We start from the raw sequence: 144,179 nt of genomic DNA, 5'->3' as shown, positions 1-144,179 counted from the left end.
ACCTTGATAATAAGTAATTATTGTGTTGACAGGCAGAGCAATAAACCCCATCTTAAACATATCCATGTCCTACTCTTTAGGTCCTTACAAATATATTAGGTTAAATGGCAAAAGAAGATTTAAGATGTTACACAGGATAAAAATGACTACTCAGCTATCTAAAGATTAAAAAACAGTCTTGGATCTTTTCTGATGGACCCACTGTAACCTAAGCAGAGCAGGTAAAAGTAGAAAGAAAGAGACTATTTGAGTGATTTTATCTGAGTGACAAGGGTCTAATTCACAGTTACTGTCTTAGCTTCAGCCAAGGAATAAAAAACACTATTATTAAAAACTTCAGAAGTGAAGGAAGTATCACTAAAGTGAGAGTTCCAAGGAGAAACTCTGTTTGAGACAATATTCTAATTTCCAAGGCCCTTGTTTAATTCCCATGGAATTTAAAATAGTGCCTAAAGTTTTCCTTGTGGCACAGTAGACATTCCATGATAGTATATTTTAGAGATGGTGAAATAGACTGCAGATTTTATTGTTTTCCTAGAAATAAGATTTTCATAATATACAAGACTTTATTTGAGGCTTAACTCTGGGTATATAATATAAGGAAGGGGAGAGTAGGAGAGAGAGGGGTGAGAATGTTGAAAGGGATGACATTGATCAAGAAATACTGTTTTCATGAATTCTTTTGTTACATGGCAATGCAGTTACTTAAAGATAACAATAATAATAAAAAAAAGAACTTCACACTATACAATTGCAGAGGTGAAAAATGATGCATTCTCAGGGGGATATTTTTAGATGTTCTACAGACATTTCTATGGATTCCTCATATGTATCACAATACTATGAAATAAATAATAAATATTTTGCTCACATCTGTAGTACAGACATATTATCTGCATATCTGCCTTGCAATGGTCAGGTCCTCTCACCTTTATATGTTGTTCTCTTAGCTTTATATAAAAATGGAGCTGATCTGACTTTGTCTTTCATGCTTTTGTCATAAGCATCATTCATTCCTGAACAGGAAGTATACTCTAAGCTTTTAATCCCATTAATACAATTGAATACCATTAAGGCAAAGTGAGTAACTATTCACAATCTTCACTGTAGGACCCATATAAAAAATTCTTCTTGCATTCTTTTTCCAGATATTTATTTATTTTGTGTGCTTTCTGCCCAGATGTCCTACAGTAGATGAGTAGACCCAAAAAAGGTGGTGCACAATGGAATTTTACACAGCCATTAGAAAGAATAATATGATTGTCATTTGCAAGGAAATGGATCGTACTAGAACAAATTATATTAAGTGAGGTAAGCCAAGATCAGACAGACAAACAGAGCATGTTTTCTCTCATATGTGCACCTTCAGGAGCATTTTAGTGCACGAGCTAGATCTAAAATACATCAGCTGGAAAAGTAGCTCAGTGGTAGAGCACTTGCCTTGCAAGCATGAGGCCCTGGGTTCGATTCCTCAGCACCACATAAACAGAAAAAGCTGGAAGTGGCACTGTGGCTCCAGTGGTAGAGCGCTCGCCTTGAGATGAAGAGCTGAGGGACAGCATCCAGACCCATAGTTCAGGCCCCATGACTGGCAAAAAATTAATAAATAAATAAATAAATAAATAAATAAAATACATCAAACCTTAATAAGTTTACAGGTCTCTAGGCATTCATGCATAGTGAAACCAAAGGAGAAGAACATGAAGGCAAAGTGCTTATGTACATCTGAATATGCAAAATATTTATTGAAATGAACTCCAGGAACTGGAAGCAAGAGGTTTCACTTTTTTGCAAAAATGATAATAAAATTAAATTACAAAATGCCACCTATGATTTACTGTCATAATTATAATATACATGTGTGTGTATACAAGCACACGCGTGTGTGTGGTCTATTGAGATTTAACTGTTATCTCTTTGTTAAATATAAATTTGAAATCCAGGCACCACATTTTCTATGTTTAAAGTTGTTGCACTCATAAGAATTCCAATGAATCCACACATCTCCTTGAACTTTTTATATTGAAGCAAATGAGAGATTTAAGCTTTTATATGGTATTTCAGTCATAACAGGTAGCTGCTTTAAAACTTATATAGATCAATAATAAGGAGCTATGAAGAGTTTTTCTATATTTTTTGAAGTAAGAAAATGAAAAAGGCCTTTAGGCAGACACATTATTATAGTATTTATCTGTAAGAGGAATGAAGCAGTGTTAATTTTTTTTGTTAACACTTAACAGAGTTCAATCTATTCCAAGCAGTTAGAACTTTGGTAGTTTTCAGTAAAACAAGCAGACAAAAGTTGATTTTTCCTTGTATAATTTTCCAATAAAAATTGAGTTCATATTTATTAAAGAAAAATAATGAATTTTATAAAATAAACATGTCCAATTTCTCAGTTGAGAGTTATTTTGTATTTGAACATTAACTCATAAAACTCTCATAGAAATTAATTTTACATAGCAGTAAATTTTAAGAATATCCCCATGCTAATTGTGTTTAAGAAAATAAATGTTTGTATCTGTATTTCCTATGAGACATTCAAGTTATATTATGCAAAACGTTATAAAATTTGTATAGGCCTAATATAAAATTTATGTAATTTAAAGTTTATTTAATATGTGATTTATTATATATAATCTGTGTAAAGTTCTTGTAACAAAATCCCATGTTTTTCTATTTTATTTACATATGAATTTAAAATAAATTTTGCTCAAATATGTATGAAGTATAAGATTTCTTTCCATTCATGAATATTAATATACAATTTAAGACTTTTGTGAAAGTCCATGTAGTAAAATTGAAGATTTTTAATATCATCTCCTTTTCTTCCTTTCCCACTCTTTCTCTTCCATACCACTTTCATTTCTTTGTAGTCACTCTTTATCCTCTACCTATTATCTATCATCTCTCATCTTTATAACCTACCTATTAACACGGAGAAGTTTAAATACAGATATTTATATTTGTAATAATACACATAACTTATTCCATTAAAGTTGTCATAAAAGAAATGCCATAGTCAGGCCCTCAAGAGGCTGAGTTCTGAGGACCAGGGTTCAAAGCTATTTGTGTCAGGAAAGTCCGTGAGACTCTCTCTTTTTTTTTAATAAGTTTTTTATTGTGAAAATACTGTACAGAGGGATTACAGTTACATGAGCAAGGTAATGAGTACATTTCTTGTCAAGCATTGTTAACTACTCCTTTGTTTTTCCCCTACCATCCCTTCCTCCCCATCTCCACGACTACACCCCCCTCCCCTCTTTCCCCCTCCCCGCGCCTAAATTGTAAAGTTTATTTTTCAACATAGTGCCTTGTACATCTCATTGTTGCAATGGGTCCACCTGTATCCCTATTTAAACATTTTGTTTTCTCCCTTCCCCTCCCCAAATTATACCAACATCAAATACAGTGAAAACAGGGGTTATACCGTGGGGGAGGGACATACAAAGCAACAAAATAATCACATGGTACAAAAATGACATGGCCCCATTTGTTAGGAAATGAAAGACTTCGAATAAATTATATTAATTGAAGTAAGTGAAGTAAGACTCTTATCTCCAATAAACTACTCAACAAGCTGGAAGTGGTGCTGTGGCTCAAAGTGGAATAGCGCTAGCCTTGATCACAAAAAGGCTCAGAGACAGTGCCCAGGCCCAGAATTCAAGCCGCTCAGTAGATCAAAAAAAAAAAAAAAGGAAAAAAGAAAAAAAGAAGAAGAAGAAAGAAGCTCTATATACTACATTGTTTATAACCAGCAGAAACATTCCCCATCTACAGAGTCTGGGAGTTCTTTTCGATGCAATCCAGTGTGGGTCTACACGCTTATATCCACTATGGAGAACAGAGCAGTGTTGTCCTGGAGTTACTTCGTAAAACACTCATCAATTCCTGAGTCCGTTATCGTCATTTTCACCTACCAATATTTAGAGATGGGGCTGTTACTACGTGACTGGACTGATTATGAGAACCCTTAATGTCCCTTCTCTGTCTCTGACTCATCATGAGCTGAGTAGCTCTTCTTTTCCACTGACTCTTCACCACCACCTTCTGCCTCACCACATGCTAAGAACAGCACAGTCAAACACCATGGACCTGGAAGCAGTAGCCCAAATACTTACCTGCTCCCATAAACTGATTTTCTCAGCTAGTTTGTCACAGCAGTAGAAAGGTAACAGAAGACAATTGTAAGTAATCTGGTACAAATAATAGACCATTTTGTAATCCTATGCTTAAACTTTTGAGAAACCATTATACTTAGTTTCCTCTTTCTTAATGAATTGATATAGGGTTGATATAACTTAACTGACATAATTAAAAGTATGAATTTGTTTTCTTTTATTATGCATAATACATATAAATGATATGAATGACTTGATTTTTATTAGTTTCCCTACTAATTAGTAGGGAATGCATTTCTTTTTCACATCAAAAAGAATTCATTGACATTGTGATATAATGGGTAAGGAAATCAACTTAAAATCCAGGTATTTTTTTAAATGATGATATTTTAATTACTTGATCAAGTCTTACTCTTGTTAAAATGTTATTAAGGAAAACAGAATTATAGATGAATGCTGTATTTTTGAGTGAAACTTTGTAAGGTTCATCGTATGAAGCTAAACTATCTAGGCCAATAATTCACATTCTTCTCTCAAGTCAACTGCAGATTCTATTTTATGGGTTTTACTATAACTCAAATACCACACAAAGCTCTAATTGAAAGGAGTTTGACAATCTGAGTTTTAACCTTCTCTAGACAATAGGACACATTCCCAGACTATATTGTACAATTTGGAACAAACCATAGTTTACTCAAGAGAGACTTAAAATGATGATGAATGACAGAATTAGTTAGAATAAGTTAAATCTGACTTTGGAAATGATTTCTGTTCCACACTGGGATGCCATAAAAATCAATGCACATGGGCTAAATCAAATCAGACAAGGTAAAATTTTAGAAACCAGGGATTTTTGTCACCAGAAGTTACATTAACAATTAAGCAAAAAATAGTTCTAAAATACCCAGTTTGAATACTAGGCCTTAAAAATTACCTTGATATATCTTTAAAGAAAAAATTCTAATGAGTCCATGAAATAGAAGCTGTATAGAAAAAGTGTAACTGAGAGAACTTTTACAAGGTAGATGAAATCAGTTTCCTGTTTTTCAGAATAAATTAAATTTTAATTATGTTTTTCATTTGATTGACTTAGCATTATGATAAAAAGCTACATAAAATATCATTAAATCTTAGGACAGATGCATAAGGATGGATTATGAATATGAGATGGAGATGGAGTTTACTTTTTATATAAATATTGTAACAAGTGTACAAAAATTACTTTTGATTGAAAGAAAAATATCATTGCTCAGTGCAATGTTTATTAAACTTTTACATCTAAGTCATGTATTAAAAGGATTTCTTTATGTTTAGTATGGTATCATGTTTATTATGGTACCACATTTTAATATGAGACTGATTATATTTCGATCATTTCCCTAACAATCTGTTACTAAATTGTATTTACTTCTATAGTAAAAGACCAACAGAGAAAAGTGTTTGCTAAAATATTTCAGAATCAGCTACTCAGGAGGCTGAAATCTGAGGATCACAGTTCAAAGCCAGAAAGTCCATGAGATTATCTCCAATTAACCACCAGAAAACCAGAAGTGGCCCTATAGGTCAAGTGATAGAGTGCTAGCCTTGATCTGAAGAGCTCAGGGACAATGCCCAAGTCCAGAGTTCAACCCGATGATGGATCCCCCAAAACAAAAATATTTCAGAATCAAAATAATTGAGTAGAAATGAATGTATTATAGTCTTAAATTAATTAATCTCAATTCATTTTTTCTAGTAGTTCATTTTTACACTAGGCCATCATGTATTTATTGCCCCATTAAGGAAAGACAAGTTTGTTTCTATTTATGTTGGTGGAGAGTTTTCACGGATTAAAATCAAAGAAAGTAGAATAAAAGCTAACAAATGACAAATAACTTCTATGTGGCACTTGTTTTTATAATTGCTAGCAGTATACCTTGTAATATTGTATAATTATTATTTAACGTACACATTCAAAAATAGAGTGGCATTTTTGTTTATTTTTTATTTTTGTTTCTATATTTACCTAAAGATTATTGACTATTTATTTGATCTCATTGAGTTATATGTATTTATATCAATTTTCCATTTATACATATATATGATACATAGGTATATGTACCATATAGTACATAATATCATTTTTAGTATATATAATACATATGTACAGTTTGTCATAACCATATACTAATTGATTGATATATTAATTTAGGAACAATATTTTATAGTTTACAATTGGTTATAGAAAAATTTAACTAGAGAACTTTAAAATTATTATAGAGTTCTTATTCCAAATTTGGAATAAAATTATCATGTGCTATTTATATTTTTTCAATGGTGAAATAATGATAGTTTTCAATTTTGTACGTATGAATGTCATGCCTTGGAAACAAAGAAGTTTATCAAATAAACATCTTAATTTACAATATAATTATTACTTGCTATTATTTATTTACTACAGTCTCTGTAAAATAGATACCAATATAAAATACCAATTTTATGATCCTTATCACCTAAAATCACCAGTCTTAGAGCTTGCAAAACAGGAGTACTCAACGACAATGATTCCATACTGTATCCATAGTTCACTAATATCAACCCCCAAACTAACATGGACAGAAGTAGTTTTGAAGACTTTCTCAATATTCTTTTTACTTTATACATATCCACTCATGAATTTCACAATTACTTTCTAGGGAAGATAATATTATTTTCTACAATTTACTGATAATTAATTTGCAATAGTTGTGCTTCTTAATGCAATTTATAGTGAGACTTATTTATTACTAAATTTGTAGATTTTCTCTCTGCTTAATCTACAGTACTGCCTTGATGTGTCTGCATGTTAATAACAAGTGTAAAAGACTGAGTGACAACATGAAGCTGATACTTTATGAGCTGAAACAACCAGACATAAAATAATGGACCCTCTCCTGGGCCAAAAGTAAGGACGCATTTGGTATTTTAAAACAACTGTCTTTCCAATTCTAATTAGGGAAGATTTGTTGGGATTTTCACTAGGCTTTCTACTTAAAAGATAATACTATTGTGTAAATAGCAATTATAAATGATCTCAAAGGGACAAATTAAAGAAGCATTTTAAGAATTTATTTTTGTCACAGCTTGATCTCTTCTTTAAAGTTACATCAAAGATATACTATCATAACACAGAATTATGACTTTCACAAGAGGATATCTTTGTGGAAAATACCAATTCTATATGACTGAAATATTCTGCTCCAGGAGGAATCTAATGAGAAAATTACTATTGAAACAGGTTGTACATAAAAGCTTAACATAAGTAAACAGAAACATAAGATATTTGCAAGTAAATGCATCTTTAGTGATTTATCATAGTAATATCTTTTATATATGGCTATAGAAAAATGCTTCAAAGTACAAGTCTAAATTATAATAAATTGCCTATTTTGGTTTTGAATTTTTAATGGAGTTTTATGAGAATTTGATGAATTCCAATTGTGAATAATTCTTTTGTATCAACTTGTTAAATTTGTATTCTTTGAGAGAAATTGCCTGCAATAGCTCAACTTAACCTTTTAACATTTTATTAAGTAGGGTCTACTGCAGAAAAGTAGAACAACTAACATAAAAGCTAGGCACATATGTTTATTTATGTCAAGCTTTAGATGACAGAATATCTGGAATCCTAAGTATTTTTCTTTGTTCTTCTGTTTCTTCTACTCAGATACACTACTGAGTTATTGGCGAGAACAAAAAGGTTCAATTAATTGCTAGATGATATCTTTTAACAAAAGGACTGAATTTTTATTTTTTGAGTTCTATGAACTTGAAGTGCCGAGAAAAATCCTGACAAATCAGACAAGATGACTTTATGTAAGAGGCATACAGTAACTCTTAACTCTTAATAAATTTTGTCTAATCTGATTCTACATTTCATTTTAATAATGGCATTTATTATTTTTGCATGAAATTTTTCTTTCAGTATTGGACAACTAAATAAATACTTGAAAACTGCTTCCCAATTTTTCTTGGCTCTGAATAATAATAATAATAATGATAACAATGGGGTAGGAATTATATAAAAATTCTTTACTTTTTCTACTTTTTTTTTTTGGTCTGTTTTTTTTCCTCTTTACCTAAATGAATTAAACACTAAATCAACTGCTCTCCTGCCATTACTTTAGAAAAATTTCAGGTGACTGGCATTTCAGTAGAACTTGTCATTATCATTCCTTTGGCTTCTATTTTCTTCTTGAAAAATAAAATACAGAATGTACATAGCATCTTTTGCTCATGACTAGCAAGGGATGTCGGAAAAAACAAAACAAACAAACAAAAACAGCCGGGCGCCAGTGGCTCACACCTGTAATACTAGCTACTTAGGAGACTGAGATCTGAGGATCGCACTTCAAAGCCAGCCCAGGCAGAAAAGGCTATGAGACTCTTATCTCCAATTAACCACCAGAAAACCCTCAAGTGGCTCTGTGGCTCAAATGGAAGAGTGCTCTCCTTGAGCTGAAGAGCTGAGGGACAGCGCCCAGGCCCAGAGTTCAAGCCCTACAACTGCCAAAAAACAAAAAACAAAAAACTCAAACAAACAAAAAATCAGGATGCATTCAAAGTAGATCATATCTAAACAAATTCCTTTTGAGTTTTCTTACATATTCATCAAGCGGCATTCTATCCAAAACTCTCAGTACTTTCAGTAATCATTTTGTTTGCATTATTTATCTTTAGATGTATCATTTAGTTTGAAAAGGTTAATTGGCCATGAATCATCAATGGAAAACAAAAAAACACATGATTTGGGTTCATTGATTTATTCCTTTGTCTTTTAGATTAAATTCTCTTTATTTGCTAACCATTTGTTTATTTCTACTATTTCTTGTAACAATTAAAGATACACTTAATTTTATATATAATACTATGAGATAATGATGTCTCAGGCCTGTAATCCTAGCTATTCAGGAGGCTGACAACTGAAGATTGTGGTTTAAGCACACACACAAATCTGAGATACTGAAAATATAGAAAGAATCATAAAGCATGACAATTATTATACAATGAAGGCTTACTAAAGATGATTTTTTAAAAAAAGAATGTCTTGAAATGGTTTATAAACTATGGAATAATCTAATAAAGCAAAAATCTTTAACATTAACAATCTATTCTTTTTCTCTTACATTAAAAAGCACTTGAGTTCCGGCTAATTACATAAATATTTTCACATCTCATTTTTCCCATCTTGTAAAAAGGAATTTAATTGCTTTACAGTGAAGTTAAGATGTGGTAAAAGCAACTTTTACCACAACTATGACACCTAATAGCATATTAACTGGTATCTATAAAGAACAATACAATAGAGACTCTCACTTAAGAACTATTAAGAGGATTACCCTAATCAGTATAAATGAGGTCTATTACAATTACTTTTTAAATTGCATGTTTAGAAAGTTTTACACAAGCACTCAAATACCCAAATAATTATTAGCACAAAGAAAATAGACTTTATTTTATTAAAATTTTCTTCTTCATATTCTTTTTTTGTTGTTGGTCATGGGGCTTGAACTCTGGGCCTGGGCGCTGTCCCTCAGCTCTTCAGCTCAAGGCAAGCGCTCTACCACTTGAGCTACAGCGCCACTTCCAGTTTTCTGGTGGTTTATTGGATATAGGAGTCTCACGGTTTCTCCTGCCCAGGCTGGCTTTGAACTGCGATCCTCAGATCTCAGCCTCCTGAGTAGCTAAGATTACAGGCGTGAGCCACCAGCGCCCGGCTTCTTCTTCATATTCTATGTAATTAAATTGTATGATAAAGTATGGTAAAAGTGTTTTCTTTTGTCATTTTATTCCAATATTAACAAGCTGTTTAAATTTTTTAGATGCAATTTTATTTCATGTGAATCTACCTGTTCTTTATGTGAAACATTAAGCTGTTGATGAGAAATATAAACAGAAAAGTTCAAGAGACTTGGCCAGTTTATTCTAAAGCTGGGGCTGGAAGCTGTCATTTTCTAAGGTTTTTATGTAGTCAGCAATTTAATGTTTACTTTTTATTCACAGTGAAAAGAACAGCATAATCAGCAATATACAAACAAATGTTGCAAACAAATATAAAAGCAGACATATTTGGCACTCTTTTGAATTATTTTGTATGTATCTTTTCTTTAATAGTCTCTATATTTTACCACTTTTGCCCTAAACAGTTGAAATTTAAGTATTATGTAGTCTATTGTTTTAATGAAATATTTTCTATTATATATAAAGACAATTTAATTTTAAAAATTTTCCCAATGAGTGGTAATACCCATCTGTATTCAAATTTAATCTAATTGAAGATTGTTAAATTGTTCACAAGTGCTGTCACGGTTGCTGTGTGTAACATATTCATGGGTAGTAGGGATTAAGATATAAGCGTCTTGAAAATCTGTAATTCTACTGCCATGGCTCCATTCTTTATACTAAGTTTATTACTTAAGAAATATATATCTCAATTTCATACAGGCAGATGTAATCATTACTGAGGAATATCTGCAAACATTTACTAAATACATTATCCTTTTCAAGTTCAAAATTTCACCTATGTGCTACCACCCTAAAATTCCCAAATACCATGTTCTAAAATAAAGAGGATTCAGAAAAATCACATATAAATGGCATCATGAGTAAAATCTCTTCTGAAAAAAATTAATTCTCTGTTTAGGTCTGCAAAGTTTCTTGGTTTGTTTTCCCCAAATCATTGGTGGAACAAAATAGCAGATAATATAATAATATAATCCCATTCAAATGAAAGTCATTATCAAATTAGACAAAGTAAAATAATATTGACATCTATTTGGGCTCATTGAAAATTCAGTTTGTAAGCCAATGCTTAATCTTCTTGGTTGCTTGGTTTGACTTTACAAGGTTCTATAAACTCAATGGGCTAAAACAATATATGTACATTTGATGCAAGTGACTTTCGCCTATAAGTCTAGCTATTCTAGAGTCTGAGCTCTGAGGATCACAGAGGAAGCATGGGAAAATCACACACACACATATAAACATTTCCACTCCTTCACATACACACACACACACACACACACACACACACACACACACACACACACACACACACAAATGGGTAAGATTGGGAGGGACTGAGGGAGAATAATGAATGGCTGACATTGATCAAGATGCATTGCATTCATAAATTGACATGTTGAGCTGAAACCTCCTTGTACTAACACTTAAATACAATAAAAAAAAGAATAAGTAAAAAGAATAAATAAAATCTGAAACTAAAAGCAGGGCTCAACTCTTACAGGACCAATGCAGAGTGGAAAAACCTGAGCGAGAGAGAGAGAGAGAGAAAGCATAGGATCCTATCCTAGGTTCCAGCCCCAGTATCAGCAATAAACCAACCAACCAACCAACCAACCGACAATATGGCTTTGTGAACTTACAGTTAGTGAAAGCAAAAGCCCAAATTGTAATGCACCAGGCTAACGTCAATTATCACTTGGGCTTCTCCTTTCTAGTGCTCTTATGGTAGATTCTACTCATTTGGTAGATACAGATCCTATTTTGCAAGTCCCTAAAGACCAGTCAAACATTGCTCAAGATGAATCATTCCCACACCACCTCTCCTACTTCTCTTTTACACACAGTGATGGACCACCTTAAATATTTCAAGATAACGTCAGCATATCTCAATATCCCAAATGAAAACAATAGTTACATATGACATTTCTTTTTGACATGGGCATTCCAGAAATGTGCATACATATCTTCCCAGCAAAGTTTTCCAGTAGCTTCCACACAATATAAGGAACTTCCTAGGCTTGTAGTTCTCCATGAAAGCAAAATTCTCTTCAAATTCAGCATGCCCCTGAACTATAAGGAGGAAGTTCGAGCAAACACAAGCCTTAACTGCATGTCATAATTTGAGAAAATGCAAATCAAATCTGGTATTTCAAAACCAGCAGTCCCATATCTTCTTTCAGTTGTCAGGGCACAAAGTGCTAACAGAATTTTCATGATGTAGATTTTTTTGTTGTTTGTTTTGTTTTAAAATTGATTATCTATTTCACACAGGGAGCTCTGCCCTTTAGATTACTGAAACACAGAACTCTAATGGAGATTTTTAAGGCAACAGGCAAGGAGACTAATCTGAATATGTCACTTGGACCTTCGTTTGCCCTAGTGAATAGTTGAAATATATGGAAGCTCAGAGACTTAGATAACAACTGCATATTTGTATAAAAATGCACCCTATCATATTGTCACAGAAACTGTAGAAGGAAAAAAGATTTAGATTAATAATATTCAATATCTGTTCCAATATTTTAATTTAGTTAATGCTAAATGACTACTGTTTCACTTCATAAAACATCATCGATCATTTCACTGTTTTGAAGTTATTCTGTGAGTCCTTTTTGCACAACTTTGAGTCATAGAGAGACATTTTATTCTGTAATGACTTGAAAAGCTGTATAATCCAGTTGATTTTCAGGTTTCCCATAGAGCTTCAATTGTTATTAAGGTTATATGATAATAAATTCTTAGCTTCCTTTTGAGTGTCATGCCAATATATGATTTTTTTCAGTTAATGGGATTTCTATTGTATTATATGGTAACATTTTCCAATTCAATATCTCCTTTGCTCAAAGAAGATCAAAGGGCTCTTTGCTCTCTGATCTCTACTTCTTCAAATAGTCTTGAATGACATTTCTCATTACTGTCTGAAAATATCCAAGGTAAGGCAGAATGTCTTCAATATAATATAGAATTACTTCATGCCAAAAAAAGACACAATGGCTGTTATTAATTTCATGTTTTCCTTCCCTGTTGTCTTCAATTCTGTTACTTTGAAAGTTTAGTTCCCAAGGCATTTTAGAAGTATTTTCACTTCCTCTATCAGAACCTGTGTAACATCCATCCAATTAATAAAGTACCTTTTTTAACTTTGCTTGTGTATTTTCTCGAAAATTCCAGGTGAAACAAAAGCAAAGAGGTAGAAACCCTTGTCAAATGAAAGAATTTTTGTCTTAATTATTTATTTCTCCTATTAGCTTTCCCTTAATATCAAAGAGACTAGAGATAGATACAAAACTTGTGGTTATAAATCATGTTATAGTGTATATGTGTTGCCTTAACATAATATATGATTAAGTACATGATCATGATCTCTTCCTAAGTCTTGTCCCCAAGAATCTCATGTGACTTTATTTGGACATAGCATCTTTGTATGTGGAATAGATTTATTAAAGCATACTCATCTTGATTATCTTAGTCCTTAAATAATCTATGTTTTGGGGTCTTATTTTTACTTTAAAAATATTTTATGATCTTTAAGTGGTTGTACAAAGGAATTGCCACTTACTGAAATAGTTTATGAATACAGTGCACCTTGATCAATGTCACCCCTTTCAACATTCTCAACCATCCCTCCCAGCCTTTCCCTTTTCCCTTACTTAATTTTAGGTTATGTATTGGATTTCTTGTAATGTAACAAATTAGTTTACCATAGCCACATACCCCTCTACAGATGAAAAGCTCAAGAAAATGTCATGTCTATACACAACAGAAATCTACTTTCCCATTAGAAAAAAAATGATATTGTACCATTTGTAAGGAAATGGAAATAATCACATTTAGCAAAGTGAGCCAGGCCCAGAGAAACATAAGTTGCATGGTTTCCCTCATTTGTGGTAGCTAGCATGTGATAAATCTACAAATCAACACAATAGGTGGTAAGCAAGGGGTTATAAATGAATTAACCTAAAGGTCATAGATACAGTGGAGATCTGAAATTGTATAAGAAAGACCAAGTCAAAAGCCCAACAAAATAAGTAGCAGAAAATGGGTACTTGCAAGCAGGGAGGAGGACTCCAAAGGAGCAGGACCTGTGTTCTTTGAAGGCAGTGATGAGATGATGCAGAGATGCAGGGTGAATGGAAAGCAGTAGGTGGCCACAGTAACAGAGGCAGAGGGAAAATTGAGTACAACCGCCAGACACCAAGAGGAAATTCCGAAAAATTCCTCACAGAACGATGGATGCTTTGCCTAGACTCTGTTCTTCAAGATGGCGTTCAACTCCTTTCTTGCTACTGCTCCTCTCTTGTTCCTACCCCGTCATCCTGTTTGCAGTTTTAGGTCCATTTGTTGAGGAAAATATTTAGCATCCAAGTCTGAGATCCTTTCTGGTAAATTACATCCCTGAAACCACCTCGTCCATATCAACAGTGCTCGTGCTATTGAATGATTAAGTAGTTGTATAAAGGAGTTACCATTCGACAATAAAATGTTTGTTGATCCATGTCATCCCTTTCAATATTTTCACCCACTTTTCCTAAACTACCCTTTCCCTTCCTTTTCTTAGTTTTGTAGGATATACACTAAATTTTGACCTTGTTCTTCACTGCTTCTTTTCTTCATTCCTCTACCTCCACCCCTTGGTTCCATCCTCTCCCTTTCAAGTGCTGAACTTTAAATTTGCCTCTCTAAAGAATTATACTATTGGAGTTCTCCCTTGAATCTTTCATATTTCCTTTAATACACTTGTATACTTGCATTCCAGCCAACAGATTTACTTACGTGTTTAGAAACTAATTCTTGTTTTCACATATGAGAAAACAAGCCTCTGGGACTGACATTTCGTTTTTAGATAATTTTGTATACTCTTGAAATTTGGACATGAATATCTTTGGAAAATGTACTGCCTACCAAAGATATCAAAGAAAAAAAAAGAGGAAAACAAAATGCCTTCATCACGCAAACAAGATAAAATAACAAAAACAAGGAATTATGAATTGCAAATAAATTTCATATTTTTGAGTAGCACTTCTGCCAGAGGAAATGGTATTATCCTACTTCTTTGTAAAAAAGAGCTAAACATTCTTTTCCAAAATATAAATTTCAACTACAAAAATGTTAGAGAAACTGTAAGTATTTTCTCTTCACAGCACATGGCATGAAACCTTTGAAGGTTCACAGAACTACGTTCAGACAACTGAGAGTAGTAGAGAAAACATCAAAATAAAAAATAGGGTCATGTACAAGTAAGAATAAGTGTTTACTATAACAAATAGAGCATGCAAATTGTCTTTTGTATCATTGTTTTGTAACTGTAGAATTTTCCCTATTGCTTAAGTTTTCTTGGAGCTTTCTCTGCTCCTACTTTCTTCAGCCTAGGGTGATTACTATTTTGATCCTTGGTTCTATGAAATCAAACTATTAGATGATTGGAATTATGCAGTGTTTATTTTTGTGCCAGGTTTACTTCCATAACTTAGTATCCTTTCATGCTATCCCTGTTCTCTATATGCTTTTATGACTACATCTTACCCTGAACACCATTTTAATAGCTGAACATTTAATGACCCTGTAACTGGAGAACATGAATGGAAAAAAATAAAAGTTTAAATATTATTACAGTAACAATGTATGTGTACCTACAAAAAACTTAGAAATGTACTATGTTAACATATTATTCAATGAAAACTGCAAACATAAGTTTAGAAAATGAAATGATATGGTAGACATACCAATTTTACATTTAAAAATCTAGAGAAAATGCTATATTCCAGGTAGAAACATCTTTACAGCACTATGTATCTGTAAGTATGCATATTAAAATAAAACATTTAAGTTTTGAGAAAAATAAAAAAATCCATTCTTGTTGAACATGAATGAAATATAAGATTGAGAAAATTTTCTTTCTTATCATTTTTTCTGTCATAAAATATTTACTCAGAATTTTTATGTACTTTATATTAACTTCCTTTTTCCTATCATATGTCATATTGTCTATTTCTTCCTTATTTGCTGTTTTATATATTTGTAGTTTGCTTCTACTTTTGCTTACAGAGTTTTGGTCAAACCTATGAAGAAAAGCTTTTCCTTTTTTTTTTTTTTTTTACAATAACACTCCCAAATCTATAATGGAACCATCACATGGTAGACCCCTAACATGTTTGCTCAACTAATGTATCCAAAGTTAAGCATGTATTCCGTTCAATTGGATACAATATTTTTCTTTTGAAAAATGTTTATAAACATCATATAGGTATAGAAATTTCTCTATGATCATAGCAATTGCCTTGTTTCACTTTTCTCCCAAGTTATTTATTTATTTTCAGTAATGGGGCTTGAACTTGGCTTGGGTGCCATCTCTGAGCTTTTGTGCTCAAGCCAAGCACTCAATCACTTTAAGTCACAGCACCACTTCCGATTTTCTGGGCATTAATTGGAGATAAGATTCTCAAGAACTTGCTTGCCTAGGCTGACTTCAAACCACGATCTCAAATATCAGCCTTCTGAGTAGCTAGGATTACAGGCTTACATGAACCACTGGCACCCATCACAAAGAAATGTTATTTTTATTTGAAAATTAAAACCATTACATTTAAAGGTGACTTGAAATCTGTATTCAATCTGAGTGTTTTCCTATCCCAGTATTATCTTCCATACAAACTCTACTTACTGACCATGTGGTTTGTAAGCTTTTTTTTCATATGGAAAAATTGCCAAAGTGTTATGCTTTGCCTTTATTTTCAAAGGAAACTGATTTATATCAAAGTAGAAGGTCTTAAGTTTCTTATTTGTAGAGGTAGTGTAAAAGATTGCCTGACTAAGGTGAACTCTATTTTTCTTGTCTCCTTAAACATTAAGGTTGAAATAACATCAGTGCAAAACCAGAATAAATATGAACCACAGTTTGTATTATTTGACAAGGACACAACATTGTGTATTCAGAGTAAGTTTCTCAACTGTGTGTTCTAAATGGGTTTATTTTATATCGATTAAAGTATTTTTTTCTTTCAAATATATCCCTGCTACTTGAATAATGTAACTATTAATGTAGGAAATCACAGTTATTTCAGCAAAGAAAACTCAGCTATTATACAAATATAGAGATGCAAACTCCATTAACCTTTCTGTCCTTGGAATTCAGACTGACGTATTGTACAACTTCAATTAGCTTGTCAAACAAATGCACCACCATAGCAATTCTTTTCCTTAGTTCAGTTTTGGGAAGCAGGGTGTGTCAAGAACTGAATAAGCATTATAATTTTCTTTATTGGGAGAAATATTGTGCAATGCAGATTGAACTAAGGCTTAAAACTGAGGATATTTTTGTAACCAAATGCAGCAAAAGTGATAATAGACATTGCTTTTTATTTGACATTTTATTTCATTTTTCTTCTAATAATGCAGATTATACAGACCCTAGGAAATTGCTGGAGGTTAATATTTCCACAAGTTTGACTACATACAGAGTAGAAAATTGACTAGCTTTTGTTTCATGCAGTTAAGTCCCACATAAATATAGTATAACAGAAATATTTTTTAAAACAAACCTGTAAGAATAGGAAGTGAATTTGACAACTGATTTTTAAAATGGACATAAGAAATTTAAGATTCAGCCACCTTTAAAATTGCCACTCCATTCTATAGAAGTTGCTAATTTTATCATCAATGATAATTTATATAAGGTGCAAATAATGACCTGAAGAAACTATGTACTCATTTTTTGCAGTCATCTTGAATTTTCTCTAGTTATAACTTGCTTTCAGTTAAATATTTGGCAATGCAAAAGAAATCCTAGAAAAGTGGACTATAATATTTATAATATTTATAGCTCAAAACAATATTCTTTAATCTTTATGCTATACAAAAATGTAGTTGTTCATTTCATTCCAATTCTCAGACATAATAGTAAAAAATGCTGAGATCTGTAAGATTATTTGTGATTGAACAATATAGTTTGTAGTATATGAGAAAAAATACAATTAAAACATGAAATATAAGGTGAGTTTCAAGAACAAAAATATCTTCTTTAGGTTTGTGTTGTAAATTCTCACTTGCCAAATTTGAAGACATATATCTCTTTTTGTGATCAAATAAAGGCGTATTTTCTAACATTCCCCAGTATTTCAATAAGTTGAGATAGTGTCCAGCATAGTTCTTCTCAGCATCAGACTTTACTCCTTTTTCCTCATAATCTCAGAGTTGTTTATAGTTCTCAACTTTAATCTGATGTAATGCCATTTTATTTTGTATTATTCCTGACAAGCCAATATCATAGTTGAAATTAAATTCACATAATGCATATTTGGATGATATTGCATTTTACAAGAGCAAAAATGTTTAATGACAAGGTTACAATTTACATTCTGATTGTAACATTTTGTCATGCTTTTGCTAATACTTTTATTTTGCTCATAACCATTAAATAAGTAAAAATCCATTCATATATGTATATATATACATGTATACATGTGTACAGATATCCATATTTATATATGTATATATGCATGTATATATATGATTTTATTTGTCCAACACAGTACATAGATTATGAAATTATCATTATTTAATCACTAAACAGTCAACATATATTACTCCATACCTCATCACTATGTATTAATATAGTGTACAAATTGAAAATAAAATATATATTTAGGAAATAGAATCTCAAAGATAATACTGGCTGGGCACCAGTGGCTCATGCCTATAATCCTAGCTGAGGAGGCTGAGATTTGAGGATTGTGGTTCAAAGCGAGCCCAGGCAAGACAGTCTGTGAGACTTATGTCCAATTAACCACTTGGAAAACTGGAAGTGGCACTGTAGCTCAAGTAGTAGAGTACTAGCCTTGAGTTGCAAAGCTAAGGGACAGTGCCCAGGCCCAGAGTTCAAGCCCCACTACCAACAAAAATAATAAAGTAATGATAATAATAATAATAACGAAGGATGAGGGGAGTGACACAGAATAGATGACAGAATCGTTATTATTCTAGAATCCTGGTCAATAATGTCTATTCTATGATCCATTTGAACGAGGAACACAACAACAACAACAAATAACCACGTCTAATTTGTCCATTAGTCCTAAGACATGGGAGTATTTTAGCCAAGATTTTTAACTAAGATTTTGACTAAGATAAATCTTAGGTAAGATTTCCCATTGATGAAGACTTGTCATTAGTTTCTCATTGGAAGTTAGACCTGCAAAGGGGACATCCAGAAGAGACACATGACAACATCTAATGGAAACACTAGCAAAGAGAAGACATAAGATATAATATATATATATATATATATATATATATATATATATATATATATATAGCAACTTAGTAGTATTAAATTGACTGCCCATGAAACCATAGATCTAGCATCCTGCCAGCCAGCATAACAGATTGATATAGATATTAGACCTGTATTGGAGAGATAATGTCTAATATAGGAAGTTATTGAAGAGCAAACTCATCAAGTCAGCCATTTTACTACACTGTCAAGTCAAATGCAAATGTCAATTCGTTGTCCTCTTAGTTTTTCATTAATGCAATTTAAAGAGGTAATTTTGCTAAAGATTTTGGATAGCTTGTTTTATTCCTAGAACATTTGTTTGAAATGGTCAAAGAAAATATGGCACTTGAAATTGAAGTTTCTTTTGAATCATTGCTTTGTATTCTGTTTGCAGAACAGAGAGGGCCTATTCAATCTCACATTCAATAAAAAAATAAGATTGAAATCAATGTTTAATTCACTTGAAATAGCAACTTTTGTTATATGTGAAAACTTACATATTTTGCACTTAATTCTTTATATGTAACACTATACAAAAGTATTCTGAAAATGCATCTGAATGTGTATTCCTATCTTAAAAATAAATTGATACTTAAATGCTAGAATCATTAACATGTAGATTTCTTCTGACACTGTATCTTTGTCTTGAAGCATCATACCATGTTTATTTTTTGCATGCAAAATAGTCAGGCATGATATGAAACATCTTGGTGAAATGATACAAGGTTCCAATGCTTTCTAAAAGATCTGAAGAAAATAATAACTCATTTTAGTCAAATATCAACTTCAAGAGCCTAAGTATCCAATGAAAAAGGTGGATCACCCAACTACCGTACATAATTTGCTTAAAAATTTTACTCCAATATTTTTATTTCATTTTCTCATTTTTTTGTCTACATTATAAAAGCAGTTAGTAACAGAGGAAAAAAAGAACCTTGTTTTTTCTTATGAAAATTATCATTCACATAAAAAGTAAGGCTTAGAGGCATTACAATTATGTATATGCTTAAATATTTGTTAAGATAAATAGCAGAGGAAGTATTTTATTTTTCTTTCACAGAGAAATGGTAAGGATTTCTGGAGGATAGAAATATTGATTTTCATTAAAAATTCTGGTTCGTGAGCAAGAGTATATAAATAGTGTTATACTGTAAGACTTTGAGGAAAGGCTTTTTTATTTTTAATTCAATTTATTTCTTTAAGATACATTGACATAAAATAATGTAACACATATATTGTATAATGTTCAAATCAAGTTAAAACACATGTCTGCATATTTTAAGTTACAACACATGTCTGCATATTTTAAGCACATAAATACTTCTTTGTGGCTATATATATATATATATATATATATATATATATATATATATATATATGCGTTTGTGTCCGTGTGTGTATCTCAAAGGCAATTCTTTTTGTGTTTAGAAATGATAGAAAATAGTATCTTTGTTAACAGTTTTCCATTGGAAATAGATTAAGAACCCTAGTTACCATCAGTTTCATTTTCTGCTTTTTAGTATAACATTTTATTATGCTGAAATATGTTATGTTGAAATATATAATTTGTTTTCACATTTGATCATGAAAAGTCTAAATTAGAGCAATATTCTAAATCCATTTTATGGAAAGCTTGTTTCTATGAATTTATATTAAGTTCATAATTAAAACCAGTGTTAGATTTTGAAAAATGATGATATCCTGTAATCATACATTAAAATTTATGTCTATATTTATGTCTGCCTGTCTACACATCTACCTATCTAGACATCTTCAATTCAATGTTCCCATCCCTTATCCGAGGGTTTGGAATCACACAGAGGCTCAGTGCCTCTTGACTATGGGATTATTAGTATAAACTATCACCAAGCTGAAGAAATCAAATATGCAAAGCCCGGCGTAGGTGGCTCACACCTGTAATCCTAGCTACTCAGAAGGCTGAGATCTGAGGATCAGGGTTCGAAGCCAGCCCAGGCAGGAAAGTCTGTGAGACTCTTATCTCCAATAAACCACTAGAAAACCGGAAGTGGTGCTGTGGCTCAAGAGGAAGAGCACTCGACTTGAGCTGAAGAGCACAGGGACAGCGCCCAAGCCTAGAGTTCAAGCCCCCTGACCGACCAAAAAAAAAAATCAAATATGCAGAACATGCTCAAAGCTGGATATTAGTTATGTGCATTTCTGAAGTTAGGATCACAACAAAAGGGAAATCTGCCCCCAGCTCAATGTACAGAGAAAATGCCAGAAATGAACATATCCCAAAATGCATATAATTTTAATCGTATTTATAATTTCCATTGCATTATAATCTCAATTACTTAAAAAAAAATCCACACTAAATCCATAAACTCACCAAAATATAAAGGTAGTGTTAAGTATAAAACTCCCTAATAACATTTAATTGTATTTGCTTATCATTGAATTGTTTTTATTTCTATACCACACCTTTTGACTGCTGCTTCATTTGAGCCAATTTTCCCAATTACAAATAGTGTTCTAAATGAGCCTCTTCCAAGTTATAAAATAAAATGTCATGAATTGCCTTTCAAATCATTAAAGAGTTATCTTCTTGACCAATTAAGAGGAATGCAAACTCTGCTTTTTAATATTCAGGAAGAACTTTCTATAAATCTATAATTGGATCAAGTACAGAATGGAAGGAACTTCAGGAAAAAAGTATTTATTAAGCAAAATCTATCATCTAATTAAAGTAAGCTATGAATGGCCTAATTATGTCTTAGAATAAAGATGCTAAAATTTTGTGGCTATTTATTGTTTATTATTATACAAAGAGTCAATATACTCATTTTTAAATTTCACTTGAAGAAAAGATTAGTATGCCAAATACTCATAATATTCTAAACAAACTTTTGAAATATTTTTTTAATTTTTGAAAATTGTTATGATAAATGTATACTCACTCATGTACATCAAATATATTCCTATCTCAGGAATTTCCTCCTTAGTTCAATATCAAAGCATTTATCTAAATTTCATATGGCTTCTTTCTAAATTACAATCATGTTTTTTCAATATGTTGCTAATTGTCTCAAAATAAAGCATACAAGCATAGAAATATCTGTGAGGTCAATATTTTCCGCATGGTCCTTTATTAAATGATGTTCATTATAGTCTGTCTTTCCTTGATTTTTCACAGTATACAGAAAAATCTGACAATGTGCTATAATTTATTTATTTACTTACTTATTTATTTTTGCAGGTCCTGTGGATTGAATTCAAGGTATGGTCATTTACCTTAGGTTTATTTGGTAATAAGTAATGTACTATTACTTGAGCTATAGCTCCACTTCTGGAATTTTGGTAGTTTATTGGAGTTATGAGTCTCACAGGCTTTCCTTTGCTGACCAGGTTGGCTTCAAACCACAAACCTTAGACCTGGGCCTCCTTAGTAGCAAAGATTGCACATGATCCAATGGTGCCCCACATTGCTGTGCATATTTACTATTTAGTTTCTCTATGGCACTCAGGAAATTCCATAATAGTCAGTGATCAGTAATTCACTTACTAAAATAGAATCAACGTTTATTAAGAAAAGAACATTAGCTCCTAAATTATTTTCAGGTCTGAGAAACAAGGTGATATTTGGCAATGAATCACTGAACCCTAGAAACAATAATGGTAATACCCTATCATTGATGTCTCTTCTGTGACCCACCCTAAAACTAATAATAAATTGTTTGCCTACCAAAATGATTATTTAATTTTTATTTAGTTTTCTCCTAGAGTTTTGTTTTAAAATTTTGCCTCAAATAAATAAATCTGTAGAGTTGAAAGTTAAGATCAGTAGACAAAATTCATTTTTAGATTACGAGCTTCTTGAATAATCTTTGTTTTCATAGCTTAATCAAACTAATACAGCAAAATATACCATCACATAACCTGGGTAATAATAATAATACTTTGTTTTCAATTTTGGAGGCTAGAAGTACCACTTCCACTAAGAATGATTAGCTTCTAGTGACTGCCTCTTCTTCACTTGCAGAAAAACAAATTTCACTATTCCTTCAACTACAGGAGTGGGTACTGCTGAGAGACAAGGGTTAGAAAAATTAATTCTATGGCCTTGATTCTTACAAAAACACTCATGACTTATCCAAGATACTCCATTTTCATGACCTCACATAGATATATTCCAAAACTGGTTACAATTATTATAACAAATATTATCATTATAAATCATTAATTATATATTATATACTAAATAATTAAATATGTATCATTAGTAATGACTTCAAGTCTAGGACAAATGACTTAACGTGTGCATAGTGGACTTATTTACCTATTTGAGACAGTATTCTACTATTTGTGAGAAGAATTGAAATTTAAGAAAAAATACCATTTTCTATAATTCTACTTTTCTTAAAAACAGTAATCACATTTGTGAAAGGAATTATTTGGCTTCAACTCAAAAATCTGTGTGTATACAGAATTTATGTGTGTAGAAAATACTTCTGTGTATAGTAAAACTTTACAGTAAAATGTCAGTGAAAATTTGTGACACTAAACACTCCTCGTCAGAATGAGCCAACCCATGATTTAAGAAGAGAGAACCTTTTGTTCCAGGCTGTAACTGGGACAGATGTTGGAAAGTAACGAAACAGATGCTAAATGATTCTCTTTTTACAAGACATTTATAAAAGAGAAACAAAATTAAATGTCAAAATGATAGAAGAACTCTCAGTTCAGAGATATAAACCTCCCTAAACTCATTAAACTGGAAGGAACCACCATAACAGGTGTTTACATAAGTGAGAATTTAGAACTTAAATCATTATGGGAAATATGCCAATTTTCTTTTTCATACCCAGGAGACTTTCTAGGAATACTTTGACAGAGGCTATTTTATGATCTCTGTTGATGAATTTAAATAAGCCCAAATCCAACTGAATAAAGGTAAAACTAAGAAATATATTCCTGTTGACAAAGCAAAAATGGAAAACAATAGCTGTCAGCTAGAAAAGAAAACATATTTATTTAAAAAAAGGTTTTCTCAAATTGAAATTTTTACATTTAATTTAAATACATAGAAACAAGCTTTGAAGAATTCAAGCATAAATAGTTTAGTGCAACTAAACTACTACTAAAGTAACACATAAATGGCCATCAAAGATGATAGTGACTATTGCCCAATGCTACACTTATTTCTTTCTATCTCTGGGACTGTTACGCTATCTACAATTGGCAATGGGTGAGTTTCCATGTAAATTTGAAATGAAGGCCAGAGAAAGTTCATCCATGTAAGGATCAATGATTAAAGAAGCCTGTCTAATTTATATTTATATATTTTATATAATGCAATTTCATATATACAATTATATATAAAATGTAATTATATATATAATTATATAATGTAGTTATATAATATATATAATTATAATATTACATATAATAATTACATATATTATATATAATATGTAATATAATTATATACTGTATTATATTTTATATATTATATGATTATATTTTATCATATTTTATATATTATATTTTTACATATTATACTATATATTATATTATATTTAGTTACTGAACTGAGATGTATTATAATAAAGAATGTGGCGGGAAAAAAACATGAAGGTACATTTTAAGAAGCTTAGAATATAATACTTAATTGCATGACATAATTTCTTTCACATGTCCTATAGTTCGATTATATGTCAATGACAGCTAAATATAAAGAAGAAATATTTGTTATATTAATGAAGCATTTACATCTTCATCTTTAAATGTGATTTTTTGTTTTCATTAACAATAGTATCTGTGGTACTCAGGGGCTTGTGCTTGTTCAGTCTGCTCAATCCACTGAACCACAACTCCAGCCTTGTTTTTCACTGGGTTTTTTGTTTTTACGTTTTTGGGTTTGTTGTTGTTGTTTGTTTTGGGCTAGTCCTTGAATTTGAACTCTGGGCCTGAGCACTGTCTGAACTTCTTTTGTTCAAGGCTAGCTCTCTACCACTTGAGCCACAGCACCACTTCTGGCTTTTTTGAGTAGTTTATTGGAGATAAAAGCCTGGCTGGTTTTGAACTGCAATCCTCAGATCTCAGCCTCCTAAATAGCTAGGGTTACGGGTGTGAGCTACTGGCGTCTGGATTCACTGGGTATTTTAAAAATGAGGTGAAGATTCCTACCAGGGCAAACTCCTTATCTACAGTCCCTGTCCTCACAGAGATCACAGGTAAGCAGTCAGGAGCCTCAGCTTCCCTGGAGACGGAATCTAATGAGCTCAGCCTGAGCTGAGGTAAACACCACAGTCCTGTCAGTCTCAGCAGCGCAGTGGAGTTTGAGGTGAGAGGTATGATAGTCTATATCCACTTTGGGTTTAGAAGAGGTTCCACGACCTCTTCTTCCTAGAGTGACCACTGCTGATGGGCATGTACACTACTGATGCAATAAATTAATTGAACTATGTAAAAATATAGAAGAAACCAGTGAATCCTAGCTGATGTTAGTGGAGGAAGCAAGAGAAGCCAGAATCCCAAAGCAGGCAGAAGCATGTCAACTTCAAAAGCAATATGAGTCAATCAATAATGGCTACTTCAGCAAAGACAGGATAGATCTGAACATCCTAGGTAAGGTCAAACACGCTATATTAAGAAATTAGGTTAGCTTTGAAATAATGAAACAAATCAATAAAAGGAAGAAAGGTAATATTGATTTTGTTTATTTAATCAAAATTCTCTTTATGATTTGATATTGTCTCAATACAGTTTAATTAATTTCACAGCCTGTAAATATTTAAAAAATACAATTTCTCAGAATGGATTGAAACATAGTATGAGAAATGATGTTCATTATGGCACCTGAGCACTACAAAAAAGGTATGTTTCCCTTCTTAGGAGATTATTTAGCTGTAGTAATTTTGCTACTTTGAAAATAAATTAGTTGACTTTGTTTTCTTTCTTTTTTTAAATGATTTTTTATTGTGAGAATTCTGTACAGAGGAGGAGTTACAGTTACATGAGCACAGTAATGAGTACATTTCTTATCAAGTATTATTGCCTCCTCCTTTGTTTTTCCCCTACCATCCCTTCCCTCCCACAACTACCCCCCCAACCCAAATTGTAAAGTTCGATGTTGAAAAGTATCTTGTACATCTCATTGTTACAATGGGTCAACCTGTATCCCTATTTAAACATTTCTTTTTTTCCCTTCCCCTCCCCAAATTATACCGACATCAAATACAGTGAAAACAGAGGTTATACCATGGAGGAGGAACATACAAAGCAACAAAAAATATCACATGGTATAAATACATTATAAACAATAGCAAGAAAGACAAAACCACTTGTGTCCCTATCTTGGGGTTCATTTTGCTTAACATCATCTTATCTGGTCATATGTATATAGCTTTTTACCTTTTCTGCTTGTCCCAGACATATACTAGTCATTGCAAGTAAGGGAAACCATAGGATCTATGTTCCTTTGGGCCTGGCTTACTTCACTTAATATAATTTTTTCCAAGTCTTTCCATTTCCTAACAAAGGGCTATGTAATCTTAAGAACTCAATTCTTGTGTATACATGTGTGTGTTTGTGTGTGTGTGTGTGTGTGTGTGTATCACGATGGATCAAGAAATTAAGAAAATGTTTATATATAGATAGATAGATAGATAGAGAGATAGAGAGAGAGAGAGAGAGAGAGAGAGAGAGAGAGAGAGAGAGAGAGAGAGAGAGAGAGAGAGAGAGAGAGTTCTTGATTTATTTGTCCATTGATGAACATCTGGAATGATTCCATATCCTGGCTATGGTGAATATAGTTGTGGCTTTACTGTAACCCTGCCTCCATTCTATTGAATAAATGTTCAGGATTGGGACTGGTCAGAGTTCATTAAACCATGATATAGCAGGAAGGTCTAGTAATGCATCTATTACAGTTTCTTAATCAAAATGTCTGTTTATAAAAGGACTGCACATACCATTGATGCTATGTAATGCCATTATTTACATAATTTCTGAAAAGGAACACTTTCTCTATATGAAGTCTCTTCAATAGCAATGATCATATTTTCAGTGTGGAACATTAATGAACATGACTCTCAGAGAATTTAACTTCTCTCTAGCTGTGAAAACAATAACTAGCATCACATAAGTACACTGGTACTTATCTTATATATTCAGAGAAGTCTATGATTTGTTAATATTATGGATTTCTTAATGGATGGGTACTGATATGTCTTCTATAAGACATGCCAAGTTTTGTTCTTGATATGAAATGGTATCTATAATCCATTTGATACTAAGCACTGTTACTTTTAAAAATATTCAATGTTGGGGGTTGGGAAGGTGGCTCAGTGGTAGCACGCTTGCCTTGCATGAATGAGGCCCTGGGTTCGATTCCTCAGCACCACCTAAGCAAAAAAGAAAAAAGCTGGAAGTGGTACTGTGGCTCAAGTGGTAGAGTGTTAGCCTTGAGCTGAAGAGCTGAGGGACAGCGCCCAAGCCCAGAGTTCAGGCCCCATGACCGCCCCCCCCCCAAAAAAAATTTAATGCTGTATTGTAAGGTAAAATCAGACCAGTGGCTTTATAAGTTCAGAAATAGGGTTGAGAATAATTATTGTTTCTAAAATCTAACCCTTCAAAATTTCTTACCTTCGTGATAGATTATTCAATGAAGACTATTGCCCATGAAGTAATTGTATTCATGGTGGTTAGCACTTAACAGATGATGAAAAATTACCCAGGTTTATTCTTATAATTGTCCTGTGATAAGCATGATGTTGCAGGTGGAAAATAAATTCAAAGTGCAATAATTGAGCTTCAATATCCATAGCTAAACTCTGAGGCAAAAAACACAATAAAGAAATAAGTTGGTAGCTGGTTTACAAGAAGAAAGGCTAAGAGAAGGTAGACTTTCAAATTTCATTCTATTGAAACAGGATATTGCCAGACTACCCACATGTGCAAGTGAGAACTCATCTGACATCTCAATGTAAATTAAATCGTAAAATCATTATGTGTCATTAATCAGACACATAATAATATTTGATGTAGTGTATATTGACTTTATTGGTGCCAAAAAGATTTGGATACAAACTAAGTTTTGAAAATGATTAATTGTTAACAGATAACATAATAGAAAGACTGCATAAATAAAAGTACCAACTTTTATTTTTAATAATCTAGTGGAATTTTTGGACTGAACTGGTGTTTGAACGATGAGTCTCTTGCTTGCTAAACAAGTACTCTACCCCTGGGTCCTGCCTCCAGCAAAAATTATAACATTTAGAATTCTTTTCTAGACCCACAATGCAACCTATGTAAACACACACAGAGAAATACAGCAGGCAACCAAACTGACTTGGTTGCCATAGGCAACCAAACTGACTAAAGTATAATCTGTGCAGAAGTGGAGCCCCATGGTGTAAACCCTTTGAATAATTAACAGGCAGCTCTAGGACAATGACTGCTACAAAATTCTAGCATATTTTGAATGGAAGGGATGAGTGGAAGGGAAGGACAGAAGAATGGAAAAGGGAAGAGGTGAATATCATACTACCCAGTGGATATGTGTGAATAAGAAGTGGGAAGCTTAATGAGACTGATATTGGAAGGGGCAGGTAGAAGGGAGGAATGACAGAAGAGTGACTTTGATCAAGATGTACCGCAAATAAAAATGGACATGTTAAATTTTAACTCTCTTGTGTAATCATTTATAGATAAAAATTAAATTCAGAAAATTAATAATGTCTAATAAATCTTGGAAGAAATTAATATAAGCCATGTTCTCTTTCCTAAAACATCCAGTAAAATAAATTAAATAAATATCTGTGAACATGGAATAATTTTCTCATTTTCTCAAGAAAATCCATACTACATTTTAGCCTTCTGTGGATTTTGAATTAACTCATTCAAGTGAATGCTTGGAAATTGTCAGTTGGGGCCATGGATACCCTCCATGAGGTAAGCCAAGACTACCTTTAGACTCACTCCTGAAAGCCATGGATAGTGTATCCGCCTAAGTTATGGTGGCGGGAGAACGATGCCAACTCTAAGTGATTGCAACAAAATCCAACAACAATGATTGCATTGGTTACTTGCTGCTGTCTATTGCTATCTTCAGTAACTTCCTTTTCTTACCCTGTTCCCTGGCTAGGAAATTGTTCTTTACTGCTCTCTCTTTACATGTATAAAATACAAAATCTTCACGTTATCTCACTTTCTTTGGCTCCTTTCTAAGTCCCAACCAAAGCCATGTTTGCTACTCTGTGTGTGTGTGTGTGTGTGTGTGTGTGTGTATGGAGGGGTGAGGGAGGAAATTTACTTTTTTTACCTATTGACTGAAATTTGACTCTGTGTGTGTGTGTGTGTGTGTGTGTGTGTGTGTTCCCTAAACCAGTTTTATGGGTCAATCACTTTGAACAGGTGCAACATTAATTTACTTTGTTCTAAGGTGAATCATCCTAGAAGCCACATTTTGTAATATAGAATATTGGAATCTTTATTACACAGTTAGCAAGATGCAGCCAGCCAGTTGATACAAAAGCCCACAGCCCCCAAATACACATAACACATCTAGGAAACAGGCTAAAGAGGATAGAAAGAAGAAAAACAATACCGACAATCCAATTCAGCTAGAGCTGAATTGGGATGCCATGATGACTGGTGACAATCCAGGAGACTGGACATAGGAGACACACGTGGCATGGTGTCCTGGTGGCTAGGCTGGTCCAGGCTTAAATAGGTCGGTGCAAAGGGCAGTTCCACAGGAACTTCCAGTCCCCGGCACTGGATTGACAAATTCAGTAACCTATCAGCCAAGTGCCCGCCCCTGCCTCCAGGGATCCGACATGCCCATCACCTGGGAGGCAGGTGATGGGCAAGGGGTTTCCTTCCCCCAGCATGAAGACAAGATGCCAGAACCTATCATCTAACCATGCGGTCAATATGGCCAACTTTTCTAATGTCTCCTTCCACACTGTTAAATGAGAGTATCTCTGCCTTTATTATTATAAAAAGCTAAGTTGAAGTAAAGAAGACAGAGAGGCTGTTAAGAGGAAAATTCCCTCATACATGGCACCCTTCCTATGTTAGTATGTACACTATGAGAGAAATGTTAGATTTTTATTTCATTTCACAAGACATACCTACTTGAATGAATTAAAATTTAAAATTGCAAAGTGAATGTAATTATAATGAATATATTTAAAACCTATAATGCATTATGCTTTATTTACAGAAATGCCTTGCTTAGTGAGTTTATATATTTTTTTCATTTAATTTTGAAGGCAAATAATATGTTTTATTTATTATGTTTTATATTCCTAGAAAGCATTTTCAGAAATTTAATTTTTAATCATCTTGGAGGCAAAATCTGCACATTTACTAATTTATTCTTTTTTATTAATTCAAATTTCTATCAAATTAACATTCTTACTAAAAATGACAACTTAATTATGGATGTAAACCAATATACTTAAAACATAATTTTAATGAGTACATGACAGACATACACAAATGAAAATTTAATAATAGTTTTTATGAATTTATACAAAAATGTATGTATTTATAGCACACATTCATACAAAGATATAGAAAAACAGTTTATTTTGTGTAAACTAGTTCCCTAACTGATCATCTCTATTCACTTCCTTTTTAAATTAAAAGAAATTGCTATTGTGTAGTTGATATACATAGGGGTTGCAGTTAAATGAATAAGATATGCTCAGTACAATTCATTTCAATCATGTCTCCCCTTCTCTCACTTTCTACAAGTCTTTTCCTCCCATTCCCACCCATTAGATATTGTTCATTATAAATGGGCCTAGCACTCGTGACTAACACCTGTAAACCTAGCTACTTAGGAGGCTGAGATCAAGAGACCTCCATATAGAACCATCGTAGACAAGGAAGTCTATGAGATTCTTATCTCCAATTAACCATAAAAAAGCTAGAAGTAGATCTGTGCCTCAAATGGTAGATGCTAGCCTTGAACAAAAAAAAAAAAAAAGAAAGAGACAGTGCCTAGGACTTGAGTTGAAGCCCTAATATATAAAAATTAAAAAACCTCAGTGTAATAAATAAAAAACTAGTTTAAAAGCCCTCATATGCTAAAATGTCTCATATATTTCAATTTTAATATGTTAGTTACTATATATAAGTAAGATCAGTGATATTCACAGATTTCACAATCACTTTATAGATGCCAGTTTCATTTCAAGTAAAAATGACACAATCATTTCTTGATTTATTTGTGGTTTCACAAAATACTCTTTTATCTAAATGCTGATTATGCTTAAGGCAATGTAAATATTTTGTTTGTCTAGGTGTTTCCTTTTTAACAATCCAACTAAATAAATGAATGAAATATTCAGAACTGATTTAAATTTTTTAAAAAATGATACAACAAATGACCATTTGGTTGGAAGAAACAATAAATAAAACTTTTAGTAAGTACTTTTCAGTCTTGTGCTTGAATCGTCTTGAAAACAAGTTCAACCCAATCCAAACCAATTTGATTTGAACCAACACATATTTATCTTGCTGATGTACAATATAGACTTCCCTATAATCTTCTTGTCTGATTCACGTAAAGATAGTAGTTACAGAATAAAGCACTGAAGTTTTAATTGTGGGACTCTAGAATAATGCAATTGAAGAGCTTCAAAATAGTGCTTTTAGAAAATGGCAAGCAACCCGAATGTTTGTAATAACCTTGTTGTAATATGTTATCTTGTATTTCATGTCACTATTTTCCTATTACAGTTACATCCTTCACACACTCACCCATTCATCCCCACAGTCACTTAATTACACCGCTTTGAGTGCCAATCCATGACTTTGATTTGATTATGCTCAATGCTAGTAATACAGTTCAGTTAAAAAAAAAAGACTTTGTCCAACCTTTACCATATAAAACACTTATGCAAAGTATATGCTGGTAATTTTTAATTTAACAAATTAACCAATTCATATTACTAATTTTATGCATATGACACTATAGGATATGTTATATAATTTTAAAGGGTAACAGATATCTTTACTCTAATAAGTTTAATCATTCAACAATTCACTAATGCAAAGGTTCTGATTGATGTGGAAAAATTTCCAAACCACTTAAGACAGAGATCTTGTCATTTTCATACTTAAGTAAAAGAGTCAAAAATCACGAATGTTAGTAGAATATTTATGCTCCTTAACCAAATAAATTATTTAGCATCCATTCATATAATTTTGAGATGTGTAGAAGTACTTATGCTCTCTTCTCTCTCTATCCCTCTCCCCTATTTCTCTCTCTGTCTCTCTCTGTGTCTCTGACTGTCTCTGTCTCTCTCTGTCTCTGTCTCTCTCTGTCTCTCAAGGCTTCACACCTGCTAGGCACATGCTCTACCACTTGAGTCTAACTCCAATCCTCTCTGACTTCTCAGGGTCTCAAATATTTTTGTCATTAGCCAGACTCAGACCTAGATCAACCTGTCTATGTCTCCATGATAGCTGGCAGCTTATGCCCAGATTATTCACTGAAGCAAAGTCTTGAGACTCTTTTCCCTGAGCAGACCTTGATTTGATATCCTCCCAGCCTTCAAGGAGTATGTATCCTCCTGTTTTGTTCTTTTCTATTTTTACATTGTGTCATTTTAGTCTGGTTAAAAGGAAATAAATGCACAAAATGGAAAATGGCACTACAAAATAAAAATGAAAATCTCAGAATAATATCATTTTTACATATTCTGGAACCCCATTCTATGATATTCAAAAAAATTGTCCAAACTCCATCTATATAATATATCACACATTTGGTCATAAATTACATTTTTAACCATAAACAATTTTAAAACAAATATTCTTTTTCTTATGTACCTGTTAATTTTTTTTTTCTTAGTTTGACCATACTAGGGCTTGAACTCAGGGCTTTTCTCTTTGAGCCATGCTTCCAAATCTTTTTACTCTGGTTATTATAGGTATGGTTTCAACTATACTTCAGGATAACCCAAACTATGACTTTCTGCTTACACTTCCACATTACCTGCAATGTCACTTATGTACCATCATTCATAGCTGTTTCTATTGTGCTTCCAACTTTCTCTTAGCCAGCCTCAAACACTGATCCTCCTTTACTGTGTTCTGAGTATGTAGGTTCACAAAAATGATCCATCTGGACTGGCTATATCTGCTAACATTCTCAAAGATGTATTTCAATGTAAAATATATTCTGGCATTAGTATACAATATATAGCTTTACAACAATTTAATATTTTTCCTTTTATATCATTCTTATGAAATAATTATTTTTTGTTAGATATCTAAATACCCACATTGTACACTTTCATTGATTAATAACTTTTACTCTATTTGAAACCTTGTCCTACATATTGTAGAAAGATTAAAAAGACAAACACCACAAATACAAAACTTCAGTGTCCAAATAATAGAAAAGAAATTAAATGTGGTCTTTCAGTATTCTAGAATCTTGGTAATTTCAAGAACTTTCAACGCATAGAGAGATAGAGAGAGAGATAGCTTAAAATCTACTCTGAGGGGCTGGGAAAGTGGTTCAGTTGTAGAGTGCTTGTCTTTCATATATGAGGCCCTGGGTTCGACCCCTCAGCACCACATGAGCAGAAAAAGCCGGAAGTGGCACTGTGGCTCAAGTGGTAGAGCACTAGCCTTGAGCTGAGGCCCTGGGGGACAATGCTCAGGCCCAGAGTTCAGGCCCCATGACCGACAAAAAAAAAAAAAAAAGAATATCCAAGTTGGGCGCGGGTGGCTCACGCCTGTAATTCTAGCTACTCAGGAGGCTGAGATCTGAGGATTGCAGTGCAAAGCCAGCCTGGGCAGGAAAGTCCGTGAGACTCTTATCACCAATAAACCAGTAGAAAACCGGAAGTGGCATTGTGGCTCAAGCCGTAGAGTGCTCGCCTTCAGCAGAAAAGCACAGGGACAGCGCCCAAGCTCAGAGTTTAAGCATCATGACCAACCAAAAAAGAAAGAAAGAAAAAAAAAAAAAACAGAAAAGAAAAGAATATCCTGTCCTTTTCCACATCACATAGATGAACAGTATTAACAGATGCAGTCAAAAGACACTAAACTCCACAGCTAGATTCCAATATTGACAAAACAAGGTTTTTTACCTATTAAATATATAGCATATTTTGCTATCAGCTTTGGCTTGTCTTAGCTGGAGAGGTACTGGCTAGGATACTTGAAGAATAACAGTAAGAGTTATAAAAATAAAATATTTGTTCTTATATTTGTTAAATGTAGCATCTCAATCAATTTCTCAAAATCAGAAACTGCTCCTTTTCCTTGAAATGTGATTGAAAATCATATCTACAACTTTGTGTATTACAATATTTGAGGGTAGAGGATAATTCTAATCTGTTCCATCTTTCCATAAGCTCTCAAATAGCATAAATTCATAATAAAAATCATAATATGACACATCTTTTTATCAATTTATTATTCAGAATCTTCAAATTGATCAATATCATTTTATTATCAGATAGAATAACTTATTCTGAAAGGATTCTTTCTGTCAGGGTATCATAATCCTCTTCTGTACATTCAAGTAATAAAAGTTGTGTAGTCAAGAGCAATTTATCTAATCCTGATGAATGACAATGTAATGAAGTTCACTATTATAAGTATACCTCTTTCACACAATATATCGGGCTTTCTCACCCTGAGGTATGTGCCCTAAAGAAAAGGGTACAGGAGACTTCTGGCTTTGCTAATGGAAAACTTCACTTCCACCCTAACAGTGAGAAATAACAGATCAACTTGTAATTCTTGTTTTGTAGCCTAAACTGTGGGAGCATCTGAAAAAGTAGACAAATTGGAGGGGGCCTTTGTAAATGTGTCCAAGAGTGTTAACTCCCTGAAGCCCACAATGAATAGAAGAGTCCATATCTTTGTACAAATGAACATTTTTTAAAGAAATTTTATTGTCAAGTTTGTAATAATTCTTCACAACCATCTCAAGGGACCATGTGGAGGCAAGCAGGCACAGGAGAAAGATTATTATAAGGTTTGTTAGAGGGACCATATCTCCTGGAAGAGGAAACACATGGCATCTGTCCCTATCCAAGTGGCAAGTAGGACTAAGGTAGGTAGGTGTATGTGCAGATAGGTCTGGGTGGAGAGAGGGAGTGGCCAGCTGTTTGGCAGAAACTCTAAGGCAGGGAGGAGCAGGTTTGGGTGGAGCTGAGGACCAGAGGTGGGGATAATACCAACATTCCCAGCCTTGACTAATAATAACAACAACAACAACAACAACAACAACAAGGGGTACCCAGGCCAGGGGTCATTTCTTCTAGAGCTACTTCCTGCTGTAAAGGGGTAGCCAGGGGTCCCTGATTTGTTGCTCAGCTGGGTACCGTACAAGAAGCATTTGCTTGACAGTTTGGTTGGTAAAGGTCCTCATCTTTTCTATGACAATAGTTATCTAAAACACAAGGCACAACTGGTAAAAGGCAAAAATTACTGTTAGCAACCCAAGAGAGGAATAAGCCAGGGAGAGACTGATTCCCAGAAGGGTCTATCAAAGACCTGAGATTGGGGCCTGGGAAGGTGGCTCAGTGGTAGAGTGTTTGCCTCACATACATGAGGCCCTGGGTTCCATTCCTCAGCACCACATAAGCAGAAAAAGCCAGAAATGGCACTGTGGCTCTAGTGGTAGAGCACTAGCCTTGAGGGACAGCACCAAGGCCCAGAGTTCAGGCCTCATGACTGACAAAAAAAAAAAAAAAAAAAAAAAGACCTAAGATTGCCTTTTCTGTTTTGGATTGGAGCATAGTACCTGACTTCCTGCATCCTGGAAGGAGTGGTAAGACTTTAGGATCACAGTAACCTGAGGAGGAAGTAGCAGAGATATTTAAAGGTACCAGAGCCAATGGATGTCATGGGCTCTTTTGGATACTTCCTGTTGGCCTGTGGGCATCAAGGAGTCACTGGAGCTGGGGTCTTTAGAGTCCTGGTCTGCTCTGGGCAAGGCAGGGCAGTGTAAGCGAAGTTTCCAGTTGCCTCTAGTAACCAGGGGGCTTGCCTTGTTCCAGGTGGTGTCCTGAGTGGGGGACTGTTATCCTGTTCTAAAAAACTTTTAGAAAGGTCAGGCAAAAGGCTGACAAGGTGACAAGGTCAGTTAACATAATGACACAGGAAAACACATACTGGCCACAGGCCAGAAAAGTTCCATTTGGAGCATAAGCCCAGTTGTGGCCCATCACAGGGAAGGAGGAATAACTGGGGGCAGGAAGGGGGTGTCTAGGGTTTGGCAACTGGGTAGGGGAGAGCATACTGGACTGGTTGGTAGTAACCAAGCAGAGACTACGATAAACACAAATAGCAGGTAACAAAGGCAAGACTGTAACTTTCTGTCCAGTTAGAAGGTAGATAAGTATGGACATTAGGTGGGCAAGCAACTATTTCTCTTGATCTCCTGGCTCTGATTAATTCTGAAAGGGTGATTATAAAGTGACTCCATTTAGAATGTTATTTCCTCTTATTCTTCTCAATGGTTTTGCATTGTCAGAACTGCCATCATCCTTGGGGTCCCAGCATTGGTTGCTGGGGTAGCTTGTCCCAGTTGGCATTCACAAGGTATGAACTCAAGGCCTGGGCACTGTCCCTGAGCACTTCTGCTTGAGGCTAGTGCTCTACCACTTAGTGTCACAATGCTACTTTCACCCTTAGCTGGTTACTTAGACATGAGTCTCTCAACCCATGCTTCCAGCCTGACTCTTGGCTGGTTAGTTGGGAGATGGAGTTTTAAAGGGATTTTTTTGTGTGTGCCCATGCTGGCTTTGAGCTGTGAAAGTAGTCTCTGTCACAAAAGCCCTTTTAATTTCCAATTAAAGCGACAAGGAGATCAACAAGGAGATAAAGGTTACCTGTAACTTGTTAACAATTGACTAACAATTAACTTGCCAGAGTTCTGTAATGACAAAACTCAGTAGATGTTTTCGAACTACAAAGGATTTGCACTCTAGGTACTGCCTGTTGCCTCTGGGCAGCCTGTTTAAAATGGCTTATATACAACATTTAGCTTTTGACAAATGCACAGACCTTTCCTTGGGCTACAGCAGCCTGTTTAGCACTCTGGTTTGCAAAAGTGTTTTTCTTGCTGGCTGAGGAAAGCTGGTCTCCAGTGACCCTAACATTGCCGAGTTACCTGTGTAGGCCTATAGACAAATCTTAATAGGGACATAATCTCAGATTCACAAAGGCTTTTTTTCCTTAACAGATGAATTATGTGACCAGTACCAGCCTAAAAGTCACTGCCAATTAGGACCATGAGCAGATAGAGGGGGTTTGGGATTTTAACCATCCCCCACATTTTACAGCCTCAGCTTTTTACTACTCATTATCACAGATGAGTGGCAAGTTCCTTCCTAGTTATGAACTAGACAGACATGGGCATTAGAAAGGCATTCTCTCCAACTACCTTCCCATGACTTCTAGGCTCACAACAATTTTGGAAGGGCCAAGCACAAGTGACTCCAGGATCTGACACTACCTTTGCCATCCAAGCAGTGGCTTGTAACTTCTTCAAGAATGCTCCATCATTGCTAGGGTCCCAGGAGTGTCTGTTCCCATGATGGGAAAATGCCTTTTTGGCATTTTCCTCTGGTCAGCTTCTGAACTTGAACTCTGGGCCTGAGAGCAGACCCTCAACTCTCCAGCCCAAGACTAGCACTCTACCACTTTAAATTCCAAAGCAACTCTCATTTTCAGCACTCTGATGGCAGATGAGAAATGACAGTCTCATAGGGACCTTTTTTTTTTTGCACAGGATGGCTCTGAACTACAAAAAGGCCACTTTACTCCAATTAAAAGCAAGAACTTATTAAGGGCCAAAGTTACATCTGAAAAACTTGAAAGACTCCTCTGTCCTACTCTATGGGGCTGCTGAAAACTGTTACCAAAAAACCCCTGTAGGGGCAACTAATATAGAAATTAAACAATTATTTTGGTAGTCCTAATCTATCTTTTCCACTTTGAAACAAACATTTACTTTTTAAAACTTCTTTGTCTAAGAAGCCAGCCATTCCAAGCTACTTCCCAAATTTTTACAAAGGAGACACCATTTTTAATCCCTTTTCCCAAATTCACTTTAATTTGCATTTAAATGCCTCTTTAAAACACTGGGCAACATCCAATACCTCTTGGCCTATGGTTTAAAATGGACTTTTTTTTTTCCTGTAGTCTGAGGTACCTTTAGGAAAATTTTAACTCAAATAGCAGCTTTTCCTTAATGCAATTACAAGCACCATCACTATATACCAAGAATCTAGATTTAGCATCTTTTTGCTTTTTAGAAATACATCCAATTGCAAAATAGCACAGAAATCAAATCACATTCTTTGCTCCTACAACCCTTATGGTCTGACTTGTGGAGATTAACATTACTGTTGAAGGAGGAAGGGAACACAAATCAGGACAATGTGAAGGTCCTAGCTTCAGTGGATCTGAGGTGGCTTGTGCCTTTCACGCTGAATCAGCAGGCTTTGGTTATGTGTGATGGAGCAAAGCCAGGGTCTGAGCTAGGGTGAAGCATTGTTGTGCCAGCTGCAGACCTCCAAAGACCACCAAGGAACTGGATCCAATGTAAGTACACGAAAGCCATTTGTTGCAAGCTGAGCCTGGACTCACAATCTTCACGGACGCAGCAGGTCAGAGTTGTGAGTCCCGGCCACATGTTCAGCAGGGTTTTTATAGGGTTTCCAGCAAGAGGAGGGGGTTTCCATCCTAGCAGATACATGATTGGCTTAAGGTTCAGGGGCTTCTACATAATTGGTCAGCATTTCACAGGCAAGTTTCAGGGTAGGCTCATTGGTTAGGGGCATAATCATTTCCGGTAAGGGTAGAGGCTTTCCAACTTAGTGATTACAGGATTGGTTAAATTATACATAGCAAGCAGATCATTGGTTGGGATACATAAGACTAACCATAGGAATGCAGGCAACAATATATTTTTTAACTGTTTATGACCCTACAGCTGCTTTTTCCAGAAACTTGACCAACCTGTCCATTTTCCAGCAACTGGGGTTGTGTTTCTCAATCCTTTGTCTAACTGGCAGTTGCTAGGGGTATAATTGCAGTTTCGATTGTGGGTTTTCTGAGAACCTTTCCAAAAACTGGTTTTTCCGACAACTGTTTGTCCCTTAAGTGGCTAACTTGTTTTCTTCCTCAACAGCATCTCCCAGAGTGTAGGATTTTTGCACTTTTCACTGTTTTCCTGAAAAATCTCTAGATATACTGGTTAAAGACCTGGTTACTCTGAGCACACTGGCTGGTCCCACTGGCAACAACTTTGCTTTATTTCCTGGGCATTTTCCCATGCACAGGAGCAAACTACATCCTGAGTCACTCTGGTCCCTTGATCTTAAAGGGAGTTGATTGGTGCACAGGAGAGAAAATGAAGAAACAAAACCTTAGCCTCATTTTACTAGCCATGTTCAGATATACAATATTTAACTTTTAGCATAAAGGGACATAAGGAATGACATAAATCACAACCAACTTAATTACCAACTTCACTTATATTTCAAAAGAAACCATTTAACTCCTTTCCCAAGGCAATTTAAAACTGCCTATGTTTTCTTTGGCTTATAGTCAGGTGATGTCAGAATTCTCAAATTAAATCACAGCTTCTGTTGAAATAAGTCCCATGGTCTCACTTATTTGTAATAATTAGTATACATCTGGGATAATCTTAGTAGATGAACAGAATAGCTGAATAGCTATGATGTATACATATATATTATACATATGTATACCATATGTATACAGATGTATACATATACATATGATATAAATATATTTACATATCATATTCATATGACGATATAAGATGATGCTTAGCAAAATGGACTCCAAGGCATGGACACAAGAGGTTTACTTTGTTGTCATTGTTCTCAATGTACTTTTTTCTATCATTTCCCCCTCTACCCTCTATGATTTATCCCTTTCACTGTATTCATTTTTGGTACACTGGGTATTGCATATACATTTATCTGAAATAGGGAAGGGGAGGGGAAACAACAATATGGTGAGACAAATGAACCTTAACAAACATAAAATAGTCCTGCAGTTCTCCTAATGGGGAAGAAATTTGAAAGTGAAAGAGCAGGAAGTAGTTCTGGAGTAGCAAGGAACTATGTCTAGATCCTTTTTACTCTGGCACAACTACACAATAAAAGTCCACTTATCTTTCTTTAAGACACTAGTGAAAATGAATTGGGAAATGTGAAGGAGGATTCTACTCGACCACACTTAGACACAGGAGAGTGTAAGGAATCAGAAAAAAATCTCACTCATTTTTTCCCTTCCCCTCCACAAATTAGAGAAATGTATATACAAGATGCAGGGCACAGACATCAAATACAGTGAAAACAGAGATTATACTCTGGGGGAGGAACATGCAAAGAAACAAAAAAATTACTTGATACATTATAATTATGTTAGAAACAATAGCAAGAAAGAAAAAAGATAGTTGGGAGTACATAAAATTTCTATTTATAAAGCCATCCAACCGCTTAATAAAAAATACTCTTTGTTTCAAAAAGAAAAATAAAGAGAAGAAAAGAAAAAAAAAATCTCACTCATAAGATCTAGAAGCACCTGCATCCATAAAAGGAGGTGCAAATCAGGAAAGAAGCTTCGAGCAATCTCCACTGAATAACAAATATGCTTTGGGGAAATATAAATGAGACAATTTAGCTGAGAGTAACAAGAGACAAATGCAGACAGATATGCTTTGGAACAAGATTTGTCTCCAGCTTCCTGATAGCATGAAGAAAGTGGCTCTCAGCTTACTTCTTCAAGGTTATGCAGTCTAGAAGATTTTCTTCATTAATATCTTTCTAGTGCTTTTTTAAATGTCATTTATTGCAGGGAAGAATTACTGAAGTTTTTTTTAAGTTTCTTCTTTTTTATGAATCTTATTCTGCTATGTATATATTATCCCATTATATTTATAAATGGGTGCATTGAAATTGGTTTAAAATCTAACACAATATATATTGTTCTTGTTATCATTTCTTCTCTATCAAAGAATAACGAATCTAGTATGTCTTATGGCTTATATGATTTAAATCTGGCCTCTATTTCTGTTATTTTATTTTTAATATAAGAGTTGTACATTTGTCCCCTATTTTTTATTCATTTACTTATTTGTAAGTAAATATCCAAATTTTATTGGAATACACTTAGTAAGCAGACTCATTTTTTTAAAGCCTCATTCTAAGAGAAGACAATGTGAAAGTATGTTTTAATCCTTTCAAAGTCCTCTAGTAGCATATATTCATAATAAAAATCCCAGTATAATATGACATATCCTTCTACCTATTTCATTCTTCAGACTTCAAATTTAACTGTTCAGAGTCTTCATAATTAACTGTTCAAAAATGTATCACTTTTACAGGTATTAGAAAACAAAACTTTTAATTAAATATTGAATTATATTTTTATATGAGTGACCAAATCCAGGCCTTCTTAAATAATAGGCCAGTAGTCTAGCTACAGCTCAGCTCCAAATCTGTAATTGAAATTGTTTACTCATGTAAAGAGGGCCATTTCAAATCTGCTCAATTCATTACAACCCAAAGTAATTTATTCCCTAAAAACAGATTTAAAAATAAGAATGGCCAGTCAGGTGATAGTGGCTCATACCTGTAACCCTAGCTACCCAAAGTGGTAGAGTTCTAGCCTTGAGCAAAAGACCTTAGGGAGAGAATCAAGTCCCATAGTCAAAAACAACAACAATAACAACAAAAGAAAAGAAAAGAAGAAAGAGAGAAAGCAAGAAAGGAAGGGAGAAAGCAAGCAAGCAAGCAAGCAAGCAAGCAAGCAAGCAAGCAAGCAAGCAAGCAAGCAAGCAAGCAAGAAAGAAAGAAAGAAAGAAAGAAAGAAAGAAAGAAAGGAAGGAAAGAAGAAAGGAAGGAAGGAAGAAAGAAAGGAAGGAAGGAAGACCTGGACAAATAATTGTACTTCCTTCCACAAGTAAACTCATTTTATTCAGTAAGTTTTTGTTTTTGTTGTTTAGACTACAATTTAATGTAGAATGATATAAAGATGATTCATTGTTAAGGTAAAATCATGCTACACAGGGAGAAATATGAATTATTTCAGAAATAAATGTATTTTCATATAATAAACTGTATTTGGCCTTTCCCCAAACAAATGTGTGTGTGTGTGTGTGTGTGTGTGCATGCGTGTGTAAAATCAACTGCTATAAATTTTACAAGAATTGGAGCATCTTATAGATACAGAAGAATAATAACCTAGGGATTTATAATGTCACAGGTATATTTACAATGCTTATTAAAATAAATTATCAAGTAGTAAAAGTAAACAGAAGAAAATTCACCAGGATGAGATATAATTGGCAAGACAAACAGCAATTAGTGATAAAAATCAGACAGTCATATTTAGATACAATACTGTCATTCAGATTTGATTAAGGAGTTGTGGAAAGAACCTCCAAGTGGTAGAAATAGTAACTTCCAATGCCTTGAATTTAATTCATATTGACTAAAGAAACAAGTGTGACTCTCTTAGAGCTAGATTAATTAGTTCCTGATATCAAGAGAAGGATTGACTATAAGATCCTGCATTATTCTGCTCTGCTCTGGCCCTGTTTTTTTCCATCATCAGGGTGTAATGAGTTACCTCCAAGCTCATAGCCTGTCAGACATCACTGTCATTACTGCTCAGGTAAAATGCCAGGACACCTCTTGAACTTACCTATTCCTGACATTCTTTCTCAATACTGCAAACAGTGTATCATCTTTCAGCCACATCTTTCTCTTCATCTATTTGAATGATTCTCTTTTTTTTTCCCTAGACATTTTGGTGATTTCAATTTGGCTGTCTATAGATGTTCTAAACTATAAATGAATATCATATATGTTATCAGATTAATATCAAATATGAAATGTGGGAGAATTTTTTGAGAATGAAAGAGTAGTTCATTTAAATGAGATAAGAAAGACTATTGAAGAAATTATTTTGTCATTGACAGTTTGTGATTGTAAGGTCAAATAATAATTTGACCTTCAAAAACAAAGAACATGAAACAATAGAATATAGAATTTGCATTTAGCTGTGGGCAAGAAGTACAAGTTTGCTAAACATAGGGCTGAGATTGTACTTAAATCTTTGAAGCTAACTGCTATCTCTTACTGTGTACATGGAAAGATAAAGGGTCCTTAAAAAGCCCCAGGGCCCTACAATACAAAGAAGTAAAATGAATTAGATGACAAGTATGAGAAAGCAGTAAGAGGCTCTAGGTGTTGGAGGTCAGTGAATTTCATCAGGTGAGTGAAAGAAGTATATAGATAAGATGAAAGTGGGTTGTGTATGAAATTCTCTTGATAAATAGGAAGAGAAATGGGCATAGATCATCAGATACAGAAAGCAAAGTTGACTGGTGATATTCACTAATGCCAGTTCAGTGGAATGATGTGGTTGAAAGCCTAAACTGAATGGGTTCTGGAGAGAATGTAGGAAAAGCAATTGTTAACGTAAAGTAAAGGAAGTTATCAGAGAATATTCCTTACAATACTATTATTCCCATAATGAAATAAGACATAAGTTTCATTTGCAGGAATAAAGAGGTTGAAAAAAACCCCAACAATAACCAAAAAAAATGAGGAGATGTGTGGGTTTGGAGGACAGAGCATAGGTTATACTATGTGCAATTGTTTTGAGCTATGCATTTTTACCTTCTAAAAACAGGCATATAGTATTCATTGATTCAGTTTAGTGATATGTTCTATAAGTTAATTTACAGTGATAGAAATAATAGATTTCAGAGATAGTACTATATAATCACTTGATAAAGAAAATTGATTGTTTATACTCATAAGTTTAAAAGGATAAAAAGATCTTTCACTTTCTCACCACTTTTCCTTTTAATCTGACTTTATGCTTGAGGTAAAGCATTGCTATGATTTCCCTGAACAAATTGCTTATTCAAACTTGTGACAGCAACTCTTCTGGCAGTCCTTAGATCAATGATAACTAATATGCAGTGTCTGTACCTTTTGGAATCATTTGTTTGCAAGCTACAGAAACAAATCAGGATGTTGTTAGCAAACATATTGAAAAGATACAGAATAAACCATAGAATCAACTCAAATCTCTAGGAAATAGTTATTGGAGAGGACTGAAAAAAACAAAACAATACAAAACAAAAAAACCTCTCGTACTTTTTATAAACCACTTGGAAGTTCCAAAACACAGAATAATCTAAATGACTGGTTCAAATGTTTAGTATATTCTAAAGGAATTGTAAACACTGTGGGTAACTAGTTCATTTTTGTCCTTCACTGTAAGACCATTGCTCTATGATATTTCATTAGTTCAAAGATCATAAAGATTCAAAACCATGACAGAATGAAATGAATGTAAAACTAAGAATAACCTAAGTCTTTTATAGTTTTATAAATATATTATAAGGAATCCAGGAATGATATATTATGTGTTAGATAGTCAGTGCAATTTAATATTGGAAATTATTTATTTATGGCTTATAACTTTGATTTTCTTTAATCCATAGTAAATTGTTATTTTTTTCAAATAACTTGTGATTCACTAGGCTTTTTCAATATAGACCATTATTACTTTTTCCTCATTTCAATACCACTGTCTACTCCTTCTACTACTCAAAGTTATACATAATTTTATTCCTAATGGGAAAAATCCAAATTTCAGAAAGAAAACTTGAGAAATCAGGTCTCTTACTCTGCTATTTACATTTTAATACTCTTTCACATACAAATATTTGCAATTATGTTTGACATATAATTTCTATAATGAAAAATCAATAAATACTTCTCCACTTATATGTCATTATCATAAGAATTTACATTATGGTGCTAGAACTACATTATACCATTCTTGATTATTTTTTAGACTAGATTTTTATAAATCTCTTATTGTATTAGTAATAAACCATATTTGTATATATATGAAAAGAGTTTTGTCTAACATGAATATTTGACATGATTGGTCATCAGAACCTTAGCATGAAGCAATGTTGTAATTTTCCTCATTCTCCAAATTTCATTTATGTTCTTCATATTAGTGGGAAGAAAAATGATTTACAATTATAGGAAAAAAATAGCAGAGAGAAAGCATATAGTTAAGAAGTAAGCAACAAAAGAGAAAGAAACAAATGAATGGAAACTAAAGTATAGATAACTAAAGTATATCACTTAATTATATTACAGTAGTAAAACAGTGATCAAGAGTATATCTACTAGCTGGTTGCCAGTGGCTCAAGCCTGTAATCCTAGCTATTCCGGAGGCTGTTATCTGTGGATTGCGGTTCAAAGATAGCCTGGGCAGGAAAATCCATGAAACTCTTATCTCCAATAAACCAACAGAAAACTGGAAGTGGTGCTGTGGCTCAAGTAGTAGAGTGCTTGCCTTGAGCTGAATTGCTGAGGTCCAGTGCCAAGAACCAGAGTTCAAGCGCCATGATCACCACCACCAACAACAAAAATGTATATCTACTAGAAATCAAGAAATTTTCCTGATGGAAATTCCCAAGAAATTGACCATAATCATAAAAACTAATAAAACTAGGACTTGTGTCAATATCATTCTCATAGTTTGAGTTTTACATAATAATTTTTCCCAGCATTTTAAAATTCAACTTCCAGATTTTGCCTTACTATTCCTCTTTAACAATTTAACTGTGTAGAAATGATTCAATGCATGCATGATTTTATACATATGTATATATGTGTATACACATCACAATATAATCATGTACATTTGCATATGTATACACATATATATGTGTGTACATGCACATAGACATATGCATCGTCAATATCTCAGTTCAATGTTTTTACTTTCCTAATTTGTCTTCTCTCAAACTCTCAACTTTGCCACCTTATCCTTTAATTATCTTTCTTTCTTCATTTGTTAAAAAAGTTCTGATAGGGACAGGAGAAAGACATCTTTCCAATTCATTCCCATCCAAGATATGAAATATGCCTTCAGACGACTCTAGATTGTTGCAGCAAGATAATCTGGAGAGAAGATGAAAAATCACATTTCCTTCTGTCACTATTTATGATGATGGCCTTGCCAAAGTTGTTTAGTGGAGCTGGTGTCTAATGCAAACTGCTCTCAGGCAAGGCCATTTTTATTTCGGCATCATAGTGCACGATGGGCAGGCCTTCAATCTTCAAGTTTGCTCTTGAAATTTATTTCTTTTAAAGTTCCACCTACTCCTCTTTGATTAATAGTTGAGAAGGTAAACTCACTCTTCCATTTAAAAAAAATAAGTGCTTCAGGGTCAATAATTTAATTTCTCCCACTGGACATCTTATAGTTACAAAATGGTCAGAGATTTTCTTGCTGAAAATAAATCGCGTATGTAACATACAGCCTGATTTCATTTTCAGAAGACACAAAATTTCTCTTTCCATAGTTTCAGTGGTTTTAGTGAGGTGAAGTTGCTGCCCTAGGGCAGTATACATGACTCTCACACTTGCCCAAACTGTAAGCTCAGTGACACATTAGAGTACAATATACATGCCCGAAACCTTTGTAGAGTGTAGTTTGAGACAAAAAAATTAATTGGTTAATCAGGAAAATCTACAAATGCTCCATCTCCTACTATCTTGTTCTTCTAGGAAGGTCAAAACTAAACTTCCAAAACCTCCCAAATTAACACCAGCAGCTAGCAAACCGAGAATTCAGAACACAATACTCTGTGGGTCATTTAATATTCAAATCAATTAAAAGATCTCCCATCAATATCATACTCTGGTAGTGCTCAAATCACCCTATAAAAGTGCACAATATTTGGAGATTACCAGTGCATATTGTTCTGTATGTTTTCATTCTTATCTACATTATTTTTTAATACTTAATGCGATGTAACTGCTGTCTAAAAAGTTGGCATACTACATTGTTTAGTAAATAATGACAAAATATCCATACATATTGAGAGCTGATACATTTTTATAATGTTTTTTTTAACCCATGATTAATTGAATTTGCCAGTGAAGAATTCATAAACATGGAGTGTGAATTATACTAGGAAAACTGTGGTAATTCAATTTACTTGCCTGGGGTTGTTTTAGAATTGCAAATGTTAAAGCTCTCTGACAAGAGAAATATAAGCAACTTCTGAAAATACTTTGTTTTTTGCTATGAAACAGCCCAAAGGAATGACTATTCTCTGTTTATCCTTATTGGTTATATTAACATAACCACAATTACTCCACTGCATACAGTGTAGGCAATAATTAGATAATAACAAGGATCATGCTATGCTGACTTCCATGGAATCCAAAGCAATTGGCAAGTGATTGTGTTAGTTTCTGTGTTGACTTTTCTATGTGCTGCATTATACTTGTTATCCACATTCAGAACCAAGAGCGACTGCTACCCATTGCAAATGTTTAGAATGTGCAGACTAAAAAAAAGAACATATATAATGCAAAATATTTAAGCATTACTGAGGAGAAATAAGGTTTGTAAGACAAAGTAAATACAAAATAATCATTTTTTCTGTAGCTACTAAGGTATGCTATACATTTAATTGAGTTATTCCTATCACTTAGAAGAAAGAAGAAAATCCTATTAGTCAAACTTTGTATTCATAAGGTAAACAGAGCACAACAGAAACTCAACCTATATTTTTTTTGCTTTTCTTTAAGTCTAGAGTACAATAATTTACATATGATTGAATTTATTATTTCCTCTTAAAACCAACTTTGCACATGTTATTAAAAATCCTATATATAAAAAATTATCACCTTTTCTATTTATAAATTAAAAGAAGGAAATTACTGCAAATAAGACAGTTTTTTCTTTCCATTTCTATATTATCTATAACGTATATGACACAGGATTTCTCTGATCACATTAAATCACAAATATATCCAGTTTTTCCATGTGAAACTATCAACTATTCAGAACATTATCTTCAGTTGAAGAAGGCAAAAATAAAAAGTGATTTTACAACTTACTTGATTTCTTTTCTTTCTTCTGTGGCAAATTCTAAAACTCAGCAAATGAAACATAGTGGTACATTTTTAAAAAACACAACATAATAATGCTAGAGTATTGGAAGGTATCTTACATGTAATCTCTTACATGCACCTGACCCAAGTAGCCTAAGCTTCATACTGATCATTGTCTTGATTATAAAATTCAAACATGATCTCTGTGTCTTTTTAGTACTTTTTACTCAATCTGTTTGAGACAGTGATGGATTTATTTTTTTTGCTTGGCTAAGAGTGCCTCAATATAGTTATATGAATTCTAGCTATGTTGGAAATCTAGGGTATTTTATTTTCTTCAACTTGCAAAGAGAAGCATTATTTTATAATTGGAAAACTTATAAAGACTAACAAATTTTGTTCCTAAATCTGTGTTTAAATTTCCATACTTTGATAAAAATCTAAATTTTAATGAAATGATGTACAATTGTTTACTGTAACCCATTAAACTATAACTGATGAATATAAGGTACTACAAAAAATTCAATGAATAGCCAATAAACACAGATATTAACAAAATTTCCAATGTAGAATATTCAAATAAAATCTAACCTTGAAAATGTAATAGTTCACTGTTTTATTACACAATTTACCAAATACGTACAGAACCAGAGAATAAGCTTTCATAGTTAAAATAGGGAAATTAAAGCAAGAAACAGCTTACAGAATTTCATTTTATTCTTATTTAAAATTTACATATACAGCATTTTTCGAACTAATGGCTGATGCCCCTACAAAAACATTAGAACTAGGACTTAGTTCTAGAAACAGATTTTAAAATTTAATAACAATAACTTTCTTTAGGCAATATACTTGTTTAAATATCTAAAAATCCATTTAGAAATATTGGGACTCATAGTTACTCTGCTTTTGTAGGTCTATAGCATTTTCTCTAGGTTCATCCATTTTGGATATTTTAGAATTAATATATCAATGTGAGTATAACCTGAATTTACAATACCTATAATTTACATTAAATATTTGAATCCTTATTATTATTTTGCACTTTTGGCACTCTACCATTTGATCCTGAATGAGGCTGTTTTTTTGTTTTTTTGTTTTTGTTTTTTTGGGAAGTAAATCTGTCAAAACTTTTCTTCCCATGCTAAATTAGGATTGTTGTATCCTAGATCTCACATTCCTCTGTACTAGGGATTACAGATTTGGACTACTGGAACCTGGCTTTCTTAATCTTCTTGTAAAAACATTTCATTTGATTCTATCTGGCTGTCTTTTGCTTTAGTGTTTAGGTGTTCAATTTAGATTCTAGAGGGAAAACAACACTCATGTAAATATTCATATTTTACAGGATGATGTGACTGACATTTGACTAAATTATACAATTAATTGAATGGCATAGTCAATTCTGAGATACAATGCAAATGAATGTTCATAAGTCTTAAATAGAAATGAAAAAATATCACATCTCACTGAAGGCAGGAGTGCTTAGAATGTAGAGGACAAGAGGCATTATATATTCATACATACACACAGGTGTATATCTATGCATAGGTATATATGTGCATATATGTGCACAATATATTTATTATATATGTGTACATATATGCACATATACATCGGAGGCAGACAGAGAGAGATGGAATGAGAAAGAGAAAGAAATGAGCTCATTAGGTTAATTATAAGGAATTTGCTCTGGAGTCTGAGAAATCAGGTGGTCAGCAGTCAGCAATCAGTCCCCAGGCTGATCTACCTGGGGAATTTTTAGTGTGAGTTTGATGACAGAAGACAAAGGAACACATTATGGTATATAGACCAAAATTTTCTCTTGCATCTTTTTCTTTATCTAGGTTTTCAATGGATGGATGAAATCAACTTACACTTTAAAAGAAGTGCAATTTATTGTAATTAATTCTATTTTTATCTCATCCAGAGAAAGACTCAAAAAAACATTTGAGCAACTTTCTGGGTACTTTAAAAAGCACAGTGGAAATAACATACAAAATTAACCTTTTTTTGGGGGGGTGGTAGGGAAGGGGGTCTGGTCGTTGGGCCTGAACTCTGGGCCTGGGCACTGTCCCTCAGCTCTTCAGCTGAAGGCTAGTGCTCTACCACTTGAGCTACAACGCCACTTCTGGCTTTTTTCTTTTTGCTTATGTGGTGCTGAGGAATCGAATTCAGGGCCTCATGTATGAAAGGCAAGCACTCTACCACTGAGCCATCTTCCCAGTCCAAAATTAACCTTTGTATCAACAAGAACCAAAGGAAATTTAATGGAGATATAAAACCATACAAAAATTATATATACATTATACTAAAGATATATTCATAATTAAACTTGGAGATTCATCTGACATATGATATCCTATGGGGTATGATATAGAATACATTTATGTAATAGCAACCTCTAGTAGTTATATAAGACAGGAAAATTAACACTTCAAAATTAAAAGGAAAAGTGTCAATACCTAATTAGGGCAGACTTCTTAAATGCGATAGTCTTATTTGGAGAGCAGGTTGAAGCAGAACACGTTTGATTGTGTGACCCAAAAAATCAAAGTAAATATCTTTCTTCCCCCATGTTCTTCTTCTAATGTAGGTTTGACATTCTTTGTGTAGCTTTCATTTGAATAAAGGTAGAAAGGTCTAAGATTTCACAGATATTCATGCTGGGAAGAGAACACCAGAACTGCTGGGCACAGGTCTCCACCGGATTTTGTTCCCCGGAAGCATCTCAGATGAACTGTCTGAAATTGCTATCACTTTAGCCCTGAATTGCTGAACCATGGGTACCTACAACTATAATACTATCAGGATTTGTGCTTAAAAATATGGGCATAATTTGATAGGCATTTTCAAATATTTGAAGCTAGTATTAAATGCTAGTAGAATTGTCCATGCCCAAATGTGAAATACACAATCATTACAGTTTTGAGTCTTGAGGTTTTCACTGATGAAAGTTGATGCGGAGTTCTGAGTAGTGCTAATGAAGAACGCAGTGATCAGAGAGGTCCTTCAGTGAAAACTTAGAGAAGATTAAGGAAAATGGAGGCAGTATTGGAGGAAAGGGGATATTTGAAATCATGACTGGGAAATGTGGCAACCCTTGGAGCAGAATTAATTGGAAGAGGAGAAAACATACATAATGAAGGAAATATCCAGGCAAAATCTGAAGATGCTACTTGTTTTTGTTTTTTGTTTATTTTAACTAAAACAAAAGAAAAGAGACCATTGAAGAAATGAAGATCTGTGTAAATAGTCTAGGTCTGGAAGAGTTCTAAATGGAGACATCATTTTGTTGCCAACTTCTGCACATGGCAAATCATTCTAAAAATATAGGGGGAAATAAGTAGCTTCCAGGCAAGATTCAGATCAAGGCAAAAACTGCAAAATCCTATGCTATGACCTTAGAAGATATGTGGGGTTGGACCAGACAGAGGGAGAAAGATAAAAGGAGTGACATGCTCAAGAGGCATTTTACTCATAAACTAACAAGTGCAATTGGAACACCCAATGCCACTACTTAAAGATAATAAAAAACAGAAGGAATTATGGCAACAAAATAAAGATATTTTAGATAATGTGCCTCTGGAGGTGTTTCCTTATGCTTTTCTCTATTAACTTTAAAGTTAGATATATTTATTTAAATTCATTTTGTGCTGTGTGGGGGAGGTATTCTTTACATATTTTTATATTGTTGAGATGTGTTTATTTAGTTTGTGTTAGTTGCATAAGTTTGCATTTCATTGCAAGAGTTCAAGACCAACATTCAGAGTGCTTAGATCAGACTCACTTTTCCATATCTCTTAAAATAGTTTGCATAGGTTTTACCATTCTATTTTGATAAATACTATCATTGACTAAATGGAAATTATGTTTCTTGTCTCTATTAATTGTCATTCTCCTGGGGAAACAAAGCTTATAAATCTACAAATGGGCTAACTGTTCACATAATTAATATAGCTCAGATTGCTAAGCTAGTAGGAATTTTCAGGGAACGTGCAACTCCAAGATGAATGAGTACACGGAATGCAATGCCAGTTGAGCATGAGCTGAAAACAAAGAGGAATCAGAGAAAGCATCCTGTAGGAATACAAAATACTATCCCAAATGGCCAGGGTCTGCTGATGTGTGGGAATCTCAAGAGAGAAGAAACAGAGGATCCGAGATATTCCCATTTTCTATCCAATTAAAAAAAGAATACTGATAAATATTTTCTTTGAAAAAAATATCTGAAATGATTTTAAGTTCAGAAAAAATGTGTTAAAATACCTTTTAATTTTAGTTGAACCATGGTTTAGTTTAATTCTCCAGCACAAACTCAAATATTTTCAAGGATGGCTATTGCAAACAGTAGTAATGATATTCTACAACAAAGAGGGGCTAAAATAAAAGCTACAGCTACTCTTGAATTGAACAGCTCTCTTAAATCAGAACTTCTGACATCACTAAGTTATAAATGTTTGGGCTACATTTCTCTGCTTCACTCATTTTTCTCTATCACATTGGTCCATGCACCTCTTCTCAGTGTGAAGTATCTAGTACTCATATAGATAATCTCTTTAAGCCAAATTTCTATTCTTTAATAGAATTTGTTGCCTCAATAAAAACAAAAAACAACAATTTTATGAATTTATTTATTTTTATGTATTTTTACCGGTCATGGGGCTTGAGCTCTGGGCCTGGGCACTGTCCCTCAGCTCTTCAGGTCAAGGCTAGTGCACTACCACTTGAGCTACAGGGCCATTTCTGGGTTTTTGGTTGTTTATTGGAGATAAAAGTTTCACAGACTTTCCTGCCCAGGCTGGCTTTGAACTGCAATCCTCAGATCTCAGCTTCCTGAGAAGCTAGGATTACGGGCATGAGCCACCGGTGCCCGGCTCAAACAAGTTTTTAAACTAGAGATACATAAGTACTGGAATTTGTACTCTGGACATTCCTTGTTCTTGCTTAGCAAACAGTCTACCATTTAAGCCATGCTTCCAAACCACAATATTTATATGTTTTTAAAGTTTAAAAATATTTTCATAGTAGTTCTAACTCTAGGAATGTCCACTTAAAATATTTTACCCTTAAAATAAGTGCAATTGATAGTTTTCTATGTTATAATAATATGGTACTATTTCATGTACTGTAACAGATCGGTCTAATAAACTCATTTCTTGCTTTCTAATTATTGTCTGGACTCAAAGATTATTATAAAATATTGTAAAATAAACCTCCCACTGTTGTTATTGTTGGTTTTTATTGTTCCATGGTGAATATTCAGCTAACCAGTACTATCATTATATGAGAGTTACAGCCTTCCTCCTAAAGTTTTTTTTTTCTCATAGATATATTGCCTATAGTAGACCATACAGATAACATGAATTTTTAAGCAAAAAGTTACACTGAATATGCCATTAATTTGAAGATTTTTCCAAGTAAAAATGGTAACAACTAATCCACATGAGAAAGAAATTTGTAGCCATGAATCTCATTAGTTTTATGAGGATCTGTATGTTCTCTAAGAAAGATACAACTTTGTATGGAAAAACGCATTCATTCTTTTGCCAGGGTAGTACCCAACATTTTCCTTTACCTCAATCACTTAAATATGTCTGTGTTTCTTCAACCTAAACCCCAATTGCTTGCTGTGAGAAACTTCTTATCATATAAGAATACAAAGATTTTTCTAGTGTTCCAAATATGGAATAATTAATGCCATAATAAAATATTTACAAATGGCTTACCAAAAACAATCCTTTGACTTATCTGAAAATTACACAGTTTATGCTTTATAACACACACATACAAAAGTAGACAGTCCAACTGTATCAAGAGTGTGGCTGATCTTATTAATTATTTTGTAGTTTTACCATTTGAAAGCTAAAGCCTGTGGTGAAATTGTCACTCCCAAATATACTTGCATGTAGTTGGGTGAAGTAAATCCTTTTAGGTCATGAACTGGAAGCCCTTACAAATAGGATGGGGGTTCTTATGTAAGGCACACACAACACCAAGATCTCTTTATCTCTTCTTTCTATGTGCAGATACAGTGGAAAAGGGCAGTATTGCAACGGTAAAGAGCACCACCATACAGGTGCCCTGCCTCAGATTTCCAGCTTCCAAAATGGTGTGAAATGATTCTATTCTTTAGAGGTCCAGAGTTCAGCCAAATGACTGAGGCAGCATATTATTTACTATGTTTTTGAAAATTGAGAACATTTTATTCTCAAAAGACAAATTAAAGGGGAAATTTCATTACTTTCACTTGCTTCTTTTATCTATTTCTTTGTTTTCTCTTCCTCTTCCATCCTCCTCTCCTCTTCTCTTCTTTTTCTTCCTCTTTCTCCTTTCGTCTCTCTACATGTTATTTTATTTGGTATTATTTTTAAGTAGTAGAAGGAGTATTCAAATCAAGAAGGAAATTTATGAATACAAGGCATCTTTATTGATGTCACTCCTTTCATCAATCTTTCCCTTTACTATTTTTAATTTAGGTTTTTATTTTTTGGCAGTTTGGGTGTCGTTGCAATCATATTCTATCTTTCCTTTAGCAGTAGATTTATAGGTATACAAATCTTCCATCTAATTTATAATTTTCCTACAACATACTCTGACTGAAATTATTTTCAGAATATTTAATTATTAGGACATGTTTTTAGATATATCAAGTCTTCAAAAAATCAAAAACCTGTTGAAGCATTCTATTTAATTTGTCTGAGGGCAGAATGCTAACCCACCATAGATGAGCTGAGTAATAACCAAAAAGCTACCATGTCCTTGCATACATACCAAATAGATATTTGAGTCTTTCTGACAGCCTGGGTTTTAGTAAGGCAGAAAAAAAAATGAATGCCAAGCTCCATACCATAATTTCTGTACTGCTCTTGCCAGGTACTACTGCTGAATTCCATTAGACCTAAAAGCTCTTCCAGTACTTCAAGAAAACATCAAGACTAAATCAGTCGAATCATGTATCACCATTTTTCTTGCTCCATTCTCAGTGTAGAAGCTCCCTGTAACTTGTAATTCATTCCTAGCTCCCTAGCAGTCTCTTTAATGTTCTTTTTCCTGGTATTTTCCCATTCCTAAAGCTGCTGCTTTAGTACTATGTCCTTTGTCTATTACATGTTCAACTATTTTACCAAAATATTTCTTATAATTTTGCTACTTAATAGAGACTCCTTAGTTTTTCATGCCCCAAATACTTGAAACTAAAATCTAATGTTCTAATCATTATTCACAAACTATTTGCTTCCATTTGCATGGAAAATTCATTGCAGATTTTTTCTATTTTGATAAATTATTTCCAACTTTTTCATATGTATTATCTTCATTCCCTGGAATCTTTATATCTGCATAATTCCTCCGCCATTGACCAGGATATTTTTATATACTTGATAAACATATCATTTCCTGCTAAGAATTTGCTCTAATCTCTTTATTTTTTGCCACTCATTCTATGGTTTATTCCATTCTGGATCATTGGAAAATAAAACATCCTTGAAGTTGTTATCTTAAATATCCAAATATCTAATCACACTCTTACCATCACAGACCATTTTCTTTATAGAACGGAAATTAATGGACCAATATTTAGTTGTCTTTTTCAGTTCTTATAACTCCTTTGTCTTTCTATTATTTTGGAAATTGTGAAGCAATGTCTATTGGAGTATATTTCTAGTCATTGTTGACAATTGCTTTATAAACTCAGATTATTTGTTACTAATAGTCAAGAAAACTGATGGCTTATTCACTGTTAATGATTATTTCAAATGATTATATCCTGGCCTTTTTATTTTATTTTAATTTTACTTTTGCTTTCTTCCCTATAAATGAAATTAAATTACTTCTCTCCATAGAGAAGAAAATTAAATCTATGAAGCTTGAAATTTCTTAGAATTTTAATGCTGCATCATTTCATCTTTCCCTTCTTCTTCATCAACAAGGAAAGTGTTTTGGTTTATCCCCTATATTTTCTTATTTTTTTTTCCTGTTACTTTCTCTTCTTCTTCTTTTTTTTTTTTTTGAGTACTAGAATTTGAACAAAGGTTTACACTCTCTTACTGAGTTGGTCAATGAGTTATATTTCTAGACTTGGATTTTTTGCTGCTAATTTTGAAAATGAGTCTAGTAGACTTCTCTGTGTGCGCTTAACCCATAATGCTTTGAGGTTTAGCCTCATGATTTGCTAGAATGATAAGATGACCACCAGTAGATTGCTTATATCAAATATTTAGCATTGGCCAAAATTATCTCTAGTCTCCTTTTAGGAAAGAAACATTCTATGCTGTTTCCCTTTACTTTCCACAAACATAAAATCTCTTTTTTTCGCTGTACTTCTTAAAATTACTTTTTAAATACTTTCAATTTTCAAATGAATGACAAGTGGAGTATAAAATGGTTTAACTTTAGTCTTTAATTCAATTTATAAAACTTGTGGAAATTATATAAACATATATATATATTCATTATTCTTCAACCAAAAATACTTTTGGATGAAAAAACATAAACATAAATAATTGAAAAGATAGAAAAACATTTTAGTATTTTATATTATTTTTGAAAAAATACTTGACATTTACAGTTTTCACTTAAAGAAGAGAACTGAATACTCTCAAACTAGATTGGTTGCATTCAAATACACTGAAGAAAAAAATCCGTGCAGAATACAGTACAGATCTTTCCTTTCATTGTAAAGCAGTGTTAGAATTAATAAATAATAGGGCAGGGTAGTTTAGTGGAACCTTGGGTTGCACCAAGAATCCTGTTTTGAAATGCTATATCACATATAATTTAATCACACCTCCCACCCACTTTATGTGATACGGAAACCTTCTGGGTTTTGGCTACCATATTAATTTTTCAATTTATCTTAGATTCAGGACATCTGCATGCTATTGATTTATAGTAGATGAAACGCAAAACACTCCTGCTGTACGATCAAAGCATGTGTGAGGCCTAAGAAGAGTATTGATAGAACGTGGAAAATGGACAACTCTCTCAATATTTTCGCAGGAAGCTCTCGATCGAGTGCTGTTTGACCTTCTTAAGTGAGCCGCTTGCTTTCGACACCCGCAACCGTTGTACATACATGATCACTTGGCAGTCAACACTCCTCACCATCTGTGAGGATGGCAACATGCCTGCTTTCAAAATGGTGTGCCAGTTTGGCCTGCAGGTGCCAACTCAGAAGATTGGCAGCCCAAAATTCTGCAAACGCGTTCTCTTGTTCCACGGGAAGCGATGCCACATTAACACCCACATGGCTTCTTACTGAAACACCACCTGTTCCTTACTTTTTAGGCCAAAAATATCCACAAAACAGGCCAATAGTGAGCTGTTGAGGAAACTGCCCTGAGTACCAATGGGATATTTCCAAGTATAATGAGATGTCCTGCTTTTAAAAAGTCATTTTTACCTTTTGAAAAAGATCATGAAATCATGGGTAGGAAAATGTGTAGCTCCCAAAGACTCTCTGAAAGAAAACGACTTGCAGCGGGGTAAGGAACTCAACATAACCACATATGCTTAGATTTCACATGGAAATGCATCTTTCTTTTCCTGTTGATAACAAATAGCCGATGGCTTAAATCTGCATTAAATCATTGAAATTATGGAGATTCCCTGGCTTATAGAAAGTTTTCTTTTCATATGTCTGTGTGTTTGTGCACATATACATTGATTTACAGCAAAAAGTCATAAAATAAACAATTGTACTACAATGGATTTATAATTTAGTGACTTTGGAAAGGAGATGGTACATATCTAGAGTTATGTTCAATAATTTTGGCCATTTCTTTTATGACAGTAAAAGTTCCAGGCTTTAGCCCTGGTGAATAATAATAATAATAATAATAATAATAATAAATAATAATAATATTCTATGTCTATGTAGCACCTTCTCTTAAAAATTGCAATATTTCATAGAGTAAACAATATTCACCAAAGTACAAATACTTCTTATTCTATCATTACATCACAAAGCTGGTCTAATTTCTACTTTCTTCCCACTGAAGACAAGCATCCTTCCTTTGCATTTCATTCACCTGGTCCTGAATTGCTTTCCTTTATCCATTCTCTCCTTCTTGCATAGGTTTGATTATAGGTTTGTGATATTTCTCCTATGCAAGAAAGAATTGTCCTGACCTTATACCCACATTCTTTCCATCAGCTGACTAGCACCACTGAATAAACACTCTGAAAGACTTCTGTGCTATGTCATAGTGTTCTGTGATATCAGTTCCATGTCACAGATGTCCTGTGTTGGCTATGAAGACTAAGTCAGAGGTGTTCTGTGATGGCTGTACTCTGTCATGGGTGTTCTGGGATATCTATACTTGATCATAGGTGTCCTGGAGTGTCTCTTCTATGTCAGTTTGCTTCCCTCCATTCAGGATATATCATTTGGAAAAAAAATGCTCCTCTATTTAAGTTCTCTACTATTCCAAGTTCTTCATTTTCTTTTCTTCTCATCATAGTGAAACTCCCATACTATTCTACAGAGTTGAACACTTCTATGTATTTTATTGACCTTTAAAAGATATTAAAGGGGCATTTTCATTATTGAATCTCTGTACATGTTTATCTTTCATTCTATTCAATTTCATCCATTTTATCATACTCATTCCACCTTCCCAAAGAGGATCCCTGGTAGATTTTCAGTTTCCATTTTCCATAATTGCAAATAATCTATTTTGACTGTATTCAACCTCTTTTATTTTCTCACCAGCACAAGTTCCTTCTGCTAATCTTCACTCACCCAGACTAAATTTGTCTTCTTCCATCTCACTGTTGATCATTAGCTTTTGCTGAGTTTCTTTGTGTTGCTCTCTGTTGCTTTTACTGTTACAAATTATACACTGTATTTACAAATGTGTGTGTGTGAGAGAGAGAGAGAGAGAGAGAGAGAGTGTGAGAGTGTGAGTGTGAGTGCATCTTCCTTTTTTATCCATTTTCTTGTTGTTGTGTACCTTGGTTGAATCCATGATTTTACTATTGTTGACAGTGTTGCAGCAGACATGGATATTCCAATGTGTTTCTCCTGTGTTGATTTACTATTCCATATACATACCCAATCGTGGTATAACTTATCCATAAAGAAGGTTTGTTTTTAAGCTTTTGAGAAAAGAGTCTCCATTTTCTCATCATATGCTGAAATTAAGGTATTTTCCTAGCTGCACCACTCTCATTTGCTTTTGCTGGAGCTTTTTAGTCTGTCTGTCATATAGTGAAAAACCTGAGGAATAAATATTGGTATTGTTTCAAATTTTAAAATCTCTGGTTAAAATTAACTACCTATCCATTGCTGCCAAATAAATTAGAAGATAATTTCCAGTTTTTAAATATTTTCCCTACCATAGAGGTAATATAGGTAAGTACATAAGAAAAATTTTATAATTTATCCTAATTATTGAGCACAAATTAAAAAATATTTATCACTATTATTTTATTATCAAAAATATTCTGTATCCTGTCACATTCACATTTGTCTTTTTTATTGATTATCTTGCTTTGGAATGTTGAAGTATATTGCATTATTAAGGTATATTGAAGTGGTCAGAGAAAAATATATCTTAAAATTCAAGTTATATTTATATAAAATTTTATTTTCAAAAATGGATACTGAACTAATAACCCATATAGATAAATAGAGGAGATATTTCAGTATTTATTTCAAGAGCCAAACTTTTTTTTTATTTTGAAAATACTGTACAGAGGGGTTACAATTACATGGTCAAGATAATGAGTACATTTCTTATCAAGCAATGTAGCCTCCTCCTTTGTTTCCCCTTCCAATCCCTTCCCTTCCTCCTCCTGTCCCCCTACTCAGTCCTCCCCCCCCACCCCCGCCTCCAACCAAAGTTGTAAAGTTCGTTTTTGACATAATAACTTGTACATCTCATTGTTGCAATGGGCCCACCTGTATCCCTACTTAAACGATTTGTTTTTTCCCTTCCCCTACATAAATTATACCCACATCAAATACAGTGAAAGCAGGGGTTATACCATGGGGGAGGGACATACAAAGCAACAAAGAAATCAGCTTCTAAATGTGTTAGAAACAATCGCATGAAAAAAAAAACATTTGAATTCATATCTTAGGGTTCATTTCCCTATATTTGACTTTATCTGCTTGACTCAGACATATACTAGTTATTGCAAATAAGGTAAACCATGGGACCTATGTTTCTTTGGGCCTGGCTTACTTCACTTAATATAATTTTTTCCAAGTCTTTCCATTTCTTAACAAAAGGGGCAATGTCATTCTTTCTGATGGAGGCATAGAATTCCATTGTGAATATATACCACATTTTCTTGATCCATTCATCTACTGAGGGGCATCTGGGTTGGTTCCATATCTTAGCTATGGTTAATAATGCTGCAATAAACATAGGTGTGCTGGTAGCTTTAGTATGTGGTCATTTTAGTATGTTATGGCAAGCTTTGCTTGTGATCCTTTGGGTAAATGCCCAAAAGTGGGATTGCTGGGTCATAGGGGAGCTCTATGTGGAGTCTTTTGAGGAACCTCCATGCTATTTTCCAAAGTGGTTGAACAAGTTTATACTCCCACCAACAATGCAATAAGGTTCCCTTTTGGCCACATCCCCTCCATATCTGTTGTTATTAGAGTTCTTGATTATAGCCATTCTAACTGGGGTGAGGTGGTATCTCAATGTTGTTTTGATTTGCATTTCTTTTATGGCTAGAGGTTGAGCATTTCTTCATGTGTCTATTGGCCATCCTTCTTTCCGAAGTTTCTCTTTAAGTCTTTAGCCCACTTATTTATTGGGCAATTGTTTCTTTGAGGATTTGTGGTTGGGGATTTAAGGTCCCATTTTTTTTTCTTGCTATTGTTTCTAACATATTTATAAGATGATTTCTTTGTTGCTTTGTGTGTCCCTCTGACAGGGTACAACCCCTGCTTTCACTGTATTTGATGTTGGTATAATTTGGGGAGGGGAAGGGAAAAAAACAAAATTTTTGAATGGGGATACCGTTGGACCGACTGCAACAATGAGATGTACAAGTGGTTATGTCGAAAACGAACTTTACAACTTTGGAGGGGTTTGCGGGGTGGAGGGCGGGGGAGGGTCAGAGGGAATGGGGTGAGGGGGGAGATGGGAAGGGATGGGAAGGGGAAACAAAGGAGGAGGTAACAATGCTTAATAAGAAATGTACTCACTACCTTGCTCATGTAATTGTCACCCCTCTGTACCGTATTTTCACCAAAAAAAATGTAAAAAAAAAGTCAATGGCTGTTTTATGACTGTTATAGTGCCAATTTTGATGTGAATTATAACTATTTTCAAAATCAGTCAAAGTTTATAAAACAAAATATTGCTGATCAGCATTTGAGCACTCAGTCACTATTGGAAATTAAGTTTGCTAAATACAGACATTTTCTTAAAATTATAAAACAGGAGCCAGTCTGTATCTCAGTATTCAGCAGACAGAGACCAGAGAATCTCCATCTGTAGGCTAGTCTGTCCTACATAGGAACTCTATCTAAAAATAAATGACTAAATAAGAAAATAGTGTAATGTAGATGAATGATACTTTACAAATATTTGAGATATTATATTAGCAAATCACTACTTGATAGTTCTTATTGTAATATATTTCCTACTCTTTTACATGCATTGAGATGACAAAAGGAACCAAGCCTTGTCCAAGGAGTTGGAAGAATTCAGTATTGAGATTTAGTTTACCTTGAACATTTTAAGAGTGACAATCAAACAACTAAATCACTCAGAGTTTTAATATTTTCAACCCTAAATTGATAGAGATGATGACAATAATGATTACTGACATATTTGACAGATAAAATTCTATGTTAATAGAAAATACAAGCCTGAATCTTCAACAAGTCTACTAGGGAGACAAAGAGAACTAAACTGTCCTGACAAAAAGTAACTAAGTGCTTGCCTTTAACAAAGAAAGAGGGTGAGGTGACAGTAATGAAGCTACAGAGAATATCTGAGTCTAGAAAATGATTCCAAAATCTCATAATTTGTGAAATTCATGCAAGTAAATCACCTGTACAAAACTAAAGCTAGATTCTTCTATATCACACTGCAATCAACTGCAATCACACACAGAATCAACTCCAAATGGATCAAAGACCTCAAAGTCAAAGCAGACACCCTAAAAACATGACAGGATGGAATAGGAGAAACCTTAGGTCTCCTTGATACAGGCTGAAATTTTCTTTTCTTTTTTTTTTTTTTTTGTCAGTTGTGGGGCTTGAACTCTGGGCCTGGGCGTTGTCCCTCAGCTCTTCAGCTCAAGGGGAGCGCTCTACCACTTGAGCTACAGCGCCACTTCCGGTTTCCTGGTGGGTTATTGGAGATAGGCGTCTCATGGTCTCTCCTGCCTGGGCTGGCTTTGAACCACGATCCTCAGATCTCAGCCTCCTGAGTAGCTAGGATTACAGGCGTGAGCCACCAGCGCCCGGCAAGGCTGAAATTTTCTTAATAGAGACCCAGAAACACAACAAATCAAAGACAGGTTGGACAAATGGGATTGCATGAAACTGCAGAGCTTCTGCATGGCAAAGTCATAGCTAGCAAGATCAATAGAAAGCCCAGGGATTGGGAGAAGATCTTCCCTAGCCATACAACAGTCAAGGGTCTCATATCTAAAATATACCTGGAACTCAAAAAGTTAAATCCCCTAACAACAAATCATCAAAGAAACAACTGCCCAATAAATAAGTGGGCTAAAGACTTAAAGAGAAACTTCTCTGAAGAGGAAAGAAGGATGGCCAATAGACACATGAAGAAATGCTCAACCTCCCTAGCCATAAAAGAAATACAAATCAAAAAAACATTGAGATACCACCTTACACTAGTTAGAATGGCTATAATCAAGAACTCTAATAACAACAGTTGGTGGAGGGGATGTGGACAGAAGGGAACCTTACTGCATTGTTGGTGGGAGTATAAACTTGCTCAACCACTTTGGAAAGCAGTATGGAGGTTCCTCAAAAGGCTCCACATAGAGCTCCCCTATGACCCAGCAATCCCACTTTTGGGCATTTACCCAAATGTTCACAAAGAAGACCACATTAAATCTACCAGCAGGACTATGTGTATTGCAGCATTATTTACCATTGCTAAGATATGGAACCAACACAGATGCCCCTCAGTAGATGAACGGATCAAGAAAATGTGGTATATAAACACAATGGAATTCTATGCCTCCATCAGAAAGAATGACATTGTCCCTTTTGTTAGGAAACGGAAAGATTTGGAAAAAAATGATATTAAGTGAAGTAAGCCAGGCCCCAAAAAACATAGGTCCCATGGTTTCCCTTATTTGCAATAACTAGCATATGTCTAAGACAAGCAGAAAAGAAAAGATCAAAAGCTATGTACATATGACCATATAACATAATGTTAAGTAAAATGAGCCCCAACACATGGACTTAAGTGTTTTTTTTTCTTGCTTGCTATTGTTTTTAACGTACTTATAATGTACCATAGGATTTTTTTTTTCTTTTGTATGTTCTTCCCCTATGGTATAACCCCTGTTTTCACTGTATTTGATTCTGGTGCCCTGCATCATGTATATACTCTTTTTAATTTGGGAAGGGGAAGGGAAAAAATGCTTAAATGGGGATACATGTTGGCCCATTGTAACAATGAGATGTACAAGACACCATGTTCAAAACGAAGTTTACAACTTTTGGGAGTGGGAGAGGGAGGGAGGAGTTGGGAAAGTGGAGAGGGAAGGCATTGTAGGGCAAAAATAAAGGAGGAGGTCACAATGCTCGATAGGAAATGCACTCATTCCCTTACTCTTGTAACTGTAACCCCTCTGTACACCATTTTTATAATAAAAACATATTTAAAAAATTGAACTAATCACCTAAAATAAATGGCTATATACATAGCTAATTTAAAAAGTTATACATATATGCAGGTATGTTTCCATAAGTAATAATGTGAAGCATTCAAAACTACACACAATAAGTTTTATTAGTACGTGTCTGCAATTTTTAAAGCTTTGTGATTTAGATAACTTAAGATGTTTTACTAACTTGCTATGTTAAAAATGTACATGTATTATGATTTGTAAGTAATCAAAGGCAACTTTCCATCCAGAATTATTAAATACAGTATCATTGTCTCATTAACAAAATCATTTTCTTAGGTCACACAAATCTTGCAAGAATTAAAATACAATTATTTCCAAGAAAAAATTTATCTACTGATTTAACACATTTCTTAAATTTAATCTAAGTCTATAATATTGTACAATTTTACCATAGTAAAATGATTGTTTTAAATATTTAATATAAATATATACAATATGGAATTAGGAAAAAAACGTGTTTGAAAGTTAATGAAATACCTTGTTAGTTATTTAAAGTCTTTTCAGAAATGTTGCAGGCTGAAAAGTTAAGAGAATTGGGAATCTCAAAGTTTACTTACTTCAATACTTATTTCAGCAGGACTTTAGTGGCACATGCCTGCCATACTAGCCACTCATGGAACTGGATCTGTATATTGCAGTTTGAAGTCAGCCCAGGCAGTAAAATTTGTAAGATTTCTGGAAGAAACAAAATCTCCATTTAAAAAAATAGCCAGATGTGCAGTTATGGCTCAGATCCTAAATTCCAGCCTTAACTGAAAACAATAACAGTCTGTGCCCAGACCCTGAGTCCAAGGCCAAATATTGGTACATTCCAAAATAAACACTTTCAAAATTTCAGTCCAATATGTTTGCAATAGCCAGAACTACACCCAAGTATTTATATTTGGGATTTAAAAGAATCTATACACAATCATACATACTACAAGGAAAAGACACAAAGAAAAAAGTATGAAATCATTTCCAAAAAAATTGAGTTTTGAGGTTGTTAATTCATCACTCAGAGATATTATAATTTGGGGGTGAATGTTAAAATTATTTAAACTATAAGAAAATACACAGTATATTACATAATTTATCAAAACTTAATTTACAAATATTAATTTAAATAGGTAAATAGTTTTATTGAATTTATTTAAATTTTGAAGTAGATACCTCTTGCTTTAAAATCTTCTGTTGGCACTTTATATCATCTGATGAGTGTGTGCTGCAATGCTTCTAGTTCAAATTCTAAATAGTCATACTTTCATATTCTCTTCCAGTCCATATATTCTGTGAGGCTGTGATTATTTGTCCTTTTGTATTAATCTATATGTTAATGACTTGTTTATGAAAGGACTCAGCTGAGAGTGGCTATATTTGTTAAACTATAGAGACATAAATTGACTTGTGACAGAACCAGGATTAAAACTACCAGAGTTCCTGACCAGTGGCAGCAATTTCATTGTAACTTTCTTGTAAAGCTGTAGCTTGGCTGTGTAAGATAGTTCATATGTGAGTTAATATGATTAAAATGAAAGTATCATCAGGTTGACCCATTGTAACAATGAGATGTACAAAACACTATGTTGAAAACGAACTTTATAACTTCCAGGTGGGGGGGGCAGATTTGTGGAGGTGGGAGAGAACAGATGGTAAGGGGAAAACAAAGGAGGAGGCAACAATGCTCAATAGGAAATGTACTCATTACATTGCTCATGTAACTGAAACCCCTCTGTACCATATTTTTACAATAAAAATGTACAAAAATATATTTGTCAGTTATAGAGACATATATTTAACCTTATTGGCAATAACAATTTAGTTGAATAATGGAATGATCTAAAATTAGCTTTTGTAAATGCAGAGTATTGGGTTTTGAGAAATGACACACATCAGAGCTAGTTAGTCACTATAGTAATCACAACATTATCTATAAGTATGCCATCATAAAATAAGTTATGTAGTAACTTATGCAGTAACTACCTATATTTATGTATCTTTTTATATGAATTTATAATCAACACTTCAATTGTAAAACAACAATACATAACCTGACGTTTTTCCAATTACAATGAAAATTTAATCATACACATATCAAAACATATAGGTATATGTATTCATACACATATCTATATATCTTTGCATATATGTGTACATAAATATATATGTGATATATATATATATAAATTGTTAAAATTGTAGTAATAAGAGAAAAAATTTAATCTGGAAATTATTACTTCTGTCTTTAATTCTAGCCACTTAAGAGGTAGAAAAGGAAAGGGTTTCATTTCATGGTCAACCTTCTTACTAGAAGTTAGTGAGACCATCATATCAATGAAGAAGCTAAGAATGGTGGTATGTATTTTCTCTCCGAGCTATGAGAGAGGATCTAATGGGAGGATCAATATCTGAGTTGGGCCCTAGACAAAAACATAAGACTATCTGAAAAAGAACTAAAGCAAAAGACCAGCTGAGGCAAGAGTTAAAGAAACCTGAATTACTCAGGCAGATTCTTGGAGAAAGAAGAGAAGGGATATAAAGTGACATTTTGCAAAATGGAATACGAACAACCCATCTGATATCAAATTTAATTATTTTGAATTATATAAAATATAATGCTATCAATTTAAAATAAATAAAATTTAAATGGAATGTCATCACTACTAAATAGATTATACTTTTCTGGTCCATTGATTTGTCATATATTCTTAAGGAATTAATAGTATATTTTTTAAAAGCAGTATTATTTTCCTTTGAAATTATTTTTACAATTTTTCATTGTAATGCAAGTTTTTTGTTTTACTGAGATTCTTTTGGAGACTGTAGTAATTTCCAACAGTATGTACTACTTTAATATGCATCAACTTTAATTTTCTGAACCACAAATGATAGTACATATTTGAAAATAGAAGACTGATATATGAATTGCATAATCATAATCAAACATGATTGATAACATTTGTTCTGACTTAAAATTGATTCTATTTGCAACATTAATTGATAGGTAATGTTTGTAACGAAATTATCTTCATTTGTGGCATAAAATATCATGAAGGTGTGAGTAAAAGATTATTTAAAAAAGCTTCAGAAATTACACATTGATAAGCATATACCTTTGAAGATTAAATTTCCCCGGTGTTCAGTGTTGGGATTACAGGTATGTGTTATCACTCTAGGTTCCACAAAGAACATCTTAAATGAGGAATAGTGGTGATGCATATCCATCTTATTTTCCACATTAATACAAATTTTTGCTGAAAATATTCTAATATCAAAAAGAATTAATATTTCAAAATAGAATTTTGAAAAGTTTTTTGAGGATAAAATGAATATTAAGTTTCAAAAAATTTACAGAAAGTAACCCTTTTTATAAACAGAACACACAGATCTTGTAAATATCTGTGATTATCTTTCTAATTTGTTGTGATAAGGTAATGAACACAGTGTAAAACTTAATATAAATGTAAATTTCTAGACTTCTGAATGAATAAAATCCACAAGTATATATTTTCCATAAAAAGGAGCTAGTCTATTAAATGTCAAACACCTGCCTCTTAGACATATAGGTAGATTGATACAAAATGAAAATCTCCAAGTGCCACAAAAGGATAAGATGTGGGAACATTGGCAAAACAGCAAAAGAAATATTAGGATAGAAATGTTTACTACAAACATAGCGGTAGGCCCGAAGGGGTGTGTGTGTGTGTGTGTGTGTGTGTGTGTGTGTGTGTGTGTGTGTGTAGTCTATTTCCACAGCTACCTTTATCTATATACCATCTGTCTTTCATAATATGTATGTATTGATAATAATAATTTTTTTCTTTTGGTAGTGGTGGAGTTTGAACTCCAAGCTTTGAACTTGCCAGGTAAGTGCTCTGCTCATAGGTCATCATTTTTATTTGCTTTGGGTTTTTTGTTAGAGTTTCATGTTTTGCCTGGACCTACAATCCTACCGATTGCCTCTCTCAAAGCTTGTCTTATAGGCGAGAGGTGCCATGTTTACCCAAATTCTCAGATGAGATTCAATCTTACGAACTTTTCACACTGATTTGCCTTGAACAGTGATCTGTCTCCTGATCTCCATTTCCCAAGTAACTCAGATGATAGCTAAGAGCCTTGGTGCCTAGCAAACTTAAAAAACAAATAAACAAAAAAGTAAACAACAAAAAAAAACCAGAATCTCATTTAGCATTTCCAACAATGATATTTTAAAGATATAAAACAAAAAGGAAATCAACTAAACTATGCTAAAACTTCTTGCAGAAAATGTGGTACTAAACAAAGAATACATTCATTCATCCTAATGTGCTAATTCTTAATTTATAAGAACCACTCCACATCAAAGCAGGTGTCTATTTCTGGATATAATTAACATTAATCCAACTTCTAGTCAAGCTGTTTGACAAATCTTGTTTTAATTGACATTTTGACAGTAGAGTTTTATTACAAAATGCTGGCAAGCTCATAGCCAAATAACCTTCAGTATAAGGGGCAGAAACTGAAAATACGATGAAAATTGATTATACTCCTCAGCATTTATTCAAAGAGAAACAACCAGCAATGAAGCAAAAAGGAGTAAGACCATTCTTTACCCCCTACCACAGGATCTAAATTCTGGGTCCACTAACGCCATCACATGGTGCTACAAGTCAAAGAGACAATATGTAAAGAGTCTTAGAAATACACTGTCTTTGTATAGGTCTGAAAGTCAAAGTGGAGAAATGAAGGGACCAGTTTCTCATTAATGTCTACCCAGGAAACCTAGTAGACATGGTAGTTCTAGCCTATGAGACTAGTTTTGATAAAAGCAATAGGTAGGATTATAGGCCCTGGTAAAACATGAAACTCTAGCAAATAACCTAAAGCATAATCAGAATAGAAGTATTATGGCTCACGGGCAGAGCACTTCCCTGGGCAAGCTCAAGACTTTGAGTTCAAACTCCAGTACTACAAAAAGAAAAAAAATGTTGTCATAATTGGAGATTAGGCCTACCTCTGGGATTACCTCCAATGATTTACAATCTGACACCTGTCCCCTCTAAAATGATATGCCACCTCCTAATGGTGCTATGACTTTTAACACATGGGCCTTTGCAGAAAATTCCACATCCAAATAATGACACAGTTATTGTCATACTTGAGCTTATTTAAGATTGTGGCATTTTTTTTAAATTATACTGATTGATTTGGAGTGAAAAGAATATGTAATTAATATGTTAAAACAATATGGTGTGTAATTAATAGAATATCAGACATCTTCTCTCCCTGCCACTAAAGAAAAGGTTCACTGGAATCACTCCTGGTTTCCAATAAAGAAATTAACCGTATATTAGATCTGAATGATGAGTACTTTATAAACTCAGAAAGACACATTGACTTTAGTCCTTTTTCCTAAATAATTACATAAGGAAATTCTGTTGCCAAGACATATTAATTTTCTAAAATTTTAGTTACATAAAACTTGTAAACTTATATTGGTAATCTTATATAAAAAGGAAACTATAGCTGTTCGTGACATTTACATTTATGTAATCCTCAGAAAAATGTTACTAAAATATTTTGCTCAACAGTAAAGGGTATAATTAGAAGTTTAAAGTTGATGGAAATAATTCAGCATCCATCTTAAGAAAGATGAGCTTGTATTCATCTATGTGTCTGTTTCCCTGAATCATTTCATCTGATTTTGCATTTATTTTTACATTTCTATGTCTTTTCCACTCTTTATATTTGTGGCTATTTGACATCCAATTAATTATGATTGTAGAAATTATGGTAAAAAGAAATGAGTATTTGAGAAAAATTTTGCAAAATATTTCTAGTTTTCAAATCATTACAATATACTCATATCAATAATGTGTGTGTGAGAGAGAAAGAGAGAATGTAAGCATTTCTAAAGAAGCACTAGGTAGCATTAGCCTTACTTGCTTAAATAAACCTAAATAACTCAAATCTATTTGCAACAAAATCATAAATGCAGACCAAGTTAAAGAAAACAAGACACAAAGAAACTTGTTGACAAAAGAAACTTTCTTTTCTACAATTCTAAAATGTTTGGAATTCTGGATGAATGCATACTCATAAAACAATTTTCTTAATCATACATCCGTGCAAGAATAGATTCCATCTGAGCTGTGCATTGTTGTCTTAAGCTGGAATCCAGTCTACTCAGGGCGGCAGAAATTGAGAGCATCAAAATAAGAAAACAGCCCAGTCAAAAAGTTTGGGAGATTCGATTCCAACAGAGAGCTAGATAGCAGGTGTAGGCGTGAAATACTACCTACAGTGGAAAGAATAACATGGGCAGATTGAGTACAGGCACTAGCCCAGACAGGAAACCAGACCCTATACCAGAATTAACCAGCAGAAATCAGGGTTAGAGATACAGCTCTTCATTAAAAAGATCCTTCTTACCAAGTATAAGGCCAAAAGTTCAATTCCCATTACTGCCCTAAGGAGAGTAGATTTCATCTAAAAATCATTAACTGAATGCTGCAAGACAATAGAAACTGAGATGAAATAGAGAGGTAGCTGGACTCAGGTGTCTTACGCAGAATTCCTAGCTTCCCTGAAGGCTGAAACGTGTAGATCCCGGTTGAAAGCCAGACCTGGCAGGTACATCCATGAATCTCTTCTCTTCAATTAACCACCAAAAAGTCACACATGGAGCTTTGTCTCAAATGCTAGAGCACTAGCTGTGAGCCACAAAAGCATAAGGGATAGCATCCAGGCCCTGAGTAAAAGTCCCAGAATTGGCACATCAAATAACGAGAAAAAATGAATATGGCTAATTGTTTTTATTTTGTTCAGGTACTGTGGCTTACACACCCACTTATTAAGCATCTTCTTTTTTACATGGCTTGCACTTTACCATTTGAACCATATCTCCAGCTCCAGATTTTGCTGATTATTTGGACAAAAGAGTTTGTCTGCCTTGGTTGATATTCTCACAACCCAGCTTGCTAAGTATCTAAGATGATAGATTTGAGACACTAACTTCTGGCAAACTTATAGCCTTTACTAGAAGAATATTAGCACGTGGGTTCTCAGACATAGAGGAGAAACTATCACATGGCTAGGAATTTTAGCTAAGAGTCAGTCCTTGCTCTGAAATGGCATTTATTTTGACTCAAGTCTTGACCAAAGAACAAAACATGATAATGTATGTAAAGCATGATTGTAATCAATAAAATACAACTCTTTTGTAAAAGATCTTAGTCACTGGCCTACCAAATGTATTATTATGGAAGAAACATATATTGCAATGAGAAAAAATGACTAAGATATTCAGATAGTTGGAATATTCATCTTTTGAAATAGCAACCTTTTAAACAACCATAATGTAAGGAGAAAGAAAAACAAAATAAGACTATTCTTCAAATGATATTTTAATCAATAATAATTATATATCTAGTAAACAAACTAAATATATAGAAAGGCAGCATATATTTGTATATATTCATACATATATATGCATATACATACATATGCATAAGTTATGTTGAAAAAGCTTAGTTTCTATCTCTTCTTGAAATAAAGAAAACAAATTAGATAGAGATGGAGATAGATATTGACAAAATCATTCTGATATAAATGTTTATATGCCTGTTTCAAATTAAACAATGAAATCAAAAACACTAATTTGCTTTATTACTTTTAAAATGGTCATTATAAAGGAAATGTGCCTTATGAACAGACTAAATGCATACATTTAATATCATCCCCATTTGTTTATTTTTAAATTATTTAAACAATGACACCCTATTAAAACCTTGCTTTAATTTTTAGCATTCTACGCCTAGTTCATTGCATAAGGAAGAGAGGCATAACTACTCCCCTTATAAAGAATTCAAAAACCATGTATTCAGCATTGGCTTCACTTGAATTGCTTGGTAAGTGTTATTGCAAGAACCCTTTTTTTTTATGCTCATAATATAACCCTAATCTAATTATAATAACCCTAATCTTTTGTCCTCACACAGTAGTATCAAAATTTAACCAACAAATTGGGCTGCCATTCTGATTTTTTTTTTTTTTCACTTGTGGGGCTTGAACTCTTGGCCTGGGCGCTGTCCCCCAGCCACTCAGTTCAATGCGAGCATTTGAGCCACAGCTTCACTTCCGGTTTTCTGAGTGGTTTATTGGAGAGTCTCACCGAATTTCTTGCTTGGGCTGGCTTCAAGCCGCAATCCTCAGGATTAGAGGATTAGAGGCATGAACCACTGGCACCTGAGACCATTCTGATTTTGAAGGACAACATCTGCATACACAAACAATCTCCTTAGAAAAACAACAAAAGTCAAAAGGGTTGAGAGCATAGCTCAAATGGTAGAGCATCTGTTGAACAAGAACAAAGTCTTGAAATCAACTGCAACTATCACAAAATATTAAAAACAGAAAAGATCATGTTTTTTCTTTCTTGCTATTGTGTCTAACATATATTTATATATTTATATATTTGTTGCTTTGTATGTACCTCCCCCATGGAATAACCCCTGTTTTCACTGTATTTGATGTTGGTATAATTTGTGGAGGGGAAGGGAAAATAACAAATTGTTTAAGTAGGGATACAGGTGGACCCATTGCAACAATGAAATGTACAAGTCGTTATGTCGAAAATGAACTTTACAACTTTGGCCCGTGGGGGGAAGGGGGGAAGGGATGGGAAGGGGAAACAAAGAGGAGGCAACAATGCTTGATAAGAAATGCATTCATTACCTTGCCCATGTAATTGTAACCCCTCTGTACGGTATTTTCACAATTAAAAAAAAAAAGACCAGTTACAGAAGAAGCATATGTAATTTATAATAGCCATGCCTCCTGTGTTCAGACCTGCTTCTCCCATGCACTGATCAGATTGTTACTCATTAATTTTTTCATTACTTTCTAGGTACACTTTTTTAGATTCCACAAGTGTGAATATACAGTGTTAGCACTCCTGCATTTTCATCTGTTACTGTAGATGACAAATTCCCATTTTATGTACGACTGAATAGTATTCCATTATAGATTGAGAGAGATATTATATCAATTATATATTCATGTATATATTATATCCATTCATCTATGGATAAATACCAAGACTGATTACATGTCTTAGCTATGCTAATAGTACTATTGTGAACATTAGTGCAAAGGACTCTTTTATTTATTTCATTTTCTTTGGATTCAAGATCGGATGATGGGATTGTAGGATCTAATGGAAGTCTGGTTTCAGCACTTCTGAGAAGTATCCATTGACACTTTTTGTTCATGGCTTAACTAACTTAACTTTCTACACACAGTAAGATCAGTCCCTTTTCTCCACATCATTTCTAGGACTTTGTTGTCTCTCCTTCTGATACTAGTACAAGACTATGAATTTTTCTGATTAGTGATGTAGAACATTCCTTTCATATTTTTGTCATTTGTTCTGGGTTATGTATAACTATTTTGCTTAATGTATTCAAAAATATAGAAAAATTAATAAACATCAAGTTTTACTGCCAAATTAGTTATGATGCCCAGGAAACAAACTTTGTATTATTCTGAAAGACTTGAACTAAACTTATAAACTTTACATGTCCAGAAAAATAGGCATTCGAGCATGTGTGTGTGTGTATATATATATATATATATATATATATATATATATATATATATATATATGAAATATGGGACTGAGAATTATTTTCACAGGTATTCACATTATATAGTGAATTATTCATTGAAAAAAAGTATTATTGACATATACCAATGTGATTTTATTGATACTTACCATCTTTTCCTTTTTTTCTATTGTAAAAATGTTGTACAGAGGAGTTATAGTTACCTGAGTAGGGTAATAAGTACATTTCATAGCAAGCATTGTTACCTCTTCCTTTATTTTCCCCCTACCATCACTTCCCTCCCCACCTCCCACTTACCATCTTTTCTTAACTCATTTTATTTACCATTTCATTAGTGAGATTTCTATCTTATATGTTGTAAGCAATATATTGTTAAATGCTCATTAGACACAGATTCTCATGTTCTACTCTGAATCAGCTGGGGAAATTAAATCTGGCAGTTAGTAAAAGCAGAAAAGACTTACAAAACTTTAGGAGTACTTTAAACCTCATGATGCATATTAATTTATTTACTTTACTCAGAAGTCTATGTCGAGGATATAGTTAGGTCTTTTCTAGGAAAAATGACATGTTAAAAGGCTCTACCATCTAACAAATACCTGTCTCAGGCTTTCTAAATGTAAGGCAGCATGGTACTTGGTGTCAGCCATTTCTTCCTACTTACATAAAGAGAACTTTAAACAGACCACCTTCTGTCCTGCTCCCAAACTGTGAGAAAAAAGAATAGCCTTGTGTTTTTCTGGGAGATAGCTCAAATAAGCAGCTAAAAAATGTGGATAATTCTTGACTTGTATATAATACAATTATACTCACAGTCAAAATTTCCCCAATCCATTTAGTTCCCTAAGGCATTGGATTTAGTAAGTAGTGGAACAGAGAAATGGAAGATCTAGAGAAAGAGGAGTGAGCTGTTGTCATACAAGAATATTGAAGCAAACAGTAGACTAAGGCATGCTTTTGACATTTTCTTACTCTTAGTGAATCAGTTGTAACTAGCAAATTATGGAAAAGGTGTATATATATATATATATATATTCTCATTCTCAGCTTCATCAGAGATAGAAACCACACAGAATATATGAAGTAATACCAAATCTTCCAGCCTGCAATATTTGCTGCTTTCTTCTGTATAATAAGAAGAACACATAAGAGAAAGTCATCATTTGCTTTGAGAATTGTTAGAACAAGAAATTAGTAAATGTAGCCCTGGAAGCATGCTGTATCCTCTCTTCCAAAGAGAAAAGTAAGTTGCATAATGTTCTATATAGACTACAAAAGTTGAAAGACAGTCCTGGCAGAATTTTCATTTCCTAACAAATATAGACAGAGAAATGAAATGCAGGTGGTAGAACTCATTTTTATAAAGATTTAATATTAAATATTTAGCTGAGTTTGGTACATTATATTCATTAAGGAGTCTCAGTGGATAGCATTTTCTATAGCAACAAGAACTGAATGAACATCAGTATGAAGCAGTAGTGCTAAATGTCCTCCGTACATTTGAGATAATGGTTGGTTACTTACTGTAGGCCCTAATGCTGGAATATCCAAATAGCGGAAATCCAAAGCTAGCCCTAAGCCATTACAGGCAAAGAACGTGGACCTCAGCATGAGCAGCAAAGCCACAGCAACAGCTGCTATCCTTGATGTGATTAAACCCAACCCACAGAAGGATGACACCAAAATGAAAACTGCAACATCTGAATCAGAAAAAAAAAATGTAGGAATTTAGGCAGCATATTTACTTGCACAAATAGTGAAGAATGAAGATTTAGTAAAAAAAAAAAAAAAAAAAAAGTAATCTGATGTCAGCTATGGCAAGGAGAATTAAATGTCCTCTTCCAGGAAATAGAAATGAGGTTTCTTCTTTGTTTTTGTTTCCTATTCTTTTTGCCTTGTATGTGTGTTTATTTCTCCTGGAAAGTGGAAGAGGAGGCACAGAAATGGTGGGACACAGGGCAAACAAATGCAGCAGTGATACTCACTAGACACTATGTGGAAAATTAACTGTACAACTTGTCAGTGAGCATGAGAGGGAAAAGCAGGGAGAGCATGAGGGAAGGGTGACATTGTCCAAAAAGAAATGTACTCATTACCTGACTTGTGTAACTGTAACCCCTCTGTCAATAACCTTTATAATTAAAACTAAAAAGTAAATTAAAGTCCTCATTCATTTGCCAAGCTGAGACAGTTTTAATACGAATGGTTCAAAGATTAAAAGGAAGATGATGTCCTTTCAAAAATTTGTAAACCTTGCTTTTCTCCTGGAAACTGGTATTTTTATGACTTAGAGCTCAGAATGTGTTGTTGTGTAAAATATTTAATTTTCCCCTTTAAGTAATAAGAAAACAACAAAAATGTGATAGAAATATTTATGTCCCCTGTAACATAAGTATTGGCTACATTTTTAACAACATTCATTCAACTTTAATCTACTGAAAATATTTAACTTAGATATTGATTAAGATAATAAATGAACATGTAATTTTCACTTTTCGGGTCAAGAACTTTAAATATATCACCTCATTGAATTCACATAACAATCTAATATATTTTATTTATCAGTGCATATTACAAATGTTCTTAAAAAGACCTCAGTTAGTGATATAACTTGCCAAAGACATAGAGCTAAGAATTGCCTGAACAAGGATTTGCAGTCTCATAGATTCAAAATCTTTCTTTTTAATTTCTTCTATAGATAAAAAAATAATTCAGTTTATACTTAGTAAAATTTTGGTCAAGTTTAATTGATACGATTAATATGTATAAAAAATTTGGACTAAATGTAGTTGAAAAACAATGTACAGTTATTTAAACAAGAAAATGTAAGCATGAACTTTTCACAAAAAGCAATCTTATCATGGCTTCATATAAATATCTATATAATGAAAACATGCATTTTAAATGCATGAAACATGTATGCTAATCCCCCAAAGAAACAAAAATCAAAGAACTGGTGTCATCATAGCTAAATGCATAAGTAAATGATTCATGATGTATGTGAATAGTTGATTAAATTAAATTCTTATTTCTCAACCAGTTCTATAACATAACAGTCCTTGCTTGTATTTTCTAGGATAATTTGACTGAACTTTGATCATTCTATAGACCTCTTTCTCTCTGTAAGTGTCTGTATAAAGATTACTAAACAATAATATATCGCTGTTAAAGACCCTTTTAAAAAGACGATATTTTCTGGATATGAATTTGGATATCTTTATATTAATAAATTGCAGGAGTAATTAGTTCTGATTATCAGTAGTTAAAATATTTAGAATTATTACTTACTAGGAATTTAGTTCTCTATAAATATGAAAACTTTAGCTTTCTTGTTTTTCTAGTCTACTACAATTTTAAAAAGTCATACTTTTCTTTCTATTATAACTATATTATTATAAATTATATTATTGAACTCTAACAGAAACCTGTTAAAATGACTTAAAATAACCTTTTCTTTTCAGCTTTTAATTTGTTTTTGAAGAGGACTGTGATTTGGTGTATAATCCCTGAATGGAATGTAGCAATGATAATTGAAGCTTTGTGAGAATAAATACAAAATAAGCCCTACCATAGCACAAATACTAGCATGTAAGTTGAGTTCTAATTTTCCACTAAAGGAAAGGCCTGTGTTTGACATACATTTTCATAATAAATAAATAAAGCTACTAATTTCTGAAATGCTCAATTAGGAGTTGCCTAATAGATATACACAATTTCAGACAATACTTAAACTTGGCAATTACTCGTGCATTAGAATCTGGACAATGATGATTTGGGAATTAGAATACCTCTAGTTCAGAACTGGAAAGAAGAAAGAAAGACCAACCTCATTTTCTTCTTGAACTCAATCCCACCACACACATATCACACATATGCAACTGATCATTTTTGGAGCAGCATTGTAATATTAAACATTCTAAGCACAGATGGTTTGAGATACAATAGATCCTTCATCTTGTCTCTTTCTCAGAATTTTGAAAATGTCAAATGTCTTTGATGTCACAGGGATTTAACAGATTTTTTTAATAACTTCAGCTCATTCTGTAATTGATTCAAAGACACTGAGGAGAAAGGATTCACAATTATGGTTTTGGATGAGAGAATATCTTTTTCTTTTTTTTTTTTTATTCATTGAAGAGAGTTATAAGAAACAAATGCCAATCCCAAAGTGTTGTTTTCTTTGAAGACAAAAGTCTTCACAAGCCATCTCCCGAAAAATAAATCACACAACAATATAAAATAACTTAGGGGAAATAAATATTTTAATATGTGGGTGCCCAATATTAGAAAGCTTTCTCCATTCAGGTAACATAATCATCACACTTCAAGCCAGGACACCATTAAGAGCATCACTGGTGAGAAGGACAGTATTCAGATGATAGAGTTTCAGTGGGCTTTGGGAACATTAGAAATAATACTAATAAAAAATACAATTACAAGTTAAGTTGAAGTTGCTCAAAACCCACATAGCAAAACTAGGTTTTATGATCATTTTTGCTGCACAAATGCCTACTTCTTTGTACATTGGTTGATATTAGTGTTCTTATCTTCTTAATTTTCACCAATACAATTAAACAATCTAATATATAACATGTGGAGGCTAGTTTTATTAAATTATTTTATATTAAATATTTCTGTCATACATTCTGAAATTTCTTCATAAAAATATCAAACACCATTTTTAAAGCTGTCTTTAATTTTTTTCCCTGAATTTAACATGTATAAACATAGAAATATTACATTAAGATCAAATACACAAAATTATAGACATTTTTTGTGTGACAATGTAGAAAATAAATGTGTCAACAAGTGGCAGCCAAAATGCTGTATGATTAATATAAAATACATCCTTAGTGTCACTTTGGATTTTCTTTGAAAGCTATTGTGTATGTTCACATATGATGCTAGATTTTGTTTTGAAGGACACAACTTGGTTATAGTCTCATATTTTTTGTTGTTGTTGCTCTTGTTTTGTTTTAATTCTCACAAATTGGTTTTCTGCTCTTAGCTGTTTAAAAGAACTGTTTTCTTTCTTGCCTGAAACTGTGATGCCAACTCACTGACCTACAAACCTTATTGAATCATGGATATCATTTCATCACAGGTCTAACAATTTTGCTGAAACACTGTCTTCTTCGAGGCATAAATTACTCTGGGATGGTTGTTTAAAAATAGCCCTCACTAACAGTGTTTGATTTTTGCAGAGGAGTTATGGAAAGGTGTCACAGGAAAATGCACACAATCCAGTACACAGTAAAGCTCTTTTGCAAGGCAATGCGAAAAATGCCAGGGAAAAAATTCAACTTTTCTTTTGCTGTAAAATTAGTGATGTTTAAAACAATTCCAGGTAGATATTGGTGACTCATACCTGTAATCCAAAGTGCAGGAGACCACTGTAAAACTTTTCCTAAAGCTATTGTTTGCTAGAGTGCTTAACCCACAAAGCCAATTGTCAACTCATCAATTAAGGAATTTTGTAACAGACCTCCCTGTGGCTTAGATTTATCATAAAGATAGATACTGATCTTTTGCTTACCCCACCTACCTGCATTCTGTATTTTGTAAAAAACTGTGTTACCAATATGTTGCAACCACTTCCTCATTCATTTATAGTATATAAGCCTGCTTGTAAGTTCAATAAACAGACCTTGATCAGAACCTTGTCTTGGTCTCCTTCCTCGTGTCTGGTTTGTCTCTCATTCAGGTCAGTTCCTCTTTGAGCCCTTGTTGACCGACCCTGCTGGCCGGGGCACAAAGTACTTGGGAGGCTGAATCTCAAAGAGCATCTTCCAAGGACAGCCCAGACAGAAAAGTTTTTGAGACATCCCCCTACATGGAAAACTGTATGCATTGGTGGATGCCTATTATCCTAACAACAATCAAATGTCTAAAACGGACAAGTCATGGTCCAGGCACAGGGACATACCTAGGCAGCAAGGAAGACCATAGGCTAGCTCATTGACTCAGTGTCCTGAGGTCAAACACCAGTAGTGTCCCCAACCTCCTCCCCAACAAAAAAGGTCATATTTTGTGAGCTGTCAGAAGTTTTGGGTCATCATCCAAATACTAGCATTTAATTCTACCACACAGAGTTAGAGGACCTAAATGTGGTTTCTCAGAGGTTATTATTAAGATAAACTTATCCAATTCCCTAAAATTTAAGGGCCTATTTTTGGAAGAAGAGGCTCTTTAATTAATTAATTGTTTGGAGGTGAAAGAATAGTGGGAAGATGAAGAGAGATTTCTCAGGCTGATGACAAGGTCCAATATGTGCATTCACTTGAAGATGTTCTCATACCTTGTTGTGTTAAGTCTTCATGTCTTTCTTATATCATATGCACAAAGTCTGAAGGAAAGAACAACGGATGGGTTTTATGAAGGACTACAGAAATTGTTGCTGCTTTTTCTGTTTTTCACAATTTGTTTTCTTCATCTTAACACCATTATAACAGCAAATTTTAAAAACAGTGTATTAACTACATATAATTAACTGAACAAAAGGAATAGTTGTTGGCTCTTACTTTAGACTCACATGTCTAAGGAGAATGAGCTACAGAGGTTTTCATTCTGTTCATGCAAACCTGGGCAAAATGTACATGATATATGCTAACCCCAAAAGCTTACAGAAGAGAGATTAAACATTTATGCGCTGACTCAAGTACATTAAGGGCATTAATTCTAGCATAGTAAATATTTAAGTACTTAGAATGTTTACAATAAAGATACTTAATTCTGTTTTCATTACACTTCACAGATATGTTGTTTGAAAGAGTGAGAAATCTGTAAGAAAACATGTTGTTAGCAAGTGCAGCAGCTTTAACATATAAATATGATGGTTATTTCTTGTTTTTGCATGTTATGTTTGAATTTTTTAAATTGGCAGCCTATAGTAAATTCTGAATTACTGAACTAGCTTTAAACTACTATTTAGTTATGTTAGAGAGACTTTTAATGTATGTAACTATCACTCAGCCCACTTATAATCTTGCACAGACACACACCCATGCATTACTGAGGTGACGTGTGTGTGTGAGTGTTGCTATTCACACAGCGAGACCCTGGAACTCGGTATCTGGTAGGCAGAAAGGGACCATACCATGCAGGTATAGACAAAGTTAACATCAAACACTTATATAGGGCGTAGGCAGAGAAGGTTAAGTCTGTAGTCAGGGGACAGTCACAGGACAGTCACAGACAATCACGGGACAGAAAGTTGACCTTCTTGAGGAATGTGGACAATTAGCAACCTTTAATCGGTGACCAGAGAGTCCTTCAAGCTAATAAAAGAGGAAGAAAGGTGCTGGTGGGGCTCCATTAAAAAACACAAAAGGAATCTTGAGGCATAGTTCTATTCAATGAACCAGGAGGAGCATGAATGGCACTTCCTGAAAATCATCACCTGCCCCCCCACCCTCCCCGCCAGAGGAATGCATGCCAGCACACACCCTCATGGTACACAGGAACTCGGATGGGATCTTTATGAGCTGATGTCCCGACATGCGAGTGTCATTTTAAGCTGTTATACCGAAATTCGGGGACCCCCAGAAGACCACCAGAGACCACGATCAATGTAAGCAACAAAGAGCCGGTTTATTGCAAGCTCGAGCTTGGTCCTCTGCGCACATGGTAACTGGTGATGCTAAGAGGCCCTGAGCATAGAATCAGGGCAGTTTTTATAGTATTGAACAAACAACTTAAGGAACTTTTACATAAGAAATTACATGATTGGTTAACATTTACATTTAAAGCAAGCTAAACTGGGCAAATAATGATTGGTTGATCTTTACAGAAAAAATGTCCTTGGTCCATAACTGGACCGAGAAAGGTTGCGAGTCACACCCGGACCAACAGAATGCATGGCATGTCTCGCCCTAGGCTCTGAAGAATGGGTTGTTTAGAAACTCTTATTAGTCCTAGGTGGGTGGGGGGCAACACCACTTGGGGGCTAACACCTGCCTTAAGCAAATGCCATCTATGGCTCCAAGAATTGTGCATGGCTTTCTGTCATAAATTCCTAGCATTGGGGCTAAAGTAGATCACGAGTCAAGTCGCAGAACTGAGATAGAGTGTTAAACAAAAATGGAGTTGCTTAGGTTTCTTAAAACATTATATTTCTTCCCTAGGGCCTTACTGCCTCGGCCTCCAGGAGGGGCGTTGCAGCTGTGGGGATAATTCTGAGGACTTTGCCCCCTTGGTCAGGGCTGTAAACCCTTTGAAGTCTTTTACTAAGCAACTCTAGGCTCCCAGGCTGACATTCTGCTACTAAGTAACTAAAACCAGTCACAGTTAAAATCATACAAAAACCATACAATCATCCAGTACAAAGCAATTCATACAGAAGCAAAAATGGCTGTTAGGTGCTGCCATATATATATATATATATATATATATATGTTTTTTTTGCGTTCTTCAAACCCTGTTTCATGTGTTTCTCTACATACCTGAAGACTCTAGAAATCCAGTCTGAGCAAACTGGAAATCTATTGCTCAGTATTTGAATCATGCTGGGAAGAAAAATGTATGGGAATATTCTCATTCTCTTTTTTAAATTGTGTTTGAAACCTATGAGATTCAGAAAAAAATATGGAAGCATTATGAGTCTCGGGCCTCTCCTCATAATATTGGGATAAAAGAGCCCCTGAGCCGGACGCTGTTGGCTCACACCTATAATATCCTAAGCTACTCAGGAGACTGAAATCTGAGGATTATGGTTCAAAGTCAGCCTGGGCAAGAAAATCCTTGAGATTCTAATTAACCACCAGAACACTGGAAGTGGTGCTGTGGCTTAAGTGGTAGAGCACTTGTCCTGAGCTGAAGAGCTAAAGGACAGCACCCAGGTCCAGAGTTCAAGCCCCAGGACCCACCAAAAAAAAAAAAAAAAAAGAGCACCCTCATAATTTGGAATAAATGCCTTCATTTATAAACTATCTGTAAGTATGTTAAATAGGTAGGTTTCATTAGGTAGCTGATGAAGAGAACATCACGCACTATTCTGGCAGGAAAAGAGGTTTACTTACTGTTATACCAGAATTCGGGGACCCCCAGAAGACCACCAGAGACCACGATCAATGTAAGCAACAAAGAGCCGGTTTATTGCAAGCTCGAGCTTGGTCCTCTGCGCACATGGTAACCAGTGACGCTGAGAGGCCCTGAGCATAGAATCAGCACAGTTTTTATAGTATTGAACAAACAACTTTAAGGAACTTTTACATAAGAAATTACATGATTGGTTAACATTTAAAGCAAGCTAAGCTGGGCAAATATGATTGGTTGACCTTTACAGAAAAATGTCCTTGGTCCATAGCTTGACCGAAAACGATTATGAGTGAACAGAATGCATGACATGTCTCGCCCTGGGCTCTGAAGAACTGATTGGTCAGAAACTCTTAGTCCTAGGTGGCTGGGGGGCAACACCATTTGGGGGCTAACACCTGCCTTAAGCAAACGCCATCTATGGCTCCAAGAATTGTGCATGAGCCAGGCGCTGGTGGCTCACGCCTGTAATCCTAGCTACTCAGGAGGCTGAGATCTGAGGATCGTGGTTCAAAGCCAGCCCGGGCAAGAAAGACCATGAGACTCCTATCTCCAATAAACCACCAGAAAACCGGAAGTGGCACTGTAGCTCAAGTGGTAGAGCGCTCGCCTTGAGCTGAAGAGCTGAGGGACAGCGCCCAGGCCCAGAGTTCAAGCCCCACGACCGACAAAAAAAAAAAAAAAAAGAATTGTGCATGGCTTTCTGTCATAAATTCCTAGCATTGGGGCTAAAGTGGGTCACGACTCAAGTCGCAGAACTGAGATGGAGTGTTAAACAAAAATGGAGTTGCTTAGGTTTCTCAAAACATTATATTGCTTCCCTAGGGCCTGACTGCCTCGGCCTCCAGGAGGGGCGTTGCAGCTGTGGGGATAATTCTGAGGACTTTGCACCCTTGGTCAAGGCTGTAAACCCTTTGAAATCTTTTACTAAGCAACTCTAGGCTCCCAGGCTGACATTCCACTACTGAGTAACTAAAACCAGTCACAGTTAAAATCATACAAAACCCATAAAATCATCTAACACAAAGCAATTCATACAGAAGCAAAAATAAGTGGTTAGTAATCATAACTTCTAATTTCTTTTACATTAAGAATTAATGTTACTCCATGCCTTCAGGGGGTGCTTGCCTACTTTGAGGGCAGTCCAGTTTTCTGCCTCTTTCACTCCACTCTTCAAGGTTTTAGCAGAGTTTTTAGCAAGCAAAGGTACAGAAGCGAAATGGCTGTTAGGTGCTATCTATATATTGTTATGTTCTTCATTACCAAACTGCTGCCTCCCCACCCCCCTGCCATTCATGGCAGAGAGTCATGGCTGAAAAGGAAAAGGGTGGACCCACCCCAGGCCTGGATTTATGTAGGCCAGGGACAGGAAGAGGTGTGGCCAGGTGGAAAGGTGTGACCACACTGGATCCAGATGCTACCTCAGGGTCTGGGAACTCCCTACGATCAGATGGGAGGCATGAAACCAGAGGCAGCCCAGGATGTGACCTAGAAAGAGGGGAAGGTGACTGCTTCCAGGTCTGCCAGTTACCTAGGTAACAGATACTGGGTGGAAACTTAGCCAAGAGGTAGGGAGGTGTCCCTGTGCAGACCTTACACTACCTATTTTAGAAGTTAGCTTGTTTTAAACCACATAATTCCTTGCTAATAAATAATACTTGCTATTAAGGGCTTGAAGAGAAATATGTTCTCAATATATTGCTAAAGATTTTAATGGGACTTTAGGTGTGTTCTAATACATGATTATGATGTATTGAATCTTTCTTTTATTTCCATCTGTCCTTTGGAACATGATATACCAACCCTGTCCCAAACATACCATGACCAGAGACATCTTATTAAATGAACTAACTGATTAAGCTGTAATCTTTCCAAAAAAATTTACAATGACTTACTATGGTAAGTCTATGGTCTGTGACATCAAATCCATGTGATGAATGTTAGCAGTCTGAATGATTACATGGTATCTCACTGGCCAACTTCAACATACACCAAATTTCCTCTTAGATATCACACTTTACCCTCATGACCTTTTTCATATGTCACATTTCTTGCTTTCATGTTTAACCATCCCACAATGGCTCTTCCCTGCTTTTATCTTGTTACCCTTTACTTGTTATATAACTTTTGCTTCCATAACTAAGTGCTATACACTAAGTCACTTAAATCCATTAAGAGCTATGACCGTATTAGTCCTGTGAGTCAAGGATCAAACCGAGTGTCACTGATAAATAAAAATTAAGAAAAAGAAAAAGAAAGAAAACTCTGGACACTTGCTATCATCAGAGAGAAAACTTCTTGTATTTTGACCTTGTGCTTCCTAGTCACTTGAATTTTTGATGTGTTACACACACTTGTATAAATATTCATTTATGTATGTGCATCTATACATATACATATGCACATATTTTCAGCCACACTTCCAATGATTGTTACTCACTTTTTACATGAGCTCTTGCTTTTTGCCCAGGGGTCATCATTCTCTATTTAGGTTCCTCTCATAAGAAGGAAGAGAAGCAAGTGCCTTACAACACTTTTACTCTAAGATGAAGTCCCCTGCACTTTAAAAAAAAAATCTAAGTTGGCCTAGAAGTAGAAAACTTCTATTCTTTGCCTCTTGTGCATTTAGATTATAGGCATGAGCCACCAGTGCCTGGCTAAATGGTATTGTTTAAGCTACTTGATGTATGGTATTTTAGTCTTAATAGGCTTGATATTAATCAGGTTGATTTTTCCTCCCAAGTATTTACTAAATGCAGTTTCTATTATGAAGTTTGTTCTTGTCCATTCCTATTTAGGTAGCAGTCAAATGATCATTTCAACTTGGCTGTGTTAATCTAATACAGACCCCAAACTTCCATCATATTGGTTATTTGTAGAATGTAAGTCCTTTATATTAGTATGCAGTATAGACTAACCACCTGTATTTTAGCCTGAGTGCTCTTACCAATACCTCACTGCTCATAAAATTCATGAGAAGCCTTCAGAATTCCCTGGGCAGAGAATGTGAGGCAGTGAGACATCGTGGCCAGTTCATGGTCTGGTAATAGCTGAAACTTCTAGAAACCCAGCCCCACTGAGCCTAGAGCTCTAGGGTTCAATAGACTACAACAATTAACTTTCTTCTCTTTCATTGCTCATTAAGTCTGTAGACTTGAATGGTTTTCTATTTGCTAAGGCTAAGTGCCTTAGCATCTCTATGGCTCCCATTAACCCAGCACATATCTATTATCTAAAATCTATCTAAAATTCCTGAAAAGTACCCTACTAAATGTTGATAAATATAGTCAGTGGCTTTTTTGTTCTTTTCTCATTTGAGTTTTAATATAACAAAATATTAACCCTTTCTACTTGTTAATCAGTTACAGTGTTCATCATAGAGTGTGACTCTGTGCATCACAAACATGTTTTCATTTAGGTTTCAGTGATGTGATTTCTGAAAAACCAAACATTTTTAATTCTTGTATTTGTGTGTGTGTGTGTGTGTGTGTGAGTGTGTGTGTGTGTGTGTGTGTGGTGTGATTGAGTGTGTGCTGGGTAGTGATACTGAGGTTTGAACTCACAAGTGAAGTACATTCCTAGTCCTTTGCTTTCATTTGATTTTTCAACTAGAGTAGCATCCAGTGTCTGCCAGGACAACCTCAACTTGAAACTCTTCCTCTACTTCACAAGAAGTTGTAACAACAGTTCTGGGGAATTGCGTGGATTGTTTTTGAGATAGAATCTCACTAATTTTCCCTGGCTGATTTGGAACAGCCATAACACTGAATAACTGGGATGAAGGACACACGCCAATACATCTAGCCTCAGACTTTTGATTCCTAAAAGAGAAGTCTATGGTGTATGTGTAAGGATGTATTCATGTAAAAATCTAACAGATACAGAATCTATGAACCTTGAGAAGGTATGCTTCTGTTTTGATTTAATCTTTGTACTAATAGGTATCACAAAATTTTCTGCATTATAACTTCCTAAAATCTGGAATGAGAAAATTGCCAATAACTCAATGCTTCTGGAATCCAAGAACTTACATTTGCAAGTGGATAAGATTGCAACTGTTTTCTGAAATCACAATTTGCACTTTTGTTTATATGACTTTTGTGTGGACTATTTTCTTTTCAGTAATGGATTGCAGCCCAGAAATATAAGGCATTAGAAAAATACTGAGGTCCTTTGATTTGTAAAGGATAAATAAGTTATAGGAGCTTTATATCTTGAAGTCTAGCATCAATATTTTCAAACTTCTTTAAGTCAGCAAATATATAAAATTCTCAGCATAAAGATTGAATTATTAATTTTTCAAAGGTTATATTCCTTTCAGTCATAATGATGCGTTGTTTCAAATACTTTAGTTTCTGTTTACTATTTCTGTGATAGGAACAGAGATTGTATCCCCCAAACCAAGTTATGATTCCCACATATATACAAATCAAAAATTTCTTGAGTACTCATATTTCATATGCCTCTAGTTTCATCTTTTATTTACAACATCATTATTAATCATATGGTGACACAATAGTTATGGTGATAAGCAATTTTTTCTTAGAATCTTTTTTAATTGTCAAGGTGGTATACAGAGGAGTTACAGTTTCATAAATCAGATAATGAGTATATTTCTTTTTCCTTTTTTTCTTTTTTTTTTGTTTGGGGCTTGAACTTGGCCTGGGAGCTGTCCCTGATCTCTGCAGCTCAAGGCCAGCACTCTACCACTTGAGCCATAGCACTACATCCGATTTTCTGGTGGTTAATTGGAGATAAGAGTCTCACAGACTTTCCTTGCACAGCCTAGCTTTGAACCACAGATGGCAGCCTCCTGAGTAACTAGGATTACAGGCATGAGCCACCAAGTCCCAGCTTATATTTCTTTTTGAACAGTGTTACCTCTTCCCTCATTTTCTCCTGGTTTTTCCTCTCTTGACCTACCTGCCACTGCCAAGTTGTATAGCTCATTTCCAATATAGAGCAATTTTAAATTTTGTAGTATCATACCCTGAGAATGAGATTCATAACAACTTCATTTGCTAAGCAATTTTGATCATTTGATTCATTCAAACAGCTTGGAATATTTAATTAGCAGGTCTGCCCTAAATATTGAGTAAATAGTAAGGATGTTTAAATCATTAATTAATGAAAGTTCAAGAGGCAAGAGAATAGTACTAGTATTGAGTGATGAAGTTACAAAAACGTAAAGTAAGCATACAGGTACAGATGATTGAAAATCTGTTTTTACACATAGATGTGTTTCTTAACACATAACTATTAATATTTTTCTCATAAACTAAAGATTAGTTCCAAACCTGAGCAAAAAGTAAAAAAATAAATGAAGTCTTAACTTCCTTTACAATGGTAACATTATTGTTTAAGCTAAATATGTCTCACGGTTATGGCTACAAAATCAGTGCTGTAAAAAATATTTTTTTTTATGTTGAAGAGCTTCTTTGGCATGAATGACCTAAAGATGTACCTTATGACTTAATTCAAACTAACAAATGAAACTCTAGTTGGACAGGTAGTTTCTGTAATAGAATCACTGGGATATTTGAGTTTGCCCAAAATTATTTATTTATGCTTCCTTCAAATTCAATTAAGAAATTAAGAACTAGAAATAGTAATGTACCATCCTATCAAAAAACAATTTATAGTAATACCCACAATTATAATTTTTCATTGTTAGTATTCTCTTCTTTGCTTCTTCACAAACTCAAAAAATAATCTTGCTTTCATATATTAAAATGTTTTTCCCATACAACACAATAGTTGCTTGGTCCTATGAAGCAATGGTGCAAGAAGCCAGCAGTGCTGAACATATCTTCTGAATAAAAATGATTAGTCCTTTTAAAAATTAATAGTTGCAATCACATGCCAATGGCTCATGCTTATAATAGACCTACTCAGGAGACTGAGAAGCCAGTCAGGGCAGAAAAGTCCATGAGACTCCAATCTCCAAGAAACTATCAAAAAACCCAGAAGTGGAGCTGTGTCTCAAGTGGTAGAGTACTAGCCTTGAGCAATAAAGCTCAGGGCTGGCACCGAGGCTCTAAATTCAAGCACTAAGACTAGCATAAAAAAAATAATGATCAAAGAAAGTGAATGCCTTTAATTATACTTTCTTTTTTCTGTTGTGAGTTTACTCTCTCTGAATTAAATAAAATGTATTAGAATATTAAGCTTAGTAAGCAATCTGAAAATGCTATGTACATGATACTGACAGAAAATAAAATCCTGTATAACTTAGAGGCAAATGGGCAATGGTGACTCTATTTCAAATATTTTCCATGTTGACTTGCTTGTCACCACAGAATACGACAGCAGATTTTCAGTAGAATACTTCTGAGCAAAAAGGAGACTGGCTCTTGTAGTAACCTGAGGTATGGTGAAGATGCCGCAGTTGACAAGAGACACTGTAGTATGCCAGGGAGAACCCACAGTTCAGACCCTGTCCTCATAGAGAATGGAGGTACCCTGAATGAGAGTCTGAAAATTGCATTTTCCATTCTGCCAAATAGTCTACACTCATGGCCAGAGCTATACCAGTAAAACCACTCTATCTTTTCATCTGCTGTGCAATGAAGATTTGGTAGGTACACTGTACGAATGAGACCTAAGGCACATGCTGAGATATCAATTCAGTACTTTACATTTAAAGGTCAAATTATTTAAAAAAATATATTTGCCTTCAGGGAATAATTTATTATAATTTTATTAGTCTTTTAAAGATTAATAAAATAATTCTCATATTACTTCTATCACTGAAGTTTCTATGCCTTAAATCTTCTAATAACAAATATGCTTTACTTGAGACATAAAGTTTCTACATATATACACATTTAAATTTGATATTAATGATTATTTTTACACATCTCATGAATAATAAAAATGCTATTCAATTATAATCTAACAAATAGAAGTGCTATTATGTTCCATGTGTTATACTGCATACACACATTTTTATCATCCTGTAATGATTTGACAGTAAGCACTTACTGTCTATCTTCATCTGTACATATGATTAAGTGTACATGTGCATATTAATATACATAAATATATACAAATACATACATATACTTATATTACTACAAAATACATATTATGTATCAACTATGTTGCACTCCCTTGGTTTCTCAAAATGTAGTCAATCTTTATTAAATTATTGGAGTGTAGATGTAAATAACAGAGTTGGAAACTAGCCATCATAATTCTAAATGAAAGTAACATTAAAGCAAAGCCAAACCTCCTGCTTGATATTTTGCTTTCTTTACTATTGTCATCACCAAAAATTCACCATAAAAAGTCTGGCATGAGTCACTCCTGAAAATTAGCTACTTGTTCCCCTGTGACAATGTCCTTATGTAATTTCCAAGGCCAGTTTGCTTGTTCCTTCCTTCTTTTAAGCTAGCTCCTCTCCAAATGTAAATGCCTGCCATTTAGCCAAGAAAAAAATATAAAATTTAACAATAAAAAAGTAGCTAATGGCATGACATTTATTTGGCCAGCTGTAATTTGAAATTAAATATATTAAATTAATTTTCTAAAATATGCTTTCATCATTCTTTTTTTGTTACTCAGCTGTGAGATAAAAATGAGTCAACTGTTTTCTGAGGAACAAGACTGAATGAGCAAATTGTTTTCTTCTTTGGCTAGAGAAAATTGTATCCTTCCTTCTTCCTTTGATCTCAGAAACCTTTCCTGTGTTGGCAGGCATTGACAAAAATTTCCATATTGATTAAGTTCACTTCCAAAAAAAAAAGTGTGTATTTCTCCTCTGCTACAACTCAGGGACAGATGTTAACTATAGTTATGCAATAAGGGGCAGACCCAGTTTCTTTCTCTGAGCTCTTCTAAGATGTGGAAACTATAGTCTCAAAGACATTGATTCATCAAGTCATGTAAAAGATAGGTGGGTGATATGATAGAGTAAAACTAGTTATAGACATTCTCATTGGTGCTGAAATTTAACATACTTATGGTCTCTAATATAAAATAACAGGTTATAATATGTTTAAAGGAGAACAAAATACTGCTTGTTTTCTGATTCTAAGAGATATTTTGACAAAAAGAGCTATCTATCTATATATCTGATAACTTTTCTGAAAACTAAGTTGGAGTGTGTGGGGCTGGGATTAGAGCTCAATGGTACAGGGCTTGAGTATACTGTAGGAAGCCCTGGTTTTGATTCTAACACCAAAAATAAAAAATCAATAAAAATGTGAAAGAGTATATTTCTGTTTAAATTGGAAGACAAGTAATTTTTTAAAGGCATCCCAATAATAAGAGCCACTCATTCATCCTCAATAATAGACTCTGAGACAGGAAGTACAGTGAAAGCACAGCCTTAATGGTGAATGGTGATAAGAGACTGGTGGGAAGATTCATACAGAGAAGGAACAGCATACATGTTAACCTCCTAGTGCTCAGGATCTTCCCTCACTGGTTGAGAACTATGGGACATACCCTTTTATGATAGTATTTTCTTTATTTCCCCTGGTTAGTGGGCCTCTCCCTGACATTCTGTTTCCTTAGGGGACTAGGAACTTTATGGTTGCTACTCTGAACTCTAGATCACGTTAGATACCTAGCTTTAAAACTGCACCACCAATAATGATATTTTATACCAATGAAATGAAAGAAAACAATAACAATACTCTGACATCATAAGATATGAAACCAATATGTTTTCTTTACGGCTTGTACTACATTCATACCCTAGAGAGTAGTACTTTCTATTTGGAAATTGTGGGCTGGTTTAACATTTTATCACCCCTTTGACATGAACTGTCTCAGTGCACTGAGAGGAATTTTAATTTATAGCTCTTCCTAGATCTGAAATCCTGCTGTGACTTTTACAAAAATAAGCCTGACTCACATATCTAGGATTAGGGAATTAACAACAACCATTTATTATTTTATGATTGATTAACATCAATCTTTTTTTTGTCAAAAAGAAATCACTGTGGTGGAATATGAACTAGTGGCACGATTACTTGGCATGAGTCTACATAGGTCTGCAGATCATTATATTAGCCATAATTTCTAAAAATTAAAAATCACTAGTAGAACAAACTATTATTTTTCTACATCTTACTGTACTGACTTGGTGGAGAAGCCGAACTATCCATGGGAATTATGAGTGTTTGGTTTTTAGTTTTTGTATTTTTACACTCATAGGAGTACTAAGCACACATGAAACAAGGGAATAAATTTTTAGAAACTGAGACTTGTAGGGTTAAAAATATAAAGTGCTTGAAGAACAAGCTTACAAAAACAGATAAATTTGACAGAAAAATAGAAAAACACCTACACTTACTTTTGGTATATAAAACACACTTACAATTTGATATTTACTATATGGCCAAAACAACTGCAAGGAAAATATTTAATATTTAATATCAAATAGTCATACATTGATTTACTAAAATGGCAATTCAAACAAAGCTAGTATATCCACAATAGCTGGAGTAGGAATTTACATTTTTCATTTTTTGAAAGACCCCAGTTCATGCTTGCCCACTAGGACAGCTACCACCCATCCCCCGCGAAACTATGCCAAGAAGGGTGAGGCAGGTTACGACGGTCAGTGGTCAGGCCGCTAACCGAGAAACAAAACGACAGGCCTCTGAGTCATTGCCTGTGGGGCAGGCATTGTGTCGCCACTAGGCCACCCAACCTGCTGGCCAACCCCTCCCTTCCCATAAAACTAAGCCCCCATCAAAAGGGCTAGGCAGGATATGCAACTAAACCATTTACCAGAAATAAAACAGTTTCTGAGTAAAGGGGCAAGTACAGGCATGTCGGGGCAAGTCCAGGCATGTCAGCTAACCCGCTCGCCTGATTCAACCTGACCAATCCCCTCCTTAAGCATGATTCAAAATTAACCAATCAACACCCTGTAACCAGGCATCTCGCTTCTGTAACCTTGCTTCTGCTGCCCATAAAAGAGGGTGCTTTCATGTGCCTCGGCGCGCAAGTCTCCCGATAGACTTGTCGCCCCGGGTACCTGTGTGTCCGGACAGGTTCTCAGCCACCGACCCGAACCTTGTGGATCTCGAGGTCGTGTGCACCTGGGAGCCTGGGCATGCCCGAATAAACCTCTTGCTGATTGCATCCGCACAAGTGGTCTCGTTGTTCCTTGGGAGAGGGTCTCTCTAGATCGAAAGGCACCCCCACCCTGTCGGGGGTCTTTCATTCTGGGGGCTCGTCCGGGATAGAGACCCCTACCCAGGGACCACCGACCCATTTTCGGGAGGTAAGCTGGCCAGCATCTGTGTGTTGTCTGCGTGCTGTCTGTGTGCTGTCTGAAGTCGAGTTGTGTGGCCAATTACTGTGCGCTTGCGAATCTGGTGAGTTCGGCCGTACTCATCTGTATCTGGCGGACCCGTGGAGGAGCTGACGAGCTCGCACTCCCGACCGCAGCCCCCAGGAGACGTCTTGGGGGTGTCCGGAGCCTGAAAAAGTGGCTCATCTGGGGGCCTGAAAAAGTGGCCCATCTGGAACCCGGTCCTTTCGGACGCGCGGTTCATCTGGGAGACGAGAGATCCGGACTCTCAATAAAGTCTCCATCTGGTTTTGCTTTCGGTTTGTTGGCAAAAACGCGCGGCGAAGCTAAGTGTTGTCTGTGTTCGTCTTTTATTTGTGTTTGTTAAAATTTTTAGCATGGGACAAACTGTCGCGACCCCCCTCTACCTTACTCTACAGAAGACCCCTACCCCCTTAACCCTTCCATCTGCCCCTCAGCTCTCTCCCCCACTCCTTCCCTCTCCAATTTCCCAACCTCAGCTCTCTCTCCTTCCCGGGGAGTTTAGCCATGGTCGGCCACTCCCATCTGAATTCGCTTTTTCTGTTTGGCGCCTGTCTGTTTTTGTGTTTCTGTTTAGTGTTAATTGTTTCTGTTGTCTGTTTTGTTGTCCTTAAAGGGATGGGGCAGCAACTAACAACCCCCTTAAGTCTGACTATAGATCACTGGAAGTCACAGCCTGAGCCGAGATTGTCAGGTTTTGGGAACTTGCTTGTTTGTCAATTATGAAATTGCCACTGACCATCTGCAGGTGGCCTCAGTTAGATCTCAGCCTCGGGCCTTGGCTCGGGGGGTCTGAGCGTGGGGGAGAATCTGTCAGTCTGAGGGAACGGCCGCTAGGGACTTCCTTCTCTTGCCCCAAGATGACTGGGAATTCTCCTCTGCCTTGGAATGCCCCTGGGTCAACGTCTGCAGAAATCTAAGAGAAAAATCCTCCGGAGGTGAGTAGGGGGGTTGAGTCCCCTGGTAAGTGAATGGTGGTGAGATGTCGCCCCATTCACTGAGACTTGATTTTGTCTTTGTGGCCACATGTTTGTCTTGTTAACTTTAGTGTGTTTGTTTTATGGGGTAGGAAAGTTCTGGGTGAGTGTGGTAGGCTCACCCAGCAGACTCTGGACTCAGCTTGCTGAGTGAGAACAGCACAGAGTTCCGGTAGGGATAAACTGGGGCCCATTAGTCCCCAACTCAGCCTTCAGTCCTTGTCTAGTTCTGTTTTTAGAATTGGTACCCGTTTAAATGTGGATCCTTGGTTTTTGTGTTTATCTGTGTTTTTGTTATTTATTTATTTAAACATCTCTGAGGGAATAAAAGTTCCAGCTGGGCCTGGTCACAGACCTGCTATGCCCACCCTCCCTGCGAGGCATGGAGGGTTACTGGGCTAGTTTGGTTCCCTTCAAGCCTCAGGCTGCACCTTCTCCCAGTGGAGGCTGCTGGAGGACAGGTGAGGGCGTAGAAGGCTGTGTACCTGGATTAGACTTTTCAGCTAGTTCTGTCTAAAATTGGGTTAAAAAAAAAAAATCAGGCCAGTTTAGTCTTAGGTGACTCCCTCCCTCAGCCCTCCTCCAACTCAGAAGAGATTCAAAAGTCTTGCTAACAAGCAAGCTCTGTGAAAATGAAGCACAACAAAGGTACCTAGTTCTAAAAGAAATACTGTCTTAAATTTTTGTTTAAAAACTTTAGAAAGTGTACATACAACTGATTTGATTTTTGCGCGCTTTAAGATCTGTGTGTTTTGTGTGTGTCTGTGAACGTGTTCAAAGATAAAAAATTGTCAGCATGCTGTAACAATTGGGTGAGTTTAAATTTAAAAATTCAAAAGGTTATGAGGTTTGGACATTACCAAAAATTTTTTAAAAATCTTCACATTGTTTTAAATGGCTTTTTAAAAGGTTCTTTAACTTGCAAATTAGAAAATCTGGTATTTTAAAAACTAATATTTTAAAATGCATAAGTCTGTTTATACTGTAATCAAGTTATCTGGCTTAACAAAAATGCATTGGCTGTTTGGGGTCTAATTCCCTTGGCTAAAATTTGGGGATAAATATTAGAAATTTAAATGTAAAGGTTAGTTTAACACTGTCAAAGATGTTACCTGTTCTGTCTATCTAAAACTGTATTTCATTTGAGAACCAAGAGAAGAGACGGGGAAAAACTTAGAAACCAACAGAAGACCTATCTTTAGGGGTGAAGGGTGAACAAGCAGAAGTGCAGTTCAGCTGGTCATGCAGTGGGACAGGCCCTGGGAGGAGTCCAAGCATGATGAGGCAAACTGGCACAAACGCAGTTCATCTAACCCTAAAGAGCCAGATTGGGTGTGTGCCTGCCTATTCCATAGGAGGGGCCAAGTGGCCCATCGTTGTTCTGTCTCTTTTCCCTGCAGATAGGCACTGAAAACATGATGGTTAAAATGAATGATGTGATGATCTGATTAGTATTGCTAAAACTTTCCCTTGGATGTGTTAACATTAAAATTAGGAAGGCCTTAAAAAGAGGGTAAAAAGTTATTTGTATAATGTGGCTTACTTTCAATTATGTTCTACAATTAGGATGTTTTTAAAAGTTATAAAGATGTTAAATCTAGCTTTGTGGTATAGTAAAGGTGATTGTAATTCTTGCATTAAGGAAAATTGTCATTTGAGTTTAAAAATCTTAATGTGTGTCTGTTTTAAAACAAGCAGCCAAGAGACAATGAGTGACACTTGGCCTCAAGATTTCAAGGGATCTTTTCAAAATGCAAATGAAAACTAAAGTATAAAATATTAAAGGTGATTAATAAGAGGTTTAAAAAAATAGGGAATGGATTTTTGGATATAAAGTTTAAATGTAAAATCATTCTTGACATTGGCCTCAATGTGCAAAAAAAAAAAAAAAGAAAAGAAAAAAAGAAAAATTAGGATTATCAAAATAATTGCTATTCTAGTTTGCTCTTCTAGGTTTTTTAAGTTTCCAGCAAGCCCAAAGCAAAGCACAGAGGATTCTTACAAGTTGTCAGATGTAACTTTGACTCTTAATAAGTTTCAGGTAAGAGCATGCTTAAAAGCTACTTCTATGTTGACCACCTTGTTGCTTTTAATTGGAGTAAAATGGCCTTTTGTAAGACTCATTGGTCTGCAAACTGGTTCAAAGCCAGCCCGGGCACAAAAAGGTCCCTGTGAGACTGTCACCTCTACTCAGCCAGCAGAGTGCTGAAAGAGCAAGCAGAAATGCTTTGGGACTCACAGTGGCAGAGTACTAGCCCTGGACTGAAGAGTTAAGGGACAGCATTCAAGCCCCGAGTCTGGGACTCAAAGTGGCAGAGTGCTAGCCTTGAGCTGTAGAGCTGAGGGACAGTGCTCAGGCCCTGAGTTCAAGTCCAGCAACCAGCTAAGGAAAATGCCAATGAGGCATTTATCCCAATGTGGAGAAGACACTCCTGGGACAAAAACAATGGAGGAGCATCCAGAGGCAGTAAGCCACTGCTTGGATGGCAAAAATGTCACATCCTAGAGTCATTTGTGCGTGGCCCTTCAAAACTGATCAGAGCCGGGAGGTCATAGGAAGATAGTTTGGAAGCATGCCTAATGTTCATGACTACCTTGTAAGGGACAGGAACTTGCCAGTCCTCTGTGATAGTAAAAAGTTAATGTTATAAAATGTGTGGGGTAGTTTAAATCTTAACCCCTTTATGTGCCAAAAGCTCTAATTGGCAGTAATATTGAGCTGACACCAGTTACATGAAATTCATCTTCTCAGGAAAAAGTTTGTAAACCTGAGAGTGTGTTTCTATTGATATCTGTCTAAAGGCCTGCAAAGGTAACTCAGGCATTGTGTTAGGGTTACTAGAGATCACATTCCTAAGTCATCCAGAAAGATGCTTTTACAAACCAGAGTGCTAAACAAGCTACACTGCTATAGCTGGAGAAAAGGTCTGTGCAGTTGTCAAAAGTTAAATATTGTTCTTAATGACTTCTAACCCTGATGGCCTCTTTGTAAAATAGGCTAAGGTTATAGGCTCCTGGCTAGGTAAGATCAACGCCCCTAAAGTCAGCTTGAAGAAGTTACAGAAGATGGACCTTCGCCCTTCTACCCCCATTTTAAGATCAAGAGTCCAGAGTCAGTTTTGGAAAAATGAGGCAAAATAGATAAAATAATTTTTAATAAGGGCATAAAAAATAGTGTTAACTGTTGTAGGTGTGTAAGGTGTGGAGACTGCATTTGTCAGAGATGGTTACAAGACTAAGCCTTCTGTGTCTATTTACAAAAATATCTGGTTAGTAAAAAGTTGTGATTTTGTTAAATTGTCCTGAGCTATTGTTTAAAAGATCTTAAAAACCAGCAGGATCAAAGCCTGCCAAGCCTAGGCAATGTATCTTTAACCAGTCTGTGTAGGAATTTACAGCCCAGCATGAGGTGTGACGACAGTCCCTTGGAGCCACTGAGAGACCCTGCTGTTCCGGTTGCTGCTGCTGCTGCTGTACACCTTAATGGGTAAAGTTCAACGACGGCCTGACAGTCACTTGGAGGAACTCCTGCTTGATTCCATCACCTAAGTCTGCTTCCTGGTTGACTGCTGCTAAATCTAAGATCTTGTGGGACATTCTTTTGGGTGATATCCAGAAACCCTCTCTTCCCACAGTGGATATTGGGGACAAGGATATCACTGGCTTGCTTGTCTTAGGCACTTCAGTGCATAGTAACTGGAAATCCACTCTATGTTCACAGCCTAGTTTGACTCTGATATGGTAATAACCTGAGTGTGTTATCAATAGAGGTAATACTCTTAGCCTTAAAATCTAGCAAGCTTCTGCATCACGGTGGTGCCTTAAGGCTGTTCTAAGATAAAGGTTCCGCAAGCCAAAGGAAAATTGGGCAGTTTTAAACTACAGCCACAAAGATGGTCAAGAGATTGTAAAGAAAGAGGGTGGTAATGAAAGCCTTGGGAAAGGAATTGTAAAGAAAGAAGGAAGTAAAGAAAGCCTTGGAAAGAGAATTGGGGAAATTTGAAAAGTAAGGATTGTCTTTAAGACAAACCTCAGAAAGTTTAAGTATGTCGCAAATGGTATGAGTATGTCTTAAAATTGGAGCTTACAAGTACAGCTGGTATAAAATTGATACACGGAGTCAGGACTGGTGAAAATTAAAATTAAAAAAAAAAAAAAAGGGGGCAAATGCCACGCCGACCCCAGTAGAGTCTGCTTAAGCATGGGAAACCATCTATCAGACCATGATAGGGGCCTCGAGACCTATCTCTGAGTTTTGGGACTTCACCGAAGTCTACCTCAGAGAATGGGGCTTTACAGAAACCTATCTCCAAGTTTTGGGACTTCACCGAAGTCTACCTCGGAGAATAGGGCTTCTAAGAGGCCTACTCCTGGGAAAAGGCTGGAAAAACCCCTGGGAAAAGATGTGTTTCTGTCTTTCTTCTCCTCATAAGAGTGCCTATCAGTCGTGCAGGCCCTGGTGCTAACACAACAATACCATCGACTTAAAACAACAGAAGAAACTCCGGTTGAATGAAGGATTTCATTCTGGCAAAAGAAAATGGGGGGATGAAAGACCCCAGTTCATGCTTGCCCACTAGGACAGCTACCACCCATCCCCCGCGAAACTATGCCAAGAAGGGTGAGGCAGGTTACGACGGTCAGTGGTCAGGCCGCTAACTGAGAAACAAAACGACAGGCCTCTGAGTCATTGCCTGTGGGGCAGGCATTGTGTCGCCACTAGGCCACCCAACCTGCTGGCCAACCCCTCCCTTCCCGTAAAACTAAGCCCCCATCAAAAGGGCTAGGCAGGATATGCGACTAAACCATTTACCAGAAATAAAACAGTTTCTGAGTAAAGGGGCAAGTACAGGCATGTCGGGGCAAGTCCAGGCATGTCAGCTAACCCGCTCGCCTGACTCAACCTGACCAATCCCCTCCTTAAGCATGATTCAAAATTAACCAATCAACACCCTGTAACCAGGCATCTCGCTTCTGTAACCTTGCTTCTGCTGCCCATAAAAGAGGGTGCTTTCATGTGCCCCGGCGCGCAAGTCTCCCGATAGACTTGTCGCCCCGGGTACCCGTGTGTCCGGACAGGTTCTCAGCCACCGACCCGAACCTTGTGGATCTCGAGGTTGTGTGCACCTGGGAGCCTGGGCATGCCCGAATAAACCTCTTGCTGATTGCATCCGCACAAGTGGTCTCGTTGTTCCTTGGGAGAGGGTCTCTCTAGATCGAAAGGCACCCCACCCTGTCGGGGGTCTTTCATTCGAATGAGAAACTTATAGATGATTCTGTGCTGGCTTAAATGTAGTATTAGTATCTACAGCTACACTGAGTGGTACTGTCAACATAATGGAAAAATAAATTATGAGTAAAGATAAGTACTTAAATTGAAATGTCTCATAACGTGTCCTTGTATTTTTGAATTGCTTAGTGTCATAGAAAGAAGTTAGATCTATAAGAGTTCTAGGTTAAGAGAATATAACTGTACTACATTCCATCAAATTAAGATATCCACCATTGATTGAAGTATCCCAACTTCCGGGGGATGGGGGGACTTGAACCCAGGATTGGCCAAAGTAGTCACCAACACTCAGTTGGGCTAGGAATCTTTATGAGTTGTGTGACAACTGCTCCTGACTATGAGGACAGTGAAGAACAGCAGCAAAGGCAAATAGCTCAGGGTATTTAAAAGCAAGATCCACAGGGACCACTAGCAGGTGGCAGTGGTAGTTTCATAACTGACAAAAAGCAGCTACAGAAGCAGGGCTAGCAGTGAGATATTACAAATGGCAATTACATTCCAATAACCAAGGCAATAAGTCATCAAGGCAAAGTTCTTATCCCAGATCTTCCCTTTGTTCAGCTCTCAGTTTTAGGTTTAATTGATATTGACCAGAACACATTCCAAACTTCTCACTTATCACACCCAAAATCAAACCACCTTCCAGGTTTTCTGGCTCTTTTTAAGTTTCACTGTTATTTACTGAATTCCAGTAACCCTGTGCTTAACCCTGCAATTTACCCAGGCCTTTGTCTCTGGAATGACTCTGGAATGGAGTTTTTCTCTACAGGGAGATTCTGCCTTTCAAGTTTGGCCTTATTCTGCTAGCTACGTTATTTTTCTTGGTTCTAATATTGATTTATTAACTTTGTGTTATGTTTGAATTTAGTCGTTTTTTTAATTTGAATTTCTAGTCCTCCTTCAGTATTTCACTCATGGGTAGAAACCGTAACTAGAAAAAAATAAATTGCAATTAAATTTAGGGGTAATGAAATGTTTGAAAGGAAATTTGGGGGCAAAGCTTGTATTATTCTTCAAACAGATAAGGAGACACATAGACTGACATATTTTTATACAGGCATATAAAATGGACTCTCTCTCTCTCTCTCTCCAATTCTCTGCCTTGTAAACTAACATACCTTTAAAATTGCTTTTTTTAAGTTTACTGCATTTTATATTATCTAGAATTGTATAATGTAGTATTCTCACAATAAAAATGGAAGAATGAGAGCCAAGTTTCAGTGGCTCTATTCTATAATGCTGAGAGGGTAAAAATCCAAGCCGCTGTGCTGGAACAAAATCAAAACCAAACAAACAAACAAGCCAAAAAATAAATCCCAGGGAGTATTAATTCTGATGATAACTTTCTTTTCAAATAGATGTTTTGCATTTAGCCATTATAAATTTGAAATACAAAGATCATAAATATAGATAAGAAAATTATCACAGCCATAACAGTATGCTGGTCAATAAACACAGCATTTCTTGCCCTCTAAAAGACTCATAAATAATCCTACTAAAATATTATTTCCTTCCCATAATGGGTAAAAAGGCAAACTTAATTTCTGATTAGGATGTTTGTAAAACTGGTGAAAAAAATGAGGGAAGAGTTGAAACTGTTCAAAAAAAAATGTACTGATAACCTGACTTATGTAACTATAAGTCCTCTGTACATAACCTTTACAATACAAATATTAAAAAATAAAGAAAAAAAGAAGACACTGGCTAATTGAGGAGCATTTGCCATTTGTCACAAGGTTCATATAGGTTAAATCTTACCCTTCCTGGAGGCAATTACAAATTACTAGAGAAGAAAATGTCTAAGATCAAAGGGTACAGATGCTAAGTGGACAGGCTGAATGCCCCAGTTCTCATTCTGATTTTGGGTAGTTTATGGGCCTACTAAAAATAGCATATAAGTTGTTCTTATAATAATAATTTTGAAACCAGATTTTAGATCCAAGGCTCAAACTCCAGAATCTCCATTTCAGGCCCAGACAGTCAACCCTTATATAGAAAATAAAGAAACATGATGATGGGCAAGGAAAGATTCATTTTGTGGAAGTCATAAGAAGATAGCTCTTTATACATATTCAGCCATCTTGAAATACAGATATTGGGCCAACCTAATGCCATCTGTCAAACCTGTACCATAATCTCTCTTGAGCTCCGTGTGACCCTACTGTGTAACCATGACCCTATTTAAGCCTCTCCACCACTGCCTGACTCTCCTCAACTCTCCATTAGAGTTGATCGGGCTTGTTAAGAATGTTTTATACTTTCGTGGCTCAGTTTCCTAACAGTATTAACTGCTTTGGAAACTGCAAGTTTTTGGACAAGAGTCTGCTTTCCGTTGCTCTGTATCTCACCTATGGAATATCCGTATAACATTCTTCAATTGCCTTTGGAGGTACAGACATTTACCTTAGGTTAAATAGAGATAGCTGAGATAAGAGAATGAAAAGAATGCCTAGCTAAAACAGTCCCAAGTCACAGGGGAGTACAGAGGTGATCAGAGCTGGTGTCAGGTCATATGACAATCAACTGTCTCAAGACTGGTCAGGGGAAGCCTTGTTACAATAGCAGTATGATGCCTGAGCAGGTAATAATGGCCTGTCCTGGATTCCACAGTGACTGCAAAGTGACTACAAGAAAGTATAGCTGAAGACAAAGAACAGGGGAACAAATTGAAGAAGGCAGAGATGCCTAGCTTTTATCCTTCTAGTTAATTCATGGGCCCATTAGACAGCTGGAAAGTTGCCTCTTACAGTTTCTTTGAGAATGTTTAATTTCACAAGGTTTATAGGAAACCTCAGAGAACCCCAAGATCAGTTCGTTTAGGCTTTTTGGTTTATTTTTTAAATCTGCGAACACGTTGCACACTCGGTCTTCACTACCACATTACACATGGCCTTTGGTATTTCACTCTCATTGTGCCTCCTTAATGGTGAAAAACTTTGTTTGTTTTTTCCCCACATAGTTTTGCACAATAGAAGCTAGATGATAAACAAATGAGGTTTCTTATTCCTGGAAGCTGGTAAATCCAAAGATCAGGTAACAGTGGGACTTACTCTCCAAGAAGATCCTGTCTTTTTATTCATAGTTATTCATGAATAATGCATTTCCACTTTGTTACCTGGTGGAAGAGATGCACACCTCCCTGGGCTGTTTTGAGGCAGGATAAATTAGGGCAATGAGGCCTGGTGAAGGCAACTCAGAAATAGATATTTAGAAGCATAATATTTACTTCGAAGAGAGATAACAAAATACATTCCTTCCCGAAAGATACATTTCTCACCTCAAGAATTAACATTTGAGTTGATGTTAGGTGAAATGAACCCCAAGATAAGGATTCAAATGTTTTTTTTCTTTCATGCGATTGTTTCTAACATATTTATAAGATGATTTCTTTGTTGCTTTGTATGTCCCTCCTCCATGTTATAACCCCTGCTTTCACTGTATTTGATGTTGGTATAATTTGTGGAGGAAAAGGGGAAAAAAAAAAACCAAATCGTTTAAATACGGATGCAGGTGGACCCATTGAAACAATGAGATATACAAGTCATTATGTGGAAAAACCAACTTTACAACTTTGGTGGGGGGGGAGTAGGGGAAGAAGGGGGGAGTGAGGGGAGGGGGAGGGCTAGGGAGGGGAGATGGGAAGGGGAAACAAAGGAGGAGCAACAATGCTCCATAAGATATGTACTCATTATCTTGCCCATGTAATTGTAACCTTTGTATGGTATTTTCACAATAATAATAATAATAAAAGAATTAACATTTGTCTGTCAGGATCTATCCCTTCCTGAGAGAAATGCTCCCACAAAGTAACTAACAGGTGGACCAAAAATGTGAACAACTGGAGCCAGGAACTTAGAAAGTGTAACTACACCAACTGTGATTGAGAGCTAAGATAAACTCCTATCTTTTCCTATCTTTAGATCAGACCCTCTGCCTTTACCATATAACATACCCTTGATGCCAAAGAGCTGTGTGTGTGTCTCTATTTGAGAGTACCCACACTCAGATAGAGTGTTTCTGCTTACCTTTTTGTCTGCTTACTTGCTTGCTTAGTTAGTCAATAAAGCTCTGCCAAATTTTCTTAGCATTATGACTTGTCCAGAAATTTTTCTTCTGCAATCAGAATTAAGGACCTTAAGTAAATACTTCCTACTTTTAGGGGGAAACTTCACAAATTCTCACCTGCATCTAGTTCCAGTGACAGTTTATAATGGCACAATTCCCATCTGTGATAGCAAGAGTCTTTGTATAAGATGATCGTTCAGATTCTCTGTCCTTTTCTGAAAAATCAAAGCCATAATTAACTTTATTGTAAATATTTAGACAACAAGATATAATATTGGAGTGTATTTATTATGTGAAAGCATCCACAATCCTGTTGAACACTGACAACTCTGATTTTAGTACTTTTAGATAGCATTTTCTAAAATGATCTAGGACAAACAACCTATGCATTGATGATTATATTACAATAGCATAGATAACTCACATCATAAGACCAAAGCTTCAGTATAACCCACTTGTTTGTTCCAAGTCAATGACCTCTCTTTTGTCTTTAATATAGTCAACTTTAGCCCTGACACCCTGCTTTCCTGCTGGGTCACATCTTGTTGGCAATTCTACCCCCTGCATCCAAACTCTGGGGAAACAACAGAAGTTTTCAATAGGCTAATCAAAGGCACTTCTCTTCACTCTAGGAGGGCAAATTAAGTTGATTATTTTCACTGCTCAAATGCAAATGCTGTTGCATTAAAAATTCAAGATAGGCAGTGCTTGGGTTGTATTCAGTCAGCATTCTAATGTACTCACGTTAGAAAAAGGAGAAAAACCCACATGGTCATGTGAGGTTTAGACATAATTGTAAAGAACTGTATTGCTAAACTATAGTGTAGAGGTAGTATGCAAATAAATAGTTTTAGGTAAGTATAACTTAAGATAATTTTTTTAACTTTTTTTTTTTTACTTATTTGTATTTGTTAGGAAAGATCAAATGGACAAAGAGGAAAGAAAGAAGACAGATACTCAAACAGATAAGATAAGATATTAAACATAGCTGAAAAGGGGCATCAAGTAAGTCAACAGTCAGAGAAGCTATGCGTGAAGTGAAAGCATCAGCCTAGAAAACCGTGGTACTCCAAGTCAGATTCAGAGAAAGGAGTTTATTGTCAGTGAAGTGGACACTGAGATGGGGCCCAAGTCGGTAATATTCCATTTTGAGCTTTGCCCTTGTTTTCGGGATGGGCCTAGTTCATGGAATGAAAAAAATGCATCTGGTCCCTCTCTCCTTTACAACCTAACCCACCTTTGATTGTTGAGTTAAAGACTGACCCACAAAACAGGTTGTAATCTGGCTAGTGACACCACATGCTTACGGTAAACCCCACCTTTTGCACATGCTTATGGTAAACTCTGCCTTTTTCCCACCAAAAGGTAGACCTCGCCTTACCCACTAAATTTGTGTGCCATTTTAAACCAAGGTGATAGGCTGGTTTAAACAGCCATTACAAACTGTAACCTCATTGGCCACCTGTGTCTGGTCATTATTACTGCACAATTCTTTGTGCATGTTAAGATCCCATTGGTCACCTGCATGTGACTGGGCTCAACCTCATGGATTTTGCCTTTAAAAATCAAAGTATGTGGGGTCACAGTAGCTCTTGAGCCTGTGCTGCGGCCCTGCCTGGTCAGTGTAGGAACCTTCTCAATAAAGTTGCTTCTTTGTTAACAACTTTGTTGCAGTGGGCTCTGGACGACTAGGTGGGCTTGCCTGCCTGAGTAGGGGTCTTCTTACTGCAGTCAGCAGGGACTGACAGGCTAGCTCTCACAAGATAGAGAGTAGCAGCCAATCTTTGTGTAAGGGGTTAATTATATAGGACCAGAGAAGCTGAAGGTAGAAAAGAGAAGTTGAAAATGGGAATTTCCATTGTGGGGTCTGGAGTATGTGAGACCCTAGCATTCCACTGTAGTGAGCTAAGACTTATGATTGCAGTTGTAGGCCAGAGATAACATGTGGCTCCGTGGAGTGTGAGGAATAGCCAGGGTTAAGGCCAATTGTGGTTAGGTCTGGACAAATGAACAGATTTTGATGGAGGGGACTGAAGACTTGAGATGGAGGACAGACTAATATAAAGAAAGAGGAAAGGGAAGGTTTTCAGGGCGCAAGTATAGTCAAACAAGGAAGTTGCAGTTTGTGAAATAAATCAGGAAGTTGCAACAAATGGTACCACCTGGGAAAATGAGCACTTTTGGACAGGACCATGGGTGAGCCTTTTTGGGAACTGTTCCATGATGGGGACTTCTGAGAATGGCAAAGTGTGTGTGTGTGTGTGTGTGTGTGTGTGTGTGTGTGTGTGTGTGTGTGTGTGTGTGTGTGTGTGTGTGTGTGTGTTTGGGGTTGGGGGGGTGCAGAGTGTCCAAGAAGGCAGCATTGAGTTATGAGAATAATGTAGATTCTTATCAATACTTTTCTGGTACTGAGGCTTGAATTCAATGTTTGGAGAGCTTTCTTGAATTTTCTTGCTCATGGTTGGTGAAGGGCTCATCCTTGCTTCATAACCCAGGTGCATAAGGAAACACTTGCCTCTGGGTAAAGCATTCTATTCTGGAGTTTTGACAATCCAGGGTGAGACATACCACTCTCCTTCCCCCCCAGTTGCCCCCCCCTCCCCACCTCCTAGTCTCAAAGCATTGCTATTGCTATCAATAATCCACCAGCTCTCTTGAGTCACATATTACTTCTGGCCAAACTGGATGCAAACTTACTCCTGCCTCGTCTGGTCACACACCTCCATTCCTGGGGGAAGGTTCCTGATCCTCAAGGTGTCTCAAAAAGCAGTCCTGTCCTGCTGAGATCAAGTCCAGCCTGTTCTTTTTCCATTTTCCTAACAGTTGGTGCTCTATCACTTAGCACATGCCTCCAGTACTACTATTTCACTTTTTTAAAATGTGATTGCATATTTTAAATAGTAGTTATTTTTGTGGGTGTACTTTTGTGGATGTATACTTTTTGTGGATGCACTTAGTCACTTAGTTGTATTTTACCAATTTCTATAATATTCAGTTACAACTGTACTGTTTCAAATGCTACAGTCATATGTAATATTATTTATTCAAAGTAAACCCTTACCGTGTTTTCCTTTTCTTGAATTTTCAAGGTTTTGTTTATTTATTTATTTCTCACTAAGTACACTAAATGAACTTTAGAATGATCTTATTAACTGCTTCTTAGCCTCAAATTATGGTTATTTGTTGCCTTAATTATAAATTGAAGTAGGGATGCTAAATCTAGCCAGCCATCTTGGCCACATTATGAATGATAGGGTATCAGGTTTAACTAGCACCATCTTGTCTTCATAGTGAAGGCAAGGAAGTCCTACCTTCCAGGTGATGGGCGGTGACCCAAGACCTGCCAGTCTTAAGTCATGAACTCTCAAACTCCGTGACCCTTCCCCCTGATCTGAACCTATTTAGGCCTAGACCAGCTCAGGTGCCAGGACACCATGGCTCCTTTCTCTGTGTTCATGTCTTTGTACTTCCTGCCCCTCCAACTGTTCAACTTGGCATCTCATTTCAGCTCTCAATTCAGCTCTCAATGATCTGGTTTGTTGTTACTGCTTTTCTGTGCTTTCTTTCTTCTCCTATTCTCATGACTCATTTTTGTAACAGTGTTGAGTATATCTGGGGGGCTGCAGGTCTTTGCAACAGGAGTCCACCTGACGATGGAAGCTTTCTAATAAAGACTCCCAATTTGACCTCTCAAATGTGACTTCTCTGTATTTCACTGATTGGATTCACCTTATAACACAATAATTGAAATTGAATATATAGTTCTATGATATCAAGGTCTCATTTGGCAGATACATAATTCCTCATTATTTGTTCAGATCACTTTTCCAGCAGGGACATTACCTTCAGATATGTTCTTTTCTCTTTTTCAAAATATTGTAGAAATATTTTCAGACACCACGGAGCAGACTTTGCTATGAATATTCATTATCAATGATGATTTCTTCTAAGTAAATATTACGGAAATGTGTTTTCCTGAAGGAAGCCATGGTGTTAGAATTCATGTTAAAGAAAAAAAGGAAAAACAAAAATAAAAAGACCACAAAACCTCCAAATCAACAGGGGGAACGCTTCAGACTCAAAAATGAATTTCAGAATACAAAGTAAATATAACAGTTGAATTACAATAACCATCTACCATAAATGTAATCCAAGGAAAGTAACTTGAGATAAATTTTGAAATAGTGTATCTATTTTATAGAATTTGGGTGAAAATATACATTTTGGTGGAAAATACTTCAAATTAGTTACATTAGCTATATTTTATTTCAAAGATGTTAAGCAATTAAAAGGGTCAGATCGTATGAATTACAGGTTGATCCATATCCAAACTTTAGATGTATTTTTCAATAGAAATGACTTTAGTTGAGCTTGCTCAAGTTTGACAATGTAATTTTATTTTTTAATTTACTATGAGCAATTGGTGACTTCTTACCCTGTCTGTGATTCAACAGGCCTAGTAAGAGTTGGGATCAAAGAATAAGATGAAACCATGTGTTATTTTAAATTCACACTCTTCTGGCAAAACAACTCAAGTTAACTTGCAAATGAAAGAAAGGGGAAGGAAAGAGAGTGCAATGGCCAAAGGCTTTTTAAGAGGTGATAATCAGCACTCTCTAAACATAGTAGAACTCAGGATGAAGAAAGTGAAAAATTATTCAAAACACTTCTGCCTACTTGAATGGTCAGCAGAAAGAAAATATTCAGAGGCCTGTGTGCAATGTACTATAATTGCTTTTCTAAAATTTGTTACAGAATTTAATATGGTTTTGAATTATTTTTCATGATGGTATTCAAATGTGTTCTTTGTAAAATGCACATCTTTGTAATATTTCTTTAATTTTCTCCTCAGTGGTTCATTTCCATGCAGGTTTTTTTTAAATGTAAATTACTGGATGTCTATTATTAGTTGTTGTAGTTATTTTCCTTCTTTTCTACTTCTTTGAATTTTTTTTGGTTGGGTAATTCAGAAAAAAATGAATTTTAATATATTTCATTCTAGCTACAGTCATCATTTTTAATTTGTTCTAGCTACTCACATATTTTTATATAGTATTGTTTATACTGGCAGATTTTACATTTTGAAATGTACTACAATAAGTACGTATAAGTAAATTGCATTTTTTGGTTTCTGAAAAGTGTGTGTAGATAAAATATTTTCCACTGAAGCTGTTTTAATTTTTTTTTTATTTTAAGATTACTTGATTTATTTTAGCCTTACAATCCTCCTGTACAAAATAGTGTGAAATCAAATGCATGTCAAAGATTTGTCAATGGTTATGGCTTCTTCCATTTATTTTAATTAGATAAAAGACATCTTAAATGATACTTGTTTGAAATTTCTATTCTAGTAAAGATTATGTGTGTATATATATATATATATATATATATATATATATATAAATGTACATATTACTGTTTGATAACTATGTAAATAGAAACACATTGTTTATGAAAGAATATATTATTAATACATCTGTTAACCATTTACTTCTTAAAACATATTGATTCTTTACATTTCATACAACTTTGGCTGAAATGTTTATTGTTAATGACCTAATTTAGCCAGTGTAAGTTCACAAAGCCTGTACATGATGGATCCCAGGAACTCTTGTTCAGAGAACATAACCTATTATGGTTAGTAGAACTGTGCATTTCTCATGGTTATCTTATCTTATTTCTACAGGGGGACAGGTTTCATTGATTCATTTCTATACATGTCCACACTGTACACCTGTCAATCTCGCCTTTTCCACCACACTCCTTGCCTTACATTGTAAATTCTTTAATATCTAAGGAAAGAATCTTCTTCATCGGTGGTACATTAAAAGTGAACTAATAGGGCTGGGAAGATGGCTCAGTGGTAGAGTGCTTTCCTTTCAGGTATAAGGCCCTGGGTTAGATTCCTCAGCATCACATAAGGAGAAAAAGATGGAAGTGGTGTTTGGCTTAAGTGGTAGAGTGTTAGCCTTAAGCCAAAGAGCAGAGGGACAACACTCAGGCCCAGAGTTCAGGCCTCATAACACCCCCCACTCAAAAAAAAGTGAATTAATAATAATAACGGTATGCTTATTGAGAATTTTCATTACCACGATACATTAAATACATATTTGATTGCAATGTACACATTAAATAATTTAATTTTCATCATCTATAATGTAATGTTTGTTGTTGGTGGTGATGGTTTTTGAACTCAGGAACTGGGAACTGTCTCTGGGACTCTTTGTGCTCAAGGCTAACACTTGAGCCCCACCCAGTGCCTCTATCCTCTGATCTCAGCCTCCTGTGAAACTAGGATTACAGGATTGAGCCAGTGGTGCCTGGCTGTAAATGGTATTTTTTTTTATCTCATTTTGTATATATGACACCTGTTGCTGAGATAGTTTATTATTCAATGTTTATTTTATCTTGGTTGTACGGGGGTTCAAACTCAGCTCCTCACACTTACCAGGCACTAGGAATTGAGCCATACTTCAATTATTCCTCCTCCTTCTTTGTGTGCATATTTGTTTCTAGGTTTTTTAAGATACAATCTCACGGGATATTTTTGCTTAAGGCCATCCTTGGACTGAAATGTTACTATCTATGTTTCCTAGGAACAAAGCCTGCATATATCTACATTTTATCTTCCATGCTACTTTTGAATTAAGTTTTGCTAGAGAGGTACTCTGCTATTGGAGCAATGCCTTCTTCCCTTTTGGCTCTAGCAAGAAGAGTAGTTATTTTTGAGCCATGATCTATTTTATTTTTTTCTTTTTGGTCAGGCTTGGAAAACCATTTTTTAGTTTACAGTTCCCTGCAAAGCTGTGATGACAGGCACATAGTACAATCTATTTTTTCTATTCAGATAGAGTCTTGTAGAACTTTTATCTGGATGGATGGTCTGAAACCATGATCATCCTAATCTCAGTTTCCCAAGTAGCTGTGATTACAAGTATGTACCACTATGCTCAATTGTTTGTTGAGAGATAAAACTTTTCTTTTAAGGACTATCCATTGCATTGTCATAAGTTTTACAGCATTCTTGGTTTAATACTGTGGTCAATAAAAAATAAAGTTTTCATTGGTGAGTAAGCAATTAATTTGCCAAAGAATGAAGTGATATGAAGTTTCAAAATTAGTTAGCCTATTATGGTCAGTAAAATAACCTAATTCCAGTGCTGTCCCGACCCACAGGACTTCAACGAGGGCAATGAACCTAAGCGAGAAGGAATGAAGGGACAAGAGACACGAAGAAGGACAGCAAGACAAGGATTCTGATCAAGCTGCCAAATTTTACTTTTCACATTGGGGTATTTATATGCTTAGAATAAGGAAGCTTTTTCATTGGACGTAGCAGCTGCAGGATGCTTGCTTAGGGCAGTGAAAAGGTGGTTGTTAGCAGCTACTGGGTGTTTGTATGGGGGGTGAAAAGGTGGTCGTTAGTAGCTATTAGGGGGTGAAAAGGTGGTTGTTAGCAGCTACCGGTATTTGTATGGGGCAGGATGAAAAGACGGGATTCTGTGAACAGCCTCCTGATGTTCCAGTGAGATAGTCAAGCCTATCATGCAGATAGACTCCCTGCAAGGCTCTCAACATCTCCCCCTTTCTTATTTAGAAAACTGACCATCAATTTTTTTTTTTTGTCGGTCATGGGGCTTGAACTCTGGGCCTGGGCGCTGTCCTTCAGCTCTTCAGCTCAAGGCGAGCGCTCTACCACTTGAGCTACAGCGCCACTTCCGGTTTTCTGGTGGTTTATTGGAGATAGGAGTCTCACGGTCTCTCCTGCCTGGGCTGGCTTTGAACCACGATCCTCAGATCTCAGCCTCCTGAGTAGTTAGGATTACAGGCATGAGCCACCAGCGCCCGGCTGACCATCAATTGTTGGCTGCTCTTTTTAAGGGGGTGACAGAGGCTCTGTTCCTCTAAGGGGCCAGGGTTTTTCCTCCGCTCCGAGCAAGCATCCTCACTCAGGGAGAGGAATTTTACAGGCCTTGGCATGTTTTTTGAGGAGACGGCTTGTGGGTATGCATGCTAATCGTCATGCACCAGAGCTTGCCACTCAGGGGTCTTGAGTTTTGGGATCTCGTGGATCCATCCCCCTGCAGTCTTACCTGCACCCTTGATTTGAGCATTTTTTCTTCCTCCCATAGGTGCATCCTCCCCCAAGCGGAGGGGCCTATAGGAGGAGGGGCGAACCTATCCCTTATGGCAATAGGTCTTGCCCATTGAATGGTCAGGAGTTATGAATAAGAAGGGTTTTCTAAATAAGAAAAAGAAGGCGGGCTGTTTCCCACTGGAACAAGCTCATGGCAAAACACTAATTAAAAGCCTGGGGTAAATCCTAGATCTCAATGCCGCTGTCTGCCTTATCAAGGCGATGGTGATGAACCTGTATGGGCTTAGAAACCAAGAGATTAATCTGTTATTTAATAAATTCAAACAGGAAGGTCCACGTCTGGAGTTCTAGCGGCATCTGTAAGAGAAAAGGCATCATCCTCAGGGGAAGGTTTCCCCTGGGTTGTGGTAAGCCATTAACCTGTTTTATCAAGAGTTCTGGCAGCCACCTTGGGGCTGCTTGTTCTTGATCTAAAAGACAAAGAGTGGCAGGGAGTGTTCTACCTGTAGCTTTGGAGGGCACTGCCCCTTGGCTTTGTTTGCGAAAGGGACATTCACGCGCAAAGTGACCAGGTTGTTTCCTGACAAACTCAGAGAGGTCGCCCTTGTTTTTATGTGGCCGGAGGACATCTTGACATGCCAGGTTAGCATTTTCAAATGCAAGATGTTTAACAAAGGCACTTTCACTTTGACTCGGCCCAAGAAGCCTTTCCACAGCCAAGTTAAGCCGCGGGACAAAGTCACTGTAGGGTTCCTCTGGCCCCTGTCTAACTTTTGCCAGGGAAGTAGTAGCTGATCCCTTTTGAGGGAGACACTTCCAAGCATAAAGGCCAGCATTTTGAATTTGTGCCAAAAGTCCGTAGGAAAGCCCGCCTGTTTAGCATTGGTATCAAAGGGCGCATTACCCAAAAGTTTAGTATAGGTCCAGGTTTTTGAAGATGTTTTAGCCAAATTTTTTTGTGCGGTCTCTCTACATTGTTCCTTAAAGTCCGCATTCCATAAAACAAAATCACCCCCACTAAGGGTGGCACTGGCCAGGAACTTCCAATCATTAGGGGTGAGCCAGCACGCACTTTGGTTTTCTAACAAGGCTAACGTATAAGGGGCAGTCGGGCCATATTGGGCACATGCATTTTTAAGCTTTTCAACAAACCGGAGGCTAAGCCTCTTATACTCTTGTTGGCCTTTTCCCTGGGTGGGTTGTTCCTCTTCACCCCCAGTATCCTGTTCCTCATCTTCCTTTTCCTCCTCTTCTGATTCATCCTCCTCACCCTCTGAGATCTTATCTGTCTGGCTCCGAGTTACTGGAAAGGTGAGAACTGATTGATGGCCTGATCTAACCTTAATTTTATCAGGTGTTTTTGGCGTATCGGCCAAGGCCAGTATGCGGAGTTCATAATCAAGGGACCGCAGTTCTTTTAAAAGTTGAAGGTGTTCTCGCCTATGTTGAAGAGTCTCGCGTAAAGGTGCCAGGTTAGGTAAAGTGGGGAGAGAAAAAAACATCTGGAGGGGCAGTGGGCCCTTGAAGGGCCAGGCCACAAAATGAAGGGATTTTCAGTAAATTGACCATCAGGCATATCTAATACAACCAATGGACAAGCCGCGGGGGGCCGAGAGGCATTTTGGAGAACCTCCTCTCCTGCTTTTACAAGTTTTAAAATTCCACTATCAAATAGAGAACCTTTTAAAACTTCATTAATCAAATTCCAATAGGAAAAGGCGGTAGCAGGAACCTTTTCCGGACCAAAGGTTTCATAATAATCTTTTTAACATTCTCCTACTCTTTGCCATCTTTTTGCATCTATGATTCCTACAAGTCCTCTATGAATGAGAAAAATAATTCTAAATCCTTTTTCTCGTGTCTTGAAGGCCTCCCTGAGGTCTGACAGAAATAGATCATGTGACGACATTGCTTGTCCCATAGTGGGTCACTCACCATGCGCCCTCCCCACTCTCCTCCTGGATCTGTCTCTCGGCGGGGTCTGTCGAGGTGATCTCGTGATCTCGGACTGTACTTGGCCAAGTTTTCCTGGAGGATGGCGTTCCTTCCTTAGTCAGAGGCTCGAGCCCCACGTTGGGTGCCAGTTGTCCCGACCCGCAGGACTTCAACGAGGGCAGTGAACCTAAGTGAGAAGGAATGAAGGGACAAGAGACATGAAGAAGGACAGCAAGACAAGGATTCTGATCAAGCTGCCAAATTTTATTTTTCACATTGGGGTATTTATATGCTTAGAATAAGGAAGCTTTTTCATTGGGCGTAGCAGCTGCAGGATGCTTGCTTAGGGCAGTGAAAAGGTGGTTGTTAGCAGCTACTGGGTGTTTGTATGGGGGGTGAAAAGGTGGTCGTTAGTAGCTATTAGGGGGTGAAAAGGTGGTTGTTAGCAGCTACCGGTATTTGTATGGGGCAGGATGAAAAGACGGGATTCTGTGAACAGCCTCCTGATGTTCCAGTGAGATAGTCAAGCCTATCATGCAGATAGACTCCCTGCAAGGCTCTCAACAAGTGCTACTGTAATAAATTAATATAGTTGATCTGTCTGCTTATAATCTCATTCTCCAATATTTTATTTTCAACACTGCAGCCAGAATGATTGTCTTGGTCTATGTTTTCTAAAGCATGTCATAACTCTTCACTGGCTATCTTACTAGCCCTTTTCATAACAGTGCTAATACATTAGTGAAAGTGCGATTTTCATTACCTAATACTTTCCCAAATGCTTCATTTCCTCTATTGCACTAGGAACAATAGGGTTGCATTCAGACCAGAATATAAGATGTTTATGTTCACATATTTTCAAAAGATGGGTGAAAATATTACCCTGAAGATTATTAGAAGTAGCAAAGCATAAGAACTGATTAGCAAAAAATTTAGCAGAGCTAGAACAATACTTTAAAAATGAATATTGCTTTGCTTTGGAAGTTGTCTAATTTTAACTTCTAAAATGTATATTATTCATTTTAATATTGTTGAAATAAAGGACATTTGTGCAATCCATGACATTTAACATTGTTATTTGCTAGGTAACATTCTTGACCACATGTCAACTATTTACATTGAAACCCTCATGTGCTACACACACACAATTCTTTCCAAATTCTATGTATTTCCCACCTTTTGCCTCTTGAGAACTTAATATATAATTTAAAAATTCCACTTACTCTCTTAGCCTTGTTGGTTTTATTAGTGTAAAACATTTACAGAAATAGCATCATGTACAATTAGGTAACCATGTTTGTATTTGTAATCTCTAAAATTCTATTGAATATAGGAGAAATATATTTTAATCTAAACCATTCAATCAATATGTAAGTCAGATCAACTACAGTTAAAATTAAAAAAATAATTTTGTAAATTGTTGGCCTGTTTTTTCTTTTTTTCAACCCATTTTGTTTCTTTAATATAAGTTCTGGGACCAAAAATTCACATCTAACATAATTTCTATTCATAAAAAAATCAAGTGAGTCCGTTTTTGTTATCTTAAATTCAGTTCAGCAACTCACTTAATCTTGTATTTAATAATTCTATTAATTTTTTCTCTTTCTTGATATGTATGTTAGTATTTGTATATTATCCATGTATATTATTAGTGGTATTCAGTGTAAGTAATTTACATAGTATTGATCCACATGTTAGAAAACATACGTTTTATTTTTATATTTTAATAAATATTACTTAATTCAGAAAAGTTAGATGATTTCTAACCTTTTTATTTTACAAGTAATGCTACAAATTATCAACAGATAATAAGAAGTTACATTTTAATAATTTAAATGGATATCCTACTAAATTGTATTTTCCTTATGCTATAATTACTCTGACTAAATTATGTAGGTTTATCCCATTCTTTATATTTTTATTAGTTAGGACAAATGAGCCTAATATATTAGGATAAAATTATAAATAATAATGAATATGAGACTGTTTAAAATACATGCTTATTTTATTGTTTTATAATCCAGTACTAAATAGCTTAGGCTAAGTGCATATATAAAGCAAATTTAACAATGTCTGATTCATAAACCTGACTAAATAACACATTTTGAATTAGCTTGCCCACCTCTCTTCTTTAAATATCTTTCCAATGTAGCATTCATGCAGTCATACTGTGTTTTCTATTGAGCTGTTATTATTTCAGCTAACTGTATATGCTAGAGGACAAGACTGAATTATACATTTGCATAAAATTGTATGTATTGCATATCATAGTACTGTTTCAGATTTGTCACTTTCCCAAAGAATAATGATTTAGTGAAAACGTTCCATTATTCAAATATAATATGAAACTGGAAGATGTTAAATACATTTACGTGAAACAGGATTTATCACTTTTGGATAGAAAATGAGTGATAATTCCTTCCTAATATTATGTTAATTCATGTGTGCTATTTATTTTAAAATGCATTCTATATTTCAAAGACAAGTATTACATTCTAATTTCAGTGATGGAACACTACTTGGAATGCAAATTTACAGGTTCTATTCTGCAGATGATATTTGGCGGGACCGTATCTCATGCATGAATGCACAATTAATGTGTCACCACTGAAATTAGAATAGGATATTTACCTTTTCCTATGTGAGCGCCATTCTCAAATGATAATATACACTCTTATGACTGCTATGAGTAAAGAATATAAACAAGTATCAAATCCAAATCTACATTTTATGATTTAGAAGGCCAAAGAGTACTTGTAAAATTGGAAGCTGACCAAAACTCTGCTGAAAAGAGCTTGAAAGAAATATGGTGTTGAACATGTGTCAATTGGTGGATGAAGGATTATCTATTTGTTCTATTGTTTCTGCATTCATTATGACCCCAGTATCTCTTTTTAAATCTCCCCAGTCACTGATTTCCAAAGTCATTCAGGTTAACAAAAATCTAGACGCTCAAAATAGACAATTACAAAGTACATTTTCTTTGGAGATTTTGTAGATATCAGAGTCATCTGTTCTTGAGCTATAGTGTGTAGGTTGCTCTCTTTACTCTAGAATGTACGAAGTCTACCTTCATTCATTCAGTTTGGGAGCTCTCTTAATCTTGTTGCTGTTGTTTGTTTGTTTGTTTGTTTTGATTAGTTAGGGCATAGGCACTGTGCCTGAGCTTTTCTGCTCAAAGATAGTTCTCTACCACTTTCACTTTGAGTCTTAGTGTCACTTGCTCTCTTAAACCTAAATTTGTTAATTCTATGAAAAGTTCTTTCTCTTTCTCAACAAATAACTTGGGGTTTATGTTCCATATAACATTTAGACAAACATTAGTAAATGCATATGTGTTATAATGAATAATTTATATTATAACAAATATTATTCAAGTTAGGAAATTCACATTTTAAAAGTCTATAATGTTCATGAGAACTAAACCTGCCGCTGTGATACATTTGAAATTGTCCTGAAATATATTGAATATAAAGTAAATACTAATTAGGTTCATTTTTCAAGTAAAAATTGGTAAAAATTCAGCTTTGTGAAAAAAAATCATGTATTTGAGTGAATATTACTGTAAATAGGTATTACATAAAGCATGTGTCTCTCTGAGAAATAACTAAAAATAAATTTAATAATTTTATGTGGCTTACAGGCTTGACTCACTACTTTCAGACTTTTTGTTGTTGTTGTTGGCTGTGGGGCTTGAACTCTGAGCCTGGGTACTGTCCCTCAGCTCTTCAGCTCAAGGCTAGCATCCTACCACTTGAGCCACAGTGCCACTCCTGGCCTTTTCTGTTTATGTGGTACTCAGTAATCAAACCCAGGGCCTCATAAAGATTTTTTTTTTAATGAAGGCTCAATATATATTTGTTCCAACTCAGGCTGTTCTCAAATCACAATCATAACACAAAAGAACAGGATAGGACACAAGTTTGAGATAATATATCAGAAGCTGATTTAATTTTCCTTAATTCTATATAAAAGTTTATTTTATAAAATGGAACTCATTAAGCATTTATTTTCAGCTATTAATTATAATTATAAATAGTTTTATTAAAGATATGAAATACTCAGACTATCCATTGTGGGGTAATAGCAAGATGATGAGGGAAATAGTTGTTATATTATGTTTTATAGGCTCAAATCTACTTCCAACTTTTTTAATGACAATTGTTATTCTAAGGGCTTTATGTGCAATTATCCACTATGGTCCACATGCATTATTGAGAACCCTTTAATAAAATAATAATTTTATATAAAATTTCAGAAAAGTATTTACCTGTGGAAGTTTGCATGTTTAGAATTATGGAAACATTTAAATCAATGCACTAATGAAGCAGCTTCTCTAGACAATTAAGATAGTCCCCAGGGGCTCTTCAAGCACTTCAGGAATGTAGTTTAGAGTTTCAAGGCCACTCTTGGACCATTTAGTTCAATGAAGCATTAGTTACTTCAATGATACCCCGAAGACCTAAAAATAGTTAAGGGGCTCTAAACAACCTTCTAAAGTAGCAGTGTGATTTTAAGGACTTCTATACACCAAAAGTTATTTACATAAATTTCTAATGCAGTTTTTGTCAATTCATTTTTCTTATTGGATTTCACATTATTAACGTGAAATTATTATATGCGATCTATCAAAGACATCAATTCTGTTTTTCTGAATAAAGCTATTTTCCTTCCATTGACATTTTAGAGGAAATCAACCCAATCCCTAGTGATACTTCTCTTGCAGTTATCAGATTTTTTTTGTTTGTTTCAAATAGTGTTCTAAACAAACCCTTATTGTAAGAAGTCTATGTTTTGTTGTCCAGTAGAAAGAACATTACATGTGGTATCTTTGGGCTATTGATAAATCATGTATTTCCTTTGACAACATCCTATTGAAAGACCCCCGACTTCGGGTGTCCCCCATATCAGGACCTCCCTGCCCCAAGCACCAGTCAGACGACACCAGATGCAAAAGGCAAGAGGGTTTTATTTGGGCATGCCCAGGTTCCCAGGTGCACGTGACCTCGAGATCCGCAAGGTTCGGGTCAGTGGCTGGGAACCCCGAGCAGTCCCGGGGATGGTCCTTTTATGGGACCCCTCTGTCCGTTACAGGAGTGCCCGCGCTTTTTCAGCCAGTAAATTTAAAGTATTACAACCTGGTCTGCACGCAGGCAGCCAATCCTTTTAAAACAAATCATGTGTTTTGGCCAATCACTGTTCGAGGGGGTCCCTCGGTGTACATGCCCCGAGTTGTGTGTCTCCCGCCCTTGGTATGAGGAAGTGACCTTTGTCAGCGCCTGTCCTTCGCTCACACCAGGGGGCTGACTGCAGGGTGGGATTAGTTAGTAGGGTGTGGGCTTGTTGATTAACTGGTGAGGTTAGTTATCAAAGGGGGAGTGTGGGGTAATAGAAAAGCAAAGCATGTTACAGAAGCCAGAAATAGCTTGGTTAGATACAAAACTCTGTTCCCCTACAAAGAGGCTCAGGGCCTGGTTGGTTGGGGAGGGGGTCTTTCATTCCCCCATTTCTTTTGTTAGTGCCTCTAACCTTAGAGGCCAGTGTTGTCCTTTTTCATATTAACTACCAGTTTCCTGTTGCCTGAGGGCTTGATATTGTTGGGTCAAAACTAGGGCCTGTACTACCGATAGGTGGTCTTTTACAAGTTGTATCAAGCGGTTCACAATGTAAGGGCCTAAAGTAAGGATTAGCATTAGTAGTATAAGTGGTCCCATCAAGGAGGATAATAGGGTAGTGAACCACCGAGACTTGTTCCATAATCCTTCATACCAGCTCTGTTGGGACTCAAATTCCCGCTTTCTTTTATCTAGCCTCTCTTTGAGTTTGTCTAGGGTCTCGATTATTACTCCTGTTTTGTTAGGGTAAAAACAACACTCTTCTTTTAAGGCTGCACATAGGCCCCCTTCCTTTAGAAAAAGCAAGTCTAACCCCCTTCGATTTTGGAGGACTACCTCAGCTAAGGGGCTTACGGAGTCTGTCAACGCCCGGACAGACTTTTCTAGGGTCTTTAAGTCTTTATTTACAGCCTGATGTAGGAGCATGTATTGATCTGCCTTCATCAGGGCTGTGGTTCCTGTGGTGATTCCGGCCGTTATTCCTCCAAGGCCCAAAAGAACAGCTAGGGAGAGAGTTACAGGTTCTCTGTTGTCCCTGTATACAGGGTTCTCGAAATACTGGAGGACAAATTCATCGGGATGGTAGGTGATGGGGGGCCAAATTTGCACTAGTACACAATAATCCCTAGTTGGGTTAAAAACGGCTGTTGACACACACGGGGTAATTCCAGTGTTACAAGCCCAATTTTCCTTTGGCTTGCAGAACCTTTATCTTAGAACAGCCTTAAGGCACCACTGTGATGCAGAAGCTTGCTAGATTTTAAGGTTAAGAGTATTACCTCCATTGATAACACACTCAGGTTATTACCATACCAGAGCCAAACTAGACTGTGACCATAGAGTGGATTTCCAGTCATTATGCACTGAAGTGCCTAAGACAAGCAAGCCAGTGATATCCTTGTCCCCAATATCCACTGTGGGAAGAGAGGGTTTCTGGATATCACCCAAAAGAATGTCCCACAAGATCTTAGATTTAGCAGCAGTCAACCAGGAAGCAGACTCAGGTGATGGAATCAAGCAGGAGTTCCTCCAAGTGACTGTCAGGCCGTCGTTGAACTTTACCCATTAGGGTATGCAGCAGCAGCAGCAACCGTAACAGCAGCAGCAGCAGCAGCAACAGCAGGATCTCTCAGTGGCTCCAAGGGACTGTCACACCTCATGCTCGGCTGTAAATTCCTACACAGACTGGTTAAGGATACATTGCATAGGCTTGGCAGGCTTTGATCCTGTTGGTTTTTAAGATCTTTTAAACAATAGTTCAGGACAATTTACCAAAATCACAACTTTTTACTAACCAGATATTTTAGTAAATAGACACAGAAGGCTTAGTCTTGTAACCATCTCTGACAAATGCAGTCTCCACACCTTGCACACCTACAAGAGTTAACACTATTTTTTATGCCCTTTTTAAAAATTATTTTATCTATTTTGCCTCATTTTTCCAAAACTGACTCTGGACCCTTGATCTTAAAATGGGGGTAGAAGGGCGAAGGTCCATCTTCTGTAACTTCTTCAAGCTGACTTTAGGGGCGTTGATCTTACCTAGCCAGGAGCCTATAACCTTAGCCTATTTTACAAAGAGGCCATCAGGGTTAGATGTCATTAAGAACAATATTTAACTTTTGACAACTGCACAGACCTTTTCTCCAGCTATAGCAGTGTAGCTTGTTTGGCACTCTGGTTTGTAAAAGCATCTTTCTGGATGACTTAGGAATGTGATCTCTAGTAACCCTAACACAATGCCTGAGTTACCTTTGCAGGCCTTTAGACAGATATCAATAGAAACACACTCTCAGGTTTACAAACTTTTTCCTGAGAAGATGAATTTCATGTAACTGGTGTCAGCTCAATATTACTGCCAATTAGAGCTTTTGGCACATAAAGGGGTTAAGATTTAAACTACCCCCCCATATTTTATAACATTAGCTTTTTTACTATCACAGAGGACTGGCAAGTTCCTGTCCCTTACAAGGTAGTCATGAACATTAGGCATGCTTCCAAACTATCTTCCTATGACCTCCCGGCTCTGATCAGTTTTGAAGGGCCACGCACAAATGACTCTAGGATCTGACATTTCTTTCATCCAAGCAGTGGCTTACTGCCTCTGGATGTTCCTCCATTGTTTTTGTCCCAGGAGTGTCTTCTCTACACTGGATAAATGCCTCATTGGCATTTTCCTTAGCTGGTTGCTGGACTTGAACTCGGGGCCTGAGCACTGTCCCTCAGCTCTACAGCTCAAGGCTAGCACTCTGCCACTTTGAGTCCCAGACTCGGGGCTTGAATGCTGTCCCTTAACTCTTCAGTCCAGGGCTAGTACTCTGCCACTGTGAGTCCCAAAGCATCTCTGCTTGCTCTTTCAGCACTCTGCTGGCTGAGTAGAGGTGACAGTCTCACAGGGACCTTTTTCTGCCCGGGCTGGCTTTGAACCAGTTTGCATATCAATGAGTCTTATAAAAGGCCACTTTACTCCAATTGAAAGCAACAAAGTGGTCAACATAGAAGTAGCTTTTAAGCATGCTCTTACCTGAAACTTATTAAGAGTCAAAGTTACATCTGACAAACTGTAGGAATCCTCTGTGCTTTGCTCTGGACTTTGCTGGAAACTCGAAAAACCTATAAGAGCAAACTAGAATAGCAATTATTTTGGTAATCCTATTTTTTCCTTTGTGCACATTGAGGCCAATGTCAAGAACAATTTTACATTTAAACTTCATATCCAAAAATCCATTCCCTATTTTTTTAAACCTCTTATTAACCACCTTTAATATTTTATACTTTAGTTATTATTTGCGTTTTGAAAAGATCCCTTGAAATCTTGAGGCCAAGTGTCACTCATTGCCTCTTGGCTTCTTGTTTTAAAACAGACATACATTAAGATTTTTAAACTCAGATGACAATTTTTCCTTAATGAGAAAATAACAATTATCATAACTGAACCAAAAAGTTAGACTTAGTGTCTTTATGACTTTTAAAAACATCCTAATTGTAAACATTAAAAGCAAGTCACATTATACAAATAACTTTTTAACCCTCTTTTTAAGGCCTTCCTAATTTTAATGTTAACACATCCAAGGGGAAGTTTTAGCAATACTAATCAGATCATCACATCACTCATTTTAATCATGTTTTCAGTGGCTATCCACAGGGAAAAGAGACAGAACAACGATGGGCCACTTGGCCCCTCCTATGGAATAGGCAGGCACACACCCAATCCGACTCTTTAGGGTTAGATGAACTGCGTTTGTGCCAGCTTGCCTCACCATGGGTGGACTCCTCCCAGGGCCTGTCCCACCATGCATGACCAGCTGAACTGCACTTCTGCTTGTTCACCCCTTACCCCTAAAGATAGGTCTTCTGTTGGCTTCTAAGTTTTTCCCCCTGTCTCTTCTCTTGGTTCTCGAATGAAATACACAGTTTTAGACAGACAGAACAGGTAACATCTTTGACAGTGTTAAACTAACTTTTACATTTAAATTTTTATTATTTTTCCCCAAATTTTAGCCAAGGGAATTAAATGCCAAACTGCCAATGCATTTTGTTAAGCCAGATAACTTGATTACAGTATAAACAGACTTATGCATTTTAAAATATTAGCTTTTAAAATACCAGATTTTCTAATTTGCAAGTTAAAGAATCTTTAAAAAGCCATTTAAAACAATGTGAAGATTCTTTAAAATTTTTGGTAATGTCCAAACCTCATAATCTTTTGAATTTTAAATTTAAACTCACCCAATTGTTACAGTATGCTGACAATTTTCATCTTTGAACACGTTCACAGACACACACAAAACACTCACACAGATCTTAAAGTGCGCAAAAATCAAAATCAGTTGTATGTACGCCTTCTAAAGTTTTTAAACAAAAATTTAAGACAGTATTTCTTTTAGAACTAGGTACCTTTGTTGGGCTTCATTTTCACAGAGCTTGCTTGTTAGCAAGGCTTTTGATTCTCTTCTAAGTTGGAGGAGGGCTGGGGCAGGGAGTCACCTAAAACAAAACTGGCCTGATTTATTTATTTATTTATTTTTTTTTTTACCCAATTTTAGACAGAACTAGCTGAAAAGTCCAAACCAGGCACACAGCCTTCTACGCCCTCGCCTGTCCTCCAGCAGCCTCCACTGGGAGAAGGTGCAGCCTGAGGCTTGAAGGGAACCAAACTAGCCCAGTAACCTTCCATGCCTCGCAGGGAGGGTGGGCATAGCAGGTCTGTGACCAAGCCCAGTTGGAACTTTTATTCCCTCAGAGATGTTTAAATAAATAAATAACAAAAACACAGATACACACAAAAACCAAGGATCCACATTTAAAACTGGTACCAATTTTAAAACAGAACTAGACAAGAACCAAAGGCTGAGTTGGGGACTAATGGGCCCCAGTTTATCCCTACCGGAACTCTGTGCTGTTCTCACTCAGCAAGCTGAATCCAGAGTCTGCTGGGTGAGCCTGCCACACTCACCCAGAACTTTCCTACCCCAGAAAACATAAAACAAACACACTAAAGTTAACAAGACAAACAAGTGGTCACAAAGACAAAATCAGGTCTCAGTGAATGGGGCGACATCTCACCACTTACCAGGGGACTCAACACCCCCTCTACTCATTCCAGAGAAATTTTTCTCTTAGATTCCTGCAGACGTTGACCCAGGGGCCTTCCAAGGCAGAGGAGAATTCCCAGTCATCTTGGGGCAAGGGAAAGAGGTCCCTAGCGGCCGTCCCCTCAGACTGACAGGTTCTCCCCCACGCTCAGACCCCCTAAGCCAAGGCCTGAGGCTGAGATCTAACTGGGGCCACTCGCAGGTGGTCAGTGGCAATTTCATAATTGACAAACAAGCAAGTTCCCAAAACCTGACAATCTCGGCTCAGGCTGTAACTTCCAGTGATCTATAGTCAGACTTAAGGGGGGTTGTTAGTTGCTGCCCCATCCCTTTAAGGGCAACAAAACAGACAACAGAGACAATTAACACTAAACAGAAACAGACAAAAACAGACAGGCGCCAAACAGAAAAAGCAACTTCAGATGGGAGTGGCCGACCACGGCTAAACTCCCCGGGAAGGAGAGAGATTCCACGTTCCCTCCTTTCCCCGAGAAGGAGAGAGATTCCACGTTCCCTCCTTCCTCCAGGTCACCCTGGAGTAGGACTCCAGGGCGTGGCCAGGAAGAGAGAGATTACTTCTCCAGTGGTCTAGGGTTAAAGACAGAGGAGTAACAACAGCCTGACCCATGTTAAAAAGAACAAGAGTTAAACCAACACTGAACACAAAAAGAACCAAAAACGGACAGGTTAAGACAAACGCTGCGCGGCTCCGGTCACAAACCGAAAGCAGATTTTCAGACGGGGAAGCAAAATCCCCGGGAAGGAGAGAGATTCCACGTTCCCTCCTTTCCCCGGGAAGGAGAGAGATTCCACGTTCCCTCCTTCCTCCAGACTTGAGCTCCGAAAAATCGAGCCCCTCTAATCCCTGAGGCGTCCCCCAGGGTGGCGGGGGAGAAGTCCGAGCTCGTCAGCTCCTTCTCAAGCCGCCCAGATACAGAGCTATTACGCGTAATAGTACAGACGCTGCGCGGAGACAAACACCAGACAGACAGAGACAAAGACAAAGGCCGGCTTACCTCCTGGTGGGTCCAAGCTGGAGTGGGTCAGGGGGCGATCCCGGACGAGCCCCCAAGATGAAAGACCCCCGACTTCGGGTGTCCCCCATATCAGGACCTCCCTGCCCCAAGCACCAGTCAGACGACACCAGATGCAAAAGGCAAGAGGGTTTTATTTGGGCATGCCCAGGTTCCCAGGTGCACGTGACCTCGAGATCCGCAAGGTTCGGGTCAGTGGCTGGGAACCCCGAGCAGTCCCAGGGATGGTCCTTTTATGGGACCCCTCTGTCCGTTACAGGAGTGCCCGCGCTTTTTCAGCCAGTAAATTTAAAGTATTACAACCTGGTCTGCACGCAGGCAGCCAATCCTTTTAAAACAAATCATGTGTTTTGGCCAATCACTGTTCGAGGGGGTCCCTCGGTGTACATGCCCCGAGTTGTGTGTCTCCCGCCCTTGGTATGAGGAAGTGACCTTTGTCAGCGCCTGTCCTTCGCTCACACCAGGGGGCTGACTGCAGGGTGGGATTAGTTAGTAGGGTGTGGGCTTGTTGATTAACTGGTGAGGTTAGTTATCAAAGGGGGAGTGTGGGGTAATAGAAAAGCAAAGCATGTTACAGAAGCCAGAAATAGCTTGGTTAGATACAAAACTCTGTTCCCCTACGAAGAGGCTCAGGGCCTGGTTGGTTGGGGAGGGGGTCTTTCACTATAATGGGGGAATGGACAGATAGGATAACTACACAAGCCCTCTATAACTGGGCTGATGTTTATGGAAATGTTTACGTTCTGAAAATCCTCTTAAAATTCTAACACCTAACAATCTATGCCATTTTAATGTTTCAGCTTCTGCATATTATTATCCTGCTTACTGGAAAAAAAAAGTGATTGTTTCTTTCTGAAACTGATAGTGAAACTGACAGTACCAGAAGAACTCTGGTAGACAACACAGCTGAAGGTTAGAAATAAGAAAGGTCATTGGCAATGCCACTTACCGCGATGCTCAGTCAGTGCATGTGCCATGACCATATTGTGCATCGGAACAAGCACAGGCTTTCACGTCTCAGGTGGAGCTGCCAGCACAGAAGGACATAAGGGCTTTCAAATGTGAAAATGATGAAGGCATCCATCCAACTCATCTTCAGTTGTGGTAGACAGACTGCAACAATCTGAAAACTGCGATCGAAATGAGCAACATGATTACTCACTTTGCATAACCTATATGTAATTTATGTGAAACTTACTATCTTATATTCAAAAATGGAGGTCTTTCTGTTTCTCCCCTTCCTTCCTTCCTTCCTTCCTTCCTTCCTTCCTTCCTTCCTTCCTTCCTTCTTTCCTTCCTTCCTTCCTTCCTTCCTTCCTCTCTCTTTTTCTTTCTTTCTTTCTTTCTTTCTTTCTTTCTTTCTTTCTTTCTTTTTCTTTCTTTCTTTCTTTCTTTCTTTCCTTCTTTCTTTCTTTCTTTCTTTCTTTCTTTCTTCCTTCCTTCCTTTCTTTTCTTTCTTTCTTTCTTTCTTTCTTTCTTTCTTTCTTTCTTTCTTTCTTTCTTTCTTTCTTTCTTTCTTTCTTTCTTTTCTTTCTTCTTTCTTCTTTTTTTTTTTATTTTTAGCTAGAGACTGGGACTCAAACATGTTACCGGACAGTCAAACTTGTTGCCTAGTGCTCTCATTAATTTAGCCACGCCTCCAACGGCGGGACCGGGGCATGGCGGGGAGGGAAGATTTTCTTAATGTTAGAAAATTTATCCTTTAGGGAATTTTACTTTTCACCATGTAATCTCTAGATTGTAGGGATTATGTTAACTCAAAAAATGCCATTTAATTCCAAATTGTTATTTGAAAATGTTTCGCTGAAGATTGCATATCAGTTAGATTTAGTTTTGTTGTTTTATTTTAAGTGAGATGAAAACACTACAATATCTATTTCTTTGCCTTGTGTTATTTGTGAGACACAGTGTAGCTACCACTCACAGGTTTGTTTAGAACTGACAATCCTTCTTCCTCAGCCTCTTGAAAACTAGGATTACAAAGTAATCAAAACCACACACACACATACAATCTAGAGATTTTATTGCCCATCTCTGCTTCATTAGTCTTATTTTTCTTTTAAAATAGTGAGTTGCCTTCAATTTACAAATTTAAAATATTTACATTTAGTACACTTTTATTTATTTGCTTGTTTATTATTCAGCCTTCGAGCTCAAAATCTTTGCTCAAGGTTAACTTTCCACCACTTGAGCCACAGCTCTGCTTTCCATTTTTTGAGTAGTTTATTAGAGACAACATCTTGGACTTTTCCTTCCTTGGCTGGTTTCAAGCCCTGATCCTCAGATCTCACTTCCTGAGTAGCTAGGATTACAGGAGTGAACCAGCAGTGCCCAGCTGAAACTTCTAAATTAAAAAAAGAAAGATGCCTTTAAACAACAGCAACAAAACAATAATAATAGTGAGGGTGAGGAGTGCAAAGGACAATGAGAGACCATAAGATTGGAATATAACTGTTGTCTTCATTCCATTTAAAAACTCCCAGTAAATATTTTTTCAAAAATGAACAAGACTCTCCAGTCTCCAGCTAAGTGACACATCTTAGTTCACAGATTAAAAAAAACATAAAAACATTCATATGAGAAAAAATGAAATTTAGATAAATTGAATCAATCTCTGAAGATCTATTTTGTATTAGAAGTTATATGTTGAAGGCATGTCCTAATTGGGATCATGTGAGTATGATTAATAAGGCAAAGGTGGAGAACAAAGCCCTGAGGTCATGCCTTGGGATGGTCACCAAAAGGAAATAGAAAATTGTCACTACCAAGAGAAGTATTGTGTAATATGTGTGGTCAAAATGAATGGATAAAGAAAGGTAGGGGTGTAGCTGGGATTATGGGCATGAGCCACTGGTGCCTGGCTTTGACAGCTTTTTAATAATTGCACATATTCATCTAAGCTCTTTTTTCTAAAATAAAGAAAGAAACCTTTGCTCAAAGGGAAAGATTCAGTAAGACTCTGATTCCTTGTAATAAACTGGGGTATACTGGTGACAGTGAACTCATCCTCCTCTACGTAACTGAATATTTACCTGTCTTGAAAAGAGTTCGTTATCTACCTACCACCTCTGAGAAACTCCAGCATCACATTTCTTTATAAATCATGATGTGCTTTTGTATTCATATCAGAATAAAATATGAATTTTCCACTGGGGGGGACAAGATAGAGGTGAACTACTTTTCCAAAGTTAATCTGGCAAAATGAGTAGTATTTAACATTATTTAACATGCTTCATCTTTATGAAATTACAAAGAAGTACTACCAAATACTTTATCAGAAATTCTTCATCTTAAAAAGTACTGAATTTTAGGATGTGTCTGCTTTAAGACATAGAGACATTTTTAGCTTTAATGTATCTTTCCTGTTATTTTACAGGTCAAATTGGTTTCAGGAATGCTAGTTGGAAGATAAAAGGTGTTGTTTTTTGTTTTTGTTTTTGGTTTTGGTTGGTTGTGGGGCCTGAACTCAGGCCTGAGCACTGTCCCTGAGCTCTTGTGGTCAGAGCTAGCACTCTATAGAAAAGGTATTTTAAGGAAACAAAGCTGAAAGCTATAGTCAAATGTGAAAATTAATGTGCATCTTTTTAATGTACATATGAATATATTTGTGTATTATATGTATATGCTCATGTGTTGTAAAATATGCACAAATAAATTTATATTGAATATTAATATTTCTATCTAAATATTTCAAATAATATTTTATAATTCTTGAAATCTAAAACTTTTCACTAAGTATCCTCATTTTCCACAAATTGAAAATGATACTACTCTTCAAATCTAGAAGATTTGAAAAAAGATATTGTACATGCTTAAACAGCAAAAAAATCAACAGGAGTATGATTAAGAGACTCTCTGAAGCCTTTGCATTTTAATGAGAACATAATTATTCAAACAAGTTTCTACAAACAAAAGTTCTAGCTTATGATATGTAGTGCTCATTAAAGAAACATGATATTCTAAGAAAAATGCAATGATATTTATATTAAAGGTTAAGTGTTGCTTTAAAAAATAAGACAAACTTTAAAACTTTAACTTTCTAAGTAAATAATGGCTATAGTTATTTTATTTTTGGGAAGAGGAAAAGAGTATTTTAGAATATGGAGTGAATGTAAAATTGTGAATTCCAAAAGGTCTATTTCATGTAAATAATTTACTGTTAGATGACATTGAACAAGCTAATTTTAATGTATATAAATTATCTTAAAAATAATTATTTTAAAGATCTTTATGCATCTTTAACTTCTGACTTTCATTCACTTATTACAACAATAATAAACTATTTAGAGTTAAAGATATGTACTTTAATGTATTCATCCACATGGAGAGTCCATTATATCCAAAATAGGAATATAGATCTTTGAAACAGTTATGAAAATCTTAATATATGTGAAATTATTGGATTTATAATTTTTTATATACATGCACAATTTCTAGTAGCAAAAATATCTTTTGGTCTTCAGCAATATTAACGTAAGAACATTTATGCATGAACGTTTCCATTTTTTTATTGTGGGAAATTTCTACAAAGAATCTATCTGGTTTAAATACACATTTCTTTCTTGCAAATTTGATTTTTAAATTTGAAAAAAAATCAGGTAGCAACAATCAATTTATTTATTTGGCTTTTATTGTTGTATTTTTATGGTTTGTCATTACTGAGTAGAATTTGTCAAGACAGCTCAAATGATAGAAAGACATTTGGGCATATGATTAGAGCTCTTGTTTGTTGACCTCTCCATTTTCAGGGTCCATTATAAAGTCTGCATGTGAAATAGAAACAGGTGGCTATGGTTGACTTACTGAAAAAAGGCTGGGTTGTTCCACAGAAATCCATACTTTGGACAGACAGCAGGAGAAAGGGAGAGGCCTTGAGGTCTTTCTTGTAGAAAAATATGTAATTCTTGAAATATACTAATTAAAATTATATTCTACTCATAAACTTCCTTTTATTACTTTATATGAGTGAAGTGCTCTGAGTTTTCCAGTCACTCTTTCTCAACACTCATCTTTCACTAGTTTTTTGTTGTTGTTGTTGGCCTTAGTATTTTATTATATGTGGCAGTTGAACCATAGACAGCTAACTAATAATAAGTATTTTTTTGGTCATGGAGCTTGAATTTTTAATCATACTTGGATGAATCTAATAGATATGAGGTAGTGTCACCTCTATTCTAGTTACTGGTGAATGGTGAAAAGCAAGTTATATTAAATATGATTGATAATAGTGCAGAAACTTCTTTATACAAGTATCTTCATCTATCTTCAATAGCAGGTAATTCAAGTTAATGTGATAAAAATAAATCAATCATAACGAGAATGTTATAGACAAATATATGGAACAGCAAATCTATTAGTGCTTTTCTGAGAGTCATCCTCATTTATATTGTGACTGAGCATGAAAAAGAGCATTAGATGATGAGATTAAAGGTAAACAGGAGCTAAATGTTGGTGGATTTTCTAGTTACACTAAGGAATTTAGAAGTCATTCTAGTGACAAGGAGATGGTATGAGAAGATTATGACACAGACAAGATTATTGGTATTTACTTGGAAAGGAATGGCTACACCAACACTTCTCATAGGTACATAAGTTTGAAACAAATACATTAATTTCAAAGGAAGAAATGGTAGCATCATAGAATGATGGTAGATTAATTTGATAGAAATAGGCTGAAATTAAGAAAAAAATCTGGAATTTATTGATAATGGCCAATTAAATTCATTGGGTTTGGATAAAAGAAATATCACTATCAATTTTTTACATACCCAACATACCAATTTATGTACACATACCACCACCACCACAACCATCACAACCACCGCCTACTTAGGATCCTGTGTTTTACTAGCTTATGTTCCTATCAATTTCTTATGAAATGAGGATTTTAGATACTACGAAACCTACTCTAAACTCATAGAAATAGAAACTCTTTAATGAGATTATTGCTAACTAGGTATATTTGCTCAGAAAAATGTTACATAGTTATGAATCATATATTTAACAGTAAACAAAGTTCAATAAGATGTTATTTATAACTGGTCCTCTCAAAAGATTCAAGGTTCCAAAAATCTATACTAGAGATCCTGTGGCAAAATTTACAGAATTCAGCAGAAATGTTTGATCACAATATCCCAAAGTAAAGTTGAAAATGTATTTTCCTAGGAGTTCCTGAAGTTTCGACAGACTTTCAAAATGCAACTATGTTTTTTAAGAGTATATGCTATGTTTAGTAATTAGACATCTACTCATAAAACTAATAGATATTATAAAATAGTACATTACATAATAAATCCTTTATTGGCATAATCCTTGATATTAAAACTTCATGCAATGTTTCTATTCTACATACTATTTCACATAAATATTTAGTACAAAGATGGTGAATCTGTTTAGTTATATTTGCAATGTAAAAACTGTCACATTGATACATTCCCTCACAAGAGACCATTTTTAAGTGTGTGTTCCAGTAAAACTTTATTTGGTAACTGGCATATAAACTGGATCTTGTCCATTGACTTGTATTTTCCAGCATCTGATTCAGAGTAAAGCAGCATTTACCAATTTTCTGACAAGAGGCCTACCAATCTCCAGTCTCCTGTGAAAACAGCACTGGAGAATTCATGTGCCTCATCCTTTTAAGTTTATAATTAGCTTACTTTTTATTTCTTCCTATCTGTTGTCATATAATTTTATCCATATAACTATAATTTAAGAAAAAATTATTGATGAGCACAGAAAATTAAAACTTCATCTGACAATAAGGCCAATTTTTTCACCTGGGATCAGTCAGAAAGAATATAGTTGTTGGGCAGTAAACTCATCATTGACCAAATAAATAAATAAATAAATACATAAATATATAAATGCTGCTGTTTTATTTCCCCAGGACTATGAAATAATGCCAAACTAATTCGAAAGATTAGAGGTTAGTTTAAATAATAGGAATTTCTACTTCTTGTACAAAGAATAACAACATTGGCTCTGTGTATGAGTGTGTGTGTGTGTGTGTGTGTGTGTGTGTGTGTGTGTGTGTGTGTGTGTGTGTGTTTATGTTCATAGTTTCACAATACAGACATGGTGATGGCTCCAAGACACTACTGTGGTTGCTTTTCAGAAATTTTCCTTTAGTAGAATCTTATCAGTTCAGTCATTTACATCAGATACCCAGCGTTTTGCTTGAATATCTCTTATTCCTTAACTTGATGTCTACTTTCAAATGGCAGATAGAGTAAACACACTGACATTCTCTTAAGACAGTTTTTTTAGAACAAGTCACAAAGTTTTCAGCTTTCTCATATGATAGAGACAATTACTTGTATGTCATGGTGAACTACATGAGTAAAAAAAGACTAGTACTCACACAGGAGTACAGGAATTTATGGGGAAGTGTGAAGTTCCGTTGAAGCACAGCATTCTGAGAAGAGAGAACATTCCTTTGTATTTCCTTTCCTTCCTTTGTCTCTTAAACTCAGAATTGTATGTTTTATTGATCTGTGGTATATCTCTATCCTCTACAGGCTAGTCAAGCAAAGGAATGCTGAGATGACCTTGGGTAATCACAACTTGACATTGAGAATATTACTTTACATGGTACTGGTTGAGACTGTACATCTAATTGCCAGGCTATTGGGCAACTTGATTTTTGTTTTTTAAGTTACTGAAAAGCTTTAATTTTCCTGTCACATGATAGAATTTCCTCTTGGTATTCAGTGAGAATTTGGGTATAGGTTTGCTGAAACAAATACAGGTAACATTACATTCTATTTGTACTCTAAACCTACGGCTCTTCACTTCTTCTGTCTCTTAGCTTAAGCTAGTTAATTTAAAGTTTATTATTATCACTAGAAATGATAGGGTAAAATACCTCAGTTGCACAAGTTTCTGAGCAACACACGTGTCCCAGCTGGAACTGGGTTACTCTGAAATTTTACTAGGAAGCAACTCTTTCTTCATTAAAAAAATGCACACACATGTGTGTACATATATGGATTTATATATATATATATATATATATAATAGGAAATATCTAACTAGCAAACATATCTCTAACCAACTAAAATGGGTTCAAACCTCTGAAGCAATAGTCATGATTTCTCATGTTTGCCCTTTTCATTAATGAGTGGTAGGGAGAGAAAAGTTGGAAGGACAGAATGATTGATAATGGTTCTAATTCTTCCCTAATACTAACACATCAGTGCATTTAGAGATTCTTTTGTTTTTCAATGATTGCTGTTGACAACAGTTGGATAACAATTGCTAATTCAATAATTGAATTGGCAATCACTGACGTAAGCTATTTGTAAGCTGTTCAATGTAACACAGAACTAACTCATTGCAACAAAAGAAATAATCTTTACAGACAAGATCTCCCAGATACAGTGAAACGCTTTTTTGATTGCACTTGGCAAACTTCTACATACCATTCAGCTGCTGCTAGCAAAGACTTACATATTTCTCCGCCTGTGGAGGCATAAATATTGTTTGGAAAAAAACAAAACAAAAACTGGTGCAGAATAGTTAGCATATCATCCACTGACAAAGTTAAAGATTAGATGACATTCTGAGTCCTTGAGAGGAAGTAATTGCCACTAAAATCCTGCAATGTAATCCTGTTTATGTTACTATTCCAGTGATATGATTTCTTTATTTATTTCCTAATTTATTGGAGATAGCTTAAAAGAAATAGTACATTTTTAAAAAAGAAATATAAAGCGTATTACATTTAAAAATAATCATTTAAAAGGCTCACGCCTGTAATCCTAGCTACTCAGGAGGCTGAGATCTGAGGATCATGGTTCAAAGCCAGGCTGGGCAGGAAACTCTGTGAGACTTTTATTTTCAATAAATCACAAGAAAGCCAAAAGTGGCACTGTGGCTCAAGCTGTAGAGTGCTCACCTTGAGGACTGCACCCAAGCTCAGAGCTCAAGTCCTACGACAAAAAAAAAAAAAAAGAAGCAATAATAAACACTAACTAGATATTTTAATAAAATTAGTAACTTTACTTTGAAAATATCAAAGTGGTTGAAGAAGTTTACACTCCCACCAACAGTGCAGTAGGGTTCCCTTTTGGCCACATCCCCTTCAACATCTGTTGTTATTAGCTTTCTTGATGATTATAGCCATTCTAACTGGAGTGATGTGGAATCTCAATGTTCTTTTGATTTTCATTTCTTTTATGACCAGAAAATAAAAGAAAATATCAAAGTGTAGAGAATGACTTTTTTCCTGTTCTTTAACTGTATGACCTTATATATTTGCAAAAATAATAAATAGATATTAAATTTCCCAGAACAATTGTCAAGGAATTTCTCTTCCTAGAAACCTAGTGATCATGTAAATATATTTCTAAGCAGATATATAGACTTTTTTTTTTAGTTTTACAGTTAGCATTCATTAGGTTGGTTTGAAAGTCTGCATTTAATATTAAAAAAAAAAAAAACACATGTCAATGTTATTAGGATGTATATCCAGGTAGCCACATAAAGATGAGGGAAATGAGACAGGGAACTACAGAAAGCCAACAAGGGAGATATCTGTGAGAAGCTTACCACAATGGTTAATTGGAATTGTAATTCATTGTGGACCCAAGAGAGACAACAGAGATTTGCCTTACCCCTGATTCCAGGAAGAAAAACACATTTATCCCTCAACGCAAATACATCTTTGGCTGGGAGCTATCCCTAGTGTTAGTATAGTGCTTGGCCTTCCTTCTTCTGCCCCTAGTAAATGTAAAGAAACACATTTAAGTTTGCTGATAAAATATTTCATTCCTTTTCCTAACAATTCAAACCTACAAATCTGTGAAGGTGCCTTTGAATTCTGATTTCTTAGAGTCTTTTTTTTTCTTTTTTTTGGGGGGGAGGGGAAATACCGTAAAGAGGGGTTAGTTACAATTACATGGGCAAGTTAATGAGTACATTTCTTATCAAGCATTGTTGCCTCCTCCTTTGTTTCCCCTTCCCATCCTTTCCCATCTCCCTTCCCCTGCCTTCCCTCTTCCCCTCACCCCCCAAAGTTGTAAAGTTTGCATTTTGACATAAAGTCTTATACATCTCATTGTTGCAGTGGGTCCACCTGTATCCCTATTTAAACAATTTGTTTTTCCCCTTCCCCTCCACAAAGTACACCAATATTAAATACAGTGAAAATAGGGGTTATATTGTGGGGGAGGGATATACAAAACAACAAAGAAATCATCTTATAAATGTGTTAGAAACAATCGCAAGAAAGAAAAAAACATTTGAATCCTTATCTTGGGGTCCATTTCGCCTAACATCAACTTATCTGACCTTTTCTGCTTGACTCAGAGATACACTAGTTATTGCAAATAAGGGAAACCATGGCACCTATGTTTGTTTGGGCCTGGCTTACTTCACTTAATATAATTTTTCCAAGTCTTACTCGTCCAACTCTTCAGTGAAATTGAAAGAGAAAATTCATGTTCTATGAAGCCATCATAACCCTCATCCCAAAACCAGGCAGGGACTCATCAAACAAAGAGAACTATAGACCCATTTCTTTGATGAACATTGATGCAAAACTTCTCAACAAAATTTTGGCCAATCGACTTCAACAATTCATCCAAAAAATCATACATCACGATCAAACAGGATTCATTTCAGGGAGGCAAAGCTGGTTCAATGTAAGCAAATGAATTAATATAATTCATCACATCAACAAGAGCAAGGATAAGAACCACATGGTTATCTCAATAGATGCAGAAAAGGCATTTGACAAGATCCAACACCCCTTTATGATGAAGGTTTTGGAAAAATTAGGAATCCATGGAACATTCCTCAATACAATAAAGGCTGTGTATGACAAACCTACAGCCAGCATTATACTTAATGGTGAAAAAACTAAAGCCATTTCCTCTTAACTCAGGAACGAGACAAGGATGTCCACTCTCTCCACTTCTATTCAATCTAGTATTAGAATGCCTAGCTACAGCAATAAGACAAGATGTAAACATAATAGAGTATTCTTAATAGAATGCATTTGGATTGAAACACGGGATCTTCTTACCTGACTTTTATATTGCAAAATGGATTTGGAAATGTATGAGTTAAAAAAAATACTTTGGTTTAATGAAATTGAGGGTAGAGCTTAGTGGTATTGTATTTGCTTGGTATATGCAAGGCTCAGAATTTGATCTTCATCACTGAGGATATAAAGAATACCATGACAAGCAATAATCAAAGAAAAATAGAAGAATAAACAATGAAAAAGGAGTATTTCTCATGGATGGGTATTACATTATTGTAAACTACTTGTTTCATCTAAACTTCATTTCACTAGTAAGATATATCACTGTTTTCCATTTTAAGTCATGCATATCATTTAAAAATATTATTGAGTAATAAAATATAACAGGAAATGTACCACACCCCTCTCCATTATAAAGGTAAATTCACATTTCCTAAATTGGAAAATATTCGGTAAGAAGAAATTTTGAAAGTACAATTAATGTTTTTGTTTTATATAGAACTCTCAAACGTTTATCAGAAAGACACTGTAAGGAATAGAAGTTGATTTTATTCAGCCTTTGAGAAATAAACCCATCCTTTCCTAATGTCATAGCCCTATCCATCAATGGGAAAGCCACATCTCCATCCTCAAGCTTAATCAGATTAAAATTGTTCTCTTTTTTTTTTTCCTTTTGTGCCAACCCTGGGTCTTGAACTGTGGGCAAGAGGAATGATCATGAGTTTTAAAATTTTATTTATTATTAATTTTTTAATGTTTCTCAAGGCCAGTACTCAACCACGTGAGCCAGCTCTATTTCTTGCTTTTTGGAGGTTAATTGAAAGCAAGAGTCTCATGGACTTTCTTGCTTATGCTACTTTCAAATCACAGGCCTCAGGCCTCAGCCTCATGAGGAGCTAGGATTACAGGCATGAGGGAACCAATGACACCTAGCGATTGTCCTCTTTTTTATCCACTTAAGCATGTTGCTCTATCTAACATTTTATTTTACTTATTACAATAGACTTTGGGGAAAAGCATTCTAATAAAATTCAGACTTTGTTTAGTGACTGTGATCTGGTAGTCTGCTCTCTGGGTCCTGTACCTTCTTAGCTCCCTGTGTCATGATATTTGCTCATTTGTATTCCTGTACCTGAAGTACAGCAAGCGACTTCCTCTGACTTTTAAACATCTTCTCAATGGCTATCTCTTTAGATAGCTCAGGATCAATACTTCCCCCAACCTAAAGCTTTGACATTGGCTCTTACATATTTTTCTTACATGTGGTTCTGAGTTCCAAAAAACAGTAATCCAGTTACAGCATTTTTATATAGTTTCTGGAATCCTCAGTTTTTTGTATATTATATATCACTGAATGAATAAATAGGTGAATGAATAAATGTCTCCTTTATTTACTTCTTGGTACAGATTACAAGAGTAGTTCTCTATAAGTACTAAAAAATTTTTTATTCTAATATATTTGTAGGTGGATGTTGAGTTTTGACCATGTAGTTTTTGTATAAAGATCACTTTATTAAGAAACCTTATTATCATTTGCCTGTACTGTCGAAATCAAATTTAATAATCATGGATAATTTAATAGTTCATTTTTAAGAGAAAAAATGTAATTGAATAAATCCATTAAATTAATGCTTAAATAATTTCATTATTAATTACATGTTAGTGTATTAAATCAGCTCATGTATAGAACTATCTATGCAAGGTAGGCACCCATAGCTCACACTTGTAATCCTAGCTACTCAGGAGGCTAAGTTCTGAGGATCATGGTTTGAATCCAGCCTGTGCAAGAAAGTCCATGACACTCTAATCTCCAATAAATCACAGAAAAAAGCCAGAAGTGAGGCTATGGCTGAAGTGGTAGAGATCCAGCCTTGAGCAAAAGGAGTCTATGGGCAGCATGCAGGCCCAGAGTTCAAGCCCCAGGACAGACAAAACAAAAACAAAAACAAAAATGATGGCTAATTAAATTTTGAATGTGAGATTCACTGTTAAATGTATGTATATAAAAGATTATTCCCATTATGATATAATGCAAACATAATAAACATGTAAATGCAAACATTTATAAACACAAAAAGAAAAAGATTTGTAATTTATTATATAGTATAAAATAAAATACCTATTAACATTTTTTCCATCCTGTAATCATAGCTGTTAGAAATGTTCAAGAATTCCAACCCATTAAAAGAACAACAAAAAAGATCATATCTCTGTGTCCCTATTGGGGTTCATTTCACCTAGCATCATGTTACATGGTCATATGTACCTAGCTTTTGACCTCTTCTGCTTTTCCTAGACATATACTAGTTATTGTAGATAAGGGAAACCATGGGACCTATGTTTCTTTGAGTCTGACTTACTTTACTTAATATAATTTTTTCTAAGACTTTCTGTACTATGTGATTTTTGTTTCTTTCTTTCTTAGGAATTATAGTCCAATGTAGGCTTAGGCAAAAAAATAAAAGACCTTTTCTGAAAAATAACTAATACAGAAAAGATGAAGATAGAGCTCAATTGATAGAGCTTCCATTGTTTTTAACATATTTATAAGATGATTTTTTTTGTTGCTATGTACGTCCCTCTCCTACCATATAAACCCTGTTTTCACTGCATTTGATGTTGGTAAAATTTGGGGAAGGGAAAGGAAAAAAACAAATAGTTTAAACAGGGATAGAGGTGGACCCATTGCAACAATGAAATGTACAAGATGCTATGTTGAAAAACGAACTTTACAACTTTTGGGGGGCGGGTGGGGAAATGGGAAAGCAGGGATGGTAAGGGGAAACAAAGGAGGAGGCAACAGTGCTTGATAAGAAAGGTACTCATTACCTTGCTCATGTAGAACTCCTCTGTATGGTTGTTTCAAAATTAAAACAAAAATTAAAAAAAAAACAAAAAAAACTGGGACTGTGGCTCAGTGGTAGAGCACTTGCCTTGCATGCATGAGGGCCTGGGTTCGATTCCTCAGCACCACATAAGCAAAAAGAAAAACAAGCCGGAAGTAGCTCTGTGGCTCAAGTGGTAGAGCGCTAGCCTTGAGTTGAAAAGCTGAGGGACAGCGCCCAGACCCAGAGTTCAGGCCCCACGACCAGATCCAAAATTTTTTTTTTAAATTAAAAACAATTAATAATTAAAAAATATGGAGCTTCTAATTATTGCAAGTCTGTGAGTTCAAACCTTGTACAACAAAAAAATCTTTTACACTACTTATATTTAATAGTTTCCAAACTATTTTTCTTTGACTCATTATTTCACGTTTCATTTTTATCTTCCTTTATTGTTAGCAGAGCTGTTCCCACATTTCTATCATGGGGGCAATAATGAAAAATATTCCTTTACTTCTTCATCCAAAGCAACAAATACACCATTTGACAATTTAGTAGCATATATATGCAGAATCTTTACTTTGGAACGAAAGCATTGTGGTTTGATTTTGTATAGCCATCTCTAATTTCTTCACCATGTTCTTAAATAAGGGGTTCAAAATTCTAAGATCAAACAATTAAAATGTGAAAAGGCGAATAGTATTTTCTTAGTAGCTGACTAGTTTTGAGAATTCGTTACTGAATTCATTTAACAGTAAAAAAATATAGAAAAAATAAAATAAAATAAAATACCACCCTCCCTTCCAACTGCTGTATCTAATATGTGAAGGTGAAAATATGAGCCTCAAGCCACACAATTAACCACTAGGTGGTAGTATATACTTATAAAATATACTCTTTCAAGTCATTTAAAATATTTAGTTGTAAAGAAGAGTAGTAGTTCATTTTCAGGAACAAGCTTAGAATTGCTTTATATTTGTTATGTTCCATTTGCAAATTTCAGCCTCCTTAGATTTTCTGTTTTCTGATTAAGGACAGTATTAGAACTCCACATATGAACCCATTCATTGTTCAGATTTTACTTTTCAAGTAATGTGGCCATGCTAATTCCAGTAGTTTAAAAAAAAAAGATTTTTCATTATTAAACATTACATTATTTTCTACTCTAGTGTAGTCTATATATTAGATATTTAACTTTTTATATTATGTCTCTATCCATAAAAAATATTATTGAACGTATTACTTAATGGGACATTATTCCATCAGGACTCTTATTTGAACAAAAACATTAATGAAAAAAAATGATTTTTGGCTTGGAATGTGGCTTAGTAGTAGAGTGCTAGTCTAGCATGAGTAAAACCCTGGGTTCAATTTCTCAGTAATACATATACAGAAAAACCCAGAAGTGGCACTGTGGCTCAAGTGGTAGAGTGCTAGCCTTGAGCAAAAGAAGCTCAAAGACAATGCCCAGGCCCTGAGTTAAAGCCCCAGGACTGGCAAAAAAAAGAAATGATTTCAAAGGTAACAGCACTGAGTACTGCTTTTCCTCTCTTATTTCCAAAAACTGAATTGCTATATTTCTGGTAAAGATGACAAGATTAATAGTATGTCAACTTCAATACTTAAATGAATGTCAACATTAATTTTTACATAGAAAAGTCTTTGGAAATTATTACTTTGCAATTGCTGTATTTATTTATCAAATAAAATTACTCTTTGAAGTGTTGTGAGGAAATGGAAAATTGGATTTTCTTATACCCCTGCTGATGGTCAAAGCTTGTATAACTTCTGGAGTAATTATTAACATGTCCTAGAGAAAGAAATACATCAGTATAGAAATAGTTTCAAAACATGTTCTCAGGACTAAATCTTTACCATCAATGTATCTATTTCATCTATCTGTGGTTATTATAGATATAACATATAATATATAGATATGAGAGATATATGTGTGCATTTATGTGTATATATAATAGCTACAAAGATGATCACCATCATATTACTAATTAAGATACCTTAGATATAAAATTTTCCAAATCAGTAAGTCATTTAAAAAGACTAAGTACCATTTTGCATATTTCCTATATTAATTTGCACTCAAATTTGTGGACTGTTAGTTTGGAAATGTGACGTTCTTTATGTCAAATGTCAAATCAAAAATATTTTCAGTGGCTGCAGAATGGTTCAAGTGTGTTTGGCTAGCAGGGTAAGGAGCTGAGTTCAAATCCCAGGACCGCCAAGAGGTCTTTCTGCACAGTTAAATGCTTACTTGTAAGTGCTTTCTTCACAGTGAAATGTTTACTTGCCTATAATATTTTTGTTTGCTTCTTTGTGCTATTGTAAATCAGTGCAAATTGTATTTTTTCTGAGCTCTTAGAAAGTATAAAATGATAATTCCCAGGTAATTGCTCTTCTCTTAGAATATGTTCTTGGAGACCTTGGAGTGTTTCAATGGATGCATTCTCAAATTCTTATCTTCTGGAATTCTTTCTCTTGAAATCATATCACCTAAAGAGCCTTAGGCCATAAATTATTATTGCTGGAGACATTGCAAGTGGGGATCTCTGTTTCACTGATTAAGTGGCAATGTTAATCTATGTTTGTTTTCTCCCTTGCCTCCAGTTCAGGCTTTGTATTGCATTTAGCCCAAGTGCATGGTTTTGTATCACTATTCCTCTTGGCCTGTTGATCAATGTCATGCAAAAGTAAATTCTTCTTATACTGGGTCTATTTTCTCTAGTTGTTTGCTTTTAAGTGGGAATTTAGGGCCTTCCAAGTGCTATGATTTTTTTAAGGCAAAATCAAAATTCAACAAAATAAACACCAGGATATAAGTACTTGAAATGAGTGGGGTGGCATCAAGAGGTAAGGGGTGTAAAGAGGAGAAGTTGGTTGGAATATAGACAAGAATTCAATATAGTCTGGAAATGTGGCTTAGTGGTAGAGTGCTTGTTTAGCATTCATGAAGCCTGGGTTTGATTCCTCAGTACCATATAAAGAGAAAAAGCCATAAGTGGGGCTGTGGTTCAAGTAGTAAAGTGCTTGCCTTGAGCAAAAAGCAGCTCAGGGACAGTGCCTAGCCCTTCAGTTCAAGCCCCAGTACTGGGGGGTGGGGGAATACAGTACATATTCTAAAAGTTAAGAAGTGTAAGTTTCTTAAGTGGCTCACACCTGTATCCTAGCTACTCAGGAGGCTGAGATATGAAGATCACAGTTCAAAGCCAGTCTGGGTAGGAAAGTCCAGGAGACTCCAATCACTCACTCAGATAATCCGGAAGTGGCGCTGTGGCTCAAGTGGTAGAGCACAAGCCTTGAGTTGAAGAGCTGAGAGAGAGTTCAAGCCCCACAACAGACAAAAAAAAAAAAAAAAAAAAAGAAAAAGAAAAAGAAAAGAAAAGAAAAAAAGAAAAAAATTACAAAATGTGAAGGGTTGGGCAGGGGAAAATGGGTGAGAATGTTGAAAGGGGTGACAAGGATCAAGATGCAGTGTCTTCAGAAACTGCTTTGTTATGTGACAATACCTTTGTACAACCACTACTTAAAGATAAAAAAAAGAGAAGTGAGAGGGATTTAGAAGGCTCACAATCAATAAAGTTGTAAAAACTATTTCTGACAAGTGAATTGTCCAATGTTGATCTTTCATCCATTCTTATTTATTTTAAAGAGCTCTCGCAAGTGAAAAGTTAAACATTAGTGAGAGTTCTGCTCCTCAGTATTGTAACACACCCTTCTCTTTGAAGAATGTAATCATGGTTATAAAAACAAAGCAAGTTATATATCCTGTTTAAAATCTTTTTGGAAGGTAAGAGAATCCATTTATCTATGTTGTTATGGTGTGTATATTTTTGAAGTTAGAAATCAAGTAACTTAGAATTCTATGGCAATACAAAAATCATCGTTCGATGTATCCTCTGTTACTGTGTGTAACTGAATTTCCCATCGGAAAACACGCTGAGACATCATTCCCCACTACCTCCCTATATACCATGAGAACTGTGCCATGATACATACCCAAATATGATTTATTCATTTGTTTATTGAATGAGAAGCAATCCTGAGATTGTTTATTGACTTAACAATAGAAGAGGTCGAATTACTAACTGTATGCTTGAATTAATCCATGTAGATGTCTTCTCTGAATCTGTTGCTTCCTTGAAGACAATGAATGAGCAGTCTGGCCCTGGTCAGGAAACCTAATCTTCAAGAGAAAAACTATCTCAGTATTTCTTCAAAGAGATCAGTGACATTCAGAATAAATATCACTGGCTTCCTCACCAATCCTGTTTCCTTGTCTAATAGTCTGCCTTCCATCACTGACAGCTTTCTTATAGCCTTCATTCATTTAGAGCTTCCCAAACCTCTTAGTGTCTGCTTTTCAAAGTCATCTGACTGGATCCAGAATACTTCATTCTTTTCCCTTCAGGTTTTGTCTTATTGTTAATATGCCAAAGGTGTTAGTAACTCCTGACCAAATAAACAGAAAACATTATAAGTAAGGCTGATATGACATGTAATATGTATTCTGGACATATGCCAACATCGATAACTTGTACACATTATATTTATTTATTAGAAGTTACACCTGACTGAAAATATCAAAGAAAAAATGTTATACTATCATAGAATTTCACAATGGAGTAAGGTTGATTCCAAGTATTTATGTAGTAGTACTTTATTTTATAACTAGCTCTGCAAACAAGTAATTAATTTTTAATACTCACAAGCTTTCTATCTGTAAAGTAGAAGTAATTATTATAAATTCTTCTGAAGAATCAGTAATTTCATGGCCATAATTTATGAATTTTTCATGACATTCTTGACAACTTAAATGAAAGTGCTTCATTTTCCTCTCTCCTTCTTTTCTCTCAAAATAACTTCTAATAAATCAGCAGGTGATCACATGACTACAGTTAAGTCAGTTTTAAAACTAGGTGATTTACTGTTTCATGAGACATTTTTGTTCCATTCTACCAAATTTCTCCTGCATGTAAAATTACTTTATAAAACAACACAAAAGAATTATCTTCAATATTTACTTATAAACCTGCTAGTAAATAATTTCAGAGATTGATATACTCTGTATGATGTGAATTATCTTTGGGGCTAAAAATGCCATGCATCTAGAATTTACTAATAATAGTGGCAAACAGATAAATTACACTGCTGTACAAGTATTTATCTTAGGAGAACAAAATTAGACATGACACCAGTATTTTTGCAAAGCTTGAATTGATACATAATCAATGTACTTAAAGGAAGTGTAGGGTATGCTACAAAATAATGAGTTTTTTCCGATCCTATACTTCCTCTTACTCTCCTCAACCTGGTACCATCCACCATTCTACTCTCAACTTCTATATCAACTTTTTAAGCTCTATACTTGAGTGAAACCATGTGATACTTGCTCGTGCATAGCTCATTCATGTAACAGAATTAGTTCCCTTTCTATCCATGTTGTGCAGAACAGGACTTCATATTTTTATGGATGAATAGTGTTCTATAGTCTGTAGGTACCATCCATTCTTACCCATCTGTTAGGCGATAGACAGACATTAAGGTTGTTTTCATTGTTTTAGCTACTGTGATCAGTACTGCAATCACATAGGAATGCAGATTGTAGATTTCCTTTCCTTTGGATTGCTGTGTTGTATAACTGTTATACTTTTCATAACATAATTGCTAAGTAAGTACTCTAACACTGTAGCCACACCCACCCCTAATCCTTTTGTAGTATACTTTATTTATTTATTTTTATTTATTTATTTTATTTTATTTTTGTTGGTCATAGGGTTTGAATTCTGGGCTTAGGCGCTGTCCCTGCTCTCCTCAGCTCAAGTCGAGTGCTATACCTCTTGAGCCACAGTGCCATTTCTGGTTTT

The sequence above is a fragment of the Dipodomys merriami genome, unplaced genomic scaffold (genome assembly GCF_024711535.1).
Source record: "Dipodomys merriami isolate MVZ:Mamm:240054 unplaced genomic scaffold, mDipMer1.0.p SCAF_2, whole genome shotgun sequence".
Classification (NCBI taxonomy): Eukaryota; Metazoa; Chordata; class Mammalia; order Rodentia; family Heteromyidae; genus Dipodomys; species Dipodomys merriami.
This window is presented reverse-complemented; position numbering follows the sequence as displayed.